This window comes from Anabas testudineus, chromosome 7 (assembly GCF_900324465.2).
Source record: "Anabas testudineus chromosome 7, fAnaTes1.2, whole genome shotgun sequence".
In the NCBI taxonomy this organism is placed as follows: domain Eukaryota; kingdom Metazoa; phylum Chordata; class Actinopteri; order Anabantiformes; family Anabantidae; genus Anabas; species Anabas testudineus.
The window spans coordinates 2022395-2145183 of NC_046616.1; the positions used below are offsets into that span (position 1 = coordinate 2022395).

A 122789-nucleotide genomic window follows, 5' to 3' on the forward strand; every position below is an offset into this window, starting at 1 on the left:
ACAAGTGAGTGTGGCTGACATGGGTGCAGAGGGGGAGGGAGAGAGGAGTGGAGGAGAAAGATAATAAATACAGGAAGGAAAGAACAAAAGATTAAAAAAAAGCAGCTGTGTGTCAGACTGAATCGAAACTGTTAGTAGAAACTTTACTAGGGCTGAGATTAGAGTGAACTGTGTAAACCTGCATGTGTAAAAAAACAAACACTATATAAAAAAGGTTCGGACATAGTTGGGAAAGTTGTATTTCTCAACACAAAGAATTCAGTTCTTTAACCATCTACATAAACAATACTGTGAAAACATCCTGGGACAATACATTTTTCACCAAGCCCTGCTACATTAGCTCTTCTGTGGGATTGGACCACAGACGAGACTGGCTACCTTTTACACCCATGTGCATCAATAGGCCTTGAGAGCCCATTACCGTGTAACTAGTTCTTTACTGGACCACTTTTAGTAGATACTGACTCCCCACTGCTCACTATGGATGCTGGGAACACACCAAACACACGCAGAGATCAGCTACAGGATAGATCATTTCTAATTGCACACCTTGAGATTTACTCTTTTCTAACTTGTCTTCAAATCCAACAGACGCTCAAATGTTTTATACAACTTGTTGAATTATGCAGTAGCACTGGCCAACGAGTGGAAACACACACTCATGTGGAAAATCAGTGGATTTTCCAGCAAAGCAATTTATCAAGGAGGGAGTAATCAAATGTCCACGTAGATCCATGAATTCTGTAAATGATTTCTTAACATTGAAGATAATTACATTTTTGTGTTTGTCTGTCAATAAAGACAAACAGGAAAGAAAAAAACCCACTATTTACATATTATAGTATTTTAATAAGAAACACTGAATTTCCTTGAAAGAAATCTTCTTTTATAGTGAATATGGTGTTCTGTTTCATTTGTTTGCATTTGCTATAAATGACACCAAACAAACACCACTTTACTACAGCAACCATATCACCTAGAAATAATGTTCCTAACTGTCCTACATGACATAACTGCTACATGGGCTATGGTCGGAGCCAGTGTTTATTATGGAAACCAGCACTTCCTTGAGGCTGGTTTAGTACAAAAACAGTAACTGGCTGATTAAAACACCATCTCAATGTTACCTTCAGCAACAAAGACAGAATATCACCAAAAACACTTCGCTGACATTTCTTCAGAAATACCTTTGTATCTGTCAACCATAACAAATAGCTCTGACACCAACATTTTCACTGTTTGCCAGTAACCAACCAATACAGCATTAAGCTAATGTCTTCTCAATTGCATGTTAAAATAAACAGACTTCAGACTGAGACTGAGTTTAAAGGCCAAAAGTGAAAGCAGGTCATTGGTTTTATCTAATGTTGGTTGGTGACATTAAATCTGAAGGGAGCAAAAGTGAAGAAGTCAGAAATAAAGACCGATCTTGTAGGAGATGACAGTTTGAGAGGCTCATCGGGGGCAATATGAAGCAGCAGGGAGAGTGGGCTGCTGTGGCTGTGAATTGAAACTAGAGAGGAGATGAAGAAGCAAATGAGTGAGATACAGGGAGGTGAGGGTGGCTCAAGGTGTGATGCCAGTGACACGTCTTAACTTCTGCAGCTCAATCCAATAGATCTGACTTAAGCACCACCAGTCACTGGGTCAATTCTGTATTTAACTATAACATATGCAAATAAGACCATAACAGGGAGTAAACTGATGCAGCAATTATCTCGCACCAGACTTTTTCTTACTAAAGTTCAAAGTGTTTGCAGTTATACAAATAACTGCAAACACATAAAAACGCGAAACCTGATTTTTACCTCTACATACAACAACTAAGAATTATGCAATCTGTTAGACAGGTCACCGTCCAATTACCCCACAGGTTAAAGGAGATGCTTTGTAACTGCCTGGGTTTAATAGAGGTAAATGATGGTGTGACATTCAATAAGCCCAGACTGCATGACGAGAGCCTCTCGTAAATCATTACTAATGCTCAGTTACTGCAGTCGGAACATAAAGTGGCCTAATTGCACCTTTTTGACATGCTCGCAGTGTTTGAGAAGAAAATACTTTGGTTAAAAATAGGTTAGATATAAAGTGTTACTTTACTTTAGGATTCAGATCCTCATATCATCTTGAAGTCGGGTCTAAGGAGACAGAGATCTAAAATTCGTTAAATGAACACTAAATGATGCTAAGGTTGGTTTCTCCTCATATGTCTGAGGTATTCATTTGTTTGGAAGCTAAATTCTAAATACATTTTCAATTTCAAACAGAATAAAGTTTAATAAAATAGCTGTGATGACTGAATAAAAGAGCAACACACAGCTTACAATTGGTTTTGCTAATAGGGATATGGGAACAGATGAGCAGGTGGGTGTCAGGAATGATAGAAAAGGCATAAAGGTCTGGAGTTAGTCCAGTGCAGGTGTGAACGACTGGATCTGAAATGACAGGAGGGTTAGTGGAAACAGGCAGGCAGAAAATGAATAAATAACTGACTTCAGATGAGGGCCAGATCTGGCCTGTGTCTCTAAACACACCATCTAACCACCACCACTGATGGTGGTTGATACGCTCAGCTGACTCCCCTCCAGCTATTACTGTACATTCAAATATCAATTAATCAGCCTTCATTGTACTGACTTTAATAATTTATGTCACTGGGTGGAAGCTCAAGAAAGTAAACTCTTAATTGACATAGCAGCTGTTTTTTTATAAAATAGCTTCCTTTACTAATATTTGTAGTAATAACAGACAGGCATTAATACTGACATTAACAAAAGAAAGGATTAACTATATAATTAGTATCACTGCTCTTGGTATAGCAGATTTTATCATGCCACAGTAGGAAGTAAATATAATGGCTGTGTTTTTAGTTGCTACACTTTCGGGATGCTGGCATTGTGCTTGTTAAATAACAGTCATGAGTAGGATGAGTTTGTGAATTGCCACTGTTCATGAAGGCTAGTCAGGTAAAATAGCACACCAAGCTTTGAATGCCCATTACCTTGCAAGTTAGAGAAGCCTGGTCAGTAACGAGGGAGCAGAGCTGGGTTGTATAATGCTGGTGCAATAAAACACAAGCAAACACCATCCATGTTTTGATAGTTTACTATTTACTTACACATGTTTATGTCAGGTTCACTAAATTTTAACTATTAGGCACCATTTTCCTGCTGATTGCAGCAATTTCAATTCAATCAATAGATTTTCTCAGAAATTCAAAACATTAGAGGATAATTTTATGCTCTACTTGATCGTTAAACGGTTTTGTGTAGGTCATTTTCATTGGATGGGTAACGCGCTCTGTGTGCTCTCATATGTCTGCTTTGTTTCCCAGTATTATAGCTGTTGAGTGTGATTTATTTTTGCCTTCCTTTAATATGTCCACACAAGAAAATGTTCTTGAGGCATTAGGTCGAGCAAGTCAGGCATATTAGCTAAAACGTTGACTGGATTCAACCTGACGGCGTCTTTATCAAGGTGAAAACAACATTTCATTTCTTCCTGTTTCCAACAATTAAACTGTTGCAGTATTATGAATTTACAAATCACTTTAATGACAGTCAAATTATAGCTAGTGCACTATACAGCACAAAAAACCGTTTGACTAGTCCTGTCTACATTTTTCCTGCTTTTTAAACCTACTAAGGTGATACTAAAATTAACAATAATTTATAATAAAAGATTTAGAAAGACAACTGGAGATGTGCCAAACAGAATAACAAGGCAAAGGGCAAATTAACCACACCTAAACAAACCAAAATCAGCCGACATTACTAGTCGAAAACAATCCACAATAACATTTAGCAACAACATAATTTACTGTTATTAATAACCAGTATTTTATCTCTTACCATGTGTGGGCTAATGCTAAAGTTAGACGTTGCAGCTCACACCATGAAGTTCAGGCATGTGGCTTTAGCTTAATATGGAGCTAACTTCTATATAATCCAGATAATCTGTCAGATCATGGTCCAGACACTGTAAGATGTTGTTGGCTGTGTCACTGAAGACCGCACATGTGTTTTAATCCAGTTTACTGTAGAGAACGGTTCTCTGCTATTGCTAGCTTCATTCATGCTAGCCCCAGTTTGTCAGAGACAATGCTAACGTTAGCATCTTCCTCTAAACATTTATTAACCAGCGAAGTTTGTGTAACCAAGGCGGTCGTTTAAAACACTTTAGTTTTTGTTCTGGTGATAATTAAACATTAGATTTCCAACAGAAATTATCTCGATTACACCAGAAAATCTTTTAAACCGTTTCCTCGAGTTGCAACTACCTAGCTAACTGTGTCGCTTGGCCGCCATCTTTGTTTTGATTCAGAAAATCAGGCTAAAGTTCTTTGTTTTTAACATTGAGAGGAGTCAATATCTTATCATTAAGTTAAACGAGTTTATATTTATTATAATTATACTAGAACAACAGGTTGTATTACTCACTGACCTCCTGGGTTCTTCTACATCGATGGTTGACCAGCAGTTACCTGTTTGCTAAGTGCTAAGCTAACATTAGCCGAAATGTTTGATGCATTTCTCCATCCTCCAATCCTCGTTTCTTCAAATGTCTTATTTAGTAAATCGCAGGTATTTGCATGTGTAATAATGCGATAAATTGCTAGACTATTATATTATACCATATTTCTGCACAGTGAGGTGTTTATTTTACACTTTACCTGTATTTTAGATCAGTCTTCATTCGACATGTGAATTATCTAACTCGGTAGCTGCAACATATTTATTTAAGTGATTAATTAAAAAGAAATTAATTCATTTAAAATGGTCAAGACTAAATAAATGTGCATATTGCAAATTTCTTTACATACATAATGCGAATTGGTGAAATATGGACCAGAGACTGACAAATTAAACATACTGGATCGTTTAATATGTAATTATATGTTAATTTGTCATTAACAGTACACATTAAAATCACTCATATTTAGATTTAGTGATTATTACTATTATTATAATTTTCTGCTTTCAGAATTAACACTTGCAACAAATGGTCATTTTCTCAATTTATTATTAAGTGTAAAAATCATTTTTCACTGAATTGGTGAATTCTTTTTACTGCAGCTCTAATGAAAATACGAAATATTCAAACCTGCATGGAGATGTGGTATTAAAGCATCATCTGTCTTTTATTTATACAAAAGCCATGCAGTCACTCTTTGTATGATTGACAAAACAGAAGGAGCTTTATTTGAACAATAAAAAAGGCACAAGACACAGGTCTCTGGTTGGTTTTGCCATGTGCCAGTTTTCTACGTTTGTAGAAACTACGAATTCCTAACCAAGCACAGGGTGTTGTCTAAATCTCCAGGTACTTCATATGACACAGGAGGTATCTGGTAAACAGTCCCTCAGGTGTGGCTTCAATCCCCCCCTTTACTCCTAATCTCATCTCGTGCACACGACCTTAATATGTAGTATTTAAAATTTATAACATATAAATTATCATTCTAAAATAACAAGTGAGCAATACTAAAATTAGCCTTTAGGAAATGTAACACTGAATCATACACAGCAAAGGCAGCAAATCATAAAAATAAAATTGTATAAAAATAATCTCTTAAATAAAACATAAAGCAGAGATTTAAAACATAATAAGGAATGCTCAATGTACATAATGTAAATATCTGCCATAGTGGTTGTTAATAATCTACCAGACATGCAGAAGTGGAGAACTGTCCATCAGTAAACTCCACTTCCTTGTACTTGCCTTTGCTCCAACTTTTAAGAATGACAACACAATAATATATTAACACAAATCCCAGACAGATACAATATAATGCTGATAAAGTGATTTTTAGACAGTTTAACTAAAACAGGATTTGTGCAGTTTCTCTTCCTGTCCTTTAAATTCCCTGTTACAGAACATAACCTTGGTTGTTATAATCAAGACTTAGCCCAGGCACATTGTAATACTGAACAGACTGAATGACTGTGACAATATTACCACATATCATTAGTGCAAAACAATTGCAATGTGTGTACAGACTGAAATGTTACTGTAGGTCCGACCTGGAATGAAACGACATGGTCTTCAAGCGAACTCTCCCGAGAACGACGGAAGTCTTGCAGGCCGACGGGATACTGACCTGCTTTTAGTGCATATGTTCCAGTTACTTCACAGTAAATTAAAATGTACAGACGACAGAAAAATAAGTGCTACAGTGACAACAACGATGAAGCAAAATCAAAAGATACAAAAAGAAACATTCTGTCATGAAATCGTTCCACTGAGTTTAGTCAAGTCTTAGATTTTCAGTGCTGCGCAGGCAGAAAAATGTGGAGCTGAAGCTCAATGAGTGTGATTAATGTTGAGACAATCAACAAAACAGAGGCTATCTTAGTCACACAATTTAAAGCTTACCCTGTTTTAATGCTAACGATTAATAAAAACTAAATTAGTTAATGCAATAACACACTAGTCCCTGAAACGCTCACAGTGAGAATGAATGAATGATCCTTTTAGGGGGTGTTTGTGAGTTTTTAAACATTTCTATACATATGAACATGGCCACCGATGAATCTAGTGGATCTGAGGCTGGTAAGTCTTCAACACTGAAAATGGAAAACATCACTGAAAACAACGGGAAGGATTCACTTACTGGAGAATTATTTTCACAACAGTACCTCAGGGAATGTGTGCATGGTTGCAACTGTCCTGTATGTGTGTGTGAAGGCCTACACGTAATGAGGAATGGACACGGGCTAAAGCTCAGGACCATGCTGAACAGAGTTTAGGTTTGGAGGACGGCATCCTGAGTGGGGTCAAACGGTGATGTAGTGCTGTCGCAGTTTAGCAACAAGGAACTCGTGTGTTAAATTATGTCTTGTTATTATTCCAACAATCTGAAAGAGATGATAAATAAGCGATTAGACGCGCAACATAAACTGCATTCACACCTGAAACACAGAAAGGAGTTTTTATTTCTCAGTGACAACTTACTTCCCCTACAGCATTGACCACGGGTAGATGTCGCAGGCCCATGGTCCTGAACAGGTTGAACACCTGGGAGATGCGGGTGTTGGGTGATACTGTGTAGGGACACGGGTTCATGTAGGGCGTGACATCCTGCAGATACAGGGAATATTTGACTTTTAATCACCTCTGATTTTTGTTTAAATATTTAAAAAAATGTGTTTCTTTCACTTCTTCTAACTCAGTGTTGAAATCATTCATACCACTATCATGCGGGGGTTAAGCAGGGCGAGGTCCAAGTCGTGGATGTCAGGGTAACGTGGGTAATCTTCAGTCATCTCTGCGTAGGACAACCTGGGCTGAGTGGCGCTCTGCGATGCATGGAATGAAGAGACATTTGGTTTTATGCACAGTACTGTGTAAAACCTGCAGGAACCTGTCCATCAGTAAGACCAGGAGCCACCTAGTAGCTCCCAAGTTCTTTCTGCATCTTTACAACAAGCCCAAAACCACAACCAGTCAAGCAGAACTATCTTCAGAGCCTTGACCTCAGCATCATGCAGTTAGTCTGAAGTTACAAGAGACAGCCAGAATCCACCATCCAGTCCAAGATGCTTGGAGTCTACTCACTCAGCTGCCATTTGCTGTTGGTGTAATACAAAGTGACACAACGACCAGTTCTGTGGTAATTATCTACAGTATCAACAACAAAGTTCCCACAGCTGCTTTCTCAGTTACACAAGTAAAACTTGTGTTTCATTTTAAAAAAAATCACGTTGGGTGTAAAATTACAGGAAACACTTTATTTTAATTTGTTGTTTGTTGCTTTATTGTTTTGTTGTTGTCTTGTAAACCTGGAAATATTCAGATAGTTTGAGAATTTAGACCCAAGAAGTTAAGACGTAAAATGAAGAACAAATATTTACAATTCTGAACTGTTTCTAGGTTAGAAGTCTGATTGAGGAATGATTTAGGTTCATCTGTGGCAATAAAAGCAGAGACTCTCACATCCAGTTTAGCTTCGTTTCCCTTCCTGAGACAGCGACTCTCTGAGACCAGTACAACTCAGTCTTCAGCCGACTGTTGTCAGAAGCCTCTTTTCTACCTCTCAGAGAACAAATCTTGACATATGGATCTTCTGATGGTGAAGCCACAGCCAGTTTCCACAACATTAAAAACCTTGTGTCTATGTTGGAGAAAGCTCCTCCTGGCTTAGAACAACAATTTGACTCACACATTGTGGGATGTAATGTCCCGTAGGGTTCCTCATAATGTAAATTAGCAGAACTTTACAGCTCGGTGATAGTGGTGTAATATTTTTGGAATATCAAAGTAATAGCAGGTTAACCTCTAGTTAACATGAATGTTTAGTAATAACACAGTAACTGGGGTAATATTACAGTTATTTAACGGGGTTATTATGTCATTAATAAAAAAATGTAACTACTGTCATGATAATTACTAAAGTAATAAACAGGTTATACCTTCATGTAAGCAAGTGATATACCTACATCATACAAGGCCACAAACACATGGAAACCAAACACCAAGTGCTACAGGGTAGTTTCTCTGTGATAACCATGTAAAATCTGTATCTACTTCATTTTACAGTAAAGACATCCTCTTGAGCTATGGTTGCATCTATGACTTTCATCCAACTTTTACAACTCTTACTTACTTCACAGCTGTCGTGCTGCCTCTAAGTCAGTAAATGTTAACGTGAAGTCGTGTGTGTGTGACGTACCGACTGGTTCTCAGCGTAGCAGACCCCTCTGATGAGCAGGTTGACCAGCTGGGAGCGCAGGATGAGGCCGTGGAAGGTGAGTGGTCTGAAACGCTCCTCCATGGTCCACTCCTCACTTGGAGACTGATCTGGGTACAGGTTGGGGTAGGGAGCGTGTCTGCATGTGGACAGCAACAATACAATAATTACAGGGGTTTGGTACTATGGCATGGACAGAAGTAAGGTTTGTGTGATTGATATATGCATATACTATATAAAGTATTAAATTACGGAGGCCTTAGTTAACTGTGTACTGGTGTACCTGTGCGTTTGTCCTACCTCCTCTCTAACATCTGCTGCAGCAGGTCCTCTCCCTCCTCTGCAGGCTCCACAACTGCACTCTGCTCATCACAAACGTTCCTCAGCTCGCTGGATGGGTACGACTTCATCGACTGGCAGCGCCGTCGCTGTTCCCCCGCACGGGTCACAACACTGGATTTCTACATATGACAGTAAAAGTTAGGTGGGGTGCACTCTCTGGACCCAGATCCATTCCAACATCCACAAACCAGACCCCCGATATAATCAGGAAAATCTTAACACACAAGTTTAGACAAACACAATGTCCTTGAACCATAGACAGTACATACAGACTATGGCTTAAACTAATAACACGCCAACTATGAAACTGCAGCACAGTTCTGCTCTTACTCGGTGTTTTTATTACTTTATTTAAACGTCAGTTTGCATTAATTTCCAAACTCACTACTTTGTCTGCGACTCTGCTATAATTGTTCTGAAGTGCAGCTCTGCTGATTGTTCCACTGAGAAGAGACAGAGGCAGGTTACATACAGACCTCTACCTCCATCTACTGGCTGTGTGTAAGGACTTTATTAGCAGTACAGGGTACTTTACTCGACCTGCAGGGTGGCAGCACCATCAGAGATGTTCCAAATCTTACTCCAGCTCCGTCTGTATGTGACGGACTAAAAAGGTTAAATCACAGCACAAACCTTGAAGCGGATGTTATTGCTGACCAGGATGTTTCCCTTCATGAAGTCGCGCTCGTTCTGACGGTTTTCAGTAACCACGGGGAAGGCATGGTAAACAGTGGTGCGCAGGATGCTGACTAGAGACTGGACCCGGGTGTGGGGGTACACATAGGTCAAGTTGGTCTCCATGATGTCGCTGGCTGTCAGTCTTGAAAAGAAATTAAAATTGAGTTTAAAATTGTGCGAATCAGACTTAACAAAAAGATTGTGTGCCTCAGTAGCATGATATTTTTAAATGAAGACACCAGGAGAGGACTGGCAGGAGCAGATGGTCCCGATAAGTTAACTGAGGATTTATTGCCTGCTGTTCTTTTCTCTCTTCTCTTTCCACTCACCCCAACCGGTCAAGGCGTGCGCACGAGCGGTTTGCTGTTTTCCTCTAAGGAGTTTTTCCTCCACTGTTGCTAACTCAAAGGGATGTGGTTTTCTCTATAATTTTTGTTAAAATTTGTAGTCTTAACCTCACGAGTGCCTTGATAACTTGTTGTAATTGGCCTTACAAATAAAATTGAATTGAATTGAATTGAACTGAGCATTAAATGTTTTCACAGTCTGTGAGTGTCCAACACTCCCAACAGTCCTGGTGCTGGTTACATCAAATGAAATCAGTGGATCTACTGTATGGAACAGTGGGTTCACTCTAGTTAAACACTTGGAGGTTCATTCTTCTTTCTTCTGTCCTCTTCTGTCTCTTTGACATTAATGTTTTAATGAGAGTGAAACTTTATGTGTGAGAAAAATATTCACAAGAAGCAGAAAGGCCCAGCTCACAGCTGGATGGCCCCTGGTTGGCATGTTCTCACCAGTTGTTTAGATAACAGGTTATATGAAAATTCAACAGCTGTGCTGATGAACATCAAACCTACAAACTGTACACAATCACATCCTACAGGCACCTCAGTCACCAATTCACCTAACTGCATTTCCACAGCAAACCTGAGGATCTGGGCTTCAGATCATGAGACATGGACACAGGACAGACACAGAGACTTGTCTTGTAAAACAACAAGTCTTACTTGTCCAGCTCAACCTCAGTCTCCCACTCCAGCAGTGGAACTCCTCTCAGCTGGATGTGGATGTCGTAGATGCCCTTGTTGAAGAAATCTCCGGTCCACTTGGCGATCTGATAATAAACACAAAACCATTTTCCACATGAATCCGACAAGAAGTAAATCACTGTATCCTAAAATGTCTACGCATGCAGACAGACATGAATGGAAATGATATGAATTAAAACTGTGTAGGAGAATGGTAAGACAGTGTACCATTAGAGTGATCATGATGGGAAGCCCATATGTGATTTCGTTGGTGGATTCGATGAGGATGACGGTCAGACTGATGGTCATTCGGACCACGCCTCCGAGGAAGGCGGCAGCTCCAATCAGTGCAAACGTCCCAGGGTAGATGGCCATTCCCAGTTTCCTAACAGAGGACAGACACACAGGAGAAAAAACATCAGTATCAATGTGGAATGTGTGATCACAGGAGGGAGACGAGATGAAGTGGATAAAGGCTTTAGCCACAGTCTGTCTCACTGAGTGTGTTGACAGTGTTTCTTGTCTCACTGTGACACTGAGGGAAGTGAAAGAAGCTCAGAGAAAGCAAAGTTGAAAATCTCCCAGTCAGCAGATTCCACCATGTGGGCTGTGGATCTGCCCGTCCCAGTGTTGATTCTGTTTGATGAAGTTCTTCAATATTCCCTCTATGGATCAGTGTAACATTACTTAACCTGGTTGTAAAATAATTTATTACCTAAAAGACAATTTACTGCAGAATTGTTCTTACACTTTGAGGATGTTGGCAACCAGACGTCCAAAAGCAGCCCCACATAGCAACGAGGGGACAAAGAGACCACTGGGTATGGACACGCCATAGGTCCAACAGGCCAACAGGAAGTACAGCAGGAAGAACACAGACAGGGTCACAGGGCTGAAGGTACCTGAGGGAATTAGGTAGAGGATGACAGTAAATAACACAGTATACGATCGATTACCTGAAGCAGAGCAAGTCAGGAACATTGTCATTTCTGTTTGGTCATTTCTGTTTCATGCTTCCTCCTACTGATCTTAACAACCCACACTCAGAGGAAACAACAACAAAAAGGTGGCAGAATGGGAAACAATCTGCTTTGTTAAAAGAGTGCACACTTTACTTCCCCAGAGGAGACTTATTGGGAGAACGGAGCTTGGCCTTCACCACTAGATGCGTCCACTTTCTAGTTGTTATCTGGGCCGAAGACATAATGGGAGACAGTAAGTCCAGACATCCCTTCTCCAGCAACACTTTCTAACTCTAACCAGCGCCTGGCTTTATTCTGAGCTCACTTCGGATGTCAGAACTCCTCAGCGTGACTACAGCCACTCTTTGTGTTCAGATTTCTTCCCTGTGACAGATGTGAGAGAAGTCAACTGTTGAATCCAAAGCTTTAGCTTCCAGCTCTGCTCCCAGTTCACAGCAATGATTGAGCACTACACCAACATCACTGTCACTGCTGAACCAATCGGTCTGAAAACAATACAATTTACCAAACACACAGTACAGCTGTTACAGATCTCACCATCCTGGTGGAAGAGCTGGTGGATGGCAGCCTCCTGCGGGTTGAAGAACAACGTGGCCATGTCGTTGTAGGTCTTGTTTGTACAGAAGAACTGACGAACGGTTGAGTTGATGTCCTCACTGCTCGACACCTAAAGAGAAAACAAACCTTTGTTACCGTGCAGTGATCACTGCCCAGAAGTGGACTCAGTACTGTCCCGACGGAGTAAAGAGCTGATATTTACCGTGGTGTTGTGGGTTGTGGGGGAGGACAGTTCACGACATTCACCCAAAAGCATGGAAGCTGCAAATATGACCACTGTTGTCACCATGGCAACCAGCAGACTCTCCAAAACTCTGTCAAAGAGCAGCAAAAGAAGATTAGTGTCACATTTCATGTCCGGTTTCCAAAGCACAACTTTAATTGAAGCAGTTCTATTTTCGATTGACAGACGAGATGTTCAGTCCTGAGACGGACTGTAGTCCCCGTGTGAACAGGAGACGTAGCAGTCACCTCATAAACTTGGCCTTTGGGTGGATGTGTCTGATGCGATATTTGGCCAAGCCTTTGTTCATGCAGTTGAAGAGCGCCCCCAGCAGGCCACCCACCACCCCCATCAGGACAAAGAAGGCCAGGTCCACAGCTGTCCACAAGTGGCAGTTCTTATCTCCATCTGGACACTGATGGACAAGCAGCAAACACACACATGGACTTTATTAATAAAAAAAACAATAACAGAGAACCAAAAACCGGAGAAGCAGGAAGTTAAGTTAAGAGGAAGAGAGGCTGGAGGCAGGGGAGTTAGACTGGAGAAGATGGAAGGATAGGGAACATGAGTGGGTGAACACAGGGGGCTTAGTAGAGTCTGAGCAGAGTGAGAGGTCCCTGGTTCTGAACTGTGTTGTGTGTGGATCCAGACCGATACGGTTCAAACTGATTATTACTGGAGATCAGGCTGCCTTTGAGGTAAAAGTTGACACCAATTTGTGTCTACAGCTACCTTTTACTTCCTCATAAAATATCAGGCTAATGAATAAAAACGTGTCATACCTTAAATATATAATGGATTTAAATTCAGTGCTGGACTCTTTACCTTGAATTCTCCAAAGTTGAGCAGACCAGGCAGCTGGAAGGAGCCCCACTTGTTAAAGTTGATACCTGAACGGAAGAAGTTGAGGGTGAAAGTGGCCGACATGGAACAGAAGAGCTGAAACAGAAGACAAAACAAAAGAGCTGAGACAGAAAAATGGTTATCTTCATGTCTTATAGATACCTCCTGATGGAAAGTCATAGTCCAGGATGTTACATCATGTGCTCATTTCATTTTTCTGCACAGAAGCAGGGGAAACTGATCAGTTCTACATATGAAAAATAAAAAACACTACGTCCGCACAGCAGACTGTGGTGCTTTGTGCTTAGCTTGAAATAAACGTGGGAACCTGAATGTCTTCATGGCCAGATAGAACATATTTTAGTCTGGACCTGCACAGAACAACAGACACTATCACCCTTAGAGCTCAACTCGATTCGACTCCCTACATTCAGTAGAAAGGACAGAAACATCTTAACCACCGCGGTGTTTCCTGGATAATGTGACGTACCACTTTCCAAGTGAGGGCCTGGTTCCAAAAAGAGGAACCCTCCTCCAGACTGAAGAGGGTGCCACCTATGGGAGCACCAAAGGCAGCAGCCACACCAGCAGCAGCACCTGCTGACACAAAGTCTCGCTTGTCCCTGCAGAACAGCAAATACAATATAATAAGCTTCACAATGCTTCCTTCCAAGAAAGCAGTGAAGCTGTGCAGCACTTCAGTAATATAAATGAGCACCACACCTGTCACTGCGGAAGTACGGAAAATCAAATTTGATCCTCTTGAAAGTGATGCTCTGAAACTGATACGGTGAGACAACATCTGATCAGCACAATGAAACCAACTGTGAACGGACCACGCAAGTTATTTTTCAACTTAATGATAAATCTGATTCTGCTCATTCAAATCAAACAATCTGATCTCAACCTTTGATCTGAGTTGTTTCAGCTGAAGTCAAGTTCAGTAAGGTGAGCGGTGATGTGTAGCGACGTACCTGAGGAAGACCAGCTCCCACGATGGCTCCGCTGTGTATCATCGGACCTTCTTTCCCCACAAACAGACCTGAGTGGACACACACCAAGTAAGAGGCGCTGTCCATCCACCTGCTCATTATTTACTGTCACTGCTTTTGTATAACTTCAGATTACAAATCTTCAAAATCTAATTTCCAGGACCTTCTTATTTTGACTGAATGATCAAACTTCACTGCTTAGAATAAATACCAATATTCAATTATCGTATTAAAGTTGTTGTTATTTATGAAGCCAAAAACACTGTTATTGTTCACATGTCTCTTTGCAACTTTACCTCCAGCCACACTGAACAACACTCCTGCAGCCTTGCATAGAAAAGTCCGCAGCCGGACAATTCCAGGAATCTTCACTCCGTTCAAGTAGCTTTTAATTTCTGGGATCCCCGAACCTGCAGCTACCGGCTGGATTACAAAGGTTAGTGCACTGTCAGGTATCACACACATTTAAAATAAAACTGAGCTGAAATGGGGGCAAAAACCACAAGTTTTCACAGCTTCAAGATGACAACAAACAGGTTGGGATTAGAAAAAATCTCCTGTGGGCGGTCTTACCTCGATGAGGACCAACACGCTGGCAATGAATACAAAGCTCATGTTGAATGCCAGGAGCTCCAGCAGAGACAGAGGGAGGCAGCCTTTGTCACTGCACCTTTCTACAGCTGGACGTGTTCGGCTAAGGAAGAATAACCACCAACACTGAGGACCACAATACTAAACATAGTTACTTTAACACCTTTCTGTTAACATTATTATCTTTGTAGATACAGTCGTCTGATGCTTAAGGATATGCAGGTGTACCTAATAGAGTGGTCCCTATATTGTAAATAGTTCATCTAACTGAAGCAGATTGTTGAAGGATACAATCACCAACCACAGAAAATTTGATTTTGGTGAAGAGGTGGACAAAGAAATCCACGAACAGGCCCACCTGAAACAACACATGAAGACAACTTTCATCTGTAACATGTTAGATTCTGGTGAAGATTTAAAAATATTTTATTTATTTTAATATAAATATTAAAACAAATATCCCAAATTCACCTACCAGACCCACTGTGACTCCAATAGCAAACACCATCATCCACCGTACTGCTTCATACTTTTTGGTTTTCTAATGGCAGACAGAAAATATTTTACATGAAAAATATGAAACTTCTTTTTCAAAGTTTCTTTTTTTTGTTATTATAGACTTTATGACTTTATTAGAGAATTTATGACAGATTTTTTAAATCAGAGGTCAGAGTTGTTTTTGTCGAGACACTTAGAAGTTATATAAACTATAAAGAAAAGGAGCCCCAGAATTGACCCTTGCAGAACACCAACTCTAATACGAAGGGCAGCTGACACATTTATGGTCATGAAACTATCTACAGGAACACTGTAGTGCATTACGGATCACACATGGCTTTGGTAGCTTGACCCAAAATGACCTGAACAAACATCTGAGCAATGTCTTACTTTGTTATCCATCCCCTCCAGTATTTCCACGTATGGTTCATTGATGCAGCGGTCATAATCCAAGCTCTGTTAAAGTCAAAATAAATAAAGACATCCGTTAACTCTCATCTGTACCAGGCAGCATGAACCCATCAACATCTCCTAATGACGGCTTTTCATTGGTTTCTTACCTCATAGTCTTTTCTGGGTAGAATCTCATCTTCTTCATCTCGGATTTCCCCGAGTATTGTCTAAAGGGAAAGAGGAATATTCTAAGTACAGTACATCATACTGACATATTGAGCACAGGAGGGATTAGACAGTGGGCCAGATTTAAAAGCAGCTAAACAACATGAACATTTAGTTTAACTAATAATAAGCAAATCCTATGATTGCTGCATAATTGAAAGAACCACCAAACTCCATTGAATGTTCTGCAAATTCACAGTTGACAAATGAAACCAGCTGACAGGGAAAAGCTCACAAGGTTTAAAGATAATGACATGGTCTGCAGGTAATTTCGGTTTACTGATACAATCTGAGCTGAGCTGGTGGAAGGAGATGATAATGTAGTGGTATAACAGGGAGTCAACCATAAAGGTTGTAGTTAAACACAGAAACATGCTGAAGTGGTGTGTAACACATATATACAGGATTTAAAAAGGCACCGTGTTAATTCCTAAACGGTTTAGATTGTGATAATCAGCTTTGTTAAACAGAAATGAGTCTCTAAATTGCAAGATTTGTAAGCGGGGTTTGGTCCAAGAGCGTCTTCCCCACAAGCATAAGGAAAATCAGCAACCAAGGTGCACAGGAAACATTATGGTCTGTTCCAGTCCAGCTGTCGGTAAAACATCGTAAACAGACTGAGGATCTCTGCACCTTGATGGTAAAAGCTACGAGACAACAGCAGACAGTGACTGAGCTGCAGGGTGGAGCAGGTAAACAAGAAGCTGAGGCTCAGAGAGCTCCGGGAAAACAAAGTGCACCGAAAGGAATCAGCGGATTCCCACTGCGCAGAACTGTTATTTAGTTCATTACCAGTTCTTCTGGTGTCCGTGTTTCTTCTTCTCTGCAGCAACATTGGCAACAGAAACAGTTTCCACAACACGCCATCTTCGTTGTTGTGTCATGCTGCGTTCGGGGGCAATGGGGAAAAAAACCCTGATGGAATCTATGAAGAAACGTAAAAACAACACATTAGTGGGCAGCACATCAGCTTGTTTTACAGTCAGTGTGATGTGAAAACTGCACCTAAAAGTGATTCTAAAATAACTGCTAATAACAGCGATTTCCTTTGTAGAAGTGTTAAATTTCCCATGATTGCTAAATGCAACACGACGTCATGTGACGCCAAAGACGGAAAAGTTTTCCAAATGATCAAAACTGCGTTTAATTTACGCAAAACCTGTATTAAAATAAAAGAAAACTCTTTCATGAATAGATAGTGATTTATAATAAAACATCAAGCTTGTACTCTGCACTAGTTGTTTTAAAGGTGTTCTGTTGTTTATATGATGGTGTTGATGACGCAAACGTGATGAACCACAGTATTTAAAAAATAGCTGATCAAGAATGATTTGATATCAAACTACATAAATAATTATTAAACAAACTATGTTTTCATTTTGTATCTGTTTAACTGGTATTATCATGTTTTAAACTCAAACAGTCACAGACTGTCTGCAGTCTAATACAATCTGTATCTGTAATATAGTATATGGAATTATCTATTTGTAACAGAACTGGGAACATGGCTGTCACACAGAAAAACAAATACATGAACTGAAAAGTAAAATAAATAAAGATGCCAAAATCATTAGAAAAGTGTAAGACACAAATTTAAAGAGTCGAACTGGTAGTTTGAATCAGGTCAAGTACACTATTAAAACGGTATTTATAAGTTATCTCAAATAAAATTTCTGCTGAAGGAATTCGTTGCCTTGAATTTGTTTTAAGACACATCATTTATTTATTTTTCTTTATTTTTCTTTATTTTGCTGCCCTCATTCGACCTGTATCACGTTCAGAGTTTTTTATTTTCCATCATAAAGAAGAACCAGCGCCGCTCGTCGATTCTGCGCAGACGCGGCGCAAAACTGATGTTCACAAATACTCTATGATGCATTAAGTGTTCATTGGAAAAAATACGTAAAATGATATTCTGTGCACTTTTAGCCTGAAGGCAGGTGGAAAGTAATTAAGTACATTTACTCAGGGACCATATTTACGCACTACGGGAAGATACTTTACCTGAGTATCTCCACGTTTAGTCCACTGCATTTATTTGGAAGTTTTTGTTACTAGTTACTGTGAAAATGTAGATTTAAAAAAATCAACTAATTCTGTAGATCTGTGTACAAACTTTGTTAGTTACCTCCATCTTTACATTAGTAATTTTTACACATGAATTAATCTGTAATAACAACATTATCCTAAATTGCGTGTGATTGACACACATTTAATTTTGATAAGACATAGTTGCAATTAATAAATATTATTGTTATTATTGTTGTTGTTGTTGTTGTTGTTGTTATTGCATAGTTTAAAATTACTTTGACTTATTACTGAGCCTAATGCTGAAACACAAAACTAAGAAAAGTGTGTTTTATTATTATCTGCAGAATAAGTGGAGTTTTAGGGGCAGGATTGGGTTTAATGACATGTGTAACAATCTTTTTCATTCAAGTTATTTCCAAAACCGAGAATTTACATTTACATAATAATTAAATATGAAACTATATAAAACCATGAAATTGTAAAAATCTATTCAAATATATCAAATATACAATATTCTTAAATGATTTATTCTACAATTCCTAATTTACATCTAAAAATCCTCCGAGAATATAAACATTTATTTCATCTATCACAGGGAAAACATGGATGTTTTATTGTTTCTGTTCCTTAATCACAGAAAGAAGAAAAGAGAAGAAGAAATTCATTAAAGAGACGAGTAAACAGCAGGTTTTCCCACACGACCCAAACTCAGCACCGTGTGCTCGACGCAGGGCCCCGGGTCACGCCGCCCACGTTTCCCCCGCTGCAGCAGCTGAAGCTCGGTCTTGTGCAGCAGAGAGTCCGGGACGGAGGCAGCAGGAAGACGAGCGGCGAGAGGTGGGACGAGCCGCTTTGTTCCAGACAGTGAACGCAGCGTAGCCGCTCCGAGCTCAGTTTGCCCTTTAATGTGAAACCTGCTGCGGGGTCGGGGTGATAGACAGACGGGCTGTGGGGACCAGGACAGGTCGGGGGGGGGGGGCTGGAAACAGTTGTTGCTGCTATTTCACTTTTTCATGCATGTGAGAGAAGGACAACGTCAACACCAAACTCCGTTCTAAAATCAGCCATTTTAAGCGTTATTTTTCCTGCAAACTAGGTGATGGTATGGTGGGCTTTAAAGTGTGATTTTAATTTTAATTTGACTCTTATTCTGTCAAGTGTCTGTACTGTTGTTTATTGTTGTTTAACGTTCAATTTATGCTGTAAGTGATCCAGAAATCAGGTCAACAACATATAATCACATTTTGAATAGAGTTTGGTGTGGCGTTTGTTTGTGTGGTTAAAGTAACTGGTTAAATATTTAAAATTAGCGACTAATTCTTCTTTTCCCCTCAGTAGAATTAGACATAATGGTGAACCAGGTTCAGCGAGGGGGGGGCAGCTGGCAGTCGTGCAAGAGCGACTCGAGCGGGGCGAGTAACAGCGGCGGGGAGAGCTCCAAGGAGAGCTCCCGGTGCTCCACGCCGGTGCTGGATGCAGACCGGCTGGACAGGCTGCGGGACAAGATGCGGAGGAGGATGGAGTCCGGAGACCGCTGGTTCTCGCTGGAGTTCTTTCCTCCCCGCACAGCTGGGGGAGCTGTAAACCTCATCTCAAGGCATGTGAGAACAGGATGAGTGCTCCCTGTGCTGCACTGACCCCTGAACGTCCATACAGAGGCTCTGTGTCCTGACTAAGATCATTTTACATTTGCATGGATCTTTTCCTTAGATTTGACCGTATGGGTGCCGGAGGGCCCCTGTTCATCGATGTCACCTGGCACCCAGCAGGTGACCCGGGCTCGGACAAGGAAACCTCATCCATGATGATTGCCAGCACGGCGGTCAACTACTGCGGCCTGGAGAGCATCCTCCACCTGACCTGCTGCAACCAGACCAAGGAGAAGATCAGCGGCCACCTGGCCAAGGCAAAGCACCTGGGCCTCAAGAACATCATGGCACTTCGAGGAGGTAGGAGAGCAGCTTTGTTTACATGGGAGTAGCTGGAAAAAGCACAAATGGTGACAAAACCAATGTGTTTTAGGGCATTTAAATGTTATTTAAAGGGATAGATACGGTTTAAATCCTGACATTTTGTCCCTGACAGTGACCCAAATACTCACTTTACTGCGTGTGTGTATCGGTTTCACCGGATGGATCCATCTTAATACAGTTTCACTCACTGTTCAAACACGTTTTGCTTTTTTCTTGTCAGCTGGCAAAACTAAAACAAATGCTGGCACTGGATCAGGTTTTAGGGAGATGGATGGAGAGATTGATAATAAGGCCCAAAGGGAAATTCCAGTTTTGCAGCAGAGCATGTCCAAAACACAAAAACAAGCTAAAAGACTCAGTATGTTATAAACCAACCAGTTCATGTTGTTCTTTTTACTTCACTACATTCGTTTGATTAACTAGTTACTTAGATTCTTAACAGAAAATGCAATCAGGCAGTAAACGCTGATGTATTATTGTGCATTAACCACATGTCAGCGCTTTCATAACCAGGTCGTTGCACTTTTCCCAGTGTTGAGTTTGTCTGCATAGATCAGCTGTGATTCTGATCCAGGTGTTTCCTATGTGGTGAACAATTGTGAACGGTTCAACATCAGAGTAGCAGAAACATAAGATTACAGAGTTGGACACGTACTGTAGCTGAGACATGATGCTGTGTCGTCTCCACAGACCCAATTGGATCAGACTGGGAGGAGGAGGAGGGAGGCTTCAACTACGCCGTCGACCTCGTCAAACACATCCGATCAGAGTTCGACGACTACTTCGACATCTGTGTTGCTGGTATGTTTTCTGTAGCAGGAGGTTGGTGCTGAGCTTCATCTAAAGTGTTGTGTATGTAAGTGTGCTGCTGTGTTCAGGTTACCCGACGGGCCATCCTGAGGCGCAGAGCTATGACGAGGATCTCCAGCACCTGAAGGAGAAGGTGGATGCTGGAGCAGACTTTGTCATCACACAGTTGTTCTTCAGGGCCGATACTTTCCTCAAGTTTCTGGATGACTGCAGGGCGAACGGCATCACGTGCCCCATCCTACCTGGAATCTTCCCCATACAGGTGACTGGTTGCAGCGAATAGGTACAAGTTGTTGTTTATTCATTCATTATCACCCAGGAATGACAGGTTGATGGGGTCATAGTGGGAAATCCATCCACCCTGCACCTTGAAGAAACAGTAGGATCATTTTAACCATCTCTCCCTGTGGGTGTTTGCACTTCTCACTCCTCCCTGTGTAATGTCCACGCAGTAAATTAAGATGTCAGACTCTCTAAAACTGTCGTCGCATCACTAACAACTGTTTGAGTGGCGAGACGATCATTTTAGTTCAGATCAGTTTGACATATCCAGGTGAAAATAATAACTGAAACCTGTTGTAACCTGCAGACTGTGCAACAAAAACAGCAGTATTATGTGTAATATGTGTAATTTACCACCTGTGGTGATTTCAGACACAGCCTCAGGCTGTACAGTGCAGTAAGGATCAGATTAGTGACTCAGATTTACTGATAGTAAATAGAAAATGAGTCACGACACACAAATATTTGCAGATTCTAAATTGAGAGGATTGCACATTTGCTAATATAATACTTATTAGTGTGGTTAATACCAGCACTAGTGGAAGTCGTACTCATATCTCCTGCGTACTGTAAATAACAGTATCAGTGTCACACAGAATACATAAAAGTGAACGTGCTGCATTGAAAACTTACGACATCATTAATGTTTCACAGGGTAAAGTGAAGATAATCACAATACTACAATACCACATAATGCATCATAATGCATCTGCAGAGAATCCAAAGCTGTCAGATAAATGAAGTGGAGCAAACATCATGACAGTGGTTAGATTAATGACTTCCTGGAGCGCGGCCCATCCTGCTGGTTTTGCCAGTAGCCAGAGTTCAAGGAGTTCGCTGTGCTACTGCTGCAAGGCCTTTGCTGCCACTTTGCCCTGCCACCTGCTGGGTTCATATCATAGCTTGATATCTCAAATATATCAGTGTTGGCTGATAAACAACAGAAACTCAAATACCTCAGATACCTGAATGTTTTGTGCAGGAGAAACGACCTGGTACTCGTAGATACCCACAGACTGCAGATGGAGTGAAGCCCGCCTGTGTACTGTACATTCATAACCATTAAAGGAACATGCTGTCGTGTTATCTATTAACTAAACAGACCAGTCAGTATATGTAAAGCTGGACTTTAACCTGTTCCTCTCCAGGGTTACCAGTCCCTGCGTCAGCTTGTCAAGCTGTCAAAGCTCGAGGTTCCAGAGGAGATCACCAAAGTCATTGAGCCCATCAAAGACAACGATGCTGCCATCCGTAACTACGGAATCCACCAGGCGGTAGAGATGTGCCGCGTGCTCCTGGACAGTGGCAGGGTACCAGGCCTCCACTTCTACACGCTGAATCGAGAGGTCGCCACCATGGAGGTGCTGCGACAGCTGGGACTGTGGATAGAAGACCCCAGGTCAGACATCGTCTACCACCTGCTGCACACAGAAGCTAAAGTTAGAAGTACAGTAGCTGGGTCTTATTCAAGTAATGAAGCAACAACATTTACAGAAGTTCCACAAAAATATGGTTCTATATCTAAAGGTCGGTCATGGCCAGAAAAATTCCCAAACTATGATGTTATATATGATGGGAGATCTCCCCACAACTACCAATCTAAGGTCAGAAATGTCCTGCTAAAGCCAGAAAGGATGTTTTGACACCTAAGTCACATTCCTCCAGAGGAATAACACGGCCAACATAGCACATACTTACCCCTAAAGGTGAAAGCAAAACCAGAAATGTAAAAATCAACAAACATCCAACAGAGTCTGGTAGATGATCTGGTTCATTGAAAGAGCAGCCGAGAAGGTTGAACTTCAGTGTCATGTTTGTTTTTCCCTGCCAGACGACCTCTACCCTGGGCGGTGAGTGCCCACCCCAAACGAAAGGTAGAGGATGTTCGACCCATCTTCTGGGCATCTAGACCCAAGAGCTACATCTACAGAACCCAGGACTGGGATGAGTTCCCCAACGGCAGATGGTAAGATCACTGACTGCTTAATAACGTCAGTATACAACTTAAATTATCTTCATCAGTTGATTAAATAGAGTCACTGTCTGTGAATCGGAGTAAAATGGCGACACCTGATGAGAAATGACTGAACAGTTTGTTGTTACTGGTGCGTTCAGGGGTAACTCCTCATCTCCGGCCTTCGGCGAGTTAAACGACTACTACCTGTTCTACCTGAAAAGCAAGTCGTCTAAGGACGCGCTGCTGCAGATGTGGGGAGAAGAACTGATGAACGAAGAGAGCGTGTATGAGGTCTTCACCTGCTACATCACAGGCCAGCCGAACCGCAGCGGACACAAGGTACGAACAGTAAGAACGGTGACGATTAACAGACTCACAAACCAGGGAGTGAAACTGACGCATGTTTTAAGTTTCTGCTGTGAGGAGTGATGCTGGGACATTTAGGTCTGAGTGTGTTTCAGCTAATCCAGGTGTGTTATGATGTTAGCGAGCTGATATTGTAGCTAATCCTATTATTAATATCCAGAGTGAGTCTGGGCAGAATCTCTACTCTCATGTTCATTCAGCTCAGGAACCTGAGTCCCTGCAAATGTTCAGCACAGTTTGTGCGTCTTTCGAAGTCGACATAATCTTTTGTAGTGCACCTGTTGTCTGTGTCCATGTAGGTCTCCCCAAGTGGGATTAGCCCACATAGGTGTCCTATAGACATGTGTGAAGTACAGAGCTGGAGTCAGGATGTGAGGAGCCTAGTTTACAAGAAAGACTGGAAACGAGAGAAGAGTCTAGTTTGTCTTTACAAAGACATGAGGACTTCTTTTAAACCAACAAGTGTCTGAGATCAAATACGAGACTGTGTTTCTCCGTCTTCTAGGTGATGTGTTTGCCCTGGAACGATGAGCCTCTGGCCCCAGAGACCAACCTGCTGAATGATGAGCTGGAGAAGGTGAATCGACGAGGGGTCCTCACGATCAACTCCCAGCCCAACATCAATGGAAAACCCTCCACAGACCCTGTAGTGGGCTGGGGACCTGCGGGAGGCTACGTCTTTCAGAAGGTTGCAGCACGTTTGTCCTTGTTGGTCCCTTTAACAGCAGTCGTGGGGTTTTTCTGTCTCATGTGTTGCTTTAATGCTCTTGTTTTAAATCCACCAGGCTTATCTGGAGTTCTTTACCTCCAGTGAAAATGTGGATGCTCTCCTGCAGGTGTTGAAGAAGTATGAGCCACGTGTCAACTACCACATGGTTAATGTGCACGTAAGTTTGATCAGAAACCATCCGTCGCTCTGTGTTGGTGTGAGAACACGTCACTAATATGTCACCACGAACCTTTCGCTGCAGGGCCGTAACATGACCAACGCCACCGACTTGCAGCCCAATGCAGTGACGTGGGGGATCTTCCCTGGCAGGGAGATTCTTCAGCCTACTGTGGTGGACCCAGTCAGCTTTATGTACTGGAAGGTGAGACGGAGATTGTGCTGCTTCCTTGTTCTTGTAGGAATAAAAGCTCAGAAGTTGAAGGGAGTGAATTTGTTGGCTTGTGATTAAGCTTGCAGACAGTTCTTGGATTTCTTTTGGGGTTTAATAAAATAAAAGAAGATAAGTTAGTAATAAAAATGACATAAAGTTTATCACAATTAAATGGATAACATTTAGACAGGGTGGGATACAGTGTGAGAAATCGTGACACTTGAAGAGGTCAAAATTTGACTGTTGCTGCAGAAAGTGTTAGTTGTTTAAACCAAAGTTTTAGTTCTAGTTCTAGTTAAGACTCTTTGTTATTAAAAGTCTCTAAACAGAGTCAATTTAACCTGAAAACAGAAAACAAAATGAAGCAGAATAGATATTTTGGACTCCTCACAGTTTCCCCATCACCAAACCTCTCCCTGTGCTTTCCTCAGGACGAGGCCTTTGCTTTGTGGATCGAGCAGTGGGCCAAACTCTACGAAGACGAGTCACCTTCGCGGATGATCATCAAGTACATTCACGACAACTACTTCCTGGTCAATCTGGTGGACAACGACTTCCCTCTGGAGAGCTGCCTGTGGCAGGTCATCAGTGACATGTTTGAGCTGCTCGACGCGCCTCCAGAGCCGCTCACTGACAGAGCAGTGTGAATAAAATCAGTCTTGTCAAACGACGTCTTTAGGGAATGTAAGAACACTTTGGGACGGCTGATGTTTTATGTATCGTCTATGAAAGCTGCTATTTACAATATAGAGTAAAACGTGCTTCACTGTATTTTTCAAAGACTTTTTATAAAATGTTTTTAACATTTATGCAACAGAAAATGTACCAGAGCCTTACACAAAACACCTTTTAAATATTAGTGATCATCATGATCCTCTGTAGCACTCCCAGCTGATAAACTACACACCTGTTTGGGGTTTTTCCCTTTTGGACAGATCTCTCTGGAAAACAGAGAAACCCTCACGAGACAAATTGTGAACATGCTTTATACTTTTTAGAGTGATAGTAGTTTGAATTTTTCACTAAATGTTTTATTTTCATAAGAAAATAACTGAAATGAAATATTATGATTAAATCATTAATGATTTTTTATGAAATCTAGTCTAGATGTTGTGTATGGGTTTTTAATCTCATGTTAATGACAGTCACGTGTACAGTGTGAGCTGCTCATGACTGTATTGTTACACTATCTACCAGCTGTTGTTTTAAATGTGTGTCCTATTTATTTGTTCTGCTTGCTTTCTGAAGCTCATTAAATAGTTTTAAGTACTGTACAATCTGCACATATTTATCTGTTCCTAATGAATGTGGAGTATTGATGGAAGACATACAGTGACTTATTAGGCATTCACAGTAAAGCCCTACCAATATGTAACCACAAGTGCAAAGGTCAGCCTTGGGACATTACACGACACTGCAGCAGTCAGATGACACGACGGGATTTTCCACACATTGAGTAACTCGTCCTGCCAACGAGTGAACGTACAAATCATCAGCGTGCAGAGAAATGGTGTGAGGTGATGCAGATAATAAATCGCACATTGGAAGCGGTACCTTGACCTGAGGCTGTGGTCCAGATTGGTTTCAGCACCTTTACCACACAGACCTACATCCCAGGTGGAAAGGTGCCGAGTTGTGGGCACAGCAACCTAAGATCAAAATAAACACGGATGTGTGTCATGGCGTTTTCTGGACATCCCACTTTGTTTTTCACCTATTTGGACTCAGACTCATGAATTCATCAGGGATCTACAAAACCTAACTAGGACTGAAATACTTCTCTTATTACATTCATACACACTCTGATGGTTTTACACACATGAATCCATGATGATGTCTGTTCCCTTACCATAAATTTTAAACTTTTGTTTTATCTATTACAGAATTATTTCTATAAATAGATCTTTCTCCATACTTAGTCATTACAGAAATGTTTTTTTACATAAAGTTCGTCATAAAAACATCATCAACAATCTCACACAGCAGCTCAGTGGTTAATAATATTAATAGGAATAAAACGTAATATTATTACTACTCATGCTAAGCAAGTACAGTATGTATTTACCAAGTGGGTCCCTGGGTGCACAAAAGACTGAAAGAAACAATCTCCTTTGCATTGTTTTACGTGTTTTACCTGAACTCTCCGACATGCTTCATACAGGTTCTGGCTCAGGGGTCTAGTTAAGACAAATCTGGATTAAAGCAGAACAGAGATGAGGTCCAGATCAACAAATGTGATAAAATAATTCAGAATTCACAATGCATAGAAAAATTCCTGTAACTAATGACAGGCCCTCATCACTGCCAGCTGAGAGGCATCGATCAAAGCAGACAATAGTACAAAAATACAGCCAATAAAATACACTTCAGAACTAAAAGTGTAAATCTAGTCATGAGACTCGCTGACCTCTCGGGTTCGTTCACTTCACATTCATGCTGCAAATGTATCAGGTGCCTAAAAATATGACATCCTTTTAAATCATTGTCAATGTGCTGCTGGCTCGAGAGTATAAACAGGATTTATCCTCTGTGAGCAGGAGTCCTTCCAGACGTTAGGTTCAGTGAGAGCATCCCCTCCTGTAGCACCACATCATAACATAAGAGCTGAACTTTAAAAACTCATAGAGAGAACCCAACAATCCCCTTTGAGCAGCACCAGGCAGCAGTGGAGAGTGTGAGGAAAGTTTAACCTCCAGCAGAACCAGGCTCAGGGTCGGTGGCCATCTGCCTTGACCGGTTGGTGTGAGGAGCAGACTTTTTTAGAAGGTGTAATCAGGAGGCTGCTCTCTGTGTGCAACATTTCATCAGATAAACGTGTTGTACATGTAGAAGTGTCAAGTGTACAAGTGTACACGTGTCAGCTGTTTCCCTCACTGTGACTCACAGTTAAACTTACTGTGTGTTTACTTCACCAAACGTCAGTCGAGCTGTAACGGAACTCAGCTGCTTAATTTCACCTCACAAAGAAAACACAGCAGTGAGGTGAAGGTCCAGCGTTACTGTAAAATAGTTGTGTAGGAAGGAACAGACTGAAGCCTCGTTACAGGCAGCAGCAGCAGCAGCTCCAGCCGTGACCTTTGACCCAGTTCCAGCTTTTCTCGAACTGTGTAAACGACACCACCGGCACAGCTGCTGCGGTTTCTTCTGCAATGACAATACATACAGCATGTACTGTCCTGTACCGTGTGTACTCATCATCCAGTAAAGTTCAAATATCTTCGCAGTACAATCTGCTGAACGTGTGGTTTTAGTTGAGTTTTATGCTTTTTCAACATTTTAACCCCTGCTGGTAAATTCTTCAGTCAGTGTTACATAACCAGGTTAGCAGGACGTTCAGTCCACTGCCTGACAGGTTGTTATGTTACAACATGCCAACTACACGCAGCTCACGGTCACGTGTAAGGCTGACCTCACGCTGCAGCTCTGACAAGACCAGCACCTTCTAGTAAAACCTCACCATCTTAAAATGTTAGATAATAATTAATAATCATCAGCAAAGAGACGTAAGAGTCTCGTTAACGTTGGTCTTTGATTGGGATTTGACAAACGTACCTGTAGATTAGTAATTAGGATGATTCTCACTGTGTTTAGAAACAGGTTATCAGTTTCACTGTGTTGAATCCAGATGATTGATCTCCAGGTTAATCACCTGGAGATCAATCATCTGGATGTGCTGATTAAACCACAGATACTCAGATACTCAGACAGATACTGTCTGACTGAGACACTAATGAAGATGATGATGGTGAATTTGTGCTTTTGTGAAATTTTGGCTCATTAGAAAAGTTCAGCTCCAGCAGCCAGAACAGATTTTTTTATATGTTTCTTTACATTAAACACTTTATTGTTGATTTACACATATGTACATATAAATAGATATTTATTGACTGACAGGCTGGGGTCTGTCTGTGACCCATAGGTGTGGTTCTGTTAGTTCTGTTTTATTTTGACATGCAAATGTGTAAAGCAGCGGTGGAAGAACCACTCCAGTCATTTACTTCAGTCAAAGTAGTAATACTACAGTCTGAAAAGACCTGTTACAAGTAAAAGTTCTGCATCTAAAGTGTTACTTTAGTAAAAGGACAAGAGTATTAGTTCACTTGTATGTTATTATTATGATATTACTGGATCATTATTATTGATGTATTGATGGATTCATCACTTTAATGTTGCAGCTGATAATGGTGGAGATCATTTAATTTGCTTATTTTCTATATGTTCTCAATATTTTTATACAGTGTTTTGTATCATTAACGTGAATCCAAAAATTAACTAGTAATTATAGTTAAATCAAATAAATGTAGTGGAGTAAAGTCAAAGTGTGAAGTAGTAGTAATTTACCTATTTACTCTGACAACAGTTTATTACCCATTTTTCTCTGCTTTCTAAGGGAAGTATAGCACAGAGTATTGCCTCTGTGCACCTCTGTAGATTACACGTGTGTTACTCACGTGTACCTTTACATGACATATACCATGGTTTATGTTTGAGCCTGTGCTTCGTGTACTGAGCCGTCAGCTCCCTCTGGTGTCAGTTCTGTCACAGTCAGTTCACAGAAACAGGTTTTTAATGTCTTGTCCTTATTGATGGATGACGAGGCAACGAGCCCTAATCAAACTTATGGAGAATAATGAAAAAAAAAAAATATATATATATATATTAAAAAACATTAATTATTAATCTGATTAGAAAATTAATTAACCTTGAGTTGTTACATATTTTATTTTCTAAAACACTGTCACACAAAGTCCTCATGTAGATGCATGAATTATATTTGTGCCCCTGCAAATAAACAGTATCAATACAACAATATATAAAACAGAAGTCAGAAAAACAGAAAATACACAAAATGTATTTATATATTTTAATTTTAATTTAAGATATAAAATGTTTATATATAAATACACCTTCTAAGTATAGAAATGTAAATGTGAAGGATGCTGACTTCAGTAGATTTATACATTTAACAATACAAATAAATAAGCTACAATATAATATAGTTTATAACAATAATGATAAAAACAAATATGCACAGAGTAAATTGAAGAATTAAATTATAAGTACTTTTTTTTTATCACAAAGCAAAACAAACGTGCTGAAGTTGAAATATATAAAAATGATCAAAACTAAAACTAAATTCTCACGACTCAAATTGAGCTGATTTGTGCCTCAGTGCTAAGCTAACCGTTAATATTTAATGGGTACATATGAAAGTGGTGTCAGTCTCCTCTGTCTATCAGAAAAATGCATTTTTTAATAAAGACTTTAGTAAAGCTAAAGATAAAATACTACGAAAGCCAAAAACACACATTTAATACCTGTAATAATGAAACAACCTGATCTATGGTGGGTTTTTTTTTTTTTTAATTGTTGTTTACGCTGATTTTGATTTATATTTTTTGGATTTATTTCGTGTAGAGAAAAAAATCTTTTGAAAAATAAAATATTGATTTCATGAAAAACAGATGTGAAAAGTAAAAGTAGGGCAACAGTAGGTGCATATACCAGAGTTTCAATATGTGCACCTCAGATCTCTGAGATTACAGTTCTTTTAAATTAGCAGGACCTGAAAACCTTTAACTAGCTTAGTAATAAAATGATTTTCACTCACATTCATCTGAAACAAACCTTTGTGTGGGAACAAAACTCAACAAAAAATGTGTGTATTTTATAATTTTGAAAACATTACATCTAAATTTACTAATTTTAATCAGATTTGGAGAAAACTAAAAAAGAATGTCTGTATGTTTTTATCCACTAATTGTTAAGTCTGAGCCATTAAACCACTGTGTGAGAGAAGAGCACTGTGAGAAGATGTAATTAAACAGTGATAAAGATAAAATATATTCTGGTTGTTTAGCTGAACCCAACACGTTTTGCTCACTGTGAATCTAAGGTTCAAGTTTTAACACCAACAGAGCGAGTTAATATGAATATAAGCTGTTAATCTAACACTACTAACTGAGATTTTAAAATAAATAAACTATTTACAGTCTAAATCCACCTGCTGCTTCTGCTGCAGCACATTAAAAACCTGAAAACAGAGTTCCTGGCCCACAGAATGAGCCCACGGTATCAAACAGTGTCACAGTCTGTGTGAACACTAAACCTTGTCTGTTCTTGTTTATAATATTAGTTTATAGGGTTTTTCAAATCACGTAGCTTTGTTGCACGTGTGGTAGCTTTCAAAGGTCGGGGTCATCCCCCCTGAGAGTGTTGAACTCTTCAGGGGCCGAGTACTTATCAGCACCCTGACCGGCCGACTGACGGAAACCTGCTGAGATCTCATCGAAGGTGCGACCCTTGGTCTCTGGCACCTTGAAGTAAGTGAAGACGAAGAAGCTGAGCAGCAGGGCGGCAAAGATGATGAAGACGTAGGGACCACAGAGTTGCTGCATCAAAAGCAAACATTCATTTTAAATTATGGACACGAGCTACAGTTGACTGAAAAATAAACTGTAACAAATTAAAACTGTCTTACCTCAACATACTGGAAACACATCCCCACTAAGAAGTTGGCAGACCAATTGCAGAAACCAGCAACTGCGACAGCAGCGGGCCGCGGTCCCTGGCTGAAGAGCTCAGACACAATGAACCAGGGGATGGGGCCGGGTCCAACTTCAAAGAAGGCTACAAAGCTGAAGATGGCTGCCATGCTGACATATGACATCCAGCTGAGCTGATCCTGAGGAACACAGCGAACCACATGTTTTAGTCGCTTCACTGTAAAAGTCTCATGGATTAAATAAAGGTGATTTCACAACTTTACCAACAACGCCATGGCCACAGTTAGAAAAACTGCTGAAACCGCCATTCCCATCAGTCCAGTGAGGTGAAGGGGTCTCCTGCCCACACGCTCCACCACAAACAACTGCACAGGGAAAGATGAAGTCTCTTATTATAGAATAGAAGTCAATGTTACAAATAACGTTCAGGAGAATTTTTATGACTTACAGAAACCACGGTGAAGACGGTGTTGACCACTCCTGCTCCAATGGTCGCGTAGACAGGTTGGGCGACACCTGCTCGCTCAAAGATCCCAGTCGAGTAGTAAAACACCTAACGAAGAAGACACAACTCAGGGACCAGCGACTTGTGGAGTTAATTGAGCTTCCAGAGATCGGAAGAGGAGCCCATGCACCCTTCAGATTAAACCTCTTGAATGCACCTTCAGTTGGTTCATGTGAGGTACTGGGAGACTTGGACTTTTGACTTTTTGTGGTTTGATTAGAGGATCTTTGCTACAAGACTTGATATTTGCTATAAGAAAATAAAGAGTTTAAAGGTTTCTGAATGTGCTGCCTTGATTAAAACTTCCCACTAATGACTTGTGACTTCTATTGATTGAACTCTAAACATGGGGTAGTGGTGTCTCCTTCAATTTTATTTTTATGTTGTGGAAAACAATAAACCCATGGAGGTGAACGGTTCGTGCACACACAGAGTAAAATGAGAGGAAGTATATTCTAAGAACTGTCTAATATAAACTGTACTCTAGTCCCATGTGATCCTACACAGTCACTGTGACTCTTATTTTGTTGTGCTGTGACACCTCGTCTATCTGACACCGAGCTGAACACAGTGGCTTCTCTTTTTCCTCCTCTGTTTCCTCTTTGACTTACAGCGTTGATACCAGACAGCTGCTGCGAGAGTTGCAGCACGATGGCAACTAAGATGGGCTGCCGGTAGACGGGGGAGCGGAACAGCTCAGGGATTGTCACCTTCCTCTCCCTCATCATCTGCTGGCTCTCCTCCTTCATCTCCTGCATGTCGTCGCTCACCTCGTCCGAGCCCCGCAGCTTCACCAAGACTGAAAGACAGTAGTGATGTGTACATGAGCTGCCACACACTGATGCATTGGGCAGAATGAGTGTGTGTGGAGTCTGTGCATCTTACTGCTGCGTGCTTTGCTTTCCTCGTTGCAGTTGATGAGGAGGTATCGGGGGCTCTCAGGACACACGGGCAGCAGGCAGCACTGCAGCGCTGCTGGGAGCACAGTGAAACCCAACAGGAGGGGCCACAGGGACGCACTCCCCATGATAGACTCAATCCCAAAGATCTAAGCAACACACAAAGCGTTGGGCTAACACACAGTGTCCACAACACTGCACAGTACAGGAGCTATATGTTTGTTATGTTATGTGAAAAGTCCAGATGGGGCCGTTTTGGGAGGTAATCCAGGAAGCTGACATTTCTGATTGTTTACATGGATGCAGCACGTTTTCCATGTATGTCATAAAGAAACAAAGAGAGTGAAGGGAACACCTGCACTGTACTAACTAACTATTATTTTTCATGGCTGACTCCTGATTTATTTTATATCTTTGCACCTCACCTTCCTACAGGTGCATATTTGTATTATTGTAAAATGAAGCATCCGTCCAGGAGAATACATGTTATCATGTAGTTGGACTGGTGCGTGTGCTCAGTTACTGTTTACTTTACAGCTGGCATCATCACATTAACATGATGCCAACATGGAGCCTCTGACCTGGTCACATTAACACGTTAATCACATTATGGCTGGATCATTGTGTGCATGTAAACATAGTTGTAGTGAATTCTAGTCAACATCACCAGTATTTCACCAGTATATAAAACCAACTACTGTGTGTCAGCCTGAAAGATTAGATTTTATTTATATTGAGTCCAGAGGTAAAAGTCAGTAACCTAATGAGTTTGTGTTCAGTATAATCTTTCTATCTGTGCAGTTACAGACTGCTGGACTGTAGATGTGTGGTAACTTTCATTAGTGTCAGAAAACAAGATACAACTCATTATTTACCAGAATAAAATGCTGCCACTCAAAACTTCTCCTTCACACCTCAGCAGACAAAGTTGTGATTCTCATGACAAGTTATTCTAATTTCTGTTTTGTCTGATATTTAAAAAAAAAGGGTTTTTTGAGAGTTTTTAAAGAGATTGATAAGATCACTTTTGAGAGTTAAACTGAGGCTAATGTGAGATTCACACAGATCTTTGAGTTCTAGAAGAAATAAATAAATTAAGTAAATGAACTATGAGCTGCTGCTTTTCATATGAAACATCTCTACTGGATGTGTTCACTACTTCATTACTCATATAATAAATATCTCACCTGTGCCATAAGGATGCCGACCACCACACCGAGCTGATGCAGAGTGCCTAACGCTCCACGAAGAGACGTGGGCGAGATTTCCTCAATGTACATGGGCACAAAGCTGGTGCAGAGGCCTGAGTAGAGGCCCACAATGAAACGTCCGATGATGAGCATCTCGAAGGAGGCAGCCAGCTTGGAGAAGCCCATAAACACCGCAGCAATGAAGGCGAGCACGTTGGCCATGAGCATGGAGTTCCTCCTTCAGAGAAAAGAGAGTTTGTCACAGTTTGGCCTCTTGTCTGTTTCTGTATCTCCTGCAGATTCCCATCTAACCACCAGATGCCCCCACCTCCTTCCAGTCCCCAGTTTCAGCTGCACACTCACCCACAGACACCTCACCTGTTGTATCTCTACCTGTCATTTCCCCTTGTCCTCATTGATCTCAGTGATACAGTATATGATTAATGATGTTGGACACAGTAGGAGTCATAATGTACCTGCCACAGCGGTCGGCGATGATGCCGACAGAGAAGGAGCCGATCATTCCCCCCACGGAGAAGATGGCCACAGAGAGTGACCACAAAGCTGTTAAAGTGGTGTGAGAGATGGGCTCTGAGAACCTGCCAGTCCACGTCTCATTGTAGAAGCTCTCAATGATCTGAAAACATAATGCAGAACATAAGTAGAGCCAGTGTGTAAGAGGTGTAAAGACACTTTACCTCCAGCCTCATCGAGAAGCTGATGATCTGCTAAACATCTGAGATTAGTTCACTTAAATAATTGTAGTTACAGAAAATTTAGCAGCTAAATGAATTCAAGGATTAGAGGAACTGAACAGTAGATTTGTGTAGAATTTAGTTTTTCTTCTTCTTTTTCCTCCTATCAATCATCTCACTACGATTTATCATGGGATGGTACAATCTACAGACAGACTGACAACATATTACTGCAATAATTAACTAAAGGGGTCACGGGAGCTTTGGCGGTAGTCCCACCCACCTGCAGGCACAACATCTTTAACTTTCCTGGTAACCTTGAGCTCCTTAATCCCTAATACCTCCAACAAAGTGCAGCATTATCTCATTAATCTGCTCCCTGTCATTTCAGATTCCTGTCAGACCACCTTTAAAACACAGCTGACAGGCTCAGAAGCTTGTTGGCTGCTCCAGAGACTTAGGTGAATCTGCAGACATGCAACAGTACCATCCCCTCCTCACGTCTTTAAGAGCTTATTTTTCTGTTGCCTACATTAAATGTGTGTCAGCAGCAGCACAGTACCATAAACGTGAGAATGATGGAGCCACTAAGGTGAAGCTGCACAGTTTTATTGTAAAGGAAGAAACTATGTTGTCAGGCTTCCTAAGCTTCCATTGATAATTTGATGGTGGGGGTGCACTGAGCGGTAAATCCCCATCAGGGGTGGAGCTATGGAGGGGGCATTGGGGATTTTACCTTTCACAAAATATATAAGCTGCTTGAGCTCCTTGGTGGAGGTTGATTGGTTTTTCTGCAGCTGGTGAGGAAGCCTGCAGGCGCTACTCAGGGTTTAAAATGTCCCAGCATGTGTGGTTACAACATTTAGTTTTAATATACAGAGAAATGAAGAATACAGTAAAACATTCGTCTGTATTCATGATTAAATATTATTAGTTTGAATAAAGGTTTTGTAAAGTCTGTGTTCATCACATGTTGTTTCTGTATATTTATAATTATTATGGGTTAGATTCATATTATTAGTCTATTCTACAGACACAGTGCACATTAATAAACAACTGTAAATGTGTCTTAATTAGCTAAAAGGCTATTTTTTATCTGTAGTTCATGTGGTGGCCTGTAGCTGCAAAACACAACAGCAACAGAGGAAACACTGGATTCAAACTGTGGTTCAGGACTGTGAAGTTCTCACATTTGCAGTCAAAGCCCACAGGAAGTAGAACAGAACACAGGAAGTGAAAACTTCTCCTGAGCTTTTCCCTTCATTTTAATGTCGTCATGTTTTCTGAAACGTCGTGTTTCATCTTTCGTTGTTGTGTTTTGCACCTGTGGTCACCGTCCTGGACAGATGTTATAAAGTCACACTGAACACAGAGTATATATACGACTACATCATTAACATCATGAAGTAAATGAGATCATTCACAAACACACAGATAGGAAGAGGAGAAAACTACCAACGTGCAGACGTGACACAAAGTGGTGTGTTGATTGAGAGTGACTGAATCACTAGGAACCAGCTTTTACCAAGATACTCTCCTGCACCGTTAGTGTTTATTGTTGCTACATGATTCTCACGTTCCCTCATCGTTGTTCTTCCAACATGTCCTTTTCCCTCCTTCTGTTTCCCTCCATACTCACACTCTGAGGAGCGTTGATGACGCCTGTGTTGTAGCCGAACTGCAGCGAGCCAATCACAGCCGTCCCCACAGCCAACATCAGCTGGGGCGTCACCTGTTGGTACGACACACAAACATGCAGTTAACAAAACAACATGCACACGATGAACGTCTCAAACTCAAAGAGTTAGATGATCAACTGTGTCTCGTGGCAGAACTTCAACCGTTTCCTGTCTCATTCTTCTGTTTTCTTTGCGTATTGTTCATTAACTGCTCATAACAAGGTGTCTCCTACTCTCTGTGACGTGCTATAAGTTATAATCCTGCACATCACGTCTATTAATGCTGCTTTTCAGACTCGAACCAGCTTTTGAGGATTCCATTCATGCAAGTGTGGGACAGGAAACATTTATGAATTTATAAAGTTAGAAGTTTTTCTACCTACACTTCATAAATTATCCCCACTGTCAGATTACATCTTGCCTATAAATCATCACTGCAGACGGCTCAGATTGAGAGTAAACCTCCTTCTTGGCTCAATAAAACAGCTCAGATTACAACCAGGCTGAGAGTGAAGAAGCCAAGAGGCTCAAAGTAGGTGAGTGTGACACAGTTACCTGTTTAACTATTGTTAGCAAAGTGGTGTTTTGGAAAATGGGCTCAGTTTCACATTAAGCTGGTTTTGAACATGTGCTGAGTTTAAATAATGAAAAAATGAGTAGTAAAACTTAACAAAGAATAATTTGATGCCTCAGATGCGTCCGTGGATTTAAAGTGATTAACATTTATGCATCAGTATTATGATGCTAAAATAAACTGTGCATAATTCTGCTTGAATATTTTTCTAAGTTCTGAATTCTTAGGTTTACACATTTCCGTAGGGGAACCATCTGAGCACTGTCACAGCCGTCTATTCATGCATCTTCTCTGCACTAATCAGTTTCTAATATTGACATGCACTGATCACACAGCAGTTACCTTCCCGCTGCACTCCATGCCGGCTGCTTGGATCAATCAAAGTCCAGATTTCCCCTCCAGACAATAGAAAAAACGGAATTGTTAAATTAATATAATCTATTTTCTAACATAAACATGTTGTTATGATGAAGTCTGCAGGATCATTAATCCAACGTCGATGTAAACAGATCTTTCACAGATTCTCCCTCCATTCACCTGCTGCAGTAAGTAGCTTAGTGACGTCGACACTAAGTGGATCCTGATGGGCTCCACAGGAGTCAGAGAATCACTGCGCTGATTGGCAGAGAGGAAAATGTGTTAACAGGCCAATAATCCTGCAATCAGCATTAGAAATGGATCAAATATTGATTAGAGATGAATAGAATGGTCTCTGTGACACATAAGAAGAGGACAGCAGCTCAAACATAGAAAAGATTATTAGACATACGAGCTGAAGTTTCATTTCCAGTAAAGCTTTTACTGTTTGGAAATGTGCTGTGTAAAGTGAGGATGGTTCTGCCGTCTGCTTAAATACCAGAGACAGCTGGAAACAAGCAGAGCGCCGACCCTCGAGGAAGTAATCAAATTATCAGAAGCCAAGACGTGATGTGAACTGAGGCTGTCGATTGCTTTCCCTCTATTCCAGTCCTGTCTTTGGTTCATGGTTGATATGTTTAATACACAATGAAATGAAACTCAGAACTTTACTTTACAGCTCCTGTATTTTTCACTTTCTCTGTCTACAGTTTAGAGTGTTGTCTTCTCTTCTGAATGTGTGTGACTGAAGTCGTCATGCTGCTGTGATTAACACGTAGTCTGGAAGATTTAACAGTCGGCCGCCTCATTCAGAAATGCATCCTGAATCAAAGAAGCCAAACATCAACTCTGATGAAGGACAGAGTCTTCTCCTGGGGAGTCGGGGAACATTTCAGACCTAAAACTTGCTCGAGCTACAACAGTGTGGTTTCAGAAACACAGAGTGCACTGACCTGCCTGCTGGACAGATCTGTCTCCTGTTGAAGAGGAGGGTCGGACCATCGAGGCCACAGAGTGTGGAGCAGCTGAGGTCCCACAGTTCACTCCACAGGTGAACATGCATCTGTCCCAGCTCTCTCTGAGAGTCGCAGCATCTAAATTTGACTGAATTTACAAAATGTAAATAGTTGGTGAGTGAGAACATTGAACATCTTCTGTACGTTTGTCAGGTAACTAGCATCTTATATCGATTATTCTCTCTCTGTGTATATTTCTAGACATGATTGGATTTTTTTTTACTGTACACATGAAACTAAATAAATAAACCCCATGTTGGCATTCTGCTTTTATTCACTTCCCTGTTATATTCATGTTCGGGTGTGACCAGCGGCCTCCCTGCAGGTTCAGCCAAGGCTCAGGCCCCTGACTCATTCCAACACCACCATATAAACTTTCTTAGTGGAGTCCCTCGTGTCGCTGCAGGTGAGAGGCTGTTGCTCTCACTCACTAATCCTTTGAGGAGAGTAGCTATTTATACTTCAACTCAGCACCGTCCCACTGATGCCAACATGTTTAACACGTCGCTACTTGTTTACACAAGTTACACAAGCGTGGTTGGCCTTATCCTGCACGAAACCAAGCTTGTTTTAAAAGCAGCTTGGACCATATCACTTCATTCTGCTGACCCAGTTCCATCGCTGCATGTACACGAACAAAAAGAGGAAAAAGGGTCGACTAGACGTGTGTTCACTCTGAACCAAAGTAAAACAACAACACTGGGAAGTTAGGTGACATTTATACTGAGGAGTTAATGAGGAACAGGTGCCAGAGCTGGTGACTGATCCAAAGCAGGTGTGTGTGAAGCAGAGACAGGGAGAGCGAGCGAGGGCACCTGGTGGCTGAGAGGAGAAATGATGGAAAAGCAGAAAATCTTCAATTCAGTTCAATTTTATTTGTATAAAACCGAATGACAGCAGAAGTCGTCGCAATGCACTTAAAAGTGTTTAAGGTTTAAGACCTTACAAAATATAACTGTGTACAGAATTATATAGAAAACCAACAACCCCACTGAGCAGCACCAGGAGACAGTGGAGAGGAAAAACTCCCTTTAGAGGAAGAAACCTGCAGCAGAACCAGGCTCATAGTGGGCGGCCATCTGCCTCGACCGGTTGGGGTGAGTGGAAAGAGAAGAGAGAAAAGAACAGCAGGAAAATAAAAACAACAACAACAAGCAGCAAAAACACTGGACATATTGGTAGAACCAGTAACAAATGGTATATCTGGAGATAAACAGCTCCAAAGAGGAGGAGGAAACAACTAGAGGAGAGAGAAGACACAAAGTTAATGACATGAAATGGTACAATTTGAAAGGAGAGAGGAGAGGAGCTCAGTGTATCAAGGGAGGTCCCCATATTTTCTAAAAGCCTCCACCCCCAACCTCAACAGACATTCGGGGTGGAGGCTTTTAGAAAATAAATGTCATGTGCTTATTCTTCATGTTATCAGTGGAAGATAGTGTGTTTTCTTTTTCTAGCTGAAACCAGGTTTTAAAAAAACATTGAACCACTTGTGTTGGTGCTCACAAACAGATGCAACATCAGTAACGTGATATAATTAAAAGCACTGGATTATTGTTGCTAAATCCCTTCACTGATTAAATAAGGAACTGGAATGTGAGCTGTCCACATGGTTACGCTTAGGGGGTTAATAAAATATTATTCTTTATTATTAATATGCAGTTCGAATTATCAGGGTGGAAATTCTCTCTGTGTCCTACCTTGGGTGGAAGAGACAGCAGAAAATACAGACTCAATAACACTTTAATTTAGATAAAATACATTAATTTTACACATAGAATGAAAATTATTTTGGCGGTGGGGGCTCCAATGAGATTTGCTGTGGGAGGCTGTGACACCCGGCCTCCTCTCTGGTCCGGCCCTTGGTGACAATTATATATATATTATTATATTTATATATGTATTTACAGTATAACCTCACAGAATTAGCTAGTTAGTCGTAGTAAACAAAGGTTTAAAGAAAACTACAAATACATTTATAAACGTATGTATTTATAAATCTTGTCAAATCATTGTTTACTGTGACCAACTGGTAAAAACTGTGTAAGGTTGTTCTGTCTGCTACAGGGAGATAACAGTGTTGTTGTTGAACCGTGTTGTTTTCAGTCAAAACTGCAGAAACTCGAAGTCTCTGATGCAGATATGAGGTCTGGAATTTCCTTATGTTAGGCGTCAACGACAGGCAGCGACAGACTGAGGAAGAGGAAAAGGTGAGGAATTCAATCAGGCTCGAACTTTGGTGATTTAAAAAGTACGAACGAAAAAGTTTTACTATAAATCTGATCATTGATGAGCAACATATAACACAGTAGAGATCTATACATGCTACAGTTGTGTCTTTGCTGATGTACAATAACACTAAATATAACCAACTCGTGATGATCTTTGTATAAACAGCTGATCACCTGCACACAGAGTGCATGCAAACACTAACGCATATAATCACACTCTTATTCTCATGTTCTATAGGGGTGTTTATGTACAGTATGTATATGACTTCTCTTATTTATGTGCTTATTTTTCTTATTAATTACTTGTTTGTTTTTTTTGTTTACACCACAAATGTTGTGTGAGTAGAAGAAATTAAATGAATATGTGAATAATTATTATTTTATTATTATTCTGAAAGTTACTTTAAAAGTTGTTCATAAGACACAAAACCACTTCCTTATTGAAGTACTAGTACTTTGTGCTCAAAGTACTACTTGGAGCATGTATTCCTAATATCCACATTTACAGTCTTCATCACTTTATTTTGTTTGTTTATTCTTTCACACTCCCTTTGTGTGTATTCACTGAACTTGAAGCTCCTACTTCATGTAATATCTTAAGAAACAGTGTTAGAGCAGCCAAACATCCTCACATTCACACACACTCTGCTGAGACTCTGTTCCTGTGTGGAAACAATGCACCAAAATAACCGTGGGAATGTGCATATGCTGGACCATGTGTGGTTTCAACAGCCCCGCTCAGCAGTAGGACTCAGGCCACTGGTTCTGGGTGTTGTTTTAATATTTGTCTTTCTGTGGAAGGTTTCCACATTGATCTGCTGTAACAGAACCAAGTCAGGGAGCTTATGCAACCCGCCGCTGATCACCTCACCATATTTCCACTGCTAGCACGAGTCAGAGGCCGGGAGTGGGAAGAGGGTTCAAACATGGAAGCAAGTCAATAGGCCCAGTGTGTATGAGCGAACTCCCCCTCAACAGCAATCCATCAGCACGGCCCTGAGAGAAAGTCACACATGTGTTTTTTTCTTCTGGAGAGGAAGCGAGAGGAGTGTCTGTGCATGTGACCTCAGAGGAAACCTGAAACTCGAGCCCTCCTCCCTTTTCGTGGCTCGCTCCCACATCTGCTCCCCTCTCCCCAACTTCTCCCCGAGACGCCCTGTGCTTCTCCACAAACAGACCAGTGTTATCACCCACCTCCCCAAGCCCGAGCTACACCTCACACCCAAGGACTTCACGGCACAGGTTCCCCCCTCAGCTCCTGGGAGTCAGCTGGGTCAGTTTCTGGAGGTAAGTGTCTCCGTTCTTCTGGGCTGAGCTGCTGCTGCTGCTGCTGCTGCTGCTGCCACGTGGTTTGGCAGCTGGAGGGTGTAAAGCTGTGAGAGAAGAGCAGAAGCTTTATCTGGTGGAGACAGATTATATACAGCTGGATCTAAGTCAGTCATTGGTAAACCCTGTATGTGTTGCTACTTAACTTCTTATAAATGAGAAAAAAGTGTGACAGAAATGTTGTTACTAGTTGTTTTTAAATGGATTATTCCTGTTGTGTTAAGTCTCTTTAACCATGTCAGGGGCAGTATTAAGAGTTTCTGAGTGGGGTGAGAAGTTTCTATTATAGTGTGTAAATTGGTAGATTGTTTATTTATTTTACTCTAATACACATTTGTGTTACCTAAACTTTATGTTACAACAGTGATGTAGAAACATTTGTCAACTAAGTGTAAATATGCATTCATGTTATGTGCATGTCTATAACCTTAACACAAAGTAGTAGCTGAATACTGCACATGAAAGAAAATATGAGTGTGTTACATAAGATGTAAATCTACACTTTCCATGGAAGGAAAATGGGGCAGGGCTGCATCGAGGCACACACTGTACACTATATGTTCCCTCTTACGTCACTGTGTGGCTGACTGTACTGTATATACCGTCAAAGGCAGGAGAAAACAGAATGCTACGCTGAGACCTGTTGAGTTTCTATAGGGCTGTAAAGATGTTTCAGAAGTCTTCGCATGAAGGTGGACTAATAATAATGATAATACATATGTGTATGGAATATAAAATGAATAATCCTAAATAAGACTATTAAACTAATTCAAAGATAGTTTAAAACTAACTTAAGAACAGATTTAACTGAGGACTCTGAGGTCGTTTGTCTAATTTCCAGCAGAAGGCTGTTCCAAAGTTTTGCACATCTGATCCCAAACGGTCTACTCCCATCCGTCTCCAGCCAGAACCTGGAACAGTTATCAGGTCTCAGTCTAAGATCAGGTCAGACAGCAACATGGGGCGAGGAACGGGCTGAAGAACAATAAAAGTTCAATATAAGGAGGGGAAATGTCCCATTTTAGCATTTAGTGTGAGCTGGAGCTGCTCAGTAGATTGTCAGACACTGGCTGAGGTGTTGCATGAGTCCAAGTGTCTCTAAACAACAGTCTGAGAAGGAGTTTTGCATCCTGGAGTGAAAGATTTCAATCTAGAAAAGCTCCTGCACCACTAACATTATGAATTCTCTGTGTGTCATTAAGTTGTAAGAATTTATAGAAATGTAATTATACACTTTCTCAGAGTGTGAGCGATGTTCAGATGGATAAAAACCTCTGTTCTGTGTTAAATCTGGTGCCGGAGTCAGGATGTGGTTCACCCAGCTCAGCATAGAGACTGGAAGCAACGAGAAACACAAACATTAACGCTAAAAACACAAACACTGGACAGAAATAACGCAGTCTTCACGTTGGTATTTTTGAAGTGTTTCTGCTCTTTATGCTAAACTAGGTTAACCTGCTCCAGCTCAGACTCAGTCTTAGCTGGCTAAGACTAAGTGCCTAAGTGTAGCTTCAAATATTCAACTCAACCCGTCCAGCGTGTATCCAAACATTTCATCCACACACTGTAAAACGTCTTTTTGTCTCGGATTTGTTGCACAAATAATAGTTGAACTGCAAACAGCACGTGCTGCTGCCACTGGCAAGAAACTCTAGAGCCTGATTGGTGCACGGGAAGGGTGGGTGCACCTGTATCAATAAGTCAGATACTGTCAGGTAGCAGCATGCGGCCACAGGAAAGTGCTTGACTTGGACTTTTACGTACTATATACAGCTGCTCTGCCACCAGCACATTAAAAGTTTTATCTATATTTAAAATGTCTTTGGTTTCTCTCCTGGAAAACTGAACAGATTTAGTAACGCTAATAAAAGGTGCACAAGGCCGTTTCAGTGAGAAATGTCCCTGTGTGTACTGTAGGTGTAGTATTTACAAAGTATTTACAAGTCCATGTGACAACTACTGTACCAGATGTCAGTGTTTGAGGAACCAGACTGTGTTTGAGCAGAGAGGTCACTCTCAGCCGGTTCCATGCTGACTGTCAGTCTGGGGGCTCAGAGAGGAGGTCTCCCTGAAACTCAACGTGTCTAGACACGGCTCGACTCTTCGCTGCAGACACACATTTACTTTTCACGTCAGTTTGGGAAATATTTTGGCACAAAAAGGGTCCAACGTGTTGTTTAAGATTTGGTTCTGTGTTAGCTCCACTTGCCAGTAAAGGGTTCTTCTCTTTTATTAAATATGATGATGATTTCACCATCGTGGACAGATTCCAGTGTAGCACAGGTAAAGTAGAATAAAACAGGTGTTAGACACTGAAGAACAGAGACAAAGAGGTGACGAGTTCGACTTCATGTCTAGCAGCTGGACTCAGTCCTAAATTGAGTCCAGACTTGACTGAGACGTGTGATTAATGGCTCATATGAGAGTCTTTTGGAGACGAGGCACCGAGCGTTTCTGTAGGAGGAAGGTTTGGACTTTCACAGTCCTCTGTTGATGCTTCAGTGGATCTGTGTGATACTAGAGGTGATACCCAAACAAAACATACAGGATTAGTAGGATTTCAAAATTCTTTCAAATCAAAGTCCAACTTACAAGACAACTATTCTAGAATTGGGAGTTAGTTTAATGTCAGCATTGAAGTCACTGCTAAACACTGATGTCGGGCCGTCAGTGAGCGTCTGTCCCTTCTGTCAGTTGGCCGTTGGCTGTAGTCTTTACGGTGTGTTTAAGTGCCACTTTTTTGGCCCAGATGACGTCGTAGTAGTACGGGAACATGTTGAACTTCACTGCACCCTGTGAGTGTCTGCCAATGCAAACTGTGGGCTCGTGGTTATTTGCTCAACTAAAAACCTGTGAAGGTGCACGACACCTGTCAAATGCAGGATTGATAACATTACAGATTATATTGTGTCATATCACAGCGTTGCAAAAAGCAAAGAGACGTATCTAAACGTTTTGCACAAACTGACTCCATACACTTTATTTCAGTTTCCATATTTATCTGTCGCATAATGCAACGAGGTAAAATCGTTAAAACCCAGTTCAGCTCTGCTCTTCAAGACCATGAAGTACTTCAGAAAAAACGAATAAAAGAATCGCAAAATCAGCACGGCAGATGCTGTAAGGACTTTAAATGTGTCATGTGAGTCATCTGTAACTGATTTACACATTTAATAAATCATTTCAGACATTTGGTACATTCAGACCAAACATGGACACATGCAGAGGGGTGTGTGTGTGACAGATGTGTACTTTGATACAGATTACATGAGGTGAAATGTAGTCGCTTGTGTAATTGTACAAACTGGGAGAAGAGCAGTAACAGATAATTAATCTTATTTAGCTAGTTCACCAGAGTGAATTCATTTAATATCAGACATCAGAATAAATGGATCAATTATATTTATATAATAAATGTTTATGTATCTAAAAAAGCAGCATTTTGTTTTGTGTCAACCAGAAAACATCAGTATTTTTAAGAGAATCTAATATGGATCTAAATAAAACAATAAAACATAGTGTGTTTCTTCTTTTTTCAGATTTCACCCTCCAATATTTCTTATAGTTTAAAAAAAAAAACATCCATCTACCTGAAGAAGTCACCTGTCATTAATATGGAACTGCCGAAGCTGTCGAATGGTAATCACCAGCACAATGTTGGACTGGAGGGAGGGTGAGTTTCCCCTTTGACTTTGTGGTAGATCAATGTTTCTGTTTGAAATCTGAAGTGTGGTGAAACGTCTTCTATTTGCTGTGGATGTTGCACAGAGTGTCACCAGAGGAGGAAAAGTTCCTGCAGCACAAGAGCGATGGAAAAAAAACACCTCAGTTCACAGATGTGAGTACGAGCGAGAGACAGAGGCCATGCAGCCTGTTCCTGCTCCACATGTGCTGTTATACTGTTCCACACTGTACAACTCACAGCAATGGACAGTTATTGTTCCAACTGTGCACGTTATGTGCACAATGGTGGAATCAGAAAAGTCACTGGACTAAAGTCTGCAGGAGGTAGAATTGATGCACTTGTTCACACAACTTAGCATCAAGATGACAGAGAGACATCATAGTTATATGTTGTTAGATGAGCTATAAACATAGGATTTTAAGATACTGGGTAAAGGAGGATGCACTTTCTAATTATAGGGAGTAAAGAATATACAAATAATGGAGGTTCAGGTTTTTTCCTTGTTGGTTTTGTACTGTCTAAACACACAGAAGGTGATATTAGTTTTTTACTTTTCAGTTTGAAGGTAAAACCTCCTTCGGGATGTCCGTCTTCAATCTGAGTAATGCCATCATGGGCAGCGGCATCCTGGGTCTGTCATACGCCATGTCGAACACCGGCATCGTCCTCTTCCTGTGAGTACCACAAACATACACATCTCAGAGTACACAGTACTGTTTTGTACTTCAGTAGTTCCCTGAAAGCAACAGACAGTAGACAAAGACACACACAAACACACACACACACACACACACAAACACACACAAACACACACACACACACACAAACACACACACACACAAACATACACATCTCAGAGTACACAGTACTGTTTTGTACTTCAGTAGTTCCCTGAAAGCAACAGACAGTAGACAAATACACACACACACACACACACACACACACACACACACACACACACACACACACACACACACACACACACACACACACGGGAGAAGACAAAGTCAATGTTACAGTAAGTAAATATTTCACAACACCTGGTTTCTGCTCGTGTCACATGTAGTTACGACATATAGAAAATCACTCGTTTTCATTATTCATCATGTTTCAGGTAGAAACACAACAGTCTCGATAATCACTGAACATTTATTATTATAATTACAGTACATGACTGATACACGTTGCTAGTTTCCAGCCTCTGGTTTTATTAGATTTCATATATTATGTAATACACACTCTCAGCAGGAACTTAGAATGAATCAATAACACGCTTGAATTATAATTATCAGCCAAGGACAACAGCACATTGTGTTTGTGCGGTTTAACAAACCCTCTGGCCTCATTCACTTCCTCTCAGGAGACTGATGTTCCAACAGTCTGAAACCAAAATAATACTAAAACTAATAAAACCAGTGGATGTTTTAGTTCATGTCATATAGAAGAGCAGCTCGAACAGGACCACAACCTCTGCTCCTGTAGTTTGAGTAACGTGACGACCTGAGCTGAAAAACGAATGATGTGTTGTTGCTCCAGTAGTTTTGAACTAAATCACAATATAAAAGACGCCGTTTTTCTAAATTATGCCCAAGAGATGTGTGAAAAGTTCCATTCCTGCTGTTTCACAGGGTCCTGTTGACTTGTATCGCCTGTCTCTCGTGTTATTCCATCCATCTGCTGCTACGTAGTGCTGGAGTCGTGGGTAAGAAGTCATCAGATTTAAGAAGTTTCCACCAGGCCGTCGTCTTTGAGACGTCCTCACTTCAGTCTTGTTATAGTCAACTACTCATTTAATAAGGATTTTCTTTTCCAGCTGCTTTGTGTTCAATTAAAGTTTTTACTCCATTAGTTTCTAAAACGTGATGGTTTGAGGTTCAGTGTGTACGTGTACAGTACAAATAAAACTGAAACTATTTTATTTATTGACAGTAAATTAACCGTTTTTTGTTTCCTTTCAAGATTTGTATTTAAAGTCTCACTTCACTGTGAACTATGACACATTTTTCATCATTTTGTAAAATCTTCAAATAAATAATACACAGATTTATTATTTATTCATTATAGTAAAAATACTATAATATAATATAGTAATATATATAATATATATAATATATAATAATAAATATATGGGACATTTTCCTGATTATACTTTTATTTAAGTAAGTGCTCTGTGCAGGTATTCGTGCGTATGAGCAGCTCGGCCTGAGAGCTTTCGGTCATCCAGGGAAGATTCTAGCAGCTGTCGTCATAACGCTGCACAACATCGGAGGTAAATAGGTGTGAAATTTGAAATGTGTATGTGATGTGAGTAGGTGGAGGAGGTGGAGGAGGTGCCAAATGGGGCCAAGTAGTAGCAAACGCTTCTCCTTCAGCTGTGTTTTCTTTCTTCTTCACCTGCAGCCATGTCCAGCTACCTGTTCATCGTGAAATACGAGTTACCACTGGTGATTCAAGCTTTCCTTGGTCAGACCTCCAGCTCTGAGTGAGTTCTGCTAACAGCTCACAACTCCATTAAACACATAATTAACAAGAATGTCTCAACACCACCAGGTGAGCTGTTCTTTTTATGGTATGTGAATCAAACCCAGACGACTCGCGTCACTGTGTGCACGCTGTGCACTGGACGTACAGAGGATGTCATTCTTCTTATCTCACTCTGGGAAAGACAAACAAGCATATTTACCAAATGTCAGACCGTTCCATTAAACCTGCTCGTTATGTAGACGTACTGAAGGTCACTGTTCACCATGCACTGTGCTAGAAATCCCATAAAAGTGCCCTAAAGGATCTCATGATGCCTCCTGCACAAAATCAGCAACATTATCACTGTTGTGAAGATCATTAGTTCTATAGTGTTTTTAATGGGAATTCAGCTACGTCGAGCTTTTATCTGTATCCATCATCCAAACCACTTGTTGTCTCAGGGTTTGTGAGAGCCTATCACAGCTGTCATTGACTTTTAATTTTAAATACAACTTGCATACCTAATTACTTTAGTTTTCTTTGTGTGTATTTTTACAGTGTGGCATAAGTACTTTTACTTCAATAAAGGATCCGAGTACTTCACTCCACCACTGGTAAACAGTGGACACATGCAGGTGCCACTTGTCGTGTGTTGGGGCAGGAAAGAAAAATGAAAACATCCATTCGACTTCTTGTTAAATTGTGATTTAACAATAGTTTCAACCTATTTGTGACCATTGCTTACTGTTTGTGTCTCGTGTTCTGCACCTAGCGAGTGGTTCATGAATGGAAACTACCTCATCATCATCGTCACTGTCTGCGTCATCCTCCCTCTGGCCCTGATGAAACACCTGGGTAGGTTACAACCAGTCAAACTCATCGCATTCAGCCGCTCCTCGGAGTTGTGGTTCAGCATAGTTGGTTATTAAAGGAGAGATTAAATGCAAAACAGTGTGTTAAACGACATCAAATAAGACAGGGTTGGTTGGTTACAGAGCTGCTGTACAGTTCGTGTTAGGATTGTCTGATACGAAAGGACAAATTGTTAGAGCGACTTGCAGTGACTGAGGTGAGGGACGCATGCAGACAGACTGTTAGATAAGGGGAGTTTGGCAGAGTGTGAGGGAGGAGGTCTTCTTCACTGAACGTTTGCCAAAGAACAGAACAAATACATGTGCTTCCACACAGGTGCAATTAGCCGGCAGTAATGTTCTTTATCAGGTATAAAAATCGGAAACTGGGGTCAAAAACACACATTTGATTACCGTTGTGCTCGTGTGTTACTGTGACATGATATGAAGGGAAAAAAGGAAAATGTTGATGTGACATGATCACGAGAAAGTGTGAGAAAGAACAGTCTGATGAAATATTATAGGAGAGCGACAGAGCATGAACCCCCTCAACATACAGGAACAGACATGAGAGCTGGAACAGCAACACTTGACAGAGATGTGTTCACATGTGAGGTCGACAACTCACTGAGACTCTTTATGTTGATTCTTTTTTAGATGTGTCACAAGATTCAAATAAGCCGAAATAAACTCAAACAGCACTTGAATGACATTTAGGTTTGGAGCTGAGTCTGAGGCTTGTTTTCTTGTGTCTGCAGGTTATCTTGGTTACACCAGTGGCTTCTCTCTCACCTGTATGGTCTTCTTCCTCATAGCTGTGAGTTGTCACACATACTCAGACACTGTTAGTGGACAGGTGGTCTAAGTAAATTCAGTTTTAGTGATAGAATCATTCAAATAAAGATCAGAGTCGACCCTCTTTACTTTGTATCAGCATAATCTGTAGACACCCATGAGCATACACTGCATAAACTTTGTGCTTATGGTGCAGAGCACAGTATGTTGTCTTGTTACCTCCTAAAATTTGCTTTCTCTGTCACATCAGGTCATCTACAAGAGATTCAACATTTCTTGTCCTCTGGAAGTGTTTGGAAACTACTCTGTGCACACAGAAACCCCAGAGGACACGTGCACCCCCAAATTCTTCACCATCAACCAAGAGGTGAGAGATGAAAACTTGTAACTGACTAAACAAACTTCATTTAGGATCAGACGTGTCCAGAGGGCTGTGGTCTGATCGCGTGTGTGGTCAGGAACTATTTGTGGGCATGTTCTGAGTTCATGTGCTTCCGGGAAATAGTGAACTTCCTGTCACTTGATTTGCAGACGGCTTACACCATCCCCATCCTGGCATTTGCATTTGTATGTCACCCTGAAGTGCTCCCCATCTACACCGAACTGAGAAAGTAAGATGCACACGTTTTTCCACATGAAATATGCAGCTGCCTCTCTGGTACATATTCATTCTTGCTTTTTAAAGTTGCTCCATCTCCAAATTCTGAAGTCACAAAAAGGCAACGTAGCTAAAAGAAATCAGTCAAGTTCAGAAACACAAGCAACCAGAAGGTGAAACTAACAACCTGTTTATCCAGATTATGTTGAAGTCAAACTGTGGCCATAAAAACAAGTAATGTTCATTATAGATACGGTATAAAGCCTGGTGCTGCCAAGTATCTGCTCTTTGCTTGGGTATGATAGGATTCAAGAATGTTTTAAAGATGCACGAAGTCACAGAGTGACTGAACCTGGTGGTGTTAGATAAGTAGACGTAACAGCTCGACTACTGCTCCAGCTGTGGCCAGCAGATGAAAAACTACGATGAACTCAGCAGCAGCCATGTTTCTCGCTCTCCTCTCTGTGCTATGCTGCTAAAACATGTGTCCTCCTGTTCCCCTGAAGCCCGACCAAGAGGAGAATGCAGAATATTGGCAACGTTTCCATCCTGGGGATGTTCATCATGTACTTCCTTACTGCCATCTTTGGCTACCTGACCTTCTATGGTGAGAGTAACATCAGTTCAAGTCAACTGCCAAACGCAGTTTAATGACAGAGAGAAGTGACGGGCGCTGTTTCTGTGTGTTGGTGTGTAGATAACACTGAAGCCGAGCTGCTCCACACCTACAGCAGGGTGAATCCCCTGGACGTCCTGATCCTGTGTGTGCGTCTGGCTGTCCTGGTGGCCGTGACTCTGACTGTACCCGTCGTTTTGTTTCCTGTGAGCACAAGTCTGGTCTTTATGCACATGTCCATCTGACACCACAGCACTAATTCCATCGGCTGCCTGGAGATATTTCAAATTAAAAGCTTCACAGGAAAGGAGAGCATGTTTTAATATGGAACATCTGTGCAGACAAACATCTGTGCATATTTTAATTAAAACTGCTGAGAACCGTACGGCACAGGAGATGTTCTGATGCTGATGATGCTCCGTGTCTGTGACAGATCCGTCGTGCCCTGACGCAGCTGCTCTTCCCAGGGAAACCGTTCTACTGGCTGCGCCACATCATCATCGCCATGTGTTTGCTGTTTGCCGTCAACCTGCTCGTCATCTTCGTTCCCAACATTCGAGACATCTTTGGCATTATTGGTAAGACTAAACAAAAATGGTATCTGTAAAATAAAAACTAGCTTTATAATAATAAAAAAGGTAATTAAATCACATTTTAAAATAACTTTATTTTATATAATTATTTAAATAATTCATATTTTTTTATTATTATAAAGCTAAATAATTTTTTTAATAATTATTTGATGAATAATTATTAATTAATGAATCTTATGTAATAAAACTTTCCTTTGATGTAGTAAATTACAGATCGCTAATTACAACTACATTTTAACCATTTTAACATTTTTATGTAATTATCTGAAAATTTTTGCACATTAGATCATATTTTACTGAATTACTGTAAATTATTTATATTTTTTAAATTTATATTATATATAGTGTGTATTATATTAGTTCTAGTAATTTCGTAAAATAATATTTTCCGTCAGACATGGTCTGAAAGGAAAACTGATTAATTATTAGTAACTTTTTTCTACTAATATTGTTTTAATAGTGGACAAATTCCCAGATAACTTCCTTAAAAAATGTTTCACTCACTGTAATTTTTGTTTGTATAATTTCATGGTATTACTATGGAATTGCACCATCCTAATAGTGACCAATACCACATTTTTATGGTACATTTTAAAGTTACAGCCAAGAGCTTTGTCTTAGGGAAATCCTGTTGCACCCTTAAATTAATAATGGTGTCTCCTGTGTGTGTCCAGGAGCAACCACTGCTCCCAGTTTGATCTTCATCCTTCCTGGACTGTTCTACATCCGCATCATCCCCACCGACCAAGAGCCCATGAACTCCAGACCAAAGATACAGGTACGTTCATATGAGCCTGAGGGATCTCACTCAGAAACTCATCAGCTGACAGTTACAAGAACAACAAAGTGAAGCCCAGTGATTCTACACTGACGTACCTGCTTTGGTTTTCAGGCTGCGTGTTTCACAGCACTGGGTTTTATATTCATGACCATGAGCCTGACGTTCATCGGAATCGACTGGATGAGTGGAGAGAAGAGAAATCTTGGTGGCCATTAAAGTGCAAACCCACCCTGCCCCGGCCCTACAGCCCACCGCTGCGCCCCTGCTCCAGTCCTCTGGATGGAAAGCAAGATTCAAGCTCTTGCTGGAAGCTGCTGGGCTTTAGTGGGACTGTTTTCATTCATCATTAGGACAAACCATTCCTGTCGTATGTTGAGAGGAGCCCGGTTTTGTTGCGTCACCCCACCCAGGTTGACATTTGCCGCCAGGTTCCATCACAGGTGGTGATGAACATGTCGACCACGGAAGCCCCTCGACCACAAACAGCTATTTGCCTTCATGTGGTTTCTAACTAATGCAATATTAAAAACAAACTGTGCAAATGCCTTAAATGCAAAATGTTTAATTATCCACAAAGTTTGGTGCTGCTGGTGGTGCTTGAATAAAAATTCTATTTAAAATCGATCCCATCATGGTGTTTAACACTGTAGTCCAACTTTTCCTGCTCAGAGAGCCACAGTTTGAACTAGCTAAACAAATGTGTTGGGATAATTCACCTCATGTGATGTGTTGTGTACTGTAATTCTGCAGATCAGTATTTGGAGTCCGCTACCCAAAGTATGACGTTATGTTTATGCAACTTTGGACCAATTAATTCATTTGTGAATATTGTTTAATAAATATTTGCAAAAGATTCGATGCCTAATTCATTTTTGATTTGACACGCAAGAGATTTTTTTTTTTTTTTTTTTAATGTATTTTTAGGCATTACACATGGTGCTTACATAACCGCTGAGGAGCATATTAATCAGCTCGTTTTTCTGGCGTGATCTTCAATACGTCTTCCTACACAGACCACCGCCACTCCTTTTTTCTTTATAACTTAAACCACAATGGGAAATTGAAAAATGTTATAATTGAGTTGCTATAAGTTTCAAACTGACACCGGATTTATTCTTTTTATCCTATAAATTAAACATTGCAGACAGAATTAGATTTTCCTGTGTAATTTCAGACTCCTTTAGGACCCTGGACACATACTTCCACTATTCATCATCAATAAGAGCTGATCTTCAAGTTTGTAAGGCATCTTTATTTAAGCTGGTGCCACACATACAACAATACTCTGCTGATGGGGCTCGGCGGTATTAATGGACTACATTCAAATGCCATTCACTCAGCATTATTAAGTTCAACTATAATCATGTCAACAAATAAACAGCTGATGTCTGCAACATGATGGAATGATTATTGTATTAAAAGTTGTAAGATTTGATTTTAATCAATATATATTATGAAAACATGTCATACAGAAATATGAATAGCTTTCCATTAGAACAGAACAGCTGTGACAGCACTTTCTGCTGTCCAGTGTGAACTAGAGAACAAACTCTCAAAGAGCACGTCCAGCCACAAAAATCCATATGAAATGAAAAACTAAGTCTTCTCCATCCAAACATACTGGTTGTGCATTAAAATGCCAGATTAGTTTTCATACAAAAATCAGCTCGTCTTTCTCAAAAAGCAGATCTCCATCAGCAACAGGGTGGTGTTCATGAACAGCAGTCTCTTCAGTGTGGTACCTGGAGTGCTGCTTCAGCCCCTTCCAGCTCCATGTGTGGCTCCAAGTTTTACTACGTCAGACTCGGCAGCAGAGCAGAACAGACCGGGGAGCACTTCAGCCCTCTCGGACTTTGGCAGCGAGTGCAGCATTCTCCTGTCGAATGGCCTTGTAGTCGTCCAGGATCCTCTCCAGGTTGGCCACAGTTTTGTTCCCATTTTCTGTCTCAATCTGTGGAAAAGTTTAGACGCACATGTAATACACATGTTGGCTTTTTGTGTTTCCAATACACAGATGCTGCACATCTGTGATTATTAAAGCTAACCATGAATTATGGAGGCTGTAGTTTGTGCTGCAGTTGAACTGCACAGCATTATACGGAAACGTGTTTCTGACATTTAGCCTAGAATTAATCAATGGGTTCGACAAAATAAGAGAAAGCCCTGTAAGTATAACAGAGTCAGAAAATGGTGTAGTAGGAATATTATCAAATTATAATAAGACTAATATCAAGATACATAAAACTGTGCACTCCTTAAAGCTGCGTTGTTGTTTTACATTTCTACACGATATATGTAAAAGTGTAGGTCTTCCTGCCAGCCACCAGACTTAGCTGGTCAAACCACATCCTGCCGCAGTATTTCACGCAGTCCTACCTGCTCCTCTAGATCACGAATCTCTCTCAAAATTGTACCAGTGTCCTCGATGGTCTGGATCAGCTGATTGCAGTTCTACAGAGAAAAGAAAGATGCAAAGATGAAACGGAGCATGTTCTCTAATCACAACAACAAGTAAAAATTCTGTGTAAGAAATCCTGACAAACACGATGACGTACTTCATGCAGAGCAGCCAAGTACTTGTAGGATTTGCGGACGGATTCATCTTTCTTGGCGTCCTACATGTGGAAAGAATGAAATCAACACATACATGAACATACAACCATTTAATAACTGTACAGGTCCTGTTGCTAATCTATTGAATTTATAATTGAATTTATCCATGAAGATGAAGCAAAACACATACATTAGTATTGTTAATGTAAAGTTAGATCCAAGGGTCAGTCACTAAATTCATTCAAGGGTTCATTTTTACAGCTGCGTCCATTTCAATCCTTGTATACATCTGAGAATTCAACATCAAAACATAACATTCCCTCTGTAGAGCCAGTGTCAGTTCTGGGCTACTCCTCCATGAAAAGGGACTCACTCCAGATATAAAAGGCTCATGCTAAGCTTTCATTTCATTATGTTCTCGTGTCGGCAATAAATGAAAACGGAGCACAACAAAAGTTCTGATTAACAAAGAAAACCTCTGCTACCTTAAAGACCAGCTCATCAGTCACAGCAAAGGTCCGGTCCAGCTTTCCTGTCAGGCTGTTTATCTCCTTCTGGAGCTCCTTAGTGTCTGACAAAATCTGCCATCAGAAGTCAACACAGGTTTAAGGAGGAATGTCGATAAACAAGCAGAAATTCAAAGCTCGAACCATCTGACGGCAGCAATCCACCTGGAATTAACTGCCGTCCTTTTAAAATTGTTGCTTTATATACTTCTGTTGTTTAATCTAACAAATTAGATTCATCTATCTCAATATTTGCTGTACAAACAGCCTCTGTCTATAGACATTTAAATATAAAAACATCTACAATCAAAATCTGTCTACGTTTGAAGTCTATTTTCATTCTTGCTTCTTTATGTATCAGTAACATTCACAAATAATTTTTTAACCTCACCTTTGTAATTTCCTCCTTCTGTTTCTTGATGTTGCTGACGATCTCTAGAATCCTTTGAGTGTACGCTGATCGAGACACGTCCTGAGGAAGGTTTTCTAACTCTGTTACCTAAGAAAACAAGTGCAACATAAACAATCACACATTTTAAACATTCATCATGTTGCCAAAGATAATTAACTGTGCAAACAAGTCCACTACCAACTCAGGGACAGAATTTCAAACAAGCCTGTGCCAACTAACTTAACTGGAGAGTACACCTGTGTTGGGATAATTCACCCATATAATACACCCAAAGATCAGCTGACAGCACTTTCAGAAGAGACATAGAGTCAGTCCATTACCAGCTGCTTGTATATTTCTTCCTTCTTCTTGGCTTCCTCTGTCGACACGCGGATTTTGTCGTGCAGAGACTTGATTTCAGACAGCTTTTTGGATGACTCGAGCTGAGGAAAATTAAGAAAATTAACAGAATTTAAATTAGTTTTAGGTTTTAAAAAGTAACGAAAGTGTTGAAAAAGATCCTTTTAATATCAGATTGAGTGTAATTTAATATTAGCCAAAAAATGATAAAAACCAGGAGAGATTCAATGGACTACAATTAAATATCACATATTAGTGCTTTATTAACCTGAATTTCCAATTAAAGGTTATCTGTAAACTCTGTCAAATCTGTAGAAATCTGTTTCCTGCTTGTTGAGTCTTGAATCACTACGTTGGTTTTTGTTTATTTGGCGTTGGGGGCTTTCAAAACTTGGATAAAACTGAATTTTGTCTTACAGAACTAAGGCACAAGACCGTGGATGTCCACTTACATCCTGGTTGCTACAGATTTCTTTGAGTCTGCGGTGCTCGTCAATGAGCGGAGCGCGGTGTTTCTCCCACTGAGAGGCCAAATTCACCACCCGCTTGGCACTGGCCTCCACCTGATCCTGGAGGAAGGAGCACACAGGTTTCACCAAATCTGGATTCGACATGTCTGCATATGTCAGAGATGCGCCTCAGCCCTCCTACCTGAAGCTTCAGCAGGTTGTTGTCTGCGTCTGGTAGCAGGTCGATCGTTTTCTTCTTCACCTGCATCTTCTCATCTTCGTCAGAGTTTCTCAGCTCTCGCTGCTTCAACTCATCCAACACCTGCAACGTATCACACATGAAGCGTCAATCATCCGTGTTCATTATGCTCTTTTCGGACACATGGCTGTTGCTGCTGCAGATATTACTCCTTTAATCAATGAATCTGGCCTTGTGTCACCCTCCAAGTCTTTCACATAACAAATACATTGAATAAGTGACCAGTTGTGTCAGTAGCTTACAATAATTAAATTACGTCTAGGCTACTGTAGGACATTAGTCTGTTAAGCCTCTGACACACCAGGTCAGCTGTCGGCCTAGTTGTTGCAGTGTAACTTGCATTTTTGGCACCTGTAGATGGCTTTTCAGTCGATTCAGCAGCTTCTTATCAGACATATTCTTAGCTATACGCTGCCTGGCGAGAGCAGAAGTGATGTGAAAATGGTTCTTGTGACTAAGTGAGCAATGTGATGCAGCTAAGGTGTGAGCATGTGTTTCACCTGTGTATTAGTCACAGTCATGTGCTTCATATCTGCTGTAAGCTGGTCGACATCACTGCAGAGTTGCTGGAGCTGCTGCTGAAGTGAAGCCAGCTCCTCTTGTTGACGGAGCTGGTTATCGCCCTCTGACTGACGCCCAGTAGGGATGGTGGGGGTTAATGCTGCAGACTCCTGGAGGACACACACACACACACACACACACACACACACAGCAGTTAAACACTGTCACTGCAGAGACATTTGTTTTTAACCGAGCTGTTCTGTTGCCTTTTTTTGTGGTGGAGTGGTTCTCACCTGTGTGAAGGTGAACTTCTGTGTGTGGGTGAAGTGGGTGCCCTTGGTCAGGATTTCCCCTGAGGGGGCAGAGCCTCTGAAGGCCTGCAGCAGCTCACTCAGGTCCGAGGTGGAGCGAGGACCACTGAAGGAATTGTCAGGAGAAGACAGTGCAGCAGAACGCAGCTGCTCCTTAATGCGTTTATGCAGCCGGGTCAGTTTCCTGGACCGGTACTCCTGTTTAGCAGCAGACAAACTATTTAAACACGAGATGTTTTGTAATATATTGTTAAGCAAAGTATACATCTATATAAATGCATATCAACAGGAAAATCCAGTGGCAGAAAGGGCACAATTGCTCCATTTTCTAGAATAACTGAGGTTCAACATCTGCTGATTGGAGTTTTAATGACAGCACCAAGGATGATATGACTGCAAAGAGTGAAATGACGTGCCTGTGGAGTGAGGCGAGACAGGAGTCCCTGACTGTTCCACTCATTGTCCCACTCCTGAGCAGCAGTCAGCTCAGCTGTGTGCTGCTCCATTATGGACGCCACCACAGAGGCATGATGGGAAGGCTGGGCGGTCACAGGAGGAAGAATGTCTCGCTGGTATTTCTTCAACTCTGAAATCACAGCACACATTTTACTCCAATTACCTCTGCATTTGTCTTTTGTGATGCAGTCAACAGTCGAACTCCCTGCACAGACCAGACTACCAGCTCATAACAAACTGCAGCAATCAGAGCTCACAAGAAATCATCTTACATGAGCTACATGTGCAAAGGGAAGCCTACCTTTCATGTGCTTCTTTGCGGGGGCTTTATTGCAGTATGGTAAACTGAGGGGCTGAACATGGAAGCTGTGCAATGCTCCTGAACCCTGAACAGAAAAGTAAAGAGTCAGAAATCAACACTTTCTGCTGCATGTCACCAACTATACAGTAAATTAAAAGGTAAAAAAACAAATTTTGTTGAATGTGCAAGTAAATGTATGTACAAGTATTATACTTGTGCTTTACCTGCATTACATTACAGGTACAGTCCTGGAGGTTCGTTCAGTACTTAAGTGTTTCATTCAATCATTTAATTAAATTTGTTCATTATTTAATCCATATTTCAATTTAAAGGTTTATTATTGATCTGCATAAGGTCACTGACACAGCAGACTCAGCTTATGAAGGTCTTGCTTCTTTTTATTTCAATTTACATTTTTTCTTCTTGTTAATACTATGATATTCATGTGCCTCAGCTGTGGCTGTGCACAGCTAATGTTGTTGTTGTTGTGATTGATCTTTCGTATTAATGCTTTAGTTCAAAAATTGAAAAAGTTTTCATTTTTCCTGAACAAAGTCTCTGCTGGCCCTGACTCCTGCCACTGTCGTATCACAGCATCAGATTGCTGGCTACCTCTTTGTTCATATTTTCCAAACTAAATGGTGAGTCACTGTGTGAGCAGCTTCACAGTGTAAATAAACAGAAGTTACATATGCAGCTAGTCTGACTCATCTAAATCAGCTGGATTTGCCATGCACAGGTTAGTGTTAGAATTGATCCACAACAAAATGCAATTTTAAAGAGTTTACTTGTGTTTCACCGTGCAGTGGCAGTCTGCAGTTTGTGGGCAGCCAGGGCACAGCCAGCTGAGCTCTAATTGCAGCAGCGATGGCTCTCTGGAGGACCGCGGATTTACCTACAGGACAAGAATAAGAAGTGTATCTAAATCTGCTCTTATCGAGGTAATATGTTTTCTTAGAAAATGCAACAGAACCATTTTCTTGGACCCCATTTTGATTTCTTATACATCACAGATCACATTAATATTCGTTTCCTGTTTCATATACAATCATGTTGTGTGTATAGTACCCGTCGGCTGATCTGAGGCCTCCGCACTCTCTCTGGGCAGCTTCTCCACCAGGAACATGAGCAGAGAGCGGATCTCCGGCTCATTGCTGTAGAGAAAAGTCTGGTAGCCTATCTCTCCTTTATAACCAATGTCCTGCAAATCAACATGATATATTAGAAATAATACTGTGGTCACTTGAGCTTTACTTGTTAGGTTTTCTTTCAATTATTTCACAGTGCATTACATTTACTGGCTGTCATTAATGCTAATGGTGGTAAGCTTAGACCTTATAGTGGCAACTTATGACATATTGTCACAATTTGTTGAAGCCCATTTGCATAAAAAAAACTGTGAGTGTGTAGAATGAAGATGTAAACAAAAGTTTATTTATTCATAGGTGTTTTACCTGACAGGCCTGTGCCAGACTCATGCCCACTCTAAAGCGGGCAGACATGCCTGGAGGAAGGGAGGTGGGCAGAGCACTGCCTAGACCTGGATCGATCACTCGGATACATCTGACCACTGCCTCCACTATCAGCTCACTGCTGAACTGTTTGACACTGTCGATCTCCTCACTCACCTCCCTGTGGATCACAAATCAAACGTTAAGACACTGTTTGGCAATATGCACATGTATTCAAATTTTAAACTGTAATACCTCATTTTTATTTTTGCCTTTATTGTTTTTTATGTGTATAGCCTACAACTGTGCCCGGTGGCTAAACTGATATAAGCCATGATGTCCTAGAAACTCTTTGTAGTTGTCTGTGATACAGTTTTGTGGTGAATCATCTAAAACCACCCTGACTTTTCAAAAAGTCATCCTCCAGAAGTCCTTTGCAGACATGAGACTGAACCTGACAGAATGAAGACTATCCCAGGAAAACCCCACCAGTCAGGCCTTTATTTTATGTTATATGCAGAACAGCATTTAAATGTCCCTGAGAATATGACAAAAAAGTTTGTCAAGACAAAGCTTTAACTCATAACCATAACGATGCACTGCTAATCAGTTGGCTACTATCATTGCTTCAGTGTAGGATGGTGGTGGAAGCATCATGGAAATTTCTTAGCAGCATGGAGAGGGAGACTGGTCAGAGATGAGAAGTATAAATGTGGAGAGTAAAGAGAAAGTCCAGAAATAAAAGTCTGCTTTAGCGTGAACTGACATCACATGTGCAGTAAACAGTCACATGAAAATCTACTTAGCGAAATTAACTGGCATGGTATTTTCAAAAACAGGAGGGGACAGGAAGCAGCTTGGGGTTGTAAAAATAACCCAAGAGACAAAGCATGACTACAGGGATAACAAAAGCATTTCACAAAGTTGTAAATTAAACAGCTTTGGAGCAAACATTAACCCTCTATCACTGTCCTCACACAAGTTAAGGTTCAAGTCAAGCCTGATTGTATTTAAAGGGTGGTGGTGCATGGCAGAACAGAATTACAATGATTCCTATATTTAAAAAATATAACTGTAATAAATATACATTTTAGAACAGACACAAATAAGAAGATTGTACAAGAAAAGGAGCCGCAGTTTAAGTGCTGCAGGTACATTGCACAACGTCTGTCTGTTTGATCCGTGTGTGAGTGTGTGTGGCAGCATGTCTATTGCACAAATATGTTAATTGGTGTGTACATGGAGGATGTCATTTACCACAACTGATCTACTGTTATGTTGGTTAAAGATGGACTAAGGGAGTAAAATACCAGTTTTAAGGGGCTTCTGAGCTTAAAGAAATTGTATATGTTGGTGGGAATGAGTAGCATACAGCTAGAAAAATGAATATGTGGACTTAATGAGTCCCTGTAGAAAATCATCATAGAAGCTTTGGCAAAATACTTAATCATGGGTCTGACTGTGCTGTAAATGGCAGATTGAAGTTGTTATTTCTAATACATCTGCAGGACTTTCTACATGATGTATTCGTGTGTCATTATGGGTTGTTGAACGTAGACTGAGAAGCATAAGTTGCACCTGTATTAATTTAAACTCGAAGTCTGCAAAAAGCTCTGGGTTAGGAAGCTACTGATACTGATCACCATATGCTGAATTTGCTGTTGACGCTACAGTTAATTACTCCATGTGTTTCTGACTTAAAGCAGACACTGTATTAGCCTAACGTGTATTTAAGTTGTCACTGTGCACAAACCTGAATGACTTAATAAACGCTGCTGGTACTTACGTGCCGACTTGTCTGAGGGCGTGAATCAGGATTTTGTCCACTTCCTCCATCGCTGTAGCTTCACTGAAGATACAAAAATGCTAACAGGTGGGATCACAGTAATGCATCGAGTACTAGCAGGTGTAATAATAACATCAAATTAGCTGATATTAGTGTGGGTTTCCCATAAAAAGCAAGCTACACAACTAGCTTCCATCTTCTGTTAGCTAGGAGCTAGCTGCTAGCAAGGCTGCTACTGGCTGCTAATCAACAAGACGTCTCCACCGCATTTGAAACGCTGTGCTACAAACAAGCTTTTCGTAAAAGGCTCAGCTGTATTTCCTAATTAAACATTTCAGCGCTGTCTGCTGCTTCAGACGTAGCAAATCTGACATTTATGGCTTGTCTGGTGTGGAAATGAAGTAATAAGAGAATGTAGCAGCGGAACTGGGACGTCGAGTTTTCTGTCGGCTTGTTGTTGCCGAGAGCGAATGAGCGAGCGAGTAACTAAGAAATACACTTCCCGGCATGCACCGCAAAACACAATCTCATGACCGGAAGAGTGCTGTGAAGTTGGTCAGCTGCAGGTTGGGATCACGAGGACTGGAACATTGCAAAATAATAATTGCTGAATTTTCTTAACAGTGTGTTGTTTGTGAACCACAACCTGCAAATAAAACCATAAAAATACACGATATTGTTTGTGTGTTCTATTTCCTTTTATGCTATTTAAAGTGTATCTGATTAAGAATAAAGTCCAAACCCTGCCTGAGTGTGAACATGGAGATAGTTCATGTCCAGGTGAATCATTATTACAATGAAAAGCGACTTTTTAATGCAAATATTTAGATAAAAATTTACCTTTTTCCACACGTAGGCTATTTACGACTGTACTGTGTTTATGTTTGTTTATGTGTACATCCATCTGCCTTTCCCAGTCCACAATAGGAGTTTCTTTATTCTTCGTCTGTTTCAGTTTTCTTGTTCTCATTTTGTGCAGTTTGGTGAAATTCTCTACGTATGGATGTTGATAAATCCCTCCATCCCAGATCTGTGTCTTAAAAAAGACTTACCAACATGTAGTTAGAAAGATGTTAGAAAACAGACCACAGGAGTAGTGAGGTTATGCTTTTGGGTCCCTCTATAATGTATTTGTATATTTTTGCAAGACTTGTGTTCATTTTTGTAAGAAGGTGGTTGTCCTAAATGTAGATTATCATTATCGTAGCCTTTACAATGATACACACTTTACAATATCAGTAACATTTTTCAGCTAACTGGAAATATGATTTTATTATGATGGTTATGATCTTAAATTAAATAAATCTTAAATTAAGATATTGACATGTAAAAGTAAAAGCTACTTTTGAGCTTATTCTGAAACACAATATAAAAAAAGTTTTTCCAGCTAATTTCTATTTCAAGAAATTTTACCAAGTACATTTTTCACTTGTTCTTTTGTCAAATTGTTTCTAATTCTTAAAAGATAAATTCCTATTTTTGAAGTTTAGGGTTTAGTGAAGAGAACGATGACGATGTAAATCCAGCAGGTGGCGACAACACAGATCAACACAAACACTGTGAAATCGAAGCAGAAGAAGAACCACGGACTGGAGGAACTCGGCTGGTGTCCCCCCCCCCTCCCTGTCGTTCATGTTATTGATCACCATGTCGGTGTAGAAGGAAAACAGAACCCAGAACGAACCGACACCTTGTTCCGAAACGGAGTCTTTAAAATGGCAGGCGAGGAGGAGAGGGGGGTGGTTCGCGTCAAAGTCAAGGTAGGATCATGAAGGTCTGAGCAACAAATAGTCTGCCAACGTCAGCTGGTAGTTAGCTAGCAGCCCCGTTATCCTGTTTATTCAATTGTCTGCTCGTATATTGTCTGTAGCTGTCTGTCGGACATCATCATATGTCACATTTAGCGCTAAACATCGTGGGACATTTGCTTTAGAGCCGTGTGTTTATTCTCTCCGCGGCCACCTGCGTTAGTCCGTTTTGTTTATCGCCACATTGTTTGTTTTGCTGAATAAAACAGCTACAGGAGCGAATCACTTGTTTTTATCGCGTTATTTCAGAAGCATTTTAACACCTCTTCTTATCTGACACGCTGACAATCACCATTTATTAGGACATTGTCGAGATATTATCAACATTATGATTTATCCCAAAGCTGTGAACCCGCACACGCTGACGTCACCTGGTATGGCACGCCAACAGTATCAACATTTCTCCTCCGCTTCGAACGCGTGAATGCGCTTCGTGACTACTGTTGTGTTAGAGCCTTAGTGTGGTCACTTGCTTTACTTTAATTAGAAAATAGTAAAAGGTAGCTAAACAGATGGGTTAGGGTTAGATGACAATAATTTGCAAAGCACAATGCACACTACATTGTAAACATCTATTAGAAAGTGCAAGAACAGATTTGAGGTACTTTACTTCAGTTGTGTTCATTTGTCCTACTTTATACTTCACTACATTTCAGCAGCAAATAACTGAACTATACATTTTATATTATTGAATTTACTTTCTGACAGCTATAGCTTGTTTACCAGTCACCTCTTAACTTAAGATTCAACAGTGCAAAAACAAGAAAGGATTAGGAGGATTTCATGATTCATACACATTCACTGTTCATGTACTGTTCTTTGGTTGTGTAAAGCTGCTTTGTGACAATGTCAATTGTAAAAAGCGCTCTACAAATAAAATTGAATTGAATTGAATTGAATTAGAGGTCTTGTGAGCATGTGTCACTCACTAAGGCGCCAGAATCTCTTAAAATCCTCTAAATGGTACACAACATGGTAGATTGTTTGAAAAAAAGTAGGTTGTTTGTGTGAAGCAAGGAGTAAGAATGTTTAAAACCTTTTATTTAGTCTGGCGTATTGGTTAAAATAAACCAGTTTTTACCGTATTGGGTCTTCATCAGAGCAGAAGCATTACAATATATATTTTGTTTCCACTTTTTTATAGATAATCAAGAACACAATTTATCACCATTTTCAACTCACTGTCACCTTTTACTACTTTTTTGATGTGAAACTGTGCTCTACATTGCAGTGAACATACTGTTTACTACACAGGCTACAGTTTTTCAGTGGTATCATGATTTTTGTAATTTTTTTTGCATTTAACAATGATGATCCTTTCAAAATTGTGATCTAATGCTTTTTAGAAATGTGATGGGGTGCTTCCTGTGGAGTTTCGCTCCTTTGCTGTTGATCCTCAGATAACTTCACTAGAGGTTCTTCAACACATACTTATCAGAGCCTTTGAATTAAACGGGTAAGGTCACCCTAGAATAATAATGTTGCATAATGATGTTGTTAAAGATGTTTAGATAAAAAAGAAATTACAGTTTTTCCTAGCATTACTTATAAAATGTGTGTCAGCATCTTCTTGTTTCATTTGCCTTTCAAACTAGGAAGCGGAATTTTGGCATCAGTTACCTGTCTCGAGATCGAAGTGGTGCTGAAATGTATCTGTCCTTGGTTTCTGACTGGGATTTGGACGTTGCATTTGTCAGTGCAGCCAAACCATATCTGCAGCTCAAGATGGACATAAAACCTTCAGAAGACAGTAAGAACACCATCCATCTTTAAACGAAATAACCAGCCCTAAAATGCAAAATAGAGGGACTTATTTTATTTACATATATTTTATGCAGAACATACATGTGATGATGAATGAATCATTATAGCAAGCAAAATACATTTTTGTGTTCCCAAGGGCTCCTCATAATTATTCTATGACATATCTGAAAAATAATGTTCCTATCTTTAAGCAGGAAGCATAAATAAGACTTAAAATAAGCTATTGACTCTGTTACTTTCCTTCAACTACAGGTCCTGTTATGGAAGACTGGGACATCATAAGCCCCAAAGACGTTATTGGCTCAGAGCAGCTTTTTGCAGAGAGGACTAGGTCTTTGGCATCTGCAGCTCTCCCCTTTACCCAGTCACTACTGTCCCAGGTTATTCCTTCATTAACTTAATTCAGAGGATTTTTTTATTTACCTTGTATTCTGTACAAGTTGGGCTTGTTGCTCATATGTTACTTTTGTTCAGGTGGGCCGGACCTTGTCCCGAGTCCAGCAAGCCTTTAGTTGGTCTTATGGAGAGGAGATCAAGCCTTTTAAGCCTCCTCTGAGCGATGCAGAGTTTCACAGTTACCTTAATGGACAAGGCCAGTTGACACGACCTGAGGAACTCAGACTGAGAATTTACCATGGTGGTGTGGAGCCTTCACTACGTAAGGTATATCACCTGAGTTTTATTAGCATTTCATTAGCATAGTAATCCCATGTTATGCAGACATATATATTATTGGTATTTTATAACGCTCTTTAATCGATTAATGACTAACATTTCCATTGTCTGATGTTAGGTTGTCTGGCGGTACCTCCTGAATGTCTACCCTGATGGACTGAGTGGACAGGAAAGAATGGACTACATGAAGAGGAAAACAAGGGAGTACGATCAGCTGAAGAGAGAGTGGACTGGCCAGGTCAATCATGAAGATCTTGAATTTATCCGTGGAAATGTTCTCAAAGATGTTCTGAGGACTGACCGGGCTCATCCATACTATGCGGGCTCAGAAGACAGTCCACATTTGACTGCCCTCACTGATCTGCTCACTACATTTGCCATCACACATCCACAGGTTTGTAGATCATACTTGTTTAATCAGTTAGCTTGTTAGGGTTTAGGTCTAAGAAAGGTCAACAGTGTATGAGTTGCTTCAACATTAAAATGAGTGATACAATTTGTACCTGTAATTACACAAAACAAAAATAGAAAAATGTTTGATAAAAGATTCATTAATATTAAACATTAGTTATTCTGGGTATTTTGCCAGTAAATAAAATGGAAATGACAAGTAGAACCCACCCCCTGAAAGACACTGGCAGAAAGCAATGCACAGTGCTAAAACAAAACTTCTGAATATGTGTGCAGGAACTGTTTCTATGAAAAATATAATTATTAGTCAAATACACACACATAATTTCACACAATGAGCGAAAATATGCATCTGCTTTTGCAGGTACAGGCTCATTTACATACAGATGCACTCAGAATGCTAATTATGACCAACTCTTAATCAGTAGACCTACCCTTCACCTTGAACATCCTTATAAACATAATGCAGTTGCTTGTTGTAGTCAAAAGTAGAGAACAACATAGAATGAATGAATGAATGAATACAGCAAACAATAATGTTAAAATGGTCTATCATGTCCAGCAAATGTTATTGTATATCACTAATCTGCTTAGAAACAAGATTCTGCATGATAAGTGAATGTCCTGGTTTATCTTAAACTAAATAACTGTTGATGAATACTTAATTTCTTAAAGTTTTCTCTGCTCTGATGTCTACATTTTTATTTCATTATAGCATGCATATCTACTATGTATTATTTGATTTTCATTCTCAGTTTCCTTTGTAAACTGTAGTCTTCTGTAACTTTGTGTGGATGTGTTGTTTTTCAGATCTCATACTGTCAAGGTATGAGTGATATTGCCTCCCCTATACTTGCAGTTATGGACAATGAGGCACATGCCTTCATTTGCTTTTGTGGAATTATGAAGCGCTTGGAGGGGAACTTCCGGCCAGATGGGCAGCTCATGTCAATTAAGTTCCAGCATCTAAAGCTGCTTCTTCAGTACTCTGATCCTGAATTCTACTCCTATCTGGTATCCCGAGGCGCTGATGACCTCTTCTTCTGTTACCGCTGGCTGCTTCTGGAGCTCAAGCGAGAGTTTGCATTTGATGATGCTTTGAGGATGCTAGAGGTTACTTGGAGCTCCCTGCCCCCAGATCCTCCTGAAACTGAAGTGGAGCTTATGGGACCACCACTGGAGACCGATGAAGCCATGACCCGCAAAGACAAGGAAAAGGTTGTTGAGAACTGCCTCAAAGATGAAAAGGAACATAAGGAGAAGCAACGTAGACGACATATGCTGAGGCCTTCGAGAGAAGAACCAGATGCGAACAGGAATGCTATCATAGAGGAAAAAGACTGGCAAAATGCAGGCACAAGAAAAGGAAGTGATTGTGATATTCATCGAGTGAGCGCAGAAAAGGCAGATTTACAGACTCCTGCTTTTGAAAGACAGACTAGTTTTGGAGAGTTTAAATACTATACTGCTCGAAATGAAGATAGCTTTGATATGGAGGATGCTGAGCAGCCACAAGGTGTAGTGGCTTCAAAGTCAATACCTAGCATCGCAAGGCGCCAGTCCACTGTTGACAGTGAGGAGGATCCAGGAGAGAGAACACCTCTCATAAAAAACTGTGACAATGGTTCTTCAATGTCATCACCTCCTGTCTTTCCTAGTGGCCTGTCAGTCTGGAAGACTGGCTCTTCTGTCTCTCCTGCATCTTCACCTTCACCCCCCAGTTGGCCTGCTGATTCTCCAGACTCTGCTCCAAAATCCCCATCCTCAATGATTGGAAGAGAGGCCTTACCTGTCCCAAAAGTATCAACCTCCTCTGCTCAAGTACTTAGCTGTACAGAGATCAGCTCACCCACAACCTCCACTGTAAAAACATCTATTACTTCTCCCTCCCATACTCAGAATCGATCTTTACTCTCTTCACCAATTTTATCCTTTGGAAGGGGCTCCTCGCTGTCTGGCAGCAGGTCGTCTTCCAACAACCTCCCTTCACCTGGCAACAAATCCCCCAGCACCACAGCTAATACACCCAGTTCTACAAAAGCCGAAACCACCAGCATTAAGCCGTGTTCCCTGCCGCCTCCTCAAGAGTTTGGCAAAGGCAATCCCTTCATGTTGTTTTTGTGCCTGTCCATCCTGCTGGAGCACCGAGACCACATCATTAAGAACAGCTTGGATTACAATGAGATGGCCATGCACTTTGATCGCCTTGTGCGGCGGCACAACCTCAGCAAGGTACTGCAACGAGCCAAGGCCTTATTTGCAGACTACTTGCAGAGTGAAGTGTGGGACTCAGAAGAGGGGGATGAAGTTAGCTCGGACTCCCCAACAACAGCAACCGCTGCTCCACTCTCCCCTTCTTCACCCACCTCTGTCAGGCCCATTTACAGCCCTTTAGCCTCACCTCAGTCATCATCTCCGAACTCAACCTATAACCTCGCAACCACCATTCCCTCCCCAACAGCTGAAGTTTCCCATTCTCTCACTTCTTGATTGTGCCATACATTATAGGCTTACCATCCTGAGTGAGGTGGAGGTGTACATCTTTTTTTAGACAGCCTCCCACATTGAGTTGGGCATTTAAAAGTCTCATTCTGTTTATGCTTGAATACATATTCCTTTATGTATGTAGTCAGTAAAATGTTTTTTTGTCTGTCCTTGAATTGGGGACAAAAGGCTTAATATCCATTGCGTCCTCTGAGGGTGCTGATGCATGACATGTTAAACCCTGTGATTTAGGTTTGACGGTCAGACATTTGGGATTTCTGAGTTCTGCTATAATCAACAAAAGTAGAGCCACTTGGTGCATTTAGCCTGTGTTGCCCTCTTAAGTTTGTTTACAAGCATTTTTTATGTTCAAAAAGCTGCGAAAGTGTCCTAACTAAAGTGCCCAAGCTCTTAAAAACATGAAGGGAAAATCCAGATTCTTATTTGGTTGAAAGTAAAGTTGGTATTACTATTGTTCATAAGAACATCTACAGAAACAACTCAGCAAAGGTCTTAGTCCTCAGCAGACTAAAAATAAAATCATGATGGCTCTTAGAAACAAGGCCACTGCACAAACTGTACTTAACTGTCTAAAAATCCTGGTAAGGCCTGTTATCAATTACCTTAAAGGGTAATAATAAATTTACATACAATAGAAACATAGAGCATGACATTTATTGTAGATGCGTGTTCAGCACTCAGTGCTCTGTGTTTCAAATAGAAACATTTGGAAAAGACCAAAATTTACATCAGTGGTCTGGAAGCTTATTATATCTTCAGCTGTGTTTTGTTATCTTGCAGATATTTGCTGTCCCCGTGGAATAAATCAACACTTAAATTGAGTATTTGAGACTAAAGCTTCACTAGTTCACATCTAAATCTTGCTCTTATTATTTCCTGTTAGCTCCTCTACAATAAGAAGACTGTACACATTTCTGATATAAAGAAAATACCTTCTAAAGATCTAACAAGTTACACATAGAGACAGAAAAAATCAAAGAAACACTGTGGTTCAGAAGTGCACTGTCTCACATGGGTGGTGTTTCTGTTTGCCAACAGTGAATGTTTGTGCAGCTCCTACACGAATAAACAGACAAATAAGTCCAATCACATTCAGTGCTAATAACTTACATTTGTTCCACTTTGTCTGAAAACACCTTGAGAAAATATCTCCCAACGATGTCAGAATGACCTCAGCTGGGGAATTTATACTGGAAATCCAACGTTACATCATTGGGTGTGTGGAGTTGGAAAAACACGGGCATTGACTAATAAGGGAAGTTCTAATGAAGAGATCCTGATGAAACCTGTTGATCCTCTATTTTACTGTCAATGTAAGTTCTTTTAGTGACTAAAAGTTGCTTTTGCCTCTGCTGCTTCACTTTTGACCATTTTTAATCTCACAGTTTCCCCAACTTTATAGAAGTGCAACACTAAATTAGTGGAATGCTCCTTTAAGCCCACAAATTCACGCATCATTGTCTGGTTCTAGTGCTATTGCATCTTGGTATCCTAGTAAAACTGAGTCTAAACAGAATCATGTTGCCCAGACATTCCATCACTTATAAATTTCCTTTCATACAGTGTATTTTCTTTATGTTGTAGATGAGCTAAAGTTGTGTGCTTTATTAAGCCTGTTATCTTGTTGCCACGAGCTACTATCAGCAAAGTAAAACTTTCTAATGGTTTGTTGTTACTTAAATGGTTTACTGCTTCTATAAGTGGTGACAGGGTTTAAGGTAATAGGGGGTAAATATAAGTGGAATAACTCTTATACAGTTAATACTATACTTATGTTTTGTTTTGTCTATATTTCATCTTTGAATGTGACTCAGCTGATGATAAAGTTTTAAATCTGACCTGTGGTACATAACAAGGATCCCTACAGCTAGAACAAAGCACCATCTCTTGTCATGTAACCATGTTACACTATAAAGATATGTGAGCACAGTACTGTACAGTGCAATTTGGTGTTGATCCAGATTGTACGAACTTTCTGTTGATGTAGGGCTCATACATTCAAACTACAGCCGTAGTAAATAAGTACTGTACATTATTTAATGCTTTGCTGGGTTATTATTCAGAGATGTATCTCTTAGCACTTTGGTTATTGCTGTTTCCCAAAGACTGTTTTTGTTTTGCTTTGTTCTGTGTGTTATGTTTTCAATGAAATCATGGAAATATTTGTGTAAATTATGGTAATTTAACGCACAGTTGCAGGTATCATATATGGCTGTCTTTATATTTACTCGTCCGCTTGCTGTAGGTAAAGGGAAAGTAGAACTTATATAATGCGATGCCACTTTATATGACCAGTAACAAAAATGTAAGCCTGTGTGCAACCTTGTGGCAGAGAAGTGCCTCACTGGTTTTAATACGTAGCCTTGATTTTTATTTTATTTTCATTATATTTTCTTTTGTGCTCTTAATAGTCCGGGCTCTAGCTGGAAAGCTCTGACCAAACTATGATTTTAAGAGGACTTGCAACTGGTTGTTTTCATGCATGGTGTTCACTGCAAAGGAAGGTTCGCCAAATTCCCTTGAGTCTATGTATTTCTACATAAAATCTTTATTTCTGCCAGGAAAAGATGAAATGTTAATGTGCATGTTTTCAACATTTATTTGTCAGAATTGAGCTACTGAGTCAAAATCATGAAACACTAAGTCTACATTTTAGTTTTTACCTAAATTTTGACCTACAGGAACCAGTGTTTTCTAGTTTTTGACTGGTAGAAATGGGCATCCATGTTTGAAATTGTTTATAATTGTTCGTAATGTAACTGGATATAAGAGCTGAACATGCACCCCAGAAATATTTTTCAAATTATTTTATTCCAAACAAATTAAAAAGGTAAAAACATGTTTTCAGTAAAGTTAGATTTAAAGCAGACGCTGCATTTTATTATTATTATTTTATTATTATAAATGTAAAGCGCTGTGCATGGTTGTAACATCACAGAGAGAATGGACAATCTGTCAGTTACAGTTATGTGTTCTGATTTTGTCGCAGTGCCCAAAATTCCCAATGTCCCAGCTCCTAGTTGATGTTTCGGAGCTTAATACAGTTTAATAAATGGGGAAAAGTTTGGAACTTGTAGACATGGGAACAAAATCAGGCAGCATGTCTCTTAAAATGGTCATTTATTTTTAATTTCAGCATCGTTTACCTTCAAGGCTCTGTATTCTCTTACTGTAAATCTTTAATGTTTAACTGGAAATGTGATGGCTCCACTTCCAAAAGGGAAATCCCTTTCTGACGAGTGCTTCTGTTTTAAACAGAAACTAAAGTAATTCTCATGTCTTTGAAAACATCCATGTGATTATTGCAGTTATTACTCTTTCACTTGGTATTACCTCCTTTTGTATATCAGTATTTAAATCATATTTAAAATGAACTGAAGTAACTGAAGTAGCTGGACTATCAGCTAGAATTATGTGCATTTGTAAAAAAGAAAAAACATTTCTCATTAAATGATATATGTGCACAAGTTAAACTTTTTAATCATACAACACACAACAGTGTTACTGATTGTATATTGGACACAAATAAATAATTATCAATGCGAGTGTCTGTTTGAAGGATGATTTGTGAATTGTTGCAATAGCCTAAAAGGTTATTGAACACCTTCTAATTATATTATGATGTTTTGTTGCTATTAATTCTCTATAATTCTTGCATTTTGATCAGGTGTCACATGAGCAACATGTAAGAAGTTCAGTTTGGAGCTGAACATTGATCTGTTGACCCTAAGTATCACAACAATGTTCAATCAATCAGCAATAAAGCACATTCTGTCTTTGTGCATCAGTTTCCTGCTATAGTCTGCTTTGGTCTGATATGTACAGTATGAACACAGGTTTATTGGCTTTATTGATGGTAAAACTTCAATATAGGTTACAGTGTAATTGAAAAGAGAAAACATTAAGGAGTAAAGATGTTTAAATGCTTTTATGTAGTTGGTCGTATAAATCAAAACTGATTGTTTTCAACCACACAGTGAAACCTTCTGCATCTGTTTAAAAACATAACCAATACAACAATTGGTAGTGCCTCATAAAAGAAAGAAACCACTGGTGCACTGAGCAACATGCTTATAATTAGCGAGCTAAAGAAAACAACAGATGACAGAAGCTTTGTGAGAACTGTGAAGAAAAACAAGCTTGAACTTTATGCTACTACTGTAAAGTTTGTGATATGTTACGTGATCCTGCAGAGGTTCTGCAACTTTGTTTTAGAACCACAAATTAAGATATGATGAAGAAAAAAAAAAGTTCATAGCCTTCAGCTCGTCTCTATTGTTACGTTGGGTGCTTCTCATTTACCTCTTGATAATGCCCAAGTTGTAGCTCAGGTCGGGTGAGTTACCTTTCCAGTTAAGCACAGTAGTATCATGGTCAGAAAACCAATTAGTGGTAATATAAGCACTGTGGGCAGATGTTAAATCCTGTGGGAAAAGGAAATTAGCATCTTCATGAAACTTGTCAGCAGATGATGCTCTAAAATCCCGTGGTGGACGGTTTCATTGAGTTCGGATAAAACACAGTGAACCAACACCAGCAGATGACATGAAATCACAACTGATTGTGGAAACTTTACACTGGACTTCAAACATTTTCAATCTCCATTTGTCTCCACATCTTTTGATCTTAGTGTCCAAATAAAATGCAAAATGTACTTTGGATACCCGGAGCAACGGTCCAATTCTTTTCCTCGCTAACTCAGCTAAGATGCTTCTGCACCACTCTCCACTTTACCATCTGCTTAAGGCTGCAGTCATCTCTGTTGCTTGTGCACATTTTCCTACCACACTTTCCTTTCCAGTCAATTTTCCACCTTTCACCTTCTGGACAACAGTCAAGTCAGCAGTCTCCCCCATTATTGTGGGAAACTAGACATAGGGATACACATTATTTCTGTTGTATGAACAGTAAACGCAATGTGAAATATTCAGAGATACTGGAACTTTTTGAGTCTTATTCATCTAAATTAAAATAAAAAGGATCAAAGATGCTCACGATTCTTTTCTGTTGCAGTACCGTCATACACCTCTTGGTGGCGGTAACACACCCTTTCAGTTAAGTGAACGAAGAAGAAGAAGAAGGGTGACATCTCCTGTTTCTGGTTCCGGGTCAACATTCTCCTTCACAAACAGTCCAAATGTTGACCCGACTGTCACGGCTCGGGCCCGTTTTGCCCCGATTACTCTCTAATCCATCGGCTCGGTTCGTCTCTCAGTCGAAACCGAGCGGTGCTGCGGGCTCGGCCGCGGTGACGGAGCTGCACCCCGCCGCAGAGAAGGCTGGACACGGCGAGGTCAACGAGTATGTCAAGGTGAGTTTCTGTCCGTGAGACCGTTACTGTTCCCCCGTGATACGGTAACGTTAGTCTTCGTACCTGATTACTGACCGAACAGGTGTTAGTTCACACATAATCACAACGACTGTTGCTAAATTTATTTATGATTCTGTTAAAAATAGCAGCACAGTTAACGTGTTAGCTGGGTTAGCTAACAGTTAACGTTAGCTAACAGCTTAGTCAAGTAACGTTGTACCAGGTCAGGTTTACATTTAGTTATGATACATTTAACGTTAGATTTGTGAAAGGAAAGAAGCTCATTAGCAGTGTAAAATGAAGATTAATGAGGTAATGTTGTTATTTTACGCTCTTTGGTCTTTGTGTATATACAGTGGATGTGTTTCTGGAGAACGTGTGAATGAACCATGAATGATTAAACAGTTTTCTAATCATTTGGAATCAAATCATTCTGCTGTGCATCTCACCATCTACAAAAATGTAAAAATTATGGTATTCTACTATTACAGCATCGTTTTTACTCTTAATTACAGTGTGTGATTGGCTTGGCTTAACTCCAGCTGTTGAGATTTCTCCCTACAGCTGTTTTCCACTTAAAGTCACCTGCCCCCCCCCCCCTTTGCTTTGATAGCGCACAGATGTTCTGTTTTCAGATTAATATATCACTTCTGAGACCAAGTGGCTGTGTGTTGGAGTAAAAGGGGGATGATTACTCAAACCATAATGTATTGCTCTCCTTCTAACAGACTTGAAGGGAGCTCAGAAAATAGCAGAATTCAACAATAAGCCTGTGAGAGAGTGAAAGAGCAAATCTGAGTTTATTTTTCAGTCAAGGGAGTCTCTATATGAATGTTACTATAAACAACTTCCTCTGTGCGTGCAAACAAACCAGCAAAACCATCTGTCCGTGTGTACCATGACTGATGCCTTGTATACACTATAATTTGTTCCCATTTGTGTTTTGTCAGAATCCAGATTACCATGGTTTCTCCAGTGACCCTGTGGTGGACAAGTGGAACATGAGGTTGGGCTTCTTCTTTGGCATCTCTGTGGCTCTTGTTATCGGAGGAACATTTATCCACTATTTACCAGATCATGGGTGAGTTCACTGTTCAAAACTGAGAAGTGTTTTCATTTTGTGCTTTTCTTTATACAGAAAATGCACAAAACATGAACTATGTGGCCAAGTGTCAGTGTCTGACTGTATGTCAACAAGAGCAGAGCAACAAGAGCATCATCACAAACTGCAACCTCCATAAAGCTTAATCAATCCACCTGTAAAACACTTAAAATAAAATTGGAAATATGTTCTAGAGTTAAGTCATTTTAGCTATTTGCTTTATATATTACAAGCTTTGGACAGAACATTTTTTTTAATTATTCACCTGATGATTGACAGTGTCTTTGTTTGCACTCACTTTACTCAACCGAGGCCTAAATTGAGATGGTATTTCTTAAGTTCACCAGAGATGAGGCAGAACAGTTTTCAAATCAATATTTTTAGTTTATTTTAGTTTTAGTTTATATGTTGGAGAACTTAATTTGCACAAAGCTATATTTTTGTAATGTGGAAAAAAATATAATTCAAATTGAATTTCTCAGACAAAAGCCAAATTTCCTGGGGAAACAGTGAGGCAGAATTTAAAACCTTGTTGAAGCTACTGAATGTCCTCAGACAGTGTAGTGAATGATTCAAAAGAAAGGGAACTTCACATTCACAGTCTCACAACTTCGTAAAAGCACATTTCCATTGAAATAGTACTTACTACATTAATAAATATGTTTAAATCAATAAATCTGAATGGCTAAAGCAGATACTGGTTCAAGTTGGACCTAGGACTTTGTTTTATGTCCTGCCTCTCCTGTCTGCATCAACTTGTCTAATAAAAACAAGACCGTCTGAGCAGATTTTTAAAAAAAGCTTTAGTTCTTATCCCTTTGAGCTTAATTTTTTTGTTTTACAGTCTTTTACTTCGGCTGTTAAGCTGGACACTGTACAGATTCTATATTATTTTTAGCCACAATTCACATCCAGCAGGTTTTAAAATCTGTTGGTTGTCATTTGATGGTTTTGCCACAAACACATCAAATCCTGGAGTTAGATTTCTGGCAGATGTGATTTTGGTTAAGCCGAAGCATTTTCACAGTCCTATTAAAAAAAGTCCTATCAAAATAACTCACTAAACACAACAACAAATGCACAATAATACATCGCCCAGCCATCTGCATTGTATCATCCATAGCTGTATTAATATAGTTCTTTTGTGCTTTTCCTTTTGTCTTTTGTATCTCATTTATATGTAATGTTAACTCTACTGTTACTTCTGCCCTTTTTCGCTGCTGTAATATTGCAAATGTCCTCCCAGTGGGACAAATGTTTATTTTAGCTTATCTGCAGCTTCATATTTTTTATTATGTTATTATGAAAAGTGACTTACAAGTGAGGTTTAAAGCTATAAATGTAAGTAATCAGATAGACGTTTAAAGCAATTGCAGTGCCATTAGAAAGTTTTTTTTGTTTGTTTGTTTAAGTGCGGGAAGTTGCACTAGAGTTCTATCTTGTAAATAAGATAGTGCTTTGCAAATGTCAGCACTGGCTTCAGCCTCGAGCTAGCATTTATCTTTATCCTCTTTCTGACTACATTATCTCCCGTACATGTTTTTCCAGAATGCGGCAGTGGGCCAGACGGGAGGCAGAGCGTGTGATCGTGCAGAGAGAGAAGGAGGGTCTTCCCCTAATAGACGAGAACTACTACGACCCAAGCAAGATCGTTCTGCCCACAGCTGGAGAGGAGTAGGATGTGCGGCGTCCTCTTACTGTATTTCATGATTATTGTATTTCACTCTGATAGAATAAAGGATGTATTAATTGTTTAATTGTTGTGTGTGAAGAAAGTAACTTCTTTAAACCAGTGACTTAATGTTTCATAACTATATTCTTTCCATCATCTGATTGATAGAGTGCTGCTGAGACAACCTAAAACAGTAAAGTGAAATCAAAAAGGGAAGAGGTGATTTCACCTATGATGTTTCCTTTTGAAGAGGCACATCAGGATTTAGATCCATTTACATCCATCAAGCTCACTCTCTGCTGCAAGGGTGGAATTTAGTGAAGTACATTTACTAAAGTACTGAAATACAAATTTACTTGTAATTTAGACTATTTTCTGTTTAGTTATTTGGCAAAACAAGAGTTTCACAAAAAAAAAGCAACATCTATAAAGAAATTGGGAAATGATATGATGCTTTGTCAAATAAAACATTACTGTTTTCTACTTTTAACAATAATACATTTGTTGATATACAGAAAATTTTGATAATCCCAAAAATATCCCTGTTTCAGCTTCCATGATAGGATTTGATGATTTTCTTGAATTTTAAAATTATAAATTTAGAGATCAGAGTATTAATACTTTTACTGAAGTGAAGGATTTGAACGCAACGATCTGTTTATGGTCGAGAGGCACCTGAACGCAGCAAGTGTGCACTGCGCATGCGTGTTGGATTGAACGCGGAGAGCTGGCGCCAAACTGACGTCATGAGAGTTGAGGAATTAGCCGCTGCGGCTAAAGCAAAAAGGCTTAATTAACTCTTAACTTCTCTTGTGTTCACTAACTTGAACGTGTCTGACTTTAAACCTGGACCTAAGTGGAGTTACTGTCAGTGCGTCGTTGTAAATCTACGTGCTGCTAAGCTAGGATACACATAATGGCTTCACTGACTCTGCGTGATGTGACCGTGAATTTCCCTTTTCCTCCGTATGAGTGTCAGAAGGACTACATGAGCAAAGTGATTGAATGTCTGCAGATGGTGAGTATTAACACACAGTGTTACTACAAACATGGAAACAAGATACACAGCCGGAGGACTTCGTCCAGCGGAGCTGCCATGGTTTACATTTAAAGTTAGCATCGTCCGGTGCTCCTCATGTGTTAACGTCCATTCAACGTCTAGAGCTGACTGTGTGTTTCCGGGAAAGTAAATTAACCTGCGCTGGTTGGAAAACCCAGAAGGACGTTTCACAACACTTACAGTTTTTCTACCGATACTTTTCGAATCTGAAAAGACTGTTCTACCTATCTGGAGGAAAACACATTTCTTTCACTGCAAAATACAAGAAAAAAACTTATGCCATGCAGGTAGTTAACGGGCGGCCATCTTTGTTTTGATTCTCAAGCACCGTCAAAATTTAGTTAAAATGTTTTTTATCTTCTAGTGAATGGAACATTCTATAATCCAGATTATTAGAATAGTCCTTCATGATTCTAGAGCTACCATCAGCATAACCACACACACTTTGAAATGACCAAGCATCGCCCTTAAATTGTACAGAAGCCAATCTTCGTCAACTGAATGCAAGCTGAGTAATGGAAAGTAATTAAATACATTAGTAACGTAATAAACATTGCATATATATGCGAATGCATGAGAAACACTAACTGGGGTTATCTAATTTCTGTGTCCACTACCATAATAATCTTCCACCAAAACACACCTTGATTTAACACATGCTGATGATGTGACCGGTGTGCATGTTGTCATATGTGTTTTAGAAGATGAATGGGGTTCTGGAGAGTCCCACAGGAACTGGTAAAACCCTGTGCCTGCTTTGTGCCACTTTGGCCTGGAGGGAGAACTGCAAGGACTTAATATCTGCTCGTAAGATATCGGAGAGGCTCGGCGGGGGGGAGATGTTCTCAAAGACCCCCCTGTCATCCTGGGGAGCAGGTGCTACAGACGGTGACAACCCAAGTATGTTCAACCCAGGGCACATTGTTAAGTTAATATTGAAAACACTGATTTATCTGTAACAGCTGTAATTTACTCATTTGTAACTGACTGATGTCTACATAACTATATGAGGCTTCATATAACTGTGAAATATAATACAATCATTTTACTTTCTTATTGTCTTGCAGCCTCCTACACTGATGTTCCCAAGATCATATACGCATCAAGGACCCACTCTCAGCTCGCACAGGTTATCGGCGAGTTAAAAAACACTTCATACAGGTAAAATATGTTGTTTCCAAGCTGTACGGGATTAAAAATAACATGAATTATCTTGTACACATGCTGTCAAGGTCTGGGAAATATTAGATAGTAAATATATCCTTTATTTCAGTACGTGGGGTCCATATTTTATCATTACGATAAAACGATATGATACGGCACAGCCCTAGTTGCCAAGCGGCTTCTTTCTTGTTAGTAAACATAAAATTGCAGCGACTGTGGTTTCTGTAATCACTGCATTTTCTTGTTGCTGAAGCAAATGCATTTTGCACAAGATCTCTGGCATCAAGCATCTTTACTGAGCTCTCTTTTGTTAAGTATTAGAAAAAATCTCTGCCCACACAATCAGCACACAGCTTTGGCTGAGTGTTGATAAGTTGCTCCTACTTCTACTTTTAAAAGTAGAATAATAAATGCTTCACTCTTTTGCACGCATTTTTAGAATCAGTTAGAAGTGATTTCCTTCTCTAAGGTGCTTGATAAATATGAGCCCTGAGTGACTTTGGACATGTCCAGAATCGTGGAGAGGACCTAGTAGCGTTTGGTTCATCAGAGTACGTTTCTGACTAAGATTCTTGTCAAGTTTTAAATGTTAAAAGTTTGACAGTATGTTGTTGTCATGTACTGCATATGGCCGCCCAACCTGAGCCTGGTTCTGCTACAGGTTTCTTCCTCTAAAGGGAGTTTTACCTCTCCACTGTCTCCTGGTGCTGCTCAGTGGGGTTGTTGTTTTTTTTTTTTTATATAATTCTGTATACAGATATATTATGTAAGATCTTAAAACTTAAACACTTTTAAGTGCCTTGAGACTTTTGTTGTGATTTGGTGCTATATAAATGAAATTTAATTGAATTTTGGTAAACTCTTACATCGGTGTACGTTTCTGCTGATTCAGACCAAAGGTGTGTGTGCTGGGATCAAGAGAGCAGCTGTGTATCAACCAGGAAGTAATGCGTCAGGAGAGCAATCACGTCAAGGTAAGCGAACTACAACATACATGCTTTAAGATCACATTTGAATTTCATGTGCCTCATTTGTATAAATGTGCTGGTCCAGCATACTTTATAGTATATACTTCTCTTTTAAAACCTGTGGTACTAGAGACATAAAGACTGTACTGAACCAATCTTCACCAGTTTGGACATAATTTGATGTGGGCTTGATGGAGTCCCCTGTTTTTCAGGTTCATATGTGCAGAGGAAAAGTTTCCACCAGGTCTTGTCTCTACTACAATAATGTTGAAGGTAATGGTTTAACACTTGGATCAACAAGATAAAGGCAACACACAAGGACTGGACTAAGAATAAGATGAAATATCCATCAAGCAAAATGTAATTTAGATTTGTTGTGTTTTATTTGTAGTGTTTTAACATTAGTATCCTTAAACACAGTCAAGAATGAAGGAAAACAGATGGAGGTTCTATAGGCATGTAGAATATCTGGCAACAGCAGACATCTCTTTGTGAAATGCTTTTATTTAAATTTTTCTTTTTTTTAGAAAAGAGCACTGACAGAGACTTGGTGAACTCTATTCTTGATGTGGAAGACTTGGTCAAATTTGGGAACAAGCAGAGGTGAGATGTTTGTGTTCATGTTCAGTCCAGTGAAGTATCTGTTGCAAAATTGTGCAAGTTTCTAGTCTAAATTTTTGGTTGCGGTAGTGATATTGTCATTATTATTATTAATCACTATGTTCTGTGTTGTTTACCCTTCAGATATGTTAAGATAAGGTTTTGTGTGTTCCTGTATGCACATTTTAATGAAAAGTTGTAAATTTTCCTCCAGGGTCTGTCCTTACTACCTCTCCCGTTCCCTGAATAAGCAAGCAGACGTCGTTTTTATGCCGTACAACTACCTGCTGGATCCAAAGGTGAGCTCACTTATTTCTGTTTAAGTATGGCTAAAGAAAACAACAAGCATGATGCTCATTCCGCTCATTGCTGGTGTTTTGCTCCATAGAGCCGCAGAGCGCACAACATCGAGCTGAACGGAGCTGTGGTCATCTTTGATGAAGCTCATAATGTGGTAAGACTCTGTCCTGGAAGTACTATATTTACCACGTGTAAGATTATGTTGAGTAAGGATTGGTGTTCTGCCAATTTGTGCCACCTGATGGTGCTTCCTAGCTGTCTCTTTCAGTTTGCATTAGGGTAGCATACTGTATCTTGACAAGTTGCCACCGATCAACAGACCACTGGCACATTTACAATTCAGTCCAAGTCAACTCAGGTGGTGATGGAATAAAAAAGATGACATAGAATTTATAGAACTTTTACAGAAATTGCAGAATTATGTGCCTGTATGGGACTAGAGATTCGGTATGACTCGTGACTGTTCCTTCCTGTGGGAACATAGTTCTCATAAAAAAAACAACAGAATTACCTACCAGGTGCTGTTTCTGTTGACTGCAGGAGAAGACGTGTGAAGAATCAACATCGTTTGACCTGACTCCTTATGATGTAGCCTCAGCCATTAGTGCTGTGGACAGGCTACTGGTGGAGCAGGCTAAAGAAGCCAGCCGTGGAGATTCTGTCACTGAAGACTTCAACGTAGAGTCACTCAGCTCTGGTCAGAATTTTTCTCAACCACTGAGGATACACAAATTGGGGGTGGGGTCTCATTTATGGAATTTCAGTGGCACAAGATACACCAAGCTAAAACTGATGTAGGTTTGTAACAGTCCTGTAATAAATCCTTCTTAATTGATCAAACCTCTCACAGTGGGAGATTGTGAGAGTCAGACTGTCAAACTGTGAGATGGAGAAAAAGTATTTAACTGAAACATTAGAAACGAATGAGCGCACGTAAAATGATGTGTATTTTTTGTTTCAGGTTTAAAACTAGACATAGCCAGCATTGCTAAAATCAAACGTAAGTATTCTGTAAATCTTATTTTAGTGCTTACCATGATTGTCACACATTTATAATTATCAGTGTTCTATGAGATTCTTCCAAACAGTTTTTTTCTGTTTTGACAGAGATTCTTCTGGATCTGGAAGCTGCCATCGATTCCTACGATGTTCCAGCTGACAAAGGCATCACGAAACCTGGAATGTACGTTTAAAGTCTGGTAGTAGATGGGTCAGATTCTGTCCTACTGAGAGCTTCAATACAGAAGTGTCTGTTAGATCATTCATGCATGTTTGGTTAAAAGCAGGTTACTAACTACCAAGTGTGGAAGAATTACTATAATAATAATAATTATATTATCATTATATAAAAATTATTGTACATAATCAGTGATTATTACTATTATCATTATTATGAATACTATTTTTTTATTCTAATCTGATTGGTCAGTATTCAGGCATATTTACATGCAATTAAGTAGCCAGGTTACAGTTTTAGAGCTTTCTCGTGTTTCGAGTTAACGGCATACCTGGTTTTCATAATCAGGTTTTAGGATTGGGAAAAACCTGATTTCCCTATGTAGATTTTTCCCAAAGGGGGTGGCTGTGGCTCAATAGGTAGAGCAGTTGTCTGCCAATCATAGGATTGGTGGTTTGATTCCCGGCTACCACGTCACATGCCAAAGTGTCCTTGGGCAAGATACTGAACCCCTAGTTGCCCCCACGGTCAGGTCAGCTGCATAGCAGCTCTGCCATCGGTGTGTGAGTGTGTGAATGGGTGAATGAGACGCAGTGTAAAGCGCGTTGAGTACCAGCTAGGTAGAAAAGTGCTATATAAGTGCAGAACATTTACCATTTACCAAAGAACATTCTAATCACAACCTATGAGCATAACAAAGTCTGCTACCACTCTCTACCATAATACTTTCAGCAAAGAGGAGCAGATGGATAAAAGAGATGTCTTTACATGGAGCGACGTTGCCTCATTTAAAATCAAAACCAACTAAAACTGAAACCTAAACAAAGCGTAGATGGCAAAATTATTATTATATAATAAATATATGTTATAATTAAAATTTTCCACAGAGCATTTTCATCATGTATTTCTTTTTTATATTTTGCTGTGAAAATTCTTTACTGCTGCACTGTATTTATTTCTGTCACTGTCATCACAAACAATAAACTAAAACTGGAATCAGAATCAACAAAATCTAAATATTTAACACAAACATTTAGCACATCTATATTCCTTTTAACGTTAGACTTTTAGAAAATGTATGGACTTTAATGAAATAAAATGTCTTTGTCTCTGTCTCAGCTTCATCTATGAGCTGTTAGAAAGAGCCCACCTGACCTACAAAACTAAGACCAATGTCTACGAAGCTCTGGAGCAGATCAGTGGATACTTAGCGGGACGTGAGTATGGCCTGATTACTTAATGTTTTTCCTTTGATTACTGTTATATAGTCTAATTTTCCTTCATCAGAATCAGCTTTTAGGCCAAGTATGTTTCACATAAAAGGAATTTGTCTCAAAATCATGTTTTAACTAATACATACAATTAACATTTTAGCTGTGTGACACATTTCTCATCAGAGCCAGGTATATTCCTGAACACAGGTGGACTACAGAAGCTGTCTGACATCATACAGGTATGTTCCTTGGAAAGCACGTAGTCGTTTGTCTGTGTAGTTTGCTTAGTTTAGCATAAAGACTGGAGACAGTGGGAAACATAGCCTGGCTTCTTCTAAAGGTAAAAAATGCATAATCCAACAGTAAAACTCACTGATTAACATGTCATATTTTGTTCCTTCCTGTTTTGCTGTTGTGTATAGCATTATTTTTCTTTTCCTTTTCTTAGAATCCTTACATCTAATAAATAAATGGATGTTGTTCATATATACTAGCTCATCTGCAGTTTACAATCAGTCACCTCCTAGTCTACTTCAGCAGCAATAGTTCTTCTTTTCTTGTAGCTGGTGTTCTGTGGTGAACCATCACAGGAGAACCCTCAACAGCAGATGGAGACCAACACAGCTCATTTTAAGGTGTGTGTTCATGAATGTGTTTAAGTCATTGTTGCATCTTTACACACGTGTAACAGTCATCAGATATCATATCTGTGTTGCTTGTCTCAGGTTCATATCCATAAAGACACCAGCTATCACAAGAAAAAACAGAGCACTGATGTGTGGGCTGCATCTTCATCAAAGAAACAAGGTATGGTACACAATCTTTGACCTGCTGGATTATGGTATTCATATATTTTATTCATATTCACATTATTAGTTATGAATATCAGACCCAGATGATGGATCCTGTTAATGTCTAATTCACAAATTCCAGTTTTGGTTTAGTTCACTGACCTTCCTATTCTTTGTATGTTGTAGGCAACATTTTGAGTTACTGGTGCTTCTCTCCTGGCTTCAGCATGCAGGATTTAGTGAATCAAGGTGTTCGCTGCATCATTTTGACCAGTGGTACCCTCTCACCTCTGTCCTCATTTACTGCTGAGATGAGGATGTAAGTTACCGTCTGCTACTACTATAACACACATGCCATATATACAGTATTTAGATTATATAATATTATAGATTAGAGCTGCAGTACAAACATGGTTCTACCAGTTTCCTACCTTCAGCATATTAATAGTGGCTCCCTGACTCCCACAAATTTGATATAAATTCATAGAAATCTTATATTAATATCTGTTAAAGCATTCAGGGACAGGACAGAGTGCCCAAAAGTGCTCAGAACCCAATAGTGTTTAGTTTTTTTGTGGGTGCTGTAATAAAACCCTGCCTCAAAAAAATAAAGTAAATCGAAACAAAAATCAAGTTCTGAACTGTTATATCCCTGGTTTGTTAGTATATAATCTTTGGATAGTTTCTGTTTTATCAGTGTGTTTACATGCACTTTAGTAACCTCGTTATTTTCAGTGTTCAGTGTTTCATGCCACGCCACACCGCTACTTTCTAAATCTCATCTCTAATCTTTTTGTCAAGCACATGTACACTTGTAAAAGGTCAGTTATGCATATAAATGGCAAGAAAAGACATTCTGTAGTGACCACAGCTGGGATTCAAACCCCATTCTCCCACATGGAGGGTGGAGATGTTACCACTACACTATTCGGGAGGTGTCCTTCTGAAACTGTGGCTTCCTTAAACATATTTTAGCTTCTGATTATTCATTTTCTTGTGTTAACAGCAGGTAAACTTGATCTTGATCCCAATATTGTCTCTAATGTTGACATAGACCATTCCAAGTGACTCTGGAGAACCGCCATGTGATCGAGCGAGATCAGATCTTTGTTAGCGTCATTGAGCGAGGTCCAGACGGAGTGCAGCTAAGTTCAGCTTTTGATAGAAGGTCAGTATCCTTTTCTACAGACAAGTTTCCACCTTTTTTACAAGCATGTGAAAGGTTATTAACAATTCACACATGCAGTTCCTTGATGTGAACCAAAAGATTTCTTTTTGTGTTTTTGTATCATGTATCTGGCTAAATACAAATGAAGTCTTATGACTGGACGTTCTTCTATTGTTTTTAATCTATTATTGTTGATATATCTATGTTTTATTGTGTTATGTTTCTTGAGCTTTCTGTTTTTTGCAAAGAAATGTCTGTGCTTGGTTTATTTTGACATAACTGCTTGATGTAACTTGTAACTCTGCTGAAGCTTTTACCTTCTGCAAATTACTTGACTTACATCAAATTAAATTTCTTCTGTGACAGGTTTCTTCCAGAAAACATGTCATCTTTAGGCAACACTGTTGGTAAGATTTAAATTACAGAGAAGTTTACACATTTCTTCTATGTTTCTAACTTATTTTTCTAGCTCACATCTTTGTACATATTTACCTGAAAAACATTATTTCACTTCATGTCGTATTTGAACAGGCCTATTGGCCTTTTCTTATCATTTTCATTTTTCCTTGTAGTCTGACCTTTTTCATTATGTCTATTGTGATCGGTTCTCTCCTCAGCCAACTTGAGCCGCGTGGTTCCTCACGGTCTTCTAGTGTTTTTTCCTTCATTCCCTTTGATGGAAAAAACCCTGGAGTTCTGGAGAGTAAGTGGAAATTATTCTGAATCACTGGTAACTCACACACTTTTACCTAAGGGGGTTAGTAAAATTGTCTCTCTCACCAGGCTAACGGACATGCAGATCGCATTGAGAACGTTAAACCAATGTTTGTTGAACCTAAAGGAAAGGGCACCTTTAATGAGGTGAGGGTGTTTTTATTAAAGCCTGTATTTATCTGTCTTTAGAAATTATATTAGACAAACAATAGAAAGAATTAACCTTTTCTTTCTGTCTGTTTTTAGGTTATTGAGGGATATTACAACAAAGTCAATGATCCAGCATCTAAAGGAGGATCTTTCTTTGCTGTGTGTCGAGGGAAGGTGAGGTCAATGTGAGTCCAGTGAGTCTCAACAAATCCTAAAATGACACCTCAACATAAAGAACAATACATATTTATTGCACCTGAATCGAGTATGATAGTATTCTATTGTGTCTTTTAGTAGCTGGAACACCTTCTTTCATATATTTTCACCACCAGATGTCTTATACTATAATAACAGTATTTCAGTAAGCTCTAAATATTATTATCTATTGAGAGCCATAATTTTATTCATCTTGTATCTGCGAATTTCTAAACGTTTCTTCCTGTGTCAGGCAAGCGAGGGTCTGGATTTTGCAAATACCTTCGGTCGAGGTGTCATCATTACTGGGCTCCCCTTCCCTCCAAAGATGGACCCTCGAGTCATCCTGAAGATGAAGTTTTTGGATGAGATGTGCCGGAAGAAAACTCCTGGGCTGAAGGTGTGGAGCGAAGGACTGCTTGATTTTTTTGTTAGTGGTTCAATCTGATGGGTGTTGTCATCTTTGTCTCTATTGTCGTCCATGTGTGTGGACAGTACCTGTCTGGGCAGGAGTGGTACAGACAACAGGCTTTCAGAGCTGTGAACCAGGCCATCGGTAGAGTCATTCGCCACAAGGAGGACTTTGGAGCCATTTTCCTGTGTGATCAGAGGTTGGATTTGCAGCTCTCGGTCATCAGCAACATATGAATATGTGACACTTTGGGCCTCCATGTAGAACCACTCAGTCACCTGCTCCACTTAGAAGCACAGACAGGTGACTGAGGAAAAGTAAAACTAAAACAAGTAGTCCACTCTGTGCCGATGTCTCAGGTGCACAAAAAATGGTAACAACCATCCATGCCTCCTAAATCCCTCACCCCCCCCTGTGTAATGCAGCCCCATTAGCTGATAATAGTCATATCATTACTCATCTAATTTACACACTTTAAAATGCTGCTTCACAGCCTCAGAAGATTCTATACATCTGTTTTTACCCTCAGGTTTAAAGGCTCTGATGCCCGGGCTCAGCTTCCATCGTGGGTTAAGCCTTATGTGCGCCTGTATGACGGCTTTGGGAATGTGGTTCGTGATGTCTCTCAGTTCTTCAGGGTTGCACAGAAAATGGTATGTTCACATAACATGCATACATATTCCAAATATGCTGATGATTTAGAAATCATGGTACTAATAATTCTCAGACTTCTGTGTTAGACGGTTTTCTGGCAAGAACAGCCAGCAAATCATGTCAACTACAAGTCTTCTTCCTCCTTTATTTGGTACAAACTAATTTTATGTTGTTTTTCAGTAATTTTCTTGCACTTACTATGGTTGTGTTTGAATGTGCCAGAGGCCTGTTGTAGAGAAGAAGTCTGCAACAGCAGAGAGCCGTGGGACAGTGTGTTTCCCAGACACTCCGTCCTCTGGCTTCACTTCCTACTCATCCTCTCAAAGCTCCAATGCCCAGAAGGCCAAGATGCTCGATGCCCATATTCCCAGCCTGAAGAGGAGGAGGCTCAGTGAGTGTCAATACTATAAGTCAGACTTTCCAAAAGTCCTTCATGGTTTTTACTTGTTGTCTGGTCTTTGTGATTAGATGAGCAGAGTGGAGCCAATGGGATGGCCAAAATCTGTATTGAGTACGAGTGTGAGGTGCAGGAAAGTCAGAGGAAACCCACTAACCTGCTGGATGCTCTGGAGCAGGGTGACCATCGCAGTGGAGAGGATGATGCTATTGTGGGGGAGGAAAAGGTATCATCCTTGGTCTTTCTTCTAATCTGTGATTTCCAGAAGAAGTATATATTTATTTATGTTAATTTAAACTCTTTTCTTTTTAAGGCCCATCGTTTGTCCACACTGTGTCTTCAGAATGACAAGAGAATGGATGATGAATTGCGGGGAGGCAAACGTAAAATTAAATTGGTCCAACAACAGGTACGTGCTGCACCAAACGGAGATGCTTTATATCAGTAGAAGTGGTGTATAATAGTCTCTCATCATCTGTTGCAGCCATAGTCTCCACCGGCACATCTCAGCCACAGTGCTGCTGTGCACGTATAGCTCAGAGTCATGTACATGAAGTAAAATCTGTCAAAGTTTGGCAAATGAAAGTCACAGCTAAATAAGTGTTTTTCTTCCTGATTGTTGCAGAAAATGAGCGTGTCGGAGGACGTGTCAGAGGAAGGTAAAGCCAACAGGGCTAAGAAGTTCCTGGCAGAGATGAAGAAGTCACTAAGCCAGGTCAACTTTGACCGCATCGTTCAGTCTCTGCAGACGTACAAGAAGACCGACAACCTGGATGTGCTGCTGACTGAGATAGCCGTCTTAACCGAAGACACTAATACACACAACCTGATGCGCGGTACGTGTGTAATTAACACTATCTGCTAAATGTGAACAAACCAAATGAAGTAATTGAAATTGAAGTCTGAAATTCAAATGTTGCAAGTTTGATAAACACATTTTGTTTATCAAGATAAATACAAATACACAAATAGTCAGGATATAAAGCAAATAATGATGTGATGTGTACAGTATAGTGCTCGCCTCTCCATGTAAAGTTTGTCACCGGTTGATCCTAATGCTGTTTTTCTGGGGCTCAGGCTTCTACCAGTTTGTTCGGCCACATCACAAAAAGAGGTTTGATGAGAAATGCCAGGAGCTGACGGGGCAGGGCTGTGGCTACAAACCTGAACACTCGCTGTCTAAGGACGAAAAGAAAACACTGTTGCAGCAGACTGGTATGAAACATCGTCATCATCGTTTGTTATAGGTTTAGAAATGTGTCTGACAGGACTGGGTAACATTGTCCACTCACACCTACATTTTCTTATTTTTAAATGTTGAACAGATCCATCTTTGCAGTTTTATTTTTCTAAAAACCAAAAGATGGAGGACTCATGTGCTTCACTGTATTCTAAGATTAATTTAACAGCATTACAGAGAAGAACTTGACAGCACAGTAGCTGTAACATTTTGTTTTACTAAAACTACAGACAAACAGCCTGCTGTGAGTCTGACCTCCTCCAGTGGGACGTCTACCTGCTCTCAGCTGAATACACAGCAGCTCAACAGAGGACGACACCACCTGAACCTGCAGGGACTGAAAGAACCTCAACCTGGTAGAACGTTACATCCTTTTAACTTTTGATGTTGCATGTCAATGATTGTTTAATATAGGACATCTGTAGATTCATAATCAAATCATTAAAGTGTGGTGCAAGGAAATTTTTGATTTGAGGCTTTACCAAAGGTTTTAACAGTTATTAAAACACTGTTTCACTTACTTTTTTCTACAATTAATCTGTATATTTAATGAGTTTAACAAAAACATTAAGGTTCATCACTGTTTGTGTTTTATCAGCTATTAAATATTGTGTTTAGATCAAAAAAACACCAACAAATATGACGTATTATCTGCGTTTGACTGTATCTCTGGTGAAGAATAATGTAGATTAGTTATTACATGTGCAGACAAAGTGCGTTACAAATTTAATGAAATTAATTCTGTTACGCTCATCTCGTGCTCATCAGGTTCTGCTCCAAAGAACGAGTTCCACGCTGCTTTTTTGGCAGATGTTAAAAAATCTCTGGGAGCAGAAAAATCAGGTCAGCTCTTCCAGGCCATTCACAACTACAAGAAGACGGACAACTATGAAAACCTGGTGACCACAGTGGTGAGCTTGTTCACAGAGAGAGATGAGGACTTTAACCTCCTTGTCAGTAAGTTCCACCAAATAACTACATATATTTGCTCATTACATCTCTTGAACAGGAACGTCCCGTCACTGTTCTTCTACATTTCTTTTTTAAAGGATTCGGGATGTTTATTCGCCCGCAGCATAAGAAGCAGTACAAAGAGATGTTGGATGCTTTGATAGGTCAGTCAGCTGCAGCTACTGGTGTTGCTGCTGTGAGTGAAGACCAGCAAATACAAGGTAAAGGACATCCCATTGTATTATAGTTTCACAGAGACATGCTTCTGTTTCTTACTTTCTGTGAGTAACCTGGTAACGCTTGACTTTCTGCAGTAGCTGATGTTTTTTGCTGTTAGATTGTATCAGATTCCTTAAATAGATTTATGCTGGAAAACACTGATAAATCACTGTGCAAATGTCCATCATTAAATTATTTTCTTTAGATAAAACTGATTCAGGTTGTTGCTGAACTTCTTCTGGTCGCTCAAAGAGGAAACTCTTAGAAACCTCTCATCGGATTTTGACCGGTCTTCCACTCCTGTTTTTGCCACATTTGTCCCTTTAGCCAACAGAAGCTGTTTTTATGCTGTGTACATGCAGTATTTCCTTTATTTTTTTAGTTGTTCTAGGAGGAGACTAAGACATAAACATAAATATGGTCATTATATCTTTTGCAAAACAAGACTTTTGCACAGTATTTTACATGTGTAACAAGTTTCTAATCAGCTTTTTGTAAGGGCAGTTTTTTTGTGCATGACAAGACTGCAGACTAGACAGACAAGTAAATTTTTAAAAAGTCACCATCAGAGGGAACTCACAGTATTGATCATAAAAGATGCAGAGAGGAGCACTGAGGGGAAACGTCGTCATCCAGCAGAAGCAGACTGAAAACATTAGAGCATTACGAGCAGCTCTGTGCATAAAGTGGCCTGAAACTAAAATAATCATGTGTTTATGGCAGATGTCGTGCACATTCCATGACTCTCTCCATCACATTAAAGTGCTGAGCTCTGTTTAGTTTTTTCCATCTTTCTCTCACTTCACTGTCGGTCTGCTCTGACTCAGACACAGTGGGGGGGGGGGGAGACAAATGTCAGGAAGCAGCATCTTCTGTCACTGAAGAGTAAAAATCTGAGCAATCCTCCCTAAATAAGACCAGACTATATTTATCTAAGCCACAAGATTTATCAGCTTACATTTACCACATTTACATGACACAGTCAAGATTTACTTGCACAACAAAAACAATTGTAGTTTATCTTATATAAAATTAACAACAACAGGATTAAATCTTCCAACTGCTTTATTTGTGATTTATTTTTTCTTTTCAGCTTCACCGTCGCCTCCTTTGAAGACTCAAAGCAAGATTTCAAATTTTTTCTCGAGTAGCCAAAGAAAGTAGAACATGACTTACAGGAACATGATGCATGCACATCAACCCTTCCATCACTTACTGTGCTGTACTGTACTGCTGCCAGGACCACAAACTGGACTCGCTCTGGCTCAATCTCACTGAGTCGTGTCCACACTGACACTGGATATACCACAGCTGGGGTGGACTCCTGCATTGCAGACTAAATCAGTGAACCAGTAGTAACGTTCAACAAACGGTGACATTGTAAATTCTGACAACACTTAAAACAGCAACAGTCTCATCACTACGACCCTGTTTACTGTATCTGGAGAGAGACACTGGACTGAATCACTCATTTCTGATGACAAGGACTGAGCTAAGGAAGAGCTTTGTGATCTAAAACAAAGTGCACTGCCTGTTTTGTATTAAGTTAATACAGAATTATGAGAAGTGACAATGTTATATGAATAAATACATATTTTTATCTAATTAAATTCTTGAAATCTACACGCTTCAAGTTTCTGTTGTAGCTCCACCAGTCGTACCAGCTCAGTAACAAAGGTCTGGACCACGCAACTGGGTCAGATGCTTGTTCAGCTGGATCCTGTCTGGTCCTGTCTGTCCATCCACAGCTACAGGCTCCACTGAGACCCCTTTCAGTTTCCGATGCCTGTTTTCATCAGGTGATAGAAAGAATATGCACACCTACCATATAACTCAACAATGAAAGTTAAGGTGACTCAGAAAAGTCCGTTTTAAATGCACCTGCTGCAGAAATATAATCAAGATACAATGTGAATAGTACATTGAATATCAAAGTCATAAGATTATACTGCATTTTCTTTTATTAATGAGATTCTGAAACATAGTGATAGTAAAATATTTGCTTAGTTGAAATCTGAGGTAGAGAAATCGAAATACTCTGGTATCTATACTGGTAAATTAGAAATCCATCAGATGTATATATACTTTCTCCTGTCACTTCTGGGTTCTGGTATTAATTACAGAAGCAGTGGAGAACACAGCATTAAACCTGTCCATGAACTGAAACATGTTCAAAGTGTCGAATGTCCTTACAACCTTTTTTTGTATTTTATCCATGGTACATTTAAAGTATCAGTTTCTTTAACAAAGTCACTTAATAGTAACCATAGCACCGTTATTTTGAGTTTGAAAGTCAGCATTTTGACTTTTTATCAAAACTCAGTTTTTGCTTAGTGTCTCATAAATCTATCTCATAGCTTTAGTTGAAGCATCTCATATTTCAATTTAGAAAATTGGGAAACTTTAGGAAAACTTTATTTATATTAATTTATTTTAATTTTTTCTCATATATTTACTTAAGTAAGATAACTCTTGTATCTTGTAATTTAAATTTAGTCATAATTTAACTCTTTATCTCTATTCCATTTATTAAGTTATAATTTTACCTGATAGGAATTAACACAATTTAGTCGTGTCCGTCTATGTATTTATTTAATTTTTAGCAGTTCATGAGTTAAATAAATAAAAATAATAAAATTGATTTTTCTCCGTTTCTGTCTAAATCTCATACGAATGGAAATCACGAAGTTGTCACTGAGGTATCGCGATAGTTCCTTCAGCACAGTTCTACCAACATGGCAGGCAGTAAGTTGGTGCTAGAAGGAAGAGTAAGTATAAAAGCCTTTATTTTAGGACTCAGCGTGGTTGTGATCCCATTGATCAGAACCTGGTTTGGACACCTCGACTGGGTCTTTGATTATCTGACGGAAACGTCCGGGAAAATAGCGATTTGTATCCACGTAGCAGTGATCAACGGCCTCTTGTTAATCATTTACAGGGGACCTCTCTACAAGGTGAGCTCTGACGCTAGGTAGCAAACTTCCAGGTTTCATTTTGTCTTAGTTTTAGTGAAGACCACGTATATTTTATCGGAGTCGTGGAGTAAAGTGTTTAATCTACCTCACGTTAATCTTGTGTAGTCTGACATACTTTAATTCGACATTTAAACTTTAAAGTTGTCCTGCTAATGTTGGCTAACTAAAATCAACTAGCTAGCTAACATTAGCTTCCCCTTAAGTTAATCGTATTAGAGAAAGAGGAACCAGACAGTTGGAGTTAATGTTCTCAAGATAGAAACATAAGCCAGGTAAAGCTGCAGAGGCTTATCCTCCACTTGTCATTTGATATGATTAATTACATTTTATAAATACGTTCATGGTGCACAGTAGAAAGAAGGTGACACAGAACCCGATTCAGAAATCCGTCTCTTCAGAGTTGTTTTGGGTTGTGATGAATGTCATTTACTTCATTAACACGATTTGAGGTGTTTTACAAATATCCAGGATCCTGTTAGAGATTCGGCATAAGTCACTAAATGAAAGATAAAGTAATATATTACTTAGAACCAATGTGATACTTATTACAAAATATCAAATTTAAAATCAGTTTATTAGTTTTATCTTTCTGTATCTTGGTGTGAAGAACTGTTGCTACACATATAAAAAACAGTATTTATAAAGTTATATGTTAAAATCCACAGTGTGGGTTTATTTATAGAATTACCTTCATGACATGTTTCCTGGGTATAAAATGGGCAAAACTTATACTTTATTTCAAAGATGGCTTCTTGGTTCTTTTTAACTTGAATTACATGACAAACAGAAATAGTGGGACTGTACAGTCAATCTTTAAATAAAAGTAGGAGTACTCATTAAAGAAGTACTCTACTCCTGTCAGTAGTACCACTTCAGATTTAAGTTCTAGTGCATTAGCTAAGTAATAGTAGTGACTGTCTCTGCTCCTGTTTGTCATGCTGATCTGATCTTATTTCATATATGTTTTGATTGATTGATTTATTTATTTTATATATTAAATGACTTTTGTGGGCTCTTCTGGGTTGTGACTCTGCCGTGTTGCCCACTGAGACTTGCTGTTACTCAGCTGGTTTTAGGGATGACTACGAGAAACTGAGTTTGTGTTTCTTCGCTGATGTTAACGTGACCTTTCTGATTCTTTCTAGGTTGCTGTGAGAGCCTGTTTTCTTGGAGTTACTTTTGGTTGTGGATTAATTATAAGCTTCTCTGAAACCACATGGACACATTTTGGCTGGTACGTGCATCCTGCATGTTCAGATGTTACCAGTTAGCTGCTATGTAGAAATGCAGGAGAGCTATGTCTTTAGAAGCAGCATCATCTCCATAATTGAATGACTTTAAGGGGGATGTTACCACTACAGTATCCAGCTAACTAATAAAGTAGTTAGATAGGTCAGAATGAACTGTGATGTTCAGCACTCACTGCACAAACACTATAGATTGGGGTCACTTAGAAATGTCCTTGTTGTGCTAACATAATTAGAAATGGTTTTCAAACCTTTGAAGTGTAGCTGTTTAGAAAATTTAAAAAAGCAATTATATATATGATCCTCTCCAATGTTTGGCAACTCGAACCTTCAGCTCCCACCACAGATTTTCTATGGGATTAAGGTCTGGAGACTGACTAGGCCACTCCATGACCTTAATATGCTTCTTCTTGAGCCAGTGATTTGTTGCCTTAGCCGTGTGTTTTGGATCATTGTCATGCTGGAGTACCCAACCACGACCCTTTTCAATGCCCTGACTGAGGGAAGGAGGTTCTCACCCAACATTTGACGGTACATGGCCCCATCCATCCTCCCTTTGATGCGGTGCAATTGTCCTGTCCCCTTGGCAGAAAAACACCCCCAAAGCATAATGTTTCCATCTCCATATTTGACAGTGGGGATGGTGTTTTTGGAGTCATAGGCAGCATTCCTCCTCCTCCAAACACGGCGAGTTGAGTTGATGCCAAAGAGCTCGATTTTGGTCTCATCTGACCACAACACTTTCACCCAGTCTTCCTCTGAATCAGTCAGATGTTCAGTGGCAAACTTCAAACGGGCCTGTAGATGGGCTTTCTTGAGCAGGGGGACCTTGCGGGCACAGCAGGATTTCAGTCCTTCACGGCGTAGTGTGTTACCAACTGTTTTTTTGGTGACTATGGTCCCAGCTGCCTTGAGATCATTGACAAGTTCCTCCCGAGTGGTTCTTGGCTGATTCCTCACCGTTCTCATTATCATTGAAACTCCACGAGGTGAGATCTTGCATGGAGCTCCAGACCAAGGGAGATTGGCAGTTAATTTATGTTTCTTCCATTTGCGAATAATTGCACCAACTGTTGTCACCTTCTCACCCAGCTGCTTGGCGATGGTCTTGTAGCCCATTCCAGCCTTGTGTAGGTCCACAATCTTGTCCCTGACATCCTTGGAAAGCTCTTTGGTCTTGGCCATGGTGAAGAGTTTGGAATCTGGATTGATTGATTGCTTCTGTGGACATGTCTCTTTTATACAGGTAACGAGCTGAGAGGGCCAATGTCAGCTCGTTACCTGTATAAGATCCACCTGATTTATTATTTTATGATGATAATGACAATAGTGACAATCCCTTGATAAATCTACACAGAGAACTGAGGCAGACACCTTATTTTGACAGCAGAAAGTGTTTTTGATAATCAAGGTCTGTGGCTGTTGGATCCGTGAAGTAATACTGCATCTCTGCAGGTATTTGTGCTCCCTGTCGTTCTTCCATTACTCTGAGTACCTGGTGACGGCCATCATCAACCCTCGCAGCCTGTCGCTGGACTCGTTCCTGCTCAACCACAGCGTGGAGTACACCCTCGCTGCTGCCTCGTCATGGGTGGAGTTCACAGTGGAGAAGCTGACAGTTCCAGGTTGGTGTCTCATCGATTTCATCGTCACGTTACACAACTGCACAATTTTCTCATAGATTCTGAAAGTTTTCAGTGACGGAGAAGGAAGAAGTTAAATCTAGTAGGTGCAAGTTTTTATCAAGTAAGAGGGGAAAAGTGAAGTTCAGAGGTAGAAAATAGAATGAAATGAGCTTTATTGGTGAAGTGTGTTCGCGCACTTACACACAGAACCGCACAGAACAAAGCTGTAGAAAGACAACGGAACAAAAGTAGGTGAAGAAAGGATCCGTATATAATTTGTGGATTATTGCACAGTGGTTGTTACTGATATTACACAACTGAACAATTGTTCATCAGTGTGATGTTGTGTGGGAAGAATCTGTTCTTGTCTCAGATTGTTCTGGCGTCTAGTGTTATGTAGCAACTACCAGATGGAAGTGAGTCGTGAGCTGAGAAACAAAAGTAGAGAAAATTTCAAAAACCTGTTACCAGTTAAATCAGGATGTAGTGTTGCTGACACAGAGGAGCAGAGACTTGTCCACCAGTATTTTATCAGCCGGTCTCTTCCGTCAGAGCTGAAGCAGCTGAACTGGCTGAGCGTCGTGGGTCTGCTCATGGTGCTGTGCGGCGAGGGGCTGCGTAAGGCAGCCATGTTGACCGCCGGCTCCAACTTCAACCACATCGTCCAGAATGAGAAGGCCCAGAGCCACGTGCTGGTCACCAGCGGGGTCTACTCCTACTTCAGACACCCCTCCTATGTGGGCTGGTTCTACTGGAGCATAGGAACACAGGTGAGCTACGTCAGCACCACTGAGCCCAGCGCTCACGTCATTCTATCATAATGATATTTATTTAAGATCCCATAGTTGTCACACTGGTTGGTTTGTTGTATTTTTGTTTCTCATCCTTTTGTAAAAGTAGTTTGTTTTATTTTCCATAATTAGCTTTTAAAGTGCAGAAGAAAAGCAAGTGTTAAATATGATGCTCTTGGTAACATAAAGGTACAAGTCTCATCTGTGCAGCTAATGATGATAGTAGAACATCATCAGTTATTTTCAGATTTTTATAAGAATCCAACTAGTTATTGTATAATAAATTTAATCTATAAATATTTATTAAATTGCCTTCATTTCGTGGCTACAGTCTTAAATTTAAGTCAGTGAATTGCTGAATCTCTGAAGCTGTTATGTGATTTTAAAAACACTGTAAAAACTAAAATGACACTGTAATCACAGGCATTTTGCTACGAAACAGAGTCAGAACCACTTTATTTTTAAATGTGGCAGAAATAAAAAAAAAATAAAAATAAAATAAAAAAATAAAAAAAGAATTGGAGACTAAACTTTTCCAACACTGTTGGTGCTCAGACTCCAAGTATTTGATCGATGAGGTGGTCGTAGTCTTCCTGCTGTACTCTGGGTGTGAAGACACATTTCCCACTTGTTCTGACTGTTGCAGATCATGCTGTGTAACCCCGTGTGTATTCTGGGCTACACGATAGCCAGCTGGCGGTTCTTCCGGGAGCGGATCGAGGAGGAGGAACTCTCCCTCATCCATTTCTTTGCCGAGGACTATGTGGCATACAAGAGGAAAGTTCCCACCGGGCTGCCCTTCATCTCAGGCATCCGGGTCAACTAGTCCCGGGAGCTGGATGTTACAGACTTACAGCACTGAAGCAGGTCAGACCCGGTGGGTGTGTGGCGTCTGCTATGGCGGCTGCCCTCCAGAGGGAAACCTGAGTCTGTCTAAGAGCTCCAGGCTCTGATCCAGAGACCATGACAGCTGGGATGGCAGCAGGCAGCTGGGCTGCTGTTTTTCTACCAACCTCCAAAATCCAGTTAAAGACCAGACAACCTCCACTGTACCACATGTATTCCAACAACACATCCACTCCATGTTTTCTGTTGTCTTCATGTTCATGTTCATTGACCATTCATAGTGTTTCACCCACGATCACAGTTTTCTGGACTTTTATCTGCAAAATGTCTGAAGATGTTTGAGTTTTGCAGGAAATTCACCAGGTTCTTTACATTTTTTTTTATTTGTTCATCAATATTTTCAACAAGCTGCCGACATTATACCCAAACCAATCACATTCTTTAAAAGGGCGACTTTGCTGATTTCCAACCTACATTCTACTGATATAGTCTCTGTATATGATCCCAGTCCGAGTTCTTTAATATTACATATCATCCACTACCAGGTCCGACCCAACACTCATTTAGCTACAGTCAAATTTCAATAAATACGTAGCCTACATTGTATTTTACTTATGTCGCCCTGTTGAACGTCTTACACACACTAGAGGTTCTGTTCAAAATTATTATGTTTACAAGCTTAAAGTTTTTATATGAATGAGAGAATAACTCAAAGAATGTGAAGAGATCCTCTGAAGTGAAGACGTATCTCTCAGTTCCAATTTCTGGAAGACTTTTTCAAAATAAAAGCCCCTCAATAGAACAGTAATGAAGGGAACAGTAGACATAAATAGTTTTATTTAAATATTTATTTTTAATAATTTACTTATAATGGTCTAAATAAAATAGATACACAACTGTAGGTTTCTATCAGGGTTTAGAGACTATGGAGGATATTGCTCCCACATGTACAGGTGGTGTAAGGCTGACGGTGGTCTGAGATCCACTACCTTAATCTGCACTGAGGCTACAACAGCATCAGTTTAAACAGAATCTGGTCACATTAAAGATTCTATTACAATTTTCACCATTTACATGCGAAAACAGATTCTTAGACCTAAATAATAAGAAAACAAGTTAAATAAGGAAAAACAGCTTAAAGATGATTTTTATTTTGTTTTTTGTTTTTTTCCATATTTTTATTACAACAGATCCTAGAAGAGTAAAAACCAACATTGCATCTACTCACTGTTACATCTGGGAATCCAGAACCATACGTTAAACTCTCCACTACAGCCTCTGAAATTTACTGTTTTAAAAAACACTGGTCACATTTCGTACTTCACTCTTATGTCTGAACAACAGTGCAGCTCTGTGGCACCGACACTCGAGCTTGATCAGGTTGTGCATTTACAGATGTTAATGAGTAGACGCGTTGTTGGTTTAGGTCTTTTTAAGGCGTTTGTTGACAAAATAGAGAAAATCCTTGAACGCCACACACAAACAACATTCACATAACTGGTCAACTTAAAGGGGGAGTTCACAGTTTTTCATTTCTGTCTTAAAACACCAGTCGGGTGCTGCTGTTTGTGTCTGTACCCCCTGTGGAGCTTGACAGATTTAAAAGGTTCATGCAACTATCAGGTGACGCAGTGCGAGCGACATCCAGCAGAAACTGAGTTGTTTATTTTCCCAGTGTCACATTTACATTTTAAACACAATGGGAGAAAAGCTGGTTGATGCAGTTTTAGTGTCTTAACTGTGTATCACATGTCTGTACTGGGACACTGTTGATTCTACATCTTTATGACTGTTTATCAGCCTCTGCACTAAATCCTGACCGCTGAGATTCATTCTTGTCTCAGTTGATAATCAAAGTTAATAATAACTTTGCTTTAATTAGATGCTGACGCCTCGTATCAGCTCTAGGTACACTTTTAAAATCATTTGTGTACTAATGTAATAATTTGGCTTTTGTACAGAAGGGGTTTAGTGCCACCATAAAAATATTATTTGAGTTCTGACTTTAATTTCAGAATTCGGTTCTGTTCATTTCCACTAAAAGTGAGACAATCTCTTCACAGCCAGAATGAACAGGAGCAGCTTTCAGGGTTCACATGCACCTGATATTAGTTTTATGAAACACTAGAAAAACTGTGAACTTGTCCTTTAAATAAACATGAATAATAGTTGAACCTTGAGATTTGTAAAATACAGCAAACTAAGAGCTTGGTTCAGACGAGAAGTGTTGGCTCCACTTCCTGTGTTGTAGCATCTTCTGTTTCTTTTTGTTGTTGTTTAAAATAGAAGTTACTACATTTTCATTTTGTGTTGTCATGAGTCCCCACCGTGTTTTATTTCCACCTGTGTCCCTTCATCAACGTGTTTCTCCTGTCACTTTGTGTTAGAAACCAACCAAATGACTGAGCTGTTAATGTCGGTAAAGGTGTCGACTGACTCTGCAGCACTCACGCTCTCATCAGACTGTCTGAGTGGCCTCACAGTGGTGCTATCCACTCTCCAAGCCCTGATATCATGGTGTGTTCAAGGCTTTGGTCAGATAAGATTCAAGTCAGGAGCACTGCAGAAAGAAAACACCTGTGTGTGTGTGTGTGTGTGTGTGTGTGTGTGTTAATGATTGAAACTCCAGCAGGGTTTGAGAATAGGAATCCTTTTATTCAGATTGTGTGTTTGGAAGATTGTCCCACTGGTCAGCTCACATACAAACACCTGAACCACCATCAATATCAAAATAATTTCTATTAGAATCCAAGTTTATATTCATATTAAGGTAGAAGAGCTCTGTATTTGTAGCCCAGTCACTGTTACAAAAGTAAAAAAGAGACAATGTTAGAGCTGGAAATCGGTTCCAAATTTAATCCTGATCAAGTTGCATCAGATTAAACAACAGTAAATAAAGTGTGTCTCAGAATTCTGCCGACTTTAATATTCTCTTTAAGTAACTGAGCAACACTTTGTTTCCTTGATGTGAAACAGTAAACGCTGCACATTAGAGACCAAGTGTTCCATGGTTGTAGGATTGTGGAACAGGGACTTCTGCTCTTTGGCAAATGCAAAATGAATGAACCATGATGAATCTTGTTTGAGACCCACACATGCAGAACAGTTGATGCTCAGAAGCAGATTCTTCAGCTGAGGACAGATTTCCACTTCAGAGGTCATTCTGAGCTGATACACTCGGCTCATATAGCAGCAAACAGCTTTGTCATTATTGAACGTAAAGGTTTAGGTGCATGTTGTAATAACTCATTTTCCACAGAGTTTTATAGACGGTGCCGACAGTGCAGATTATAACTTTTATGCAGTGATAGTTAAAGAACCATACCGGTTCCATAGAGGAACCCCAACTAACCACAATAATATTTTGTGCTCTCAAATAAATCCTACACAGTTAATCATCTCAAAATCCAGTATCTATGCACAAGAATTAGCTGAGCAAGATGTTAAACAATGTTTTTAACCATTATTCATACGTTAAAATATAATGTTGGTAAGATGTTGATGTTCTGGGAATTCAGTGATACTAATTATTAATTCAAGAGAATATTTGCGTGCAATAAAAACAAAATTTGTATCAAAACTGATCATTTTGACTTTGCCAAGTGCATGGGTTTTTTGACCTTAAAGTAATTCAGCTATCAGCAGCCTTCCTCTTAACAACAGGGTCAGCGTGTTTAGTATTTATTGTAAGTTACTGTCTGTAACGTGTGATCTGTAAAAACACCTCCACATTATCTAAGATGTCTGTATGCTAAAGTTTTAGCTTGTTACCCCCCCTCCACGTGGTTTGTGATCATTTTATCTGTGTAACTTTCCTGCTACAGCTGTAGCATGACGACTGCTGTGACTGTTTTATCACTGCACAGTTTGTATAGATGCTGTTACTAATCCCAGCTCTCAGGACTCCACGATGTTCAGGCAGTTCATTAGTTTTCATTCTGACCACTGGTACAATCTACTACATACTGGGTTTCTACAATGCAGATGAAACGTGTGTGTGTGTGTGTTTTAGGGTGAAGAAAGTTTGTCAGTCTGATTTAAAAGAGACACTTGTAGCATATCTGTGAAGTGCACTGTAGCACTGTATGTGGATAAATAATGAAAGATAAGACAACACGTTGACTGTTGGAGCATGACACACCCGAGCTGAGTTTTGGATCTGTTGCACTTTTACTGTAATTATCATGGGTCTGTATTAAACAGTTCAACAGTCTGACTGAAAACCTTTAGCTGATTACTGCACATGTATTCACAAAGCAGATTTTCTCAGCAGCACTTGTGTGAAATAAATAAAAAACAGTTATTATTAAGATTCAGTCTTTTTCCTTTTCTTCATATTATTAGTAGCTATTTCAGAGGGGCTGTTGTATTGGGGTAGAACTGATTACATGCAATAGTTTTCCAGTTGTGAATAATATAAAATGTGATTTATGAGCAGCAAATTATTTGCTATACACTACAATAACAATGCAGTATGGCGTCAACTGTATTAAAATATTAAAACCAAGAGCTGTGACTCACAGTGGCACTTTCAAGTTTGTGAACTCTTATTCTTTGCAGAATTTCTGCAAAATCATGTCATAAACGTAAAATAAATAATAAAATAATTATATTGTTTAATTACTTCATTTTTAATTTCATTTAATAATAAAATTGTCCTGCAAGGCAAGAAAATTGCAGTTTTAGAGTATTTAGTGTGCAACTGTTTATCAGCTCTGCACATAATAAAAAAAAAGAAGTGAGTATTTATTTGAGGGTAATTAAATAAATAAATAGTTATGTTTATTAGTTATTAGTCATTTGATGATTTTATCCAAATGATAAAGTGTAAGTGTACAAGGCAAAATATCTACAGTAAACAGTAAACAGTTAATCGATCTCAGATGAACGGATTCAATCGATAATTCGCCGTTTGATTTGCACTTGTGGCGCATGCGCGCAGCAGCTCTTCCTTTCTGCTAGCTTCTCCGCTATGGCGCCTATTGTAAGTAAGATTGCGTGTGAATAAATCCACGAAAAGCACTTTTATCTTGAGTGAAAGCCAGAGGAAATTATCGGGATGGAATGACACTTCTATTATGCCATTCTTAGTGATAGTACAGTGTTTCGAGTCGCCTTTTTGGTGTTTTTACGAGGACATAGGTAGCTGGGTTTTTCTCTGGCCTGTTAGCTAACGTTAGCTGCATTAGCCGATGGGAGCTGCAGTTCACCACGTTGTTAACTCGACTGGCCAACACGAACTACGGCTGCACGATCAAATCAGTAAAATGGCTGAAATGATGTGGTTTTATTAGTGCTTATTATGTAATAAGATAATACAGTTAGCTTTCCACAGTTGTAATCTGCAGCTCCGACACCTGAACAATAACGTAAGATGTTGGAACATGTGTTAAGTGCTTGTTGGTTTTTTATACATTTAAAGATGTATAAAGTGTTTTTTAACTTCATATAACGACACATGTTCCTCACACGTTGTTTGGTCTTGGATCAGTTCCATTAATTGTGTTAGAGGTTCGTGTAGTAAACAGCGTCTGTTAGAAAACAGTAACGTTACTTTTAGAAAATTCAGTTCACCCCTCTGTCCAGTCTCTGAATACATGTTTCTGTGTTCTCCAGAAGAAGCAGAACACCGGTAAAGGTGGTAAGAAGAAGAAGCAGGTCCTGAAATTCACACTGGACTGCACCCATCCTGTTGAAGATGGCATCATGGACGCTGCCAACTTTGTAAGTTAATCTGCCAACATGTTTGTTAAAGTCAGTTTAACACATATTCAATTTAACTAACATTACTGCTGACTTTTCCCAGACGGAAATACATCACTACAGTCTTAAAATGACATTTTAGAGCCATAGCCTTCGGTTGCATTTCTGTTAAGTTAGGAGTGGGTGATATAGCCCTAAAAGTTAATCACACTATTGTTAGGGCAACGGTACAAATGATGACATGAACTGAGCCCTGTTAATCTGAACATATGTTCTCAAAAGTCATGCAGACACAAAAAAGCCAGACCATCATCAAAAAAGTGAAACCTAGTGAAACTAAACCCGTTAAGTAGACTGGAAAATTGAGTATTTCATATTTCTATGATCAGTTTTTGATCATTTGCTTGAATAGCACTTTGTCAGCAGTTTAAATTAACATCTGGCATTTTGGTCAAGCAGAAAGCTCCCATTTCTGTCGGCGTGCTTCAGGGTTCACTTATTTGGAGATTCTTGTTTTCCTTATATGACATTTCCAAAAAATTTGCCTTTTCCAGGAGCAGTTTCTTCAGGAGCGCATCAAAGTGAACGGGAAAGCCGGCAACCTGGGTGGTGGTGTGGTCTCCATCGAGAGGAGCAAGAGCAAGATTACAGTGTCCTCAGAGGTTCCCTTCTCCAAAAGGTAAGAAACAGTCGCTCCTTCATCCCCTGCTGTTACAGGAAATGAGAAACATGGTTTTGGGAGTTTGGGAACCTGAGTTCCCCAGGTAGATTTCTCCTGGAGAACACAGATTTGGTTTTCAAAATTCTCTCATTCTCTCTAATCTGCGTTTCATAATCAAATGTCTGCCTGTCATTAATCTGACAGTTTTAAGATCATTGATTAGATTAAACTCAGCTTTCTGCTCTACAAACTGTCCCAGAGTTGCCAAGAAAACAGCACAGAGGAGAAATCCTGGTGTCAGGTTTAGATTGATGTTCGTCTCTCAGCATCTCTGTCATCAGTCTGTCTGTAAAAATGAAGCCTGATTCTGATTCACTCAGATCCGCATCTTCTACTGCAGTTGTTGCAGTTAGCGAACCAAAAACTTAGATGCTGCAGCTTGTAAACTGCACTGCATCATACATAGCGGTGTTATTTTGTATTTCTTTTTCTTTTTTGAAATCACTGTAAACTAAGCATCATTGGAGTTTCCCCAAGGGGATCAATACAGTATTCAAAAAACATATATAAATGTGCACAGCATTAAAAAACTAAATAGTAAAAACAGCTTCTTTTAAGGTTAAAGTGACGGAGGAGAAGCCTCTCGTCAGATTTTGACAGGTCACCACTCCAGGTCACACTAAATATGTCTCTTTAACATTTAAAGAAGCTGTTTTCAATTATTTATTTTATCTGATAATTTACCACTAGTGTGTTTCTAGTTGTTCTGATGTAAGAACTGACCGGAGTATTGATTTTAACAAAAACATTAATGGTGGCCTGAGATGTCTGGATAGAGCAAGTTTTAGTTTAACAAAGCTCAGTTTTCAAATCTAAAAGCTGCTGATTCACCTGTAATTAATAATTACTACAGATTCTAAACAGTCAAGCATAAACATGTTTGCTTCACTTGCAAATTAACAAAGGGAGGACTCATGCAGAAGCACAGAGTATAAGTTAAGATGATGCCCCCAGATTTAAGGAGTTTCTGATGGAAAAAGCAATGATTTCTTCTAATCCTCCTCTTGGTAAAACAGTCTGTTAATAAACTAAAAATGTTGTATATTCATATGTAGGTAGGTGCAGAGTCAGGTGTTTTTTGTGATTAGCTCAGATTGAAACTAGTCACTACGTAATGTTGGCATCAGTCTAAACATGCCAAGATAAAACGCTGCAGGTTCCTTACTGTGTCTTTAGAGGGAGGGACTGTGATGTAAGAGAGGGAAACATGGATGAAGCTGTAAGAAGTGATGTTTTTAGTTGTTGAAGTTCCTTGGTGAAGAAATACTGTGGCCAAATGTTAAAATAGTTTTTGAACTAAAACTAATCTGTGGTTACAGACAAATGAGATGCACCAGCTTCTGGATTTCAGGTGTAACAGAGTAGATGAAAGTACTAGTGGTTTTAGTGTCTGTGTGAATTGTTAATTACAGAAATATGTAAAATCACCTGCCCTCTCCTGTTGGTGCTGACGCAGCATTTATTGGATGAAATGAGGCTGGTTCAGTTTTCGTTAATGAAAACTGATCCTGTGAATCACCTGCTGGTTGAAGCGCTCTCGCTGTAGTTGGTGTCTCCCAGATATTTTGAGAGGAGAAATCGTACGTCTTCCTTCTAGACGATCATTATTTCATTCAAATCCAAAACTAATAACTTGTATCAGGACCTGTAGCTCTGGAAAAATATGGTCAGATATGTATTTAACCAGCATCTGCTGAAGGTAAAAGGGTCCTTTAAAGTCGAAAATCCAGTAATCTCAGAACATGGAAAGTCAAATATTTAATGCATCTTAAATTATTTAATTTCAACATGTTCTAATTTGTTTTGTGACAAACAAGAACTTAATCAGCACATTTTATAATGTAATTGTTAGAAGTTTAAGTATTGTTTGCTTATATTTTCTGTAAATTTGGTAGCTGACCTAGTGTTAGAGCGGCATTAAACTGAAATGTTTCCATCTGTTCTGCAGATACCTGAAGTATCTGACTAAGAAGTACCTGAAGAAGAACAATCTTCGTGACTGGCTGCGTGTTGTCGCCAACACCAAGGAGAGCTACGAGCTCCGCTACTTCCAGATCAACCAGGACGAGGAGGAGGAGGAAGATGAAGATTAGAATGACATCTGATTTTGTACATTTAAATAAATGTTGTTTACAGTACAGAAACTTGTCCTGTTGGTGTTTTTTTTCCCGCTAACGGGTGGAGGAGCCTCAGCAGCAGATATTAAACAGCCAGTTTATTACATAGACCAAGCTCTAACTTAAATCCTTCCTGTTCTTCAGCCTTACTGAAACAGTCATTATAAATGAATTCAGTTGAATCAACACCTCTGAACCCACTAAATGGAACATTAACGTCATAAAGAGGATTTACTGCATTCATTTCCGCTTCCTGTAACTAATAAACTGACAACTGAGCTTTTAATACAGTGTAATACGAACAGACCAGGAAGTAAAGAAGGTACACACTCAAACGAGGGGGGACAACTAAGCAATTTGGCCTCTTCCAGCTTCTGACTGAACACACCTGTCCAGGTAATCAGCAGTGGGCAAAAAAAGTTTCTAGTAGAAAAACGGCTTTTTTGCCAACTACGTACTTCAACGATTAAACATCAACTCACAATGACGCTAGAGCCTTGTTGGATCTGTGGAACAATATTAAACTGATGATTAAATGCACCACGTTCAGGGTTCAAACCTGCAGCTGGGGTCTTTCTGTGCAGAGTCTGCATGTTCTCCTGCATTCTTCCTCGTGCAACAGCCACATGCAAAGTGAGGCTCAATAATTTATCTGGTGCGTCCTGATGCCACCAGACTGAATAATTAGAATCCCAATATCGGCTCCAGCTCTCAGTGACACCTGTGGATAAGTGGGTAAAAGATCTCAGAGACTTTAATTAGAAGATCTAGTAGAAGTGAAGTCAGAGCAGCACCTGTAACACAGTGTTGTGGAACAGAAGATCATTAACATATAGCACAGAGGGGAAGAAAGTCCATTTACATGAATTTTTATTTAACCATTCACATGAAAATAACATAACCCAGAGAAATTTCACCATAAAAAAAAAAAAGAACTTAATACAGGTAGCAGGAAAACACCTCTGCTGTATTTAAAACGAGGACGTGCCTTCTTTTCCAGCACGCCTCGATGCATCGAACCATTTCCAAAGAGTGTTGTAGGTTCTTCAAAATTCAAACCTGCTTGAGAAAACCGCTTTGAGCGCTGGAAAAGTTAATATTACTCAAATTAGCAAAGACAAGAGCTAGTAGACACTGTGGGTCTTGGAAGGTCTGACGTGTGCATCCTTGATGCAAACACTGAAGAAGACAATAAAAAGGAATGTAACATCGAGTGGAGTGCACTAAAATCAGAACATCAAGTTCCAAATCCTGATTGTAATCTGTGGCAACTGCACACACAGCTCATCCTGCCATACACAACATTGAATCAGACTGATCTGAACAACACAAAACTTCCATATCCTGAACAGACACGTAGAAAAAGGCACAGGAATGGAGTGTTGGTCTTTGAAAAGCCCCCAGTAGGAAAAGACTGAGGGTTCTGCTGTAGCACCCGTAAATGTGACAACTATCATCTCAAATACTGCAAACGAGAAAGAAAAAACAAAACAAAAACAAAACAGAAAAAGAGACGTGAAGACGTGAACGTTTGGCCGTTTTACAAAATGGAAAAAGGGTTTTGGGAAGCACGACTGCTGGGTGTGAAGTGCTTGGAGCAAACTGCTGCAGGTTCACTCGAGGTTGTGAAGTGAAGACATCTTGAGAGCTGGACCGTCCGAGGACCCGTCTGCCTTCAGTCCCCCCTTTTCTGATTTCAGTGTCCAAATTGGTGTAAAGCCAGTTTGCTGGTAGTTGAGATATGTGGATTTCTTTTGCGCCTCCCTCCCCCTGAACCACCGTGACCAGCAGCGACCTAAAAGGCCAGGTGTTCCAGCTGAGCATCGCTGGTCTCTGCTCCAGAGAAAGAGGCTGAGGTGATGCTGCTGCAGGTCTGATCAGATTGTTCGGGGGTTGTACTCAGGTAGCTTTTTCAGTTTCTCCTTTTCCTGATCAGTATCCTGTCTGGCAATAACCATAGAGTGAGAGTAGCCCATCACCACCTGCAAATGCATCACAGGACACTGGTTAGTTATTCTGCTGTCTCCTGAAACCTAATTTCTTTAACTTCACGTCAACAGGAAACAGATTTCTGTCATCAGGGAAGGTGAGAGTGATTCATAGACATTTAGAATATATAGGTAAACTATATACTTATTATTTATCATTTTATTATATAGGTGTAGTACGGAGCCCCTGAAGAGAAAGTTTCTCGTACGCACGAGATAGTATCTGGTGAGCACTAGAAACGATGTCGTGCACGGTCACGGGAGATGTTAGCCTAAATCTGAGTATTAGCTGTAACTTGCCAATGCAGGAAATAGTTGAGTTTTATTTTAATCTTGGATTGAATGAGGACATTATAGCTTTGCTTGCTAGTCGTCACCAGCATATTGTATCCGAACGACATCTAAAGCTAATTTTGAAGTCTGTTCTGTTCTGTAACTGTGTGCCAGAGATGTGCACTCCCGCAGACGCCAATCAGTTTCTGCCGGACAGCAGCACAAGAGATACACCAGTCTTGATCACAGGGATACACAAATACAATCATCTGGTCAACTGGATATACAGTAGGTGGATGTTCACATAATGCAAAGAGAATAGATTATATGTCAGGAAAGAAAAGTTTGTTTAATTCAAAAAGAACTGGGTTCACATGCTCACGTGAAATAATAATAAAAAAAAAATGTCCCAAATTAAAACAAAAAACGAAAAAAGAAAACTTTGAAAACTTTAGGGGCTCTGTATTATATATAGTACATAAAGAAAATTATTCTCAGAACATATATTTAAGACTTTATTTCTGGAATAATCCGACTTCATTCTCAGAATATTAAGGCTACATATTCAGACAAACACAATGTTTAAAATATTCAACCAGAAATTTATTTTAGTGCCGTTTACCTGCTCAATGTAGACACCATCCAAAGTCTTGACCTCCTGGGCGGTGGTGGAGGATTTAGGTTTGTTGTCTCCATATCCCTGAAGGACAAATGTCACATGACAATCAGTGCTGAGCATGTGTCAATATTCAATCTAGTCAAGGTCAAAAAGGCCAGAGGATACGAAAAGCTTCACTGTAACACACAAGTAAACAAAGACTGAAGAACAGCGTGTCCTAAACAATTTTATGATCCAACCAAGGCCGCAGCCTCGGGTCTTACCAGCTCTCCGAATGTGGGTGAGGGGCCCCAGCTGATCGTGCTCTCATCAGCAGCAATAATGATGCTGCTCTTCCTGTTAAATACAGACACACTGTCAGACTCTGCACACAGGTCGTCTTCCTGTTTCCTGCACAACCAGTAAAATCACACCAGTCCTCTGTTCATGTTCATGTATTTGTGTCATCTGTCATGGTGGACTTGAAAAAAAGTTCAACTCCATCACTCTAATGTCTCCCAGTACCACAGTGCAGGGAATGTTTGCGAGTTGTGTTGGGTTCATGCCATGAACAGACGTTTAGACCTGGAAAGCTTCAAACATCTACTAATCAGATCGTCTAATAGTGTCTGGAGCTCACTGAATGATGAGCTGTGACAAACTGCTTTCACTCACCCACACGCCATACTGCGGATCTTCCAGCCACACAGATCCTGCACAGCTTTGGGATACATGGTCGACTCTCTGGAAACATTTGTCACTCCCCAGAAAAACAGTCCTCCTGTAAGTACAACACTGATCAGACATCTACAAGAACAGCAGCACACAGTCTTTTATTATCTGTGGACAGAAATCCACTCACCCATCTCACTGACAGCGAGGGAACAATGGTAGCCTGTGTAGATCTGAGTGGCACCACGTCCCGGAAAGTCAAACAATTTGACCAAACGGGGAACCATCTCGTCCTTCTGCTCTGTGTGACCCAGGCGCCCGTAACCGCCAAAACCCCAGCTGAACACTCGTTTCTGAGAGTCCAGCACCAGCTGCAAACACACAAGTTTTTATTTGTCAGAACCTCTGTTGAATGCAACAACTGTGTCTTTAGATTTAGCTCTAATTAGACTAATGAGTATCTTCCCACCGTGTGGTTCGCCCCACAGGCCACATCTCGGACCACCACGTTGGGCACTGGCATGACCTGCCCATCCTTGGACTTCTCGATAAAGATGGCGACACGGCGAGGAAGGAGCTCACAGTCAAACTCGATGCGCTGAGAGCGAGCGATAAACTTCCCATCACTGTTGTGACCTGTGAGGAGACAGAATATGGGTCAATAAATGTTTTAAAGATATAATACAGAACAATCCGGTAAAGTTTTTATTTATTAAACCAAAGAGAGTTTGAACCTAAGAAATTTAGTTGATTCATTTTCAGTATTTCAAATAGGATTAAGTTAATATTTATTTAGCCAACGTTTTTTTTCCCCTCACATTCAAGACAGTCAACCACCTTTTCTGACAACAAACATCTGCTTTAAATGTCACTACAATCCACTTATCACTAATTCTCAGGGATATCAATAATTCATTTGTTTTATTCTATGTGCAAACCAAGAGCATACAGGTACAGCTGATAAAGGTTAAAGCTCCTAATTAGAACACTTTAGTTGGCATTCAGATAAATCAGTAAAGCTATCTACACTGACATTCTGCCATTTGTCCAGTGGATTACTAAATTAATTCAAACACACTTTGATAACACCTGACATAAAAAAAACACATATGTAATTGCATGTTTTGAGCGTACCTAGCTGTCCATACTCTGGGCAGCCGAAGGAGTACAGGTTTCCTTTGCAGTCCACCACCATGCTGAATTCAGCACCACAAGCCACCTTCACCAGAGGCTGGCCATTGTAGGAAATCTAGAGGGAGGGAGAGAAGATCCACTTTAAAGAAGGTTATTTTAAACTACTTTTATGTTACTCTGCAACAAACCTCCTCATTCGGGGACTAAACAGCAGTAATAACAGCTCTGTTCAGACAGCTCAATATGGCTATGGTAATATTCTCACACATAATGTTGTGCTAATCTAGGCTCCAAAGAGCACTACTACAGCTGGTTTCTGGTTATCTTTAACCAGATGTGGTGGCATGGATGAAGCTCTAGATGTTGCTATTGTCGTGCTCATGGTATGGTTGTAGGTGTGGTTATACAAAATAGGTGTAGTTACTATTTTGGAGGCTGCAATGTTGGTCTTAGGTGTAGAAGGTGATAGATGCAGGGACCAAGAATTGAGGTGGCTGTGTTCACTGGGTGAAGCTATTCCCGGACTGCTGTGGTGCACATGTCATATCTGACATTAGCAACACGTTCAAATCCTGGCATAAATGTCGGGATAATTCTATCTTACTTTAAAGAGTAGCCACAGACACGACAGGCAGAGCCATAGAAAAAAACTGCAACTGCCTAAATATCCAACACACAGCCAGACATAGAAAAGGGAGCACAGTGTGTTCACAGGCTGCCACTGAGATCTGAGGAAAACTATTGTAAGGGACAAAACCTGTTTTTTTTTTACTTGTTTGTGTCTTTGCAAATGAAAGCAGAGTAGTAGTAGAAGTATCTGAGTTTAAAGTGAGCTCAGCTTCAGCCTCAGGAAAAGGTTACACTGACATTAACCTGGATGACTGTGTTATGACACAGCTCAGTTTAACAGTTAGTTCTCAGATCCCACAGTCCAAAGAAGCTAATGTTTTACTCTAGTATGTGAACGGTGCACATTCCAGTAATTCTGTCAACAACCAACAACAATTCTGCAGCTTTAATTCACATAAATCTGTTTATGTATTTGTGTAAAAATATTGCAATGGTGACTTGTTTATATGAGAAAAAGATTTGTACCCATCTCTTTATAAAAGGCAGCAGATGTTTGGATCGTATAAGCTTGGCTCAGTTCAGTTCCATGACTCTACAATGTTTATGAGGTGTTGCTGAATTGACTTACTGGTGCTGGGCTCAGGACTGCATCAGTCTGGTTGCCTTGGCCAAGCTGGCCCAGCTTGTTCTCACCAAAGGAGTAAGCGGTTCCATCCTCTGAGGAGAAAAAAACAACATTCACAAGGTAAAAATACAAAGCAACTAAAACTGGATCCATCATTTGGGAAAATTCCCAGTGATGACCAATAGATCAATTAGAAAAACTAAACCACAGGAATCTGCATTGTGACTGAGTTGACCTGTGAGTGCCATGGTGTGATTGCGTCCACAAGCTGCAGCAACAATCACATGATCCGCCAGAGCCTCGATTAACTTGGGGGCGTCCAGGCGCTTGGTGTCACCGTGACCCAACTGACCTTTGTCATTGCGACCTGAGAAAGTGAAAAAGCAAAAGCTTGGTGACTGATAAATCCTTCAACTCTGTGTTCAAATACTGAGATGCAAACCCAGTCAGTAATCACATTTTGTAACTGAATGTGGTTTAAACTTAATGTTTCTGGGTGTAGCCTGCACAGTATTTTTCAGAAATTCGGAACGGGGCACCTTACTTACCCCAGCTCCACAGTTTGCCCTCAGTGGTCATGAGGAGACTGTGTGCAGCACAGGGACCGGACACCACGCAGCTGACCTGGACATCATTCAGACAGCCGTAGCGGTGAGGACCCCACAGATTCTGGCCCAAGTTACGGAAAGCAGCTGGAAACAAGCAGCACATCAGAACCCGATCATTTCCATTTCATACACATAATTAAAACAAACAAACTGTACCCCAGAGTCTTAAACATTAAAAATGTAATTTAATACTTGATTTACACAGGTACTTTCATTTAGATTCTGTGAACTAGATTAAATATCTTCAGTGTAGACTCCTAAAATGGCTGTAATTCCTGAATGGTTAAGGCAGCACTTTTCTCACTCCCCTAGAAATAAAGTGAAATAATTAATGAGCCTGACTGTATTAAGGTTTTCAAAATGTGTGCAGTAAACATTTAACCCCCATAAAACACTGCATTATACAGCCAAAATGACAAGAATGATGGGGATAAAGAAGATGGAATATTTACGGACAGCAGCTTCAGACAGCCAGAGATGCATCACTTCATTGTGCTTACACTATCTAGATTTCCAACCAAACACAATTTCAAGACAATCAGCAAAAGACACTTTGGCTACAGGCAGTGGTAACCAGTGGGCTGAGAGGCACAGACAGGGCATGTTAGAAAATCACAGAATAGGAAGAAACTCAGACATATAGTCTTCATTCATTTCAATCAAGGCAGCTCAGTTCAAGACAAACTGCTGCCACACTTCCACAGTAAGTGGTAAGAAAACACCCCACTAAGGCTTCATGTATGTCAGAGCACAACAAAAGAATTATTTGAATGTGTGTTCGATGCTCTGGCAGGCACAGCATCTCTCCCATCTAGAGTTGGTCTTTGTCTATGCAGCTGCTCCTGCTGACACCCCCAACCCCCCATCCAGCCTCAACAAAGCTGATTTATCAGTGTGTACCAGAGTAGCGATGCAAGGATGGAACAAGGCGATGCACAGCCTGCCCCAGGCATCAGTAGGCCCGCTGCAAGGGGGGGCAGCACAGAACATGCATACATATGAATAGACATTACTGTCACAATTAATTAAAAGGATCTCACCAGCTTTAACACATATGTGGTCTGTGCATCGCAAACAAAGACGCACATGTTTACCTAACGTGGTGCTCCTTACTCATTTCATTCTCAATGCAAATCCTCATCAATCCGTTATCGATTCTGTCTGACTGCAGAAGCTCCTACATCTCATCTCTACACCACAGTGAGGGGTCAGGAAAAAAAACGTACGACAGAACAAATTCATCTGATTTTCACAATGGGTTGCGTGCAAGAACAAGTCCTGTAGAAAATAATCTTAAGAAGATGGGTTTATAAAAAACCCATTCCTCTTAAAAAAACAATATGAACATCAAATCATGTCCTTCATTCTGATAATACAGGTCTTTAAATGATTAGATTCCTTATACGATGGGGACAAGAGCCATAGTCCTCCCCGTGTGCAAAAGAGGACTGCAAAGTTTATCTGAAAGCCTCACCATTTTAAATTATTCACATTAAGTTGACACCTTGCAAAGCTGTAGCCTTTGAAATACAAAATTCTCTTTTTCTGTTGCTTTTTTCTAGAATTTTACACTAAAAAGACTTATTTTGGAGGATTTTCACTTGTGATTATTTCATCATCTCAGCTCTCCTAAATTTCATATCAGCACTGTGCAATATAACCAAAATTTCACCACCGTTTCCGGACTATGTAAATTGGGTCCAAAGGTGCAAACGTAAGCTGCAATGGGAACCGTTCTTCAATATTCTTGTCTCATAGTGTGCCCAGAAATAAAGGCTCTTGCAACATCTGAGCCTGGAGTTTGTTTAGAGCATGCAACTGTGCCTTAGTGGTTATCATAGGTTGTGTAGATTATAAAAGAGTAATGTTGTGTGGACTGTTCTGCATCATAACTGACTACAGTGAAGTAAGCTTCCTCCACATTTGTGTTGCTGACTCCGTTCATGTGGAACAACACATTGAAATGCATTTTTACACAGAATAAGAACAATGCATTTTTCCCCCTCTTCACGTCCATCAACATGACGTTAGGAAAACATGTCTTTATGTTCATGTATGAACAGGATGAATGATTAAAACAGACTTGAACTTATTCTTATGTGACAAATTTGAGAAATGTAAGACAATCTGTGGCATTCACAAATTTTCTTGTACATAGATTCTCAGCTAATCATCACTGTGATGATATGGGGCCAATTTACTAAGAGCTATTTTAGATTTTTGTATTTCTGTTTGCAAATATAGTCACAGATGTTTATACATTTTAGTAGTTCTACATGTTCTCACCAGCTTTACCATACAAGGTAGATGTTGATCATAGTTACTGTCCACAGTAAGTTCACAGTACTGTGTGTTATTTCATGTAAAGGTATTCTACCTTGTTGTTTGGGAACCTCCTTTCTTCCAATCAAATCCCAGTTGGTTGCTCCAAAGATGAGCAGTTGACCTTTTACCTTTGGCAACTCAAGTTTCTGCAATAGAGAGGAAACAATGAAGTCAGCAACGTAAAATCAGCTCACATGTTGTTGTCTGAACTCAATTATTTCAACAACTGCAGATTCTGTGATTAGATTAAAGGAACATTCTTTCATTTTAACTGCAGTTTGAAGGTGTGTCCATGGTTTTGCTTTCTTTTTGCTGAACTTTTACCCAATTCCTCATAAACAATAGGTTTAAGAAAATGTTAAAATAATGTAATTGTTCAGTGAAATGTTTTATCCCTTTGTTTGGTGCTCCTCGGATTTCTGCCTATTTATTTTGCCTATGAAATGGGGAATGTGATGACCTAGAAGGTTATAGATGTGTCGATATTTTACTAAGCCTATACTACAACCTACTGAGAGGATATCCAACATCATATTCAATGTGAGGATTTAAAAAGGAAGAAATAGTACACTGAGCAAACAATGAAGCTCTTCAGAGAATATTTCCTTTTATCAGAAAGCAGATAACAGATGTTGAAGAAACTAAATTCCTTTCCCCAACTGTCACACTGTCTGCATTATGAGCTAAACAATAGTTGATAAGAAAATATTAAACAGCTGACTTGGTATTAATTCACTTTTCCGGCCTCTTAATCTCTTTGAATAATGAGACACTTGACATCATGTCATTTAATAAAGAGACAAAACAACAAAGTGTGTTTGTAATTAGTCTTTAGACTGTATCAAACCTACTATTTTCTCCTTGACGTCATCTGCCACAGTGACAGGCTGGAGACCAGACTTGGCTGCAGGTTTCCCAGGTTTCTTGTTGTTTTCCTGCTCAAAGTCGAACTCGTCATCACTGCTGAAGTCCCTCTCTTTCCTTTTGCCGCTGGTCCTCTTCTTTTTCACGCCACCATTCCCTGAGATGTCTGTCTTCTTACGTGGCATTTTGTTTTAGTCAGAAGCTGTTTTTTGTCAGAAAGAGGCAGAGGTCAGTTCACACTGAGAGTGACAATAACGTGTGACTAAGTGTCACTTGCACAGAAAAAACATTGCAAATGTGATGATCTAGGGAGCAGAACTGATGAAAAGTAAAATTAAAAGCTTAAATTAGATTAAGATTAAATTAATTTATGTATTTACTTCTATACTGCAGCTTGTAAAGATGGAGCTAATTTATTTTACTTTATTACCTCTGTATCTGATCTTCACCTATAATAAAAAGGAGTAAACACTAGGACAAAATAATCTATACTGAACTAGAGTACCTTAAATTTGTCAAAGGAGTCAAACACTGGCCCTGAATTAGGTCTGTATGTGAGTATATGTAAGCAGGTACAGTCAAAACAATGTACTTCAGTATATTATAGTGTAATCCAAACAAAGACCTCAGCTAGTGACTATTTTCTGCATTTCAGTTAAGCCGTGCATTTACTTTAGTCCCTCGTAGACAGAATTTTAAAATACTTGTACTTAGCCTTTCAAACCCCGTCAGACGGTGATTATTAAAATTAGTGAGTGACTGTGGAAGAACTGGCATCATCACAGCATTTGCTTTAACAGGAAGAAGTGGAAGTATCACTTCAAATTCTTTACTTGAATAGAATTACGTAATTAATACTACTATTTTGTAATAGTACAAAAGTAGAAGTACTAAAAAGTTAAGTATTTTAAACACTACTGAATGTGTTGCTGCTGATGACTGGTTATTTTACTTTATTACTTTACATTAATGTCCTCAGTTATCATCTCTGAGATTTGAGGCAATTCAAGTACAATAAAGAAAACTGGATCCTTTTACTTTCATTTGAGCTCTTAACAAGTTCCTGTGTGACTTAGACCTAGTGATGGGTTCTCGTTTGAGTCCAAAGTGACACATTAGTTTTTATACTACTAATAAACATTTGTTTAAAACTGTTTAAAACTCTCTGGAGATTATTCTACTGATATCTGTCGTTTTGTTTTTGTTCTGTTACTGTTTGGTACTTTAATGCACCACAAAACTACTGCTACTGCCTTTAAATGGTAAGTTTACTAATCCCAGCTTTGGTTGTGTCTATTATCAAGAAACAGGGATTAAATCTGAGTCCTTTAACAGTTTTTAAGTTATATTCTTTCATGTTTGTCTGAAATAAAACAGAAGCTAAGACCTTCAAACATTTACCGTTAGCCGTTAGCCTCATTAGCCTAACGAGCTAACCACTGTCGCTCTTTGTTCACATAATGGTTGAATAGCAAGCTAGCGGTCGTGCTAACACACAACATGAGAAGTTACACGCATAGCCGCCACACACACGAGCTAAGTAAAGTTTTATGTTGTAGAAAAATGTGAACTTCTGTTGAAGTCCGACTGAAATAAGCGTGTGTAAAATTAGCACAATAGCCGCTCATTAGGCTAACGTGAACGTAACGCCGCTACTGTAACGTTAAGCTAACAGTCGCTCTAAATAAAAACCAAACGACGCCACAACATAAACTTTTTCGACATTGTCGAGGTCGTTTTGTCTCTTTAACGTCAGCGTACGAGCAACCGGCGTGAATCCGACCGAAAAGCAGACGTGTGTGCAGTTAAAGGTGAAATAGATGATGTACCGGTGATTTCCTGATTCAGCAGCTCGGTGTCCGTCTCCGGTTTGATTGATTTGAACAAAAGAAGCTGCAGCCTGCTGCTGTTCACACCACGTGGTTTCACATGTACTGTTCATCCAGGAAACACACGGTAACGGAGTACTTCTACTCAAATACTCCACTGCAAAAGTACCGCTGGACCAAGTTTACTTTTACTTTTTACTCCACTACATTTATTAGCACCATGATTTTCACACTGACAGTCTGAGAGGTGATGGGACAAAAACCACTAGAGTTAAAACCATGAAAACAATGAGTAACTGCACATTATAGACATTTAAGAAGCAGACATCACACTGTTCATCCTTAAAATGTTGTACTTTTAATTTACATAGTTAGGTTTTAGAATGTGATTCTCCTGCAAGTCATACATTACATTTAGATTCTACATTTTCACATAATTCTCTTCTGTTTTGTACCATTCACCTTCTTCATCCAACTTCAAATACTAAATACAAGCTGCAGAATTTACTTACAGTAGTAAACATTAGGCTTTAGCTATTTAACACAGTACGACCCTCGATGCTGTTGATGTAGTTGTTCAAGTTCAGTCCAGTGAATCAGTAAAGAATTTGGCAAACACACATTTTCCAGCAATTATTAAAAAATAAACAACACAGATCTTTAGACCTGGTGTGGGATTAAACAGCAGCTGGTAAACATGGAGCTAATTTAACCCTTTTACCCCTAATAATACTCTACATCATCATCCACTAGTTCATATATCATATTTTAGTCTTACCTACTTCTAAAATTTCTTCTATAGTTTTGAGGTACTTTACTTTTTTTTTTACTAACAGTTGTTTAATATATTATTTTCTTATTCTATTCTCCCACAGCACTGAAAGGAATTGTACTGTACTTTTTTCACCATTACCTTTACTTGTATTTAGAGCTAGTTTAAAGAGCTAGATTTAATGTACACACATTTCTACACTGTGATAATAATTCTCTTATTTTCTTCCAATAAATCAGCATTTTGAAAAAAATAAATTCTAGAAAAGTTTTAATCACAGTTAAAACAAATATGCCTTTTGAAAACACTTCTATAGTGAACATATATTGTGACAATTTATTGCTCTGAAACCAGACTGTCACATTTAAGCTGTGCAGATTTCATTTTTGCACGCATGCAACTAAACTGCATCACAGTAGCCTCAGTTTTAATATTGGTGTTTGTAAAAAAGAGACGGCAAGTGATTTAAGAGTCAAGAAATGAGATAGAATGACAACCTGTATCTGATCTTCACCTATAATATAAAGCACAACATTTTAAAGCTGCAATAAACGTTTTTTTCCACATGGTGGCAGAAAGAAATAGGAAATTAAATATTGACATCAGTTTTTAGTGGGTATGGTGAACCTGACACACTGCAGTTCACATATTCCTCAAGAATTAAAAATCTCTGATTCATACTTATTTAAATAAAGAAAATGTTGAGTAATCTTATCACTGATCTCAGAAACACAATGTCAAAAACAAGGAAACTCACCATAAAGCTTGGTAAAGTTGAGAGAAGCTGCAGATTACTTCAAAACATAAAGTAAAATTAAGTCAAGTACAAAGTAAATTTTAAACTTTATAAAATTTGTATCAAACAAATAGAAGGAAGGAAGTAAACTTTATTTATGTACCTCACAGGAACAAAAGGGAATCATGATACAGATACACAATATGCTGTATGTACTGAAATAAACACATACTGTACCACAGGAAAAACTACTACCACTCCTTTATTTAGCAGTTGTTACACTTTGTACCGTGATCTAATCTTCTCGTAGAGTTGGTTACAGGTGGTGGTCGGAGCCGGGCAGCAGGTCAGGCTTCTGCCCTGTGCTGCTCCTACGCTGGCTGGGTAGAGGGCTCTCATCTGCTCCCTGCAAACCCCCAATCATGGATCCTAAGGTCCCATGGCTGCCGCCATACGGCTCCATCTGAGCTGCCACGCTCAGGCCCGGCATTTCATTGAGAGGCCGTGGTGGAGTGTGGTTGGAGACCGGGGTGATGGCGTTCTCACTGAGGCTCTGCATTGTCACCGATGACTGGCACACGGGTACACATGAGGTACATTTATATGCATAGATACAGATAGTGTTGAAATAGCTGAAGTTAATTTAATCAAGCACTGTCCTTAAGGGCAATATTGAGTATTTATACTTCACAAACTACTGTATGTACATTTTAATCCACATTTACATATATTTGTATTTATACTTTATTGATGTGTAAAATGATTAAAATGATAATTAGATTCAAATCATACAATCATCAACATAGTGTATTAAAAACAGTTCTAAACATTTGTACCAGCTGCAACATTGAAGGTATGAACACATTCATGCTCAGTAATTATCCAATAATGTAAAATATAATAATTTAAATCCTTTTTTTGAATGCAGATATATTTTTACACAGTTGTTTTGCTTACTACTTAAATAAAGGATATGAGTACTTCTTCTAAGACATAAGATCATAAAATAACATTATTTAAAAGTATAAAGGACAAGGACATGTAAATTATCATAGTTACTACTGACTATAATAATAAAACAGGGAACTGCACGTAGTACAAGAAATATAAAAGATGCAATAAGAGGAGGAATAAATGAAACCAAATAAACACAGCCAGTGCATTTCTGACTCTGTCTAAACCTTAAACAGGCAGGCAGTGGGTTATTGTAGGGCAGAGAAGACATGTTGGCAATGTTGTGATGGCATGAACCAGTTCAACTCACAGTGCCCACAGAGACGTCGCTGCCGGCTGCTGTCTTCTTCTTCCGGGCCATGTTGGGATTCCAGTGGCAAACCAGACTGTCATTCTGCACGCTGTAGTTCTTATGGCCAATCAGCCAGTATGTGTTCATTTTGCCTTTACCCTGGCAGTATAAGAGAGGAAGTTGTTAAGACTTATAGAATCTGTTTCCTTAAACAGCAAAACTCCAATCACTACTATATGTAAATCTATCCATCTATCTATTTAACTTCAAACAGTTTCTGATAACCTGTCAAAATAAAATTTTTAACATTAACATCATGTAAAAAAAAGCCCAGAGTGAGAATATTCAGTTTTATTTATTTCCATCCAACCGTTTAAGTTTGAGTTACCTTAAAATAAATGCACAGACTTTTCTTTTTACCTTAACCTCAATCTCTCCACGAAGCTGGAGCTCGTAGGCGTTATCTTTGATCAGCGCCAAGTATGTTTCTGAACTGGTGTGGATTCTCTGAGCTGACACACAAGAAACGATAAACAAGGGTGGAAATTAGCACTTCCTGTCTGTTTCCCAAATCCGAGTGGATTTTGCATGGAACAGTTGTTCAATAGGCTGTAGACTCTCACTTCTGTGTGATACATGCTTAAATACAGTTTTCACTCTAATTATGTTTGTGTGACGTGTGCTGTGCATGCATACACTTATGTTTGTGTGTCTAGGTTCACGTACGCAGGCTGGTGGACTCCATCCTAGAGGCCGTGTTGACAGTATCTCCAAACAGACAGTATCTGGGCATCTTGTAGCCCACTATTCCTGCGACACACGGACCTGTAGGAGACAAAGAGCTGTGCTTCACTCTGCTCTAAGAAGCTCAAACCTGTCGCAGTCCTGTGTCACTATGAATTAATTAGTTAGTAATCAGTGCACCACGATTAGTGAGATTGCTCCTTCCAGGATAATGAAGGTCCACATGCTAATAGTAGGACACCTGAAGCAAAGTGGTAGATTATGTCCACAGCAAAGCACCTGACCAAGGCGTGTGTCAATGCACTGATTAATATTGACTCCGCTGATCTCTGCACATATTGATCATTTTGTGTTGACAGCACAGATCTCCTGGATCTCGCAGTAAAATCCTCTCACCTGTGTGGATGCCAGCTCTGAGCTGCAGCCTCTGGTTGGGCATGTGAGGGATGGCGACTTGTCTGACGGCTGCTACCAGATCCAGGGCCATCTTGGCAATCTCGTCAGCATGTCTGTCTCCGTTCCTCTCAGGCAGACCGCTCACCACCATGTATGCATCCCCAATCGTCTCCACCTGGTGTAGATAGTTTGATCAAATTGTGCTCATCGGTGTAGATAGATCTACATGTATATCACCAGAACTATTGGCAGGATAAGCTGCATAACATAGAGAATAAGTTCATGAGCTCTGAGTTATTAAATAATAATATTTGCAACTGTCTGCTCTCAAAAACAAATCAAACAAACAACTGTATATAAATAAAGGAAAAAAGTGCTGACTATAATTGTAAAACGACACATTTGGAGGCATTTCGAATTTTCTTTTCTTCGTTACCTTGTAGACGTCGTAGGAATCGATGCGTGTGTCGAAGCACATGTAGAGGTTGTTGAGCATCTCCACCACTTGAAGAGGAGTACAGGACGCAGAGATGGAGGTGAAGCCAACGATGTCGGAGAAAAAAATGGTCACCTAGAGGAAAATGTGGAGAAGTGACTCCTGCATTTGAAGAGGTAAACAAGTCCTTAAGTACAGCTAACAGGTTCCAACACAGGTGTCAAATCGAGTTTCACACAGTCCAACAAACACACCCTTTAAAAACATCTGACTGAACAGACGTTCAGTACGTTTCATCACTTTGTCTGTACCTTAAATATCCCCCCACAATAATTGTAATATTAATTTAATTTCCCCTATAATCAGCGCATGTGTTGCATTTGCTGATCTTCACTGAACAGCGTCCTTCCAGTGTCTCAACGTCCTTTTTCAACATTTGGAACACAAAGAAGAATCAGTTAGTCGTACATTTCTTTCTTTCTTTTACAGAATACTCCAGAGCTCCAAATTAGAGCCCCCCCACCCCACCCCTCTGTGCAGAGTGCTTTAGGTACAGCTGCTTCAAACCTCTTCAATTTGCCAGATGCAATTTTCGTCCACATAACTTGTTTTATCTCCTGTTGAATATGGAGCAGGGCAATTATAGGTAATTAGACCAACAATAGCAACAAAGGCAGCAAACACACATTCATTTAGCGTGTTTGCAGATCTTGCAGAGGTTGTGTCCTTGCAGCAGCATCCCTGATACGTTGCAACTACACTATAAGCTTTGTTAAATGTGAAAGCAGCAAGTTGTTGTGTTGAGTTTCACCAGTGTGAGCACTTTCTACCACTTTATGTACATCTCAGGTTTTAGTACTTTGTTTTTATTGAAGCTTCATTTAACCAGGTAAAATCCCTTTGAGATTAACAACCAACGTATAGTTTGTGATAAAACAACAATTTTAACAGCAGCTATTTTATGTCAAAGTGAAACTAAATCTCTAATCTAAACAAATTAAATATATAACAGAACATAATTGCATAAGTATTCAGTATTAGTTCAATACTTAATCACTGCACACTGACAAAACC

General features: G+C 39.8%; 11 protein-coding genes across 16 annotated transcripts; 7 read left to right on the top strand and 4 right to left on the bottom strand.

Annotated features, from left to right (window-relative positions):
- Window positions 1-5114: 5114 nt before the first annotated feature.
- clcn6 (chloride channel 6) lies at window positions 5115-16950 on the bottom strand. Its single transcript, XM_026368660.1, has 23 exons — window positions 16842-16950; window positions 15992-16051; window positions 15822-15887; window positions 15409-15474; window positions 15225-15291; window positions 14916-15022; window positions 14639-14765; window positions 14325-14392; window positions 14074-14132; window positions 13841-13973; window positions 13333-13446; window positions 12753-12919; window positions 12484-12595; window positions 12261-12390; window positions 11489-11642; window positions 10969-11125; window positions 10720-10826; window positions 9665-9851; window positions 8990-9150; window positions 8672-8828; window positions 7191-7298; window positions 6955-7080; window positions 5115-6857 (listed from the first exon to the last, which is right to left on the bottom strand). The coding sequence occupies exons 1-23, from the start codon at window positions 16914-16916 to the stop codon at window positions 6777-6779; spliced, it is 2589 nt and encodes an 862-aa protein (XP_026224445.1). The 5' UTR covers window positions 16917-16950; the 3' UTR covers window positions 5115-6776.
- Window positions 16951-18807: 1857 nt separating this feature from the next.
- On the top strand, window positions 18808-25842 carry mthfr (methylenetetrahydrofolate reductase (NAD(P)H)). 5 transcript variants are annotated; one of them, XM_026368597.1, is made up of 12 exons: window positions 18808-18917; window positions 19416-19677; window positions 19791-20029; window positions 20744-20854; window positions 20932-21125; window positions 22294-22544; window positions 22977-23111; window positions 23261-23441; window positions 23974-24156; window positions 24254-24355; window positions 24440-24559; window positions 25000-25842. In XM_026368597.1, exons 2-12 carry the CDS (start codon window positions 19430-19432, stop codon window positions 25213-25215), a joined length of 1980 nt encoding a protein of 659 aa, XP_026224382.1. In that variant the 5' UTR covers window positions 18808-18917; window positions 19416-19429; the 3' UTR covers window positions 25216-25842. The 5 variants fall into 5 exon arrangements, with proteins under 5 accessions (XP_026224382.1, XP_026224383.1, XP_026224380.1 ...); XM_026368598.1 differs by having other exon boundaries at window positions 19419-19677; XM_026368599.1 differs by lacking the exon at window positions 18808-18917 and adding an exon at window positions 19056-19182.
- Window positions 25843-30683: 4841 nt separating this feature from the next.
- Window positions 30684-38608, bottom strand: LOC113167528 (solute carrier family 2, facilitated glucose transporter member 1-like). Of its 2 annotated transcripts, XM_026368226.1 has the most exons (11): window positions 37927-38147; window positions 36959-37012; window positions 36003-36095; window positions 34145-34305; window positions 33666-33906; window positions 32465-32627; window positions 32191-32378; window positions 31523-31627; window positions 31338-31439; window positions 31050-31253; window positions 30684-30960 (listed from the first exon to the last, which is right to left on the bottom strand). In XM_026368226.1, the coding sequence occupies exons 2-11, from the start codon at window positions 36974-36976 to the stop codon at window positions 30754-30756; spliced, it is 1482 nt and encodes a 493-aa protein (XP_026224011.1). In that variant the 5' UTR covers window positions 36977-37012; window positions 37927-38147; the 3' UTR covers window positions 30684-30753. The 2 variants fall into 2 exon arrangements, with proteins under 2 accessions (XP_026224011.1, XP_026224012.1); XM_026368227.1 differs by lacking the exons at window positions 36959-37012; window positions 37927-38147 and adding an exon at window positions 38585-38608.
- A 1464-nt stretch (window positions 38609-40072) lies between these two features.
- Window positions 40073-52769, top strand: LOC113167101 (sodium-coupled neutral amino acid transporter 3-like). The gene is made up of 17 exons (XM_026367490.2): window positions 40073-40199; window positions 41109-41507; window positions 45086-45219; window positions 45315-45384; window positions 45790-45905; window positions 46860-46933; window positions 47408-47500; window positions 47632-47713; window positions 48467-48549; window positions 49304-49362; window positions 49591-49707; window positions 49872-49951; window positions 50445-50545; window positions 50636-50760; window positions 50988-51132; window positions 51822-51925; window positions 52040-52769. Exons 1-17 carry the CDS (start codon window positions 40152-40154, stop codon window positions 52142-52144), a joined length of 1935 nt encoding a protein of 644 aa, XP_026223275.1. The 5' UTR covers window positions 40073-40151; the 3' UTR covers window positions 52145-52769.
- Window positions 52770-53159: 390 nt separating this feature from the next.
- ccdc22 (coiled-coil domain containing 22) lies at window positions 53160-61710 on the bottom strand. Its single transcript, XM_026367491.1, has 16 exons — window positions 61253-61710; window positions 59470-59647; window positions 59084-59216; window positions 58804-58910; window positions 58016-58100; window positions 57675-57844; window positions 57241-57456; window positions 56947-57117; window positions 56390-56509; window positions 56191-56307; window positions 55720-55821; window positions 55379-55486; window positions 54967-55062; window positions 54484-54543; window positions 54305-54379; window positions 53160-53879 (listed from the first exon to the last, which is right to left on the bottom strand). The coding sequence occupies exons 1-16, from the start codon at window positions 61300-61302 to the stop codon at window positions 53766-53768; spliced, it is 1902 nt and encodes a 633-aa protein (XP_026223276.1). The 5' UTR covers window positions 61303-61710; the 3' UTR covers window positions 53160-53765.
- Window positions 61711-62845: 1135 nt separating this feature from the next.
- Window positions 62846-72160, top strand: tbc1d25 (TBC1 domain family, member 25). The gene is made up of 7 exons (XM_026368443.1): window positions 62846-63012; window positions 64407-64516; window positions 64656-64810; window positions 65077-65204; window positions 65299-65487; window positions 65618-65893; window positions 66721-72160. Exons 1-7 carry the CDS (start codon window positions 62968-62970, stop codon window positions 68398-68400), a joined length of 2583 nt encoding a protein of 860 aa, XP_026224228.1. The 5' UTR covers window positions 62846-62967; the 3' UTR covers window positions 68401-72160.
- Window positions 72161-73496: 1336 nt separating this feature from the next.
- ndufb11 (NADH:ubiquinone oxidoreductase subunit B11) lies at window positions 73497-76585 on the top strand. The gene is made up of 3 exons (XM_026368906.1): window positions 73497-73726; window positions 74677-74807; window positions 76377-76585. The coding sequence occupies exons 1-3, from the start codon at window positions 73553-73555 to the stop codon at window positions 76504-76506; spliced, it is 435 nt and encodes a 144-aa protein (XP_026224691.1). The 5' UTR covers window positions 73497-73552; the 3' UTR covers window positions 76507-76585.
- A 500-nt stretch (window positions 76586-77085) lies between these two features.
- On the top strand, window positions 77086-91484 carry rtel1 (regulator of telomere elongation helicase 1). Its single transcript, XM_026368905.1, has 33 exons — window positions 77086-77518; window positions 78262-78460; window positions 78628-78721; window positions 79617-79698; window positions 79905-79965; window positions 80220-80295; window positions 80507-80591; window positions 80681-80746; window positions 81133-81289; window positions 81554-81592; window positions 81700-81775; window positions 82889-82986; window positions 83167-83222; window positions 83547-83618; window positions 83709-83790; window positions 83961-84093; window positions 84829-84942; window positions 85309-85349; window positions 85560-85645; window positions 85726-85803; window positions 85903-85980; window positions 86255-86401; window positions 86497-86612; window positions 86943-87066; window positions 87290-87458; window positions 87536-87690; window positions 87778-87873; window positions 88090-88300; window positions 88542-88679; window positions 88935-89060; window positions 89473-89661; window positions 89754-89876; window positions 90968-91484. Exons 1-33 carry the CDS (start codon window positions 77417-77419, stop codon window positions 91036-91038), a joined length of 3540 nt encoding a protein of 1179 aa, XP_026224690.1. The 5' UTR covers window positions 77086-77416; the 3' UTR covers window positions 91039-91484.
- A 1102-nt stretch (window positions 91485-92586) lies between these two features.
- Window positions 92587-98636, top strand: icmt (isoprenylcysteine carboxyl methyltransferase). Its single transcript, XM_026368574.1, has 5 exons — window positions 92587-92828; window positions 93995-94083; window positions 95552-95721; window positions 96274-96491; window positions 97159-98636. The coding sequence occupies exons 1-5, from the start codon at window positions 92610-92612 to the stop codon at window positions 97336-97338; spliced, it is 876 nt and encodes a 291-aa protein (XP_026224359.1). The 5' UTR covers window positions 92587-92609; the 3' UTR covers window positions 97339-98636.
- Window positions 98637-102242: 3606 nt separating this feature from the next.
- LOC113166739 (60S ribosomal protein L22) lies at window positions 102243-105920 on the top strand. The gene is made up of 4 exons (XM_026366874.1): window positions 102243-102342; window positions 102975-103082; window positions 103616-103740; window positions 105731-105920. The coding sequence occupies exons 1-4, from the start codon at window positions 102331-102333 to the stop codon at window positions 105873-105875; spliced, it is 390 nt and encodes a 129-aa protein (XP_026222659.1). The 5' UTR covers window positions 102243-102330; the 3' UTR covers window positions 105876-105920.
- Window positions 105921-106751: 831 nt separating this feature from the next.
- rcc2 (regulator of chromosome condensation 2) lies at window positions 106752-117485 on the bottom strand. The gene is made up of 13 exons (XM_026368292.1): window positions 117386-117485; window positions 115544-115758; window positions 114745-114838; window positions 112308-112451; window positions 111995-112126; window positions 111763-111851; window positions 110565-110679; window positions 109900-110066; window positions 109621-109801; window positions 109434-109539; window positions 109043-109115; window positions 108783-108860; window positions 106752-107881 (listed from the first exon to the last, which is right to left on the bottom strand). The coding sequence occupies exons 2-13, from the start codon at window positions 115739-115741 to the stop codon at window positions 107777-107779; spliced, it is 1482 nt and encodes a 493-aa protein (XP_026224077.1). The 5' UTR covers window positions 115742-115758; window positions 117386-117485; the 3' UTR covers window positions 106752-107776.
- Window positions 117486-122789: the final 5304 nt, after the last annotated feature.

What these genes read in the sequence shown, in the direction of transcription:
- clcn6 (XM_026368660.1), bottom strand. Translation starts at nt 16,916, where the DNA reads ATGGCGTGTTGTGGAAACTGTTTCTGTTGCCAATGTTGCTGCAGAGAA. An exon ending in GCGTGTTGGTCCTCATCGAG is followed by an intron (nt 14,766 to 14,915) that starts GTAAGACCGCCC and finishes TTTGTAATCCAG; the next exon opens with CCGGTAGCTGCAGGTTCGGG. An exon ending in TGGGAGCTGGTCTTCCTCAG is followed by an intron (nt 14,133 to 14,324) that starts GTACGTCGCTAC and finishes TCACCGTATCAG; the next exon opens with TTTCAGAGCATCACTTTCAA.
- mthfr (XM_026368597.1), top strand. Translation starts at nt 19,430, where the DNA reads ATGGTGAACCAGGTTCAGCGAGGGGGGGGCAGCTGGCAGTCGTGCAAG. An exon ending in CTGGAATCTTCCCCATACAG is followed by an intron (nt 21,126 to 22,293) that starts GTGACTGGTTGC and finishes GTTCCTCTCCAG; the next exon opens with GGTTACCAGTCCCTGCGTCA. An exon ending in CGAACCGCAGCGGACACAAG is followed by an intron (nt 23,442 to 23,973) that starts GTACGAACAGTA and finishes TCCGTCTTCTAG; the next exon opens with GTGATGTGTTTGCCCTGGAA.
- LOC113167528 (XM_026368227.1), bottom strand. Translation starts at nt 38,608, where the DNA reads ATGGAACTGGGTCAGCAGAATGAA. An exon ending in AACTGGGTCAGCAGAATGAA is followed by an intron (nt 36,096 to 38,584) that starts GTGATATGGTCC and finishes TCGTACCAACAG; the next exon opens with GTGACGCCCCAGCTGATGTT. An exon ending in ATCGCCGACCGCTGTGGCAG is followed by an intron (nt 33,907 to 34,144) that starts GTACATTATGAC and finishes TTTTCTCTGAAG; the next exon opens with GAGGAACTCCATGCTCATGG.
- LOC113167101 (XM_026367490.2), top strand. Translation starts at nt 40,152, where the DNA reads ATGTTAGGCGTCAACGACAGGCAGCGACAGACTGAGGAAGAGGAAAAG. An exon ending in TGGCTACCTGACCTTCTATG is followed by an intron (nt 50,546 to 50,635) that starts GTGAGAGTAACA and finishes GTTGGTGTGTAG; the next exon opens with ATAACACTGAAGCCGAGCTG. An exon ending in AGACATCTTTGGCATTATTG is followed by an intron (nt 51,133 to 51,821) that starts GTAAGACTAAAC and finishes GTGTGTGTCCAG; the next exon opens with GAGCAACCACTGCTCCCAGT.
- ccdc22 (XM_026367491.1), bottom strand. Translation starts at nt 61,302, where the DNA reads ATGGAGGAAGTGGACAAAATCCTGATTCACGCCCTCAGACAAGTCGGC. An exon ending in ACTTGGCTGCTCTGCATGAA is followed by an intron (nt 54,380 to 54,483) that starts GTACGTCATCGT and finishes TTTTCTCTGTAG; the next exon opens with AACTGCAATCAGCTGATCCA. An exon ending in TTCGTGATCTAGAGGAGCAG is followed by an intron (nt 53,880 to 54,304) that starts GTAGGACTGCGT and finishes ACTTTTCCACAG; the next exon opens with ATTGAGACAGAAAATGGGAA.
- tbc1d25 (XM_026368443.1), top strand. Translation starts at nt 62,968, where the DNA reads ATGGCAGGCGAGGAGGAGAGGGGGGTGGTTCGCGTCAAAGTCAAG. An exon ending in CATAAAACCTTCAGAAGACA is followed by an intron (nt 64,811 to 65,076) that starts GTAAGAACACCA and finishes CTTCAACTACAG; the next exon opens with GTCCTGTTATGGAAGACTGG. An exon ending in TTGCCATCACACATCCACAG is followed by an intron (nt 65,894 to 66,720) that starts GTTTGTAGATCA and finishes GTTGTTTTTCAG; the next exon opens with ATCTCATACTGTCAAGGTAT.
- ndufb11 (XM_026368906.1), top strand. Translation starts at nt 73,553, where the DNA reads ATGTTGACCCGACTGTCACGGCTCGGGCCCGTTTTGCCCCGATTACTC. An exon ending in AGGTCAACGAGTATGTCAAG is followed by an intron (nt 73,727 to 74,676) that starts GTGAGTTTCTGT and finishes GTGTTTTGTCAG; the next exon opens with AATCCAGATTACCATGGTTT. An exon ending in CACTATTTACCAGATCATGG is followed by an intron (nt 74,808 to 76,376) that starts GTGAGTTCACTG and finishes ATGTTTTTCCAG; the next exon opens with AATGCGGCAGTGGGCCAGAC.
- rtel1 (XM_026368905.1), top strand. Translation starts at nt 77,417, where the DNA reads ATGGCTTCACTGACTCTGCGTGATGTGACCGTGAATTTCCCTTTTCCT. An exon ending in AGGAGAGCAATCACGTCAAG is followed by an intron (nt 79,699 to 79,904) that starts GTAAGCGAACTA and finishes CCTGTTTTTCAG; the next exon opens with GTTCATATGTGCAGAGGAAA. An exon ending in AGTTCAGCTTTTGATAGAAG is followed by an intron (nt 84,943 to 85,308) that starts GTCAGTATCCTT and finishes CTTCTGTGACAG; the next exon opens with GTTTCTTCCAGAAAACATGT.
- icmt (XM_026368574.1), top strand. Translation starts at nt 92,610, where the DNA reads ATGGCAGGCAGTAAGTTGGTGCTAGAAGGAAGAGTAAGTATAAAAGCC. An exon ending in ACAGGGGACCTCTCTACAAG is followed by an intron (nt 92,829 to 93,994) that starts GTGAGCTCTGAC and finishes GATTCTTTCTAG; the next exon opens with GTTGCTGTGAGAGCCTGTTT. An exon ending in GGAGAAGCTGACAGTTCCAG is followed by an intron (nt 95,722 to 96,273) that starts GTTGGTGTCTCA and finishes CTCTTCCGTCAG; the next exon opens with AGCTGAAGCAGCTGAACTGG.
- LOC113166739 (XM_026366874.1), top strand. An exon ending in TCATGGACGCTGCCAACTTT is followed by an intron (nt 103,083 to 103,615) that starts GTAAGTTAATCT and finishes TGCCTTTTCCAG; the next exon opens with GAGCAGTTTCTTCAGGAGCG. An exon ending in GAGGTTCCCTTCTCCAAAAG is followed by an intron (nt 103,741 to 105,730) that starts GTAAGAAACAGT and finishes TCTGTTCTGCAG; the next exon opens with ATACCTGAAGTATCTGACTA.
- rcc2 (XM_026368292.1), bottom strand. Translation starts at nt 115,741, where the DNA reads ATGCCACGTAAGAAGACAGACATCTCAGGGAATGGTGGCGTGAAAAAG. An exon ending in CCTCGCTGTCAGTGAGATGG is followed by an intron (nt 109,540 to 109,620) that starts GTGAGTGGATTT and finishes TTGTACTTACAG; the next exon opens with GAGGACTGTTTTTCTGGGGA. An exon ending in CACCCACATTCGGAGAGCTG is followed by an intron (nt 108,861 to 109,042) that starts GTAAGACCCGAG and finishes TTTGTCCTTCAG; the next exon opens with GGATATGGAGACAACAAACC.